The 134,690-nt window shown below is 32.5% G+C and overlaps 1 protein-coding gene and 2 long non-coding RNA genes across 3 annotated transcripts; 1 reads left to right on the forward strand and 2 right to left on the reverse strand.

Annotated features, from left to right (window-relative positions):
* Window positions 1-6,212: 6,212 nt before the first annotated feature.
* LOC114330053 (uncharacterized) lies at window positions 6,213-77,567 on the reverse strand. The gene is made up of 2 exons (XM_028279352.2): window positions 76,206-77,567; window positions 6,213-12,092 (listed from the first exon to the last, which is right to left on the reverse strand). The coding sequence occupies exons 1-2, from the start codon at window positions 77,182-77,184 to the stop codon at window positions 11,707-11,709; spliced, it is 1,365 nt and encodes a 454-aa protein (XP_028135153.2). The 5' UTR covers window positions 77,185-77,567; the 3' UTR covers window positions 6,213-11,706.
* Window positions 77,568-77,744: 177 nt separating this feature from the next.
* LOC126882347 (uncharacterized) lies at window positions 77,745-82,917 on the forward strand. Its single transcript, XR_007697286.1, has 2 exons — window positions 77,745-79,192; window positions 79,338-82,917. It is a non-coding gene; the product is annotated as an uncharacterized LOC126882347 (long non-coding RNA).
* On the reverse strand, window positions 82,281-84,181 carry LOC126882344 (uncharacterized). The gene is made up of 2 exons (XR_007697282.1): window positions 82,803-84,181; window positions 82,281-82,630 (listed from the first exon to the last, which is right to left on the reverse strand). It is a non-coding gene; the product is annotated as an uncharacterized LOC126882344 (long non-coding RNA).
* Between the last annotated feature and the right edge of the window lie 50,509 nt (window positions 84,182-134,690).

Genomic DNA, 134,690 nt, shown 5'->3' on the forward strand with positions numbered 1-134,690 from the left:
ACCTGGTAAATATCATTAGATCGCTGTTGTGTAATAGACGCTTCTACGTTGTGCTAAATGGAAAGAAGAGCAGATGGAGAACCCAAAAAAATGGCCTACCTCAAGGAAGCGTTCTGGCGCCGTCCCTATTTAACATCTACACCAATGACCAACCAATGCATTCTCGGACTGAGAGTTTTGTGTACGCTGACGACCTTGGTATCGCCGTAAAGGGGAAAACACACAAGTAGAGCCGACAATGGAAGAGGCTTTAAACATGATGTCAACCCTACTAAAACCCAAGTATGTGCATTCCACCTCAACAACCATCTGGCGCATGTAAAACTGAATGTTTTTTGGGACGGACAACGCTTGGAACATACTGATAGGCCCAAATATCTTGGAGTGATACTAGACCGGTCACTAACGTATAAATTCCACTGTCAGAGTACAAGACAAAAGGTTTCTACGAGAAACAACCTTCTCCGGAAACTTATAGGGAGCAAGTGGGGTGCAAACCCCCAGGTCTTAAAGTCAACAGCTGAGGCCTTATGTTTCTCAACAGGGGAATATGCTTGTCCCGTCTGGGGTAGATCTAGACACGCCCAACAAGTCACCACGGCGTTAAATGAAACATGTAGCATAATTACCGGTTGTATGAAGCCTACCCCTCTACCATTACTGTACCGGGCAGCTGGATTCGCATCACCAGACGACCGTAGATGCGCCTCACAATATGTGGAGAAGTTCAGGCAAACTTTCGACGAAAGGCACCAATTATACGGGTTTGAGGAACCGCCAGGAATCAGCCGACTTAAATCAAGGAAAAGGTTTATGAGAAATGTCAGCGTCGAACCACCCGAGCTATTCCCCCTACATCCAGAACGACCTAATGGAATGAACCTGGACTGGAGAACCTGGCGGACACTCAACCGAATACGCACAGGTGTTGCCCCTGTAAAACAGAGCCTTATTAAATGGGGTATCAAGACAGATAACGACGCACTTTGTGAATGTGGGGAAATACAGAGCGTGGAGCATCTGAGAGTATGCAGACTTTGCCCATCACAGTGCACCCTCGATGATTTATGGCTCGCAAATACAAAGGGTGTAGACGTAGCCCGATATTGGGCAGAAAAACTGTAGTCGGATCCAGACACGAAAAAGTAAAGTAAGTGTAGATGTACTTAAAAATGAAAAGGGCCCGGATAGCTCACGCGGTAGCATGTCTGACTTCCACGCAGGTAGGCCGGTTCCATGTTATTTATAGCATCATGGGCCAGGGTTCGAAACCCAGCGCCGGCGAGAACATCTAGACATTTTAAAATGTCTATAGGCCCCAGTGCGCTTATTCTTGAATCGAGAAAAAAATTTTACTCCCCATTAAGCTAACTTACTTTTCTACTCCTTCATAATTTCTCTCGATTTTAAAAAGCTGTACTCTTGAACAGAGGGAGTAGAAAGGGAGGAGAGAAACTGCAAACAGTATTGCTGGATTGTTGTTGAAAATTTCAACCAATCACAAAAGTTAATTATTGATTGGCAAATGACATGATACCGTCTTACCGTCAACTGTCAACCTGATCATTTGTTTTTGTTTAAAATTACAGTTTACATTATTTTTCAACAAATAAAACAGACATAGTTTTTCTGTAGAGTGTAGAGTCGTGAGTATTTTCCTAAATAGATGTCTTGGCTCGTTGTTTTGATTGTGGCTTTCAATTTCTTTGCATATACATGTTGTGATAGTAGTATTGCACCTTTGTTTTATTTCTTTGTTGAGGTTTCTTAAACTCAACATTAAACCAAAGAATACTCCATCCAGTGGATGGAGTAATCTTTTATTAAACTGTGCTTAAGCTAGCCTTTATTTTGCCTTTCTGTATGTACACAACGTTGACAAAGAGTTCTCGTGTTCTCACTAACTTTACATGTTTTGTTTGTATTCACTGTCAAAAATACAATTATTTTTATACTGACAGTTTTTGACATAGTTCCTCATCGTTCCACGAATATATTAAACCAAAATATTTTTCATACCGTCGAAAAGTTATCATGAAGTAATACCTTTTTAATGAGGTAGAATGGGAATCATTAATGAGTGTGATACATTTTCTGCATGCTTTTAGACCTAGTGTATATCCTATTTAGTTTGAACATTGATCTTAAATTTAGTTTTTTTACTTGTAAAGCACCCTTTATATTCTGTGGAAAGTCTTATATCAGGTAGCTGTTATAATATTGTTTAATATAGATAATTAAACGAACTGTTATAAGGAACACCCAAATACATAGAAAATATAGAAACAAGGGGACGTGTATTTTGTCAAATAGAAAATTTATAAACCATATTGGCCGTTTTGTAATAGACTATTTCAAAAATATTTTAGCAAACAACCACCTATTTTGTTAATACCCCTATGAGCTACCCTTCGTGTCATAAAAAGCAATATCCTTGTTTATTATGTATATCGTAAATTGTGTAATTGTAACAGGCAAGCCTTCTTTTATAAAAAAAAAATCACTTCTGTCTCTGTTTAGAACAACCTTTTTTTTTTTTCTTCCGTATTGGCTTTGGATTACTTGATCCATTCAGTCACGATAGATAATAAATTACTGTTTGCTACAATATTCCAAATATAATACATTGCATTACATAATACATTAGGTACATGTGCGCACATATAATACTTATGCACGCACATACATACATACATATGTAGAAGTGGAAACATTTAATTGACCAGTAGGTATACTCCTCATTCATGGCCCTAACCAACTTAAATTAATTTACAAATAATTAAATCGACAAAAAAAACTACATGCTAATACTAAATACTAATACTAAATGCTAATAAATATGTTTTTTTTTTACACAGCGATAAGGCTTCAACCCGGATCAACCCCGCGGAGGTTTACACCCTCTTTGTGTTTTTATTTTTTTTTTTTTTTCTCTTTTTTATTTTTTTATAATTTATTATACTTTTTTTTTATTTATTTATTTTTTTTTTAATTAATAAAATTTAATTTTTTTTTATACATTTTTTTTATACATATTTTTTTGTATAATTTTTTTTTTTTAATTTTTTCAATATAAACTTTTATACAATTCTATTCTTATTACCTCCCTGCAAAATCTACTTAATGAACTTTCACAGGGAGACAATATTACATAATAAGGATAAACATAAAAAAACAATAATTATTGCTAAACAAATTCAACCGGACTCATTCAGTGCAAGTTAAATTTTCCTCTTAGTCCTTTTTAAAAACTCCCAGATGATTTGTTTAATTTTAGAATTTCTACGAGACAAATATAAAAGAGAAGCATTATTTTGTGGGAAAGGTATTTCTTCTTGAAGCAGATTGTGCATCAAAAACTTACTTGCAACATCATTATGTTTGCATCCAAACAACCAATGATTAATATCGTCAACATATCCATTGCAATCGCAAAGATCTGATTCGGATAGGTTAAATCTATAGAGGTATGACTTGACAGTGGCATGATTAAAGAGACATCTAATAAACATGGCATATATATTTCTATTGGGATAACTTCTGATAGCAAAAGGCTCAGTAGGTAAACTAGGATGAATTTTGGTGTAGAGATTGTTGCTTCGATTGCAGAAAGCGTGCCACTCAATATCCCAATTTTGTTTCAAACTTTTCTTGCGAGTAGCTGTTAGATCGCTTCTATCTAGCCAAGTTATTTCCGATCCTTTTAAGATTGCCTCTTTAGCAAAAAAATCTGCTTTTATGTTACCGGAAATACCAATATGTCCTTTTACCCAGACGAAAGTTACAGAAGTCTGTTTTTCCAGTAGCTTTAGTTGGTTTTCTAAAATTTTGACGACAAGGCTATTTTTATATAAATGTTTACGTGTGTTTTCTAGAGCTAATAACGAAGATCTTGAATCTGACATAATTACAACTTGCTTGTTAGAAATTTTTTTGTTGACAGCCCATTCTAGAGCTTGATAAATTGCGAACATTTCTGCAGAGTATATGGAACATTGTTTATCTAACTTGAACATCAAGGATTCTTGGTGATCCGGAATATATACAGCACATCCAACTCCCAATCTTGATTTTGAACCATCCGTGAAAATCCTGCATGGATTATCAAGCTTGGCTATATGTTGCTGAAAGTCAACTGGATTCTCACTGTCAAAATTTGGGAACCAAACATTAACATTGGCATAAGATATATTAAAACTCGATTTAAAGAAAGTTAATTCACCTGGACTGTTTAGGTGCTGAGAAACGTTCGAGTATGCCACTGCTAAAATAGGAGAATTCCTGTTGTGCAATAGAACAACCGGAACTGCTAGCAAGTTAAAACAACGTACTACATTTGACGAAGAAGACAGTTTTAAATCGTTTTATTTTTCTAATTGACTTTGGTTCTTTTTATTAATGTGAGGATCAAAGCTTTCCTGTTTTTTTTTTCAGCTTTTCTTCATGAATAGATTTTTAAAATATTCACAGAAAAACATGCATCTTTTTTTTTTTGGCTGAAAAAAATTTAAATATTGTACTCAGTATTGAAAGAAAATATATCCATATAAATGCTTTTTAATAGACTGATAATTATTTTCTGTGCACTGCTTTAGACACAACTAATACATTTCATATAAGTTCATGTCCCCCTTTAAATATATTATCTGTGTGCGAGCTCAGCAGTAATAAGATTCCATTACAGGAAAAGAATCTATATGCCTTCTTGCGAAAATATTTCTTTCGTCACCTGTCCTTGGACATTCAGTCTTTGAAAATTTTTTTAACCTTCAAAGCCAACTCTGAAGTGTAAAATTTAGAAATCTTACTGTTTGCAACTGAGAAAATCAAACGCTTAGGAAAACAATCAGTTACAAAATGAAACAACTCGAATTGTTACACGTTGGAACTAAAATAATTACCTTTTATGACAAAATACATGTGTGACATCTGACACTGAACGTTATTATAAAGTTCTGAAGCTATCTCTTTATGGCACTTTTGTAATTAACTATTCTAATTGGGAAATAAGCCACAATTTAATTGAAAAAATAATTTTGTTAACGTTTCAACTTCCAATTCGGACGTCATTGTCAAAATACAAAATATTAATATTTAATATTATTAATCCGAATTGGAAGTCAAAATGTTAATAAAACAATTTTTTCAATAAAATTGTGGCTTATTTCCCAATTAGATTAGTTAATTATAGAGTTGTCGTCATTTGTAATTCGTGAATATTGGTTATTGAAGCACTTCACAATATTTAGCAGGAAACCCCTATAATTAAAACTTTTTACCTATTGGAATATCTATTTATAGATATGTAATAGACGTTATTCTAGAGATACGTAGATATAAACTTATCCATAAATCTGCATATAGAAGTTTATGGATTGAAGGATAAGTTTCTGTGTAAAACAACAAGATCTAGCTATGACATTAGGAACCCTCTCAATAAAAAAACATCTCTAAATTGTAATTAACAAACCAGAGGCTTAAGAGTTAGATACAATCTGATCAGCTAAAATATTTCAGACAGAAAAGATTATATTATGTGACAGACATACATAGAAGATTTACTATTGCAAAAACAGCTATGAATATGATGAAACTGGTATATAACAATTTGGAAAAATTTAACCATAACAATGCAAACAAAGTTAAAGCCGGTAAGAGCTCTAATTTTTCCATAGCCACATATGCATGGGAAACATGGATATGGATATTGAAGAAAGCAGATAGAAATAAAATACACGGTTTTGAGACTCCGCTTTTTTAGGGTTATGTATTGTTGTTTTCGCTCCCATTTTCAATTTCTCTTACATACTATCAATAGAAAATGTTACTCTCTTGGGGAGTTCTACTCCCCGAAATTCAAGAATTAGGGCCCTGGTCGACTCGGCCTGAACAAAATGAGTACCTTGGGTAAACCAGGGGTAATAATAGGCGGTTGAAGCATAGCACGGGCTCTGTTAGCTTCTTTTTATACCGTAGGTAGAGGCCATAGATATAGCAGACTACATAATTCCCAAGCCGCGTTAGCGGTATAAAACGGCAAACTATTATTTACTTAAAAATGAAAATTAAATGAAAAGTTATTACTTTAAAGAGTGATATGTACCTATACCTAACATGCTTGACTTAAATAAAACAACGATTAAGTAGATAATATAAAAAAAATCACAAATTATATTAAATTTGGGAAAGTAAGAATCATAAATACAAATACCAATGTTGAAAAGTATGTATTTATATATTAAAAATTTACTCAAGTGCTTGGATAAATTTTTTTCTTAATCATTCACCCTTTTTCACATTTCATATTTTTATGGGCAGTATTTTAAAATTTAAATACTTTTTTGTAGGTATTTAAATACTTTAGATTAGACTGTAGAGTATTTAAATATCAAAGACTTACTTATTTATAATATAATACTTGGTATTTAAATACCTACTCTAAAAGTATTTAAATACATACAAAAAAAAGTATTGAAATTTTGAAATACTTCCCATCAGCTGCTATGATACCAAGTTAAAAATATAAAATATGCAAAAAAGGTGGATGATTAAGAAAAAAATTTACCCAAAAACTTCACCCAAATAGGTTTTACATCTGAATACATAAAAAATACACTGCGCGTCAGAGAAAACGGGCACCCCAACAAAGGGGTCATTTTTGATGTCTCGAATTTCCCACACTTGTTACTTCCATTATTGCTATTCTTGTTCTCATGATCATTTTTCAGTGTGTCATTAATTATGACGTCATATACTGTATTGGGTGTGTCGAGACTTATTTCATGTAATTATTGACGAATCTGACAGATGCCAGAATCGTACTTCGCCATAGGTGAAAAGCTTGTGGAATTAAACTAATTAGTAATTTAGTAGATTTTATTTTTACACAATATGTTAACATGTAGGTATTTTTTATAAAGGGGAATAAAATTAAAAAGTAAACAATATTGTTAATTAAATTTATAAATATGGAAACATTCAAAAATGACACAAAACTATCCATAAACTGTATTTTTATCTTCTTCTCTAGGTGCTGTCTCCGCTTCAAAAGTTGGTAATCATCAGAGCGATCTTTATTTCTGAAACCGCGGCTCTAAATAATTCATTGTTATTACATCCAAACCAGTTCCTAAGGTTCTTCAGCCATGAGTTACGTCTCCTTACTATGGATATTTTTCTTGCATAATAACCTGGAGTATAAACTAACTTCTAACGAATTAAATTCTAAACCAAAATACAAAACTAACTTTTAACGAACTAAATTCTAAACCAAAACACAAAATAATGCACAAAAACGTTGTGAAACACAAGGGAAGTCGAATTCGAAATTTCAAAATGATAGGTACACAAAATACTGACCTGAATAATAACCGTCACTTGACTCTTTGACACTTCTAAAAATTGGCCAAAATGGACGAAGTTTTCGTCAAATGTTCGTAATACGTGTATTTGATTGGCTAGAAAAAACGCGCATTCTAAATATCAACGAATCAAACGTAGGTTAGGAACAGACATCTTATGTATATAACCATTGTAATGCTGCATTATTTTTGTCTTTAATCACGGAACTACCGCTTTTTCCGTCTCATGAAACTTAATGCATTAGAGAGAAATCGAAAAACTGTGACGCACTGAAAAATGATCATGAGAACAAGAATAGACAGGTAAATTGTCATTGCATAACGCATACCGGGTGTACCAATCAAACTGTGTTTTTTTCTCAATGAATATGTTTTTAATTGTATGTCAAAAATGCGCAAAAACAACCTCTTTAAACCTGTCAAATTTCATTTGCATATCTCAACCGGTTGTAGAACAATAAGTAAATCATCAGTTTGTAAGAAAAAATTCAACATACCGTATCTCGCAAACGAAGCATTTGCAGACATATTTTATAAAACAAACGCGGTTTCCCATAAATAACTCAAAAACTAAATTTTTAACAAAGAAGCTATTATAACTAAAATGGAAGATGATAAAAATTCAAATAAAATACTCACTTGAAAAACCATTTAATAATCTAAGCTTAAATAATGGGAAAACGATGCATTTTATAAAATATCCTTACTAAACACTTGTGAAAGTACTCCTGAATACCTATCAAATGAGCTCCAGTAGCTCATTTGAAAGCATCAAAATTAAGCAAGTTATGATAAAAATAAGAGAACCCTTTCAAATTTTTGAAAAAGTAAAAAATAAAACATACGCCATTTCTACAAAAAAATTAAACTTATAGTAAACCCTATTGGGACCGCGCAAGTTCGGAAAAGCGACACCTGGTTTCATAGCTCGGCAACATTTTTAGCACTTTTAATTATGTTGGCCAATCATATTGGTCCTGGTTACTGGACAATTGTCAAGGCCATAGCCCAAAAAAATTATAAGAAAAAGTAATGTTAAGGTTATATTATAAAGTTAAACAATAGGGAACTTGCATAAAATTTTAAATTCGAAAAAAATGGTATAAATCAAAACAGAACATAATTTAGAACATGTATCAAAGATAAAAAAGTTTTGTTTGTCTTTCGTTTGGCCCCTAAAGACGACTAAAAATTCAACTTATACCAGTCACACCAAAACGCGTCGTGACGTCACAGGGTTGTATGTTTACATTCTACACCAATTGTATATATAATTTTAAATTAGACATTATAAACGTCAGTAAAAAATACAGTTATGTGACGTTAAAAGTGTTTTTGATCGTTTGAATTATTCATAGAAAATTTGTACTTTTACAAAATGGTTTTTTTTTCAATAGTAAACCTTCTTTCCTTTCCTTCAAAAACTGTATCAAACTCCAATCTCAACAAACTGGTATATTATTATTACAACGACATACGATAAATGTCATTAGAATATAAATATTTTTCCTTTATTCCCCGACGACGAGCTGGCCAAATACCCAAGTAGGTAGAGGCCAATAAACTAAAGAAGAAAAAGAAGAATATACGTAAATATAACCATAAACGGAACCACATAGTAAACTCTGTGACGTCACGGGTCGTTTGAACTATTTTAAGATAAAGAAGACTTTAAATTTGTACTTCTAAGTTATTATGAGATTTTAACGCGTGAAATTTTGGAAATCTCATTTTTATAAAAAACTGAACATTATTATGTAATAAAAAAATGTGCAAGTTCCCTATTGTATGTAGTGAATAAAATTAATTATTAAAATGCACTACTACAAGCAAAATACAATTAATTAAATTTACTTTTATATAATAATTGCATATCATATCAATATTGTGGAGTAACATAATTTTTCTTCTTCATTGACAGTAGATATGAAATATACGTCAATTTGACAATTTCAATTGACAATGAATTATTTAAGAAAGTTGCAAGATTTCTTCGCTATTCGCGCACGATCGTTTCTCGTATCCCCTCTAAGTACTTGCACACGGCGAATAAGACTTTATTTATTTTAGCATAAGTAATGAACTTTTGACCGGTTTAGAATGCACATTTTTGAAAATTAAATGTGATTTAAAAAAATCAGAATTTTACAAAGGACCCCGCACAAACCTTATGGAAAATAGGTCCCAGTGGATTTCGTTCATACTTTGGGAAAATACTCTTTGAAGCATCCTGATAAAAAGTTCTCATGGGCACAACTCAATCGTATGAAGGATTTTCAAGATATACAGGCCCAAACTCGGAAAATTATAAGATTTACGGGGTATTCTAACTCCATGAGTTATTGGTTATTTGGCAACATGTATAAGTTTGGACCAAGGAAAAGTACTAGTAGTCTATGATTTTTTCCTGGCTATCCAATGGCGACCTTTACTTTGACCTTGACCTTCAACGGACGTCATCTTCTAGAGTTTCGAGGGTTTTCGGCATTCAATTGATATAAACAGATTACTCATGGGTTTTTGGGATCGCTAAACACGAATATGCCATCAGAATTGCCCTCCGGATTGCAGAGGCCCTGGCCTCTGCAAGGGACGTCATCTTCTAGAGTTTCGATGGTTTTCGGCATTTAATTGATGCAAATGAATTACTGGAGGGTTTTTTGAGGTCGCTATACACCAATATGCCACCAGAACCGACTCCCGAAGCACCTGATTTCCAAGGTCAATGAAAGGGGCTCCTGGAATTTCGAGGGTCTTTGGTACTACATTAATCCAAACGGATTAGTTATAGGTTTTTGGGGTTGCTGAACACGAATACGTGATCAGCACAGACACAGGAGCACCTGGTGCCTAAGACAGGTTATCTTCTGGAGTTTCGGAGGAATCAAATGGATTACTCTTAGGTTTTTGGAGTTGCTGAACATGCATACACTATCAGATCCGCACGTATTCGTGTTGAGCAACCCCAAAAACCTATAATTAATCCGTTTGCATCAATGTAGTACCAAAGACCCTCGAAAATCCAGGAGCCCCTTTCACTGTCCTTGGAAACCAGGTGCTCCGGGAGACGGTTCTGTTGGCATATTCGTGTTTAGCGACCTCAAAAAACCCTCCAGTAATTCATTTGCATCAATTAAATGCCAAAAACCATCGAAACTCTAGAAGATGACGTCCCTTACAGTGGCCCTGGCCACCACGTCATCCGGAGGGTAATTCTGATGGCATATTCGTGTTTTGCGATCCCAAAAACATATGAGTAATCTGTTTATATCAATTTAATGCCTAAAAGCCTCAAAACTCTAGAAGATGACGTCCGCTGAAGGTCAAGGTCAAAGTAAAGGTAACCATTGGATAGCCAGGAAAAAATCCTAGACTACTAGTACGTACTTTTCCTTGATCCAAACTTCTACATGTTGCCAAATAACCAGTAACTCACGGAATTGGAATACCCCGTAAATCTTATAATTTTCCGAGTTTGGACTTCTACATCTTCAAAATCCTTCATACGATTGAGTTGTGCCCATGAGAACTTTTTATCAGGATGCTTCAAAGAGTATTTTCCCAAAGTATGAAAGAAATCCACTGGGACCTATTTTCCATAAGGTTTGTGCTGGGTCCTTTCCATAAATTTCATTTTCTTTTGATAACTCTAAGATAGTAAGGCACAAGTAAATATAACCCGTCTGCGCGCCGATGGTGAATATTAAATTCTTAATGGTATGTCAAAAATGTGCAATAACTACCTCTTAAAACCTACCAAATTTCATTTGCAATTATCTCAACCGGTTTTAAGGTAATAAATAAATCGTCACTTTGTAAGAAAAATTTTAACACCTCCCTATCTCAGAAACGAAGCAATTGCGGCCATACGTTTATAAATCAAGCTGTCATTATTTTTTCATGCAGAATTAGGCCTTAAAGTTTATCACACTTATTTGAAAAAACACCCTGTATTGATGAAGAAAATGGCTAGTTGTTAAAGTCTCTAGCTATTTTATTATCTACCATAAGCGAATGAATCAAAAACAGAATGTTAAGAGAACCTGAGGCTATAGTTGGGTTTTAATTTCAGTATTTTATAAAGGCTAGGCTAGAATATTCCACAGGATGTGGTGAACTTTGAGTAAAAAAACACGGTTTGATTGGTACACCCGGTATACTATGACAATTTACCTGTCTAGCAACAATATTATTACAGCCATATTGTTAAAGAATAAGGCTATAACATATTAAAAAATCACTTAAATCGGACAACAGGTTTAGAAAATTCGAGACATCAAAAAACCAATTTTTTGGGTGGGCGTTTTTTTTAAGCGTAGTGTATTAAAAAGTTGACATACAATATTTACAGGAACTTTAAAATAGTGTCACATTCTCCACTTGTAGGTTTAGTCAGCTGTTTCTTTTGGTTGGGTTTTTTCTTTGTAATGAACAACTGTCTCTGTTTCAGAATTTTTGAATTGCTGGGTATGGAATCTTTGGATTCAAAGTTAGAACTGGTCTGCAGGCTAATTGCTGCCAAAGTTGGTTCAATTGGATTCACCATTTTTTCCAGAACTTTCCATTCTTCCTCTGTGTTAACCCCATTAACTACATTATATAGGTATTGCAACATCTCTTCTTTTCTCTCCGCCAATGTTTTGCACCTGCTAGCTGACTTATAATCCACTTCCTCAAAAATAATTTCGGGTTCGGCTGCTCCATCATCTTCAACGATTTCCAATATCTGTGCTATAAAAATAAAATGTTTATTAAATACACCCCACAAAAATTAACGCATCATTAAAACTCCAGTTTCATAATATGTGGAGTTTAATATGTGTAAATATAGATATGTAGATATGTACAGGGTTATTCACCATATTTTGACCCCCCCCCCTGTAAACTGCTTTATTTACAGAATTAGAAAAAAATATAAAATACAAAAGTTATTCGACTTTTAAATTATGATTTTTTGACATGTCCCGAAAAGATTGTTCATAAATTATACCACAGATTCTGGGGTCAAAAATAGGTTGATTGAACCTCACTTACCTATATACAATAGTGCACACAAAAAAAGTTACAGCCCTTTGAAGTTACAAAATGAAAATCGATTTTTTTTCATTTATCGAAAACTCTCAGAGATTTTTTATTGAAAATGGACATGCGGCATTTTTATGGGAGCAACATCTTGCAAAAAAATTAAAGTGAAATTTGTGCACCCCATAAAAATTGTATGGGGGTTTTGTTCCCTTAAACCCCCCCCCAAACTTTTGTGTACGTTCCAATTAAATTATTATTGTGGCACCATTAGTTAAACACAATGTTTTTAAAACTTTTTTGCCTCTTATTACTTTTTCGATAAGCCAGTGTTTATCGAGATATTTTGAATATTTGTCGAATCCACCACATATTTGTAAAAGGTTAAGTACGATTATAGAGACCTGTTATAATCTGAAAATTTATTTATAATTTACATTTTTAGCTATATTTTGAAAAAGAAGCTACATCTCGATAAAAGGTGACTTATGAAAAAAAGACTAAGAGGCAAAAGTTTTAAAAACACTGTGTTTAACTAATGGTACCACAATAATAGTTTAATTGGAACGTACACAAACATTTGGGGGATTTAAAGGAACAAAACCCCCATTCAATTTTTACGTAAATATATTGAAAAAGAAGCCGCATCTCGATAAAAAATGGCTTATCGGAAAAATACTAGGAGGCAAAAAAGTTTTAAAAACATTGTGTTTAACTAATGGTACCACAATAATGAATTAATTGGAACGTACACAAAAGTTTGGGGGGGGGGGGGGGTTAAGGGAACAAAATCCCCATAAATTTTTTATGGGGTGGACAAATTTCACTATAATTTTGTTTTAAGATGTTCCTGCCATAATAACGATACATATCCATTTTCAATAAAAAATCTCTAATAGTTTTCGATATATTGAAAAAAAAATCGATTTTCATTTTGTAACTTCAAAGGGCTGTAACTTTTTTATGAGCACATTTGTACTAAGGTAAGTTAGGTTCAATCGAACTATTTTTGACCCCAGAATGTGTGGTATAATTTATGACCAATCTTTTCGGGACACCTTGTCTATATCATACAAGTGACGTCATCCATCTGGGCGTTATGACGTAATCGACTAGTTTTTTAAATGAGAATAGGGTCGTGTGCGTGTGAGAATTCTCTCTTCAGTAATATTAACATTAAGATAATTATTTATACAGGTTGTCCAAAAAAATTATTTTTGAGTAAAATTAATTGACACAAAAAGAAGAATGTATGTAATTTATTTATTTCAAAATATCTTCTACTGCTGTTAGAAAACAGAAATAAAAGTTTATTGCACAAATAAACATTTATTTCTGTTTTCTGGCAGCAGTAGAATGTATTTTGAATTAAATGATTGACTGTTCTTACGATGTCAGTTGGACCAGTATAAAAACAAAATTCAACACCGATTGTCGGCGCCGTTTGTAAAATATAGGCGGCGCAATAGAAATTAATGAGTAAACTTTTATTTTTAAATTATGGTTCAATATTTGTTAAACAGTAATAATGTTCTTAATTGTTCACATTTCGTTATGAAATTGACACCAAAGATAATTAAAAATACATAATACAAATGAAATTTAACGTGCTTATTAATTTGAGAACTAAAGAAATAAGACTACACTTTGAATATACACATAAAATACATTAAAACGAACAATTCGTCTTCCAGTCGAATTGTCTTAATTCATGACTAATGGAGAGATCACTTTTACTACTGTACATGGGACATATTTTTGACAAGTTGAAATATATCACTATCCGTGTGTTCAGAACTTGATTCGACACTTGTTGTGTTTATAACTACCACACCAATATTGGAAAAGAAGTGAAAGGCGCAATTTACACAACAGTTATCAGACCAATAATGACATAAATACGCGGCAGAAACACGACTTGATACAGAAAGGACAGAAAAATGCTAGAAACAGCAGAAATGAAAATACTTTGAAAAATCGATGGGATATGAGAAGAGCTAGAAGTGCAGATATACGACAGATATACAAGGTGGACAACATTAATAACTGGGTAAAAAGCAGAAGAGTATAATGGAACAACTACATGAGCCAAATGACAAAAAACAAAGTAGTAAGGACGGCGAGAGACGGTTCCCCAATAGGAAGACGATCAGTTAGGTCTGTATCCCGCGTATGAAAAAAAGTTGATTAATAGTAAGCTGAAAATTTGTTAATAGCTTAAACGGTGTCTAGTCGGATAAACTGTGATATACGAGAACACTGTAACAGGGACAGTTTTAATTGTGGAACAGGTTAAAAATTTGGAACGGTCAGACTTAAACTCTCCGAACAGAGATTAAACTCTCATGCAAAAATCAGACTGCTATTTATCACCTGTCATAATTCCTGTCATTTGACATATTCTACATGTTCCACTCATTAAAACGCCCATTTGGTGATAAATAGTAGGCTGATTTTTGCATGAGAGTTTAATCTCTGTTCAGAGAGTTTAAGTCTGTTCTACCTGTCGGACAAAATACATGTGCCGTTTTCGTGGTCTGGCCGTTCCAAATTTTTAACCTGTTCCACAATTAAAACTTCCCCTGTTCCAGTGTTCCCATATATCAAAGTTTCTCCAACTAGACACCCTTAAGCTATTAAAAAATTTTCAGCTTGCTATTAATCAACTTTTTTTCATACGCGGGATCCAAACCTAAGTGGGAAGACCACGAAAACGATGGAATGACAACTTACTGGAGGCACATTGAAAAACACACAGAGTCATGTCTACACAAGAAGAAGAAGAAGAAGGAAAAGAAGAAGAAGACATTTATATTGGTGACAAAGCAAGATAATATTTTTATTTTACTTGAACATGAGCTACACAATTTTTCCAAATGTCACTTTTGACTTGTAAGTATATATATATTGAATTAAAACAGAAAATAGTGAAGAATTACAAAGAATGATAGAAGCACTAGATAGTGAATCGACAAAGATGGGACTGAACATCGCTTACAGTAAAACAAAAGCCATGACCAATCAACAAGGAGAACCAATAATTACAGTGGCACAAACAAGAATAAAGCAAATAAAAGAGATATTCTAGGACAAATCACTAAATTAAATAAAAAAATCAGACCGAAGAAATAAAAAAAATTAATGAGATTGGCCTGGGCATCACTCGGAAAACTGTCTTTTATTCTAAAGAAAAAAAAATACCCCCAATACCTAAAATCAAGAGTCTTCAATGTACACTCCCTCTCCTCATATATGGCTCTTAGACATGGACACATACAAAGGAAAATATGGAAAAAATAAAAATATGAAACATGAAAAATTCCATTAATTACATTATCCAATCAGCGGACTGAGCAAATTGACGTCATTAAATCTCGCATAATATATGGGACATCCTGTATAAACAATACAGTTATTAAAATTTAAAATTGATCATTAAAAGTATATAATACTTACAAATGCAATTTAATGTGCTTATTCATTTTTTAAGTACTAAAGAAATGAGACAAAAAATGTATTATAAAAATAAAATAATTGTAAGTTATGACGACTTCACTGTTTATATAGTGTTTATATTGCTTGCCGCCTTTGAAACATGAGAAGGTATTTTGACCAGATAACGATATGATTTGAGCCTAAGCACTTCCGAACAATTTGACCAATTACTCTACAGTATTGCCCAATAAGATACGTTAGAAAGTAATAAGCCACACTCGCGTCCATGTGGACTAATACAAGGAGTGATCAATTTTGAAGCAAGCAAATGTTTATATGGTTTATCTTTATTTCTATGCTCTTCGTAGAATTACTGACCAGACCCCAAAAATGCTTCTGGTCCAACTGACATCGTAAGAACAGTACATACATTCTTCTTTTTGTGTCAATTAATTTAATTAAAAAAAAATTTTTGGGCACCCTGTATAAATAATTATCTTAATGTTTATATTACTGAATAGAGAATTGAATAACCTTTCAAATGAGCTAGCACACGACCCCTATTCTCATTTAAAAAAATAATCGATTACGTCATCGCGCTCAGATGGATGACGTCACTAGTATGATATATATGTCAAAAAATCATAATTTAAAAATCAAATAACTTTTATATTTAACATTTTTTTTTTAATTCTGTAAATGAAGCAGTTTACAGGGGGGTCAAAATATAGTGAACAACCCTGTACATTTTGAAAACCTTTCCTTTTAATAATAATAGGATGTACTATTTTCGTGCCAAAAGTGAAGAATGGAACTTCGGTCTTAAAATGCTCCTCAACCAGACACCAACAAAATACCACACTATTAGTATGGTATAGTTAGACCCAAACCCAGACATCCAAAGTGAAAGTTATCCTCCAACACCAAATTATTCTATATGGTCCATATAATGTTCAGAAAAAAGTCACACCATTTTGAGCGTCGGGTTTGGGGGCTAGAGGGGGGAGAAATCTGTAAATTCGTAGTTTTTCACGTTTTTCGTCAATATTTCTAAAACTATACGGTTTAGCATGAACAACCCTCTACAGGGTGTCCAGAAACTCTACCGACAAACGAAGACAGGAGATTCCTCAGATAATTTTAAGATAATTTAACCCAATTCACCTATAGGCTATTGATTATGTACTACAGAAAGGAACTACAACGTTAACGGGGTTTTATTATTTCATATGGTCAATGAATCTCTATATACGAAAAATCCGCGGAGTGCTACCATTTAAGGGGGTGCGTTTTTGAGAAATGGGTGAATTAGTCCCTGGGCACAGGTTACATTAGGGTGAGTTCTATGCTCTTTTGGTACAAACACGTCTACATAAAAATTGTTCCTGGTTAAATTTCCTATCTAAATATAACTTTTTAAAGTCAAAGATACTTTTTTTACAAAAATATATTCAAAAGAAAAAGCACAAAGAAACCCAAAAGAAAGAAATTTTGTTTTTTGTCCCATAACTTTTGTCCACGGGGATATAGGTATAGACATTGCTTCACAGAAAAAGAACTTATATATTTTCTCTTTAAAATGATGTTTGATAGAGGTCATTAGGATTTACAGTTTTCGAAATATGATTTTTCAAAGTTTGCCACTCACAGCAATTTTGGGCAATTTTCCTTGTTATTTCGCAAATATTGTTCTGTAACTTTTGTCTACGTAACTTTAGGCATATGCAATGATACATGTAAGAGGAATAAAAATCAATTACCTTTAAAATGTTCTATTGTATAATGTTGTACGACTTCTTTTAAAGAGGTTATCTTTTTCAAGACTTTATACTTTTAACGAGTTTTTTATATTTTTTACGATTATTTTTTAAATTTCCCATTATAACTTTTTTTTCTACATTTAGGTATATAATATTATATAATAATATAGAAAGCTTATTCTGTTTACTTTAAAATGGTGTATTATAAAAAATTCTAGGATTATTTTTGAATATGATATGCTTTTTCATAATGTCATAAGTACTTGCAACGATTTTTGATTTTAGGATTATTTTTTAAATTCCTCATTATAACTTTTTTATGTGATTGTGTGTTATGATTGAATCTTATTTTTTATAGGTAATACTTTGGATCCTCTTGACTCCGCCGGGCAAACTTCAAAATATTAATTCCAATATTTAGTGTCAAAGCTCCTGCACCACAAGCTTTGCTTGAAAAAATAGCATGTAAATGTACCAAAGGATGTACACAAAACTGTGGTTATAGGAAGATAGGAATTAGTTGTTCAATATTCTGCAAAGGGTACATGTGCATGGGTACTAATTGTGGGAACTCTAAGATAACTGAGGTGTCAGAGGAAGATATTGAAGCTAATGCTTACGAAGAGATGGACTTTGATTTTGAAACTTTTTTAAAAGTCAACGTTTAAATAATTTTAACTAAAGTGATGTTTTCTAAGACTAATGTTTATGTAATTTTTGTAAAAGAAATAATTTTAAAGAATACAGGTAAAAAAATATCAAAGAATCACTCGGTTTCCATTATGTATTTAAATAAAGATGATACACCATTTTAAAGAACAGAAAGTAAGCCCTCTTTATTGAGCAATATATAGTATATTCATGTACAAGAAAAAAAAGTTATAATGTGAAAATTCAAAAATAATCGTAAAAAATGTAAAAAATAAGATTTTTTTTATATTAGGTATTATATAATATATAATATATTATACAGGGTGTCCCGAAAAGATTGGTCATAAATTATACCACAGATTCTGGGGTCAAAAATAGGTTGATTGAACCTCACTTACCTATATACAATAGTGCACACAAAAAAAGTTACAGCCCTTTGAAGTTACAAAATGAAAATCGATTTTTTTTTTCATATATCGAAAACTCTCAGAGATTTTTTATTGAAAATTGACATGTGGAATTTTTACGACAGCAATATCTTAAAAAAAAAATTAAGTAAAATTTGTGCACCCCATACAAATTTTATGGGGGTTTTGTTCCCTTAAACGCCCCCCCAAACTTTTGTGTACGTTCCAATTAAATTATTATTGTGGCACTATTAGTTAAACACATTATTTTTAAAACTTTTTTGCCTCTTAGTACTTTTTCGATAAGCCAGTGTTTATCGAGATATTTTGAATATTTGTCGAATCCACCACATATTTGTATATGGTTAAGTACGGTTATAGAGACCTGTTAATAATCTGAAAATTTATTTATAATTTACATTTTTAGGTATATTTTGAAAAAGAAGCTACATCTCGATAAAAGTTGACTTATGAACAAAAGACTAAGAGACAAAAGTTTTAAAAACACTGTGTTTAACTAATGGTACCACAATAATAGTTTAATTGGAACGTACACACACATTAGGGGGGTTTAAAGGAACAAAACCCCCATAAAATTTTTACGTAAATATATTGAAAAAGAAGCCGCATCTCAATAAAAAACTGGCTTATCGAAAAAATACTAAGAGGCAAAAAAGTTTTAAAAACGTTGTGTTTAACTAATGGTACCACAATAATGAATTAATTGGAACGTACACAAAAGTTTGGGGGGGTTTAAGGGAACAAAATCCCCATAAATATTTTATGGGGTGGACAAATTTCACTATAATTTTGTTTTAAGATGTTCTTGACATAAGAATTATACATGTCCATTTTCAATAAAAAATCTCTAATAGTTTTCGATATATTCGAAAAAATCGATTTTCATTTTGTAACTTCAAAGGGCTGTAACTTTTTTTGTGAGCACATTTGTACTAAGGTAAGTTAGCTTCAATCGAACTATTTTTGACCCCAGAATGTGTGGTATAATTTACGACCATTCTTTTCGGGGCACCCTGTATAATAATATTATTTTATTTATATATTATATTATAAAAAATCGTTAAAAGTATAGAACCTTGAAAAACCATAATCTCTTTAAAAAAAAGTCGTACGACGTTATACAGTAAACCATTTTAAAGGTAATTGATTTCTATTCATATTACGTGTACCATTGCATATACCTAACGTTACGTTGAAAAAAGTTACAGAACAATATTTGCGAAATAACAAGGAAAATTGCCCAAAATTGCTGTGAGTGACGAACTTTGAAAAATCATATTTCGAAAACTGTAAATCCTAATTATCTCTACTAAACAACATTTTAAAGAAGAAATATGTAGGATTTTTTTCTGAAAAGCAATGTCTATACCTATATCCTCGTGGACAAAAGTTATGGGACAAAAAACAAAATTTCTTTCTTTTGGGTTTCTTTGTGCTTTTTCTTTTGTATATATTTTTGTAAAAAAAGTATCATTGACTTTAAAAAGTGATATTTAGATATGAAATTTAACCAGGAACAATTTTTATGTAGATATGTTTGTACCGAAAGTGCATAGAACTCACACTAATGTAACCTGTGCCCAGGGACTAATTCACCCATTTCTCAAAAACGCACCCCTTTAAATGGTAGCACTCCGCGGTTTTTTCATATATAGATGTCCATTGACCATATGAAATAATAAAACCCCGTTAACGTTGTAGTTCCTTTTAGCTATCTTATTTTGAATATAATCAATAGCCTACTAGTCCGAAAATGCTTCCTAAGGGAGCTAGAGCTCTTTGACGATGGCGTCATGTAATTAGTTTTTCTTAAATACCTCCAGAACGCTTCTATTTAGAAAAACGAAAATTGGTATACATATTTACTTTCCAGAAATGAATCGATTCCATCCATTGCGAATTTCTAGTACAAGTCATAGGCGTCCGTTTTGGGTAGGGCAACGGTTATTTTATCGCCTAACTTTTTTGTCTTTAATTTTTAAGCATTTTTGACTCTGAATTATTTAATTGTGAGTTATTCTAGTACTAAAAGGTACTCTTAGTTTAAGTCGATAGGATACACCGTTTTCTAGAAAAATCGATTTGAAAATTTTTCGTTCCTTGAATTTAAAAAAAAAAGATTTAAAAAAACTATTTAGAAAGATGAAAACTGGTACATTTATTTATATTCCAGAGATTAATCGATTTCATTAATGGCGAATTTCTAGTACCGGTCATAGGCGTCCGTTTTGGGTAGGCCAACAGTTATTTTATAACATACCTTTATTGTCTTTAATGTTTAAGTATTTTTGACACTAGATTATTCAATTATGAGATATTCGAGTACTAAAAGTTACTCTTGCTTTAAGTTGGTAAAATACATCGGTTTTTTTAAAAAAAATTTTAACTTTTTTTTTCAAATTCCCAAAACTAAAAACTTTCAAATCAATTTTTCTAGAAAACGGTGTATCCTATCGACTTAAAGTTAGAGTACCTTTTAGTACTAGAATACCTCACAATTTAATAATCCAGTATCAAAAATGCTTAAAAGTTGAAGACAAAAAAGTTATGCGATAAAATAACCGTTGCCCTACCCAAAACGTACGCCTATGACCGGTACTAGAAATTCGCAATGGATGGAATCGATTCATTTCAGGAAAGTAAATATGTATACCTACCAATTTTCGTTTTTCTAAATAGAAGCGTTCTGGAGGTATTTAAGAAAAACTAATTACATGGCGCCATCTTCAAAGAGCTCTAGCTCCCTTAGGAAGCATTTTCGGACTAGGTGAATTGGGTTAAATTGTCATAAAATTATCTGAGGAATCTCCTGTCTTCGTTGGTCGGTAGAGTTTCTGGACACCCTGTATACAAAATTGTTCTACATTAAATTTGAAATAAAAAAGGCCCTATGCATAACCCTTCTAAAATGAACGGTTCCAAAGTTACGGAGGTAGTACCTATAGTATAATTGGTCCAAAAAAAGGCCTAACCCAGACATCCAAAGTAAAAGTTTCCCTTCAACACCAAATTGTTCTATATGGTCCACATATTGTTTAGTAAAAAGTTACACCATTTTTAGCGACCGGTTTGGGGGGGAGATGTGGGAGAATGTAGGTAAATTAGTAGTTTTTTACGTTTTTCGTCAATATTTCTAAAACTATGCTTTAGCGTAAAGAATGTTCTATAGAAAAATGTTCTACATAAAATTTAAAACAAAAAAGGTTTGATACATAATTGTTATAAAATCAACGGTTCCAGAGTTACGGAGGGTGAAAAGTGGAGGTTTTAGATACTTTTTATATTTACCGATTTCTCCCCCCTCTCCCCCCCCCCCAAACCCGACGCTCAAAATGGTGTGACTTTTTTCTGAACATTATGTGGACCATACAGAACAATTTGGTGTTGAAGGATAACTTTCACTTTGGATGTCTGGGTTTTTGGTATAGTTATACCATACATTGCCCAAAAAATACAAAAAGTATCGAAAAGCTCGACTTTTCACCCTCCGTAACTCTGGAACCGTTGATGTTATAACAATTATGTATACAAGATTATAAACTTAAGACATCGACTTAAGGTCGATTATTATATAGCTTATAATGTAGCAATAATGTTATTTAGAGGTTTTTACACCTTTTGAAGTGGCTAGTTTCAACTACTTGTACACTGGACGTTTACACTGATGATGGTCATTTTGACCGAAAACGTTTTGTACTTCCACTCCCTTGTGGATAAATTTTAAGAATTTTAATAAATTAATATACCTACATACAACAGAAGTGTTTACTTCATTCTACGTTGTTTTAACGAAGGTATACAGCCAACTACAGGGTTTACCCCATTAAAGTTACAAGATTTTTTGTTTTCAATTTCATGTAGAACATTTTTGTATATAACATTGCTTACGCTAAAGCATAGTTTTAGAAATATTGACGAAAAACATAAAAGAAACTACTAATTTACCGATTTCTCCCCCATCTCCCCCCAAACCGGACGCTCAAAATGGTGTAACTTTTTACTGAACAATATGTGGACTATACAGAACAATTTGGTGTAGGAGGAAAACTTTTACTTTGGATGTTTGGGTTAGGCCTTTTTTGGACCAGTAATATTATACTATACTACCTCCGTAACTTTGGAACCATGAATTTTAGAAAGATTATGCATATGCATAGGGCCTTTTTTATTTCAAATTTAATGTAGAACAATTTTGTATAGAGGGTTGTTCATGTTAAACCGCATAGTTTTAGAAATATTGACGAAAAACGTAAAAAACTACGAATTTACCGATTTCTCCCCCCTCTCCCCCCCCCAAACCTGACGCTCAAAATGGTGTGACTTTTTTCTGGACATTGTGTGGACGTTTGGTGTTGAAGGATAACTTTCACTTTGGATGTCTGGGTTATGCCATCTTTTGGATCAACTATACATACATACTATACTATATGTACAACCGAAAAACAAGAAAATTTTTTATTAAATTATCAGATTATCATATGGGGAGAAACCTGGTACCCTGCAGATGTACCTCTACCACATATTGGCTCTTAACACAGGGGAGTTCGTTAAGGGGGGGCCGAAAAAAAATCTATCCTTAAGAAAACTCGAAATTGTCAGAGTAAGTTAAGTACATGCAAAAGAGTATATATTTCAAAAATCTGACGATTTGAGCCGGGCGTAAGGAAATGGGGGAGTCCCAAAGTTTGACAAGAAAAAAGCGAATATTTCGCGAAATGAATGACAGATCGAAAAACTAAAAAATATGTGCTCAATATTTTTTTAAAATCTATCGAACATGACTTCCCACGGAGAGGGGTGGGGGGTAAATTTAATATTTTAAATACGAATCCCGCGATATTTCGCGAAATGAACATCAGATCGAAAAACTATAAAATACACTTATTCAATATTTTTGAAAAATCTATCAAATGGCACCAAACACGACCCCCACGGAGGTGGGGTGGGGGGTTACTTTAAAATCTTAAATAGGAGCCCCCATTTTTATTGCAGATTTGGATTCCTTACGTAAAAATAAGTAACTTTTATTCGAAAAATTTTTTCGAATTATGGATAGATGGCGTTATAATCGGAAAAAATGATTGTTGGAAATGGAAAATTAAATTAAAAAATGGCAAGCGCCCACTAAAATGGAAAACTTTAGTTAACTTTTTTTGATTTTAGGACCTACTCTTCACAACCTAATAGGTCCCCATAACGCTTGAGTACGCACATTTAGCATACTTTGCTCCCCTACCATTCAGGGTACACACTGTTTATAGGCGAGCGGCACACCCCTAATTTGAGGCTTACAAATCAAAAAGCGACCATGATAGGTGAATGGCAAATTTTGGTCATTCTTTATATTTTCGAAGTCGATGAATCCGAATATGAAGTTTATTTATAGTCTAGTAAAATAACATTACACTACATGTAAATCAAAATGTAAATTCGTACAGGTTGAAATAAATTTTATATCAAAGTTTAGGTGAGTACAAAAGATATTTTCAAAAAAGTATCCAAATCATATGAAGGGACCATTGTTTAAATAATTAAAAAGGGGTCATTTTTGCACAATAATCACTTTTTTAACTGCTGAGGTAATTTGCATTTTATTGAAGGTCTTCAGGGTTTTTTTCTACAAACCTGAAGGACAAATCTTTTACCTAAGACTTACTAAATGAAATTTGACACCCTATTGACTTAAATAATTATATATAAAATTTAAAAATCAAATTTGCAAAGAAATATTGTTTGCGTTTTAAATAAGCAATATAAATTATTTTATTTAATAGAAGAAGTTGCGGTAATTAATCAAAAAAAAATAATTGAATAAAATTTTTTTATAATTTATGAGATTTTTAATTTGTTTATTAATGTTACTATATTTTCAATTGCAAAAACGCGGTTTTCCATAAATATATTGATAAATTCAAATTTCAGTTTAACTCCCCTCTAAAATGGCATTTGAAGATTGTCCTAATTTGTTTATAATTTGTTTTTTTAATAACGTCACGGGGATTAAATATTTTGAAATGGCTTTCCGATAATCGGATTTCTGGGAATTGTTCACTAATTAACAAAATTTTTTTGTCGTTTTTTCTTCTTTTATTTTTCTTATAGTAAAAGATATAGTTTTGCTTATAGAAGGGGTTTCATTAAGAATGTCCAATCTCTGACTTGTAGATTCTAGACCTCAAAATATTAAGATTTAACCAAAATCACTTAAATAATACATGGCTCCTTATTGAGTTACAGGGTGTTTTATTTAAAAATTATTATTGCTCAGAATTTTAAAACTATTTGACCTATTATTTTCATACTTGGTAGAAAGTGTAGGTACTATACACCCTATGAAATTATGTTAAAAACAGGTTTCCGGCTATTACCAGAGGCGTACGACAGGGGAAAGCAAATGGTTGACCCTTCCCAAATTCTACGTCACTGGCGAAATTGTCATTTTAGCGCAATTTTTAGATTCTCCAATACTCTCTAAGTAAATAACATACTACTCACTCGTACTGATAAAGTCATTAGTTTTCGAGATATTTGAAGTTAAATATGTAACGGCACAGTTATTTTGATTAATGTTTTGTGCCGCTTAATTTTTAATTTCAAATATCTCGACAGCTAATAATTTTATCGTTAAGACTAAAGAGTATATTATTCAGTCTTAACGATAAAATTATTAGTTTTCGACAAATTTGAAACTAAAAATTAAGCGGCACAATACATTAATTAAAATAGCTAAATAACTGTGCCGTTACATGTTTAACTTCAGATATCTCGAAAACAAATGACTTTATCGTCACTAGTAAAGAGGATGTTATTTATATACAGAGTATTGGAGAATCTAAAAATTGTGCTAAAATGGCAATTTCACCAGTAACGTAGAATTGGGGAAGGGTCCATCATTTACTGTCCCCTGTCGTACGCCTCTGGTAAAAGCCGGAAACTTGTATTTAACATAATTTCATAGGGTGTATAGTACTTACACTTTCTACCAAGTATGAAAAGGATACGTTGAATAGTTTTAAAATACTGACCAAAAATATTACTTTAAATTTGCACACAAAACACCGTGTAACTCAATAAGGAGCCATATTTTATTAAAGTGATTTTGGTTAAATCTTAATATTTTGAGATCTAGAATCTACAACTCAAAAATTGGACATTTTTAATGAAACCCCCTCTACAAGCAAATCTATATCTTTTACTGTAAGAAAAAAAAAGAAGAAAAAACGACAAAAAAAAATTTGTTAATTAGTGAAAAATTCTCAGGAACCCGATTATCGGAACAACATTTCAAAATGTTTAATCCCCGCAACGTTATTAAAAAAACAAATTATAAACAAATTAGAACAATTTTCAAATGCCATTTTAGAAGGGAGTTGAATTGAAATTTGAATTTATCAATAAATTTATCGAAAATACATATAAAAGTAAAAGTAATGAGATTTTACACAGATTTTTATTCTTTTGGTAACAACTACATTTTTGCAATTGAAAATATAGTTATATTTAATAAACAATCTTATAAACATCTTATAAATTATTAAATATTTTTTAACCAATTTTTTTGCTTAATGCTGGTAACATATACCAACTTCTCCTATTAAATAAAATAATTTATAGTGCTTATTTAAAACGAAAATAACATTTTTTTGCAAATTTGATTTTTACAATTTGTATATAATTATTTAAATAAATAGGGGGACGAATTTAATCTAGTACGTCTTAGGTAAATGATTTATAATTCAGCTTTGCAGAAAAAAATCCTAAAGAAATTCATTAAAATGTAAATTACCGCAGCAGTTAAAAGAGTAAATATTGTGCAAAAATTACCCTTTTTTAATTATTTAAATAATGATCCGCTCATATGGTTTGGATAATGTTTTGAAAATATCTTTTGTATTCACCTAAACTTTGATATAAAGTTTATTCCAACCTGTACGGAATTACATTTTAATTTTTTTTTATTTTATTAGGCTATTAATCTAGAATTGATGAACATGTCAAAAATCCAATTTTAAGCAATATTGCGAAAAATAGATCTTGATGGTTTTTCAACTTTAACTCGCTGTATTTTTGGTCGCTGTAAATATTTCCTTTTGCAAATGTTACTGTATCATCTTTGAAGTATTTAAATAACAATAAAATTTGACCAAAACGTTTAAAAAAATTAAAAGAGGAATTGTTAATTTTTAAAAATTTTGTCATCAGATTTCGTTAGTTTAGAATAGAATAGAATAGAATAGAATAGAATAGAATAGAATAGAATAGAATAGAATAGAATAGAATAGAATAGAATAGAATAGAATAGAATAGAATAGAATAGAATAGAATAGAATAGAATAGAATAGAATATGCTTTATTGCCATGAAAAATTTTACAATTTTATCGACAAAGCTTATAAATAGTAAAAAAAACAAAACAGTAACAATCCAATTTACTAAAATTACATAAATCGTCAATATATTTAAATAATAATAATAATAATAATAATGAAGTTAAAACAGAAATAATCAATTGCAAAAATTTAAATAAATTGCAAATGCATAGTGTAAAGGGGACTGTAATTTCTTAGTTATTGACTAAAAAAATCTTCTACTGAATAATATGGTCTTTCAGACAGGTAGGCTTTTGTCAGTTTACGGAATTTGTGGAAAGATGGTGCCGATTTTAGTTGTAGGGGGAGATGGTTGTGCATTTTTTTTTGCGGAATATAATATCGATTTCTTTACTAACTCCGAGGACGGGGTCGGCAAATAGACGTCAAACGTAGAATTTCTCGTGAAGTAGTCATGATTAGGTCTTGGTGGAAAGACATGTAGATGTTTACGAATTAAGCAAACAGTTTCTAAAATATACAAAGATGGAAGGGTTCAAATTCCGTGATCTTTGAAATAACTTGTGCAATGTGTTGTTCTTCTGAGGCCAAACAGATATCTTATTGCTCTTTTTTGTAATTTGAAAATAACATCGAATTGGGCAGCTGTACCAGAACCCCAAAAAGGAAGACCACGAAGATGTGACTCGAACAAAGAAAAATATGTTATTTTGGAAGATGCTAAATTGAGTTCATTCGAAACAGATCTTATAGCATAGCAAGCTGAAGAGAATTTCTTCCGCACAAATCGATATGGAGGGACCATTTAAGGTTACTGTCTAAAAAAATACCAAGAAATTTTACAGAATCAACGGTACTGATCTGGATGTTATTAAGAGGTAAGGGTTGAAGAGCTCCTTTATAAGACAATGCTACTGTTTTATCTACGTTAAACGAGAGTAAATTTGAGTCAGACCAGGTTTTTATTGTAAGTAGATCAGAAGTTATAGTAGCATGAAAAGTTGCAATATTTGAGTTGCTCCAAGTGATACTGGTATCATCAGCAAAAAGAAAGATTTTTCCATCGATTTTTAAATTAGTGATGTCATTAATAAAGATAAGGAAAAGTAGAGGACCCAATACTGAACCTTGAGGTACCCCACATACAATGTTTTTGAGACTAGAGTCTGTATCATTTGCTCTAACCAGTTGCTTCCTATCATCCAAGTAAGATTGGAACCAATCTAAAGAAATGCCTCGAATTCCGTAGAAATTTAGTTTTTTTTATCAAAATGTTGTGATTTACACAATCAAAAGCTTTGGCGTAGTCACAAAAAACGGTGGCAGTGTGAAGATTATTGTTCAGTGCTTGATAAACCTCATGTAGTACAGAAAACATGGCATCAGTGATGCATTTATTATTTAAAAAGCCGAACTGATTTTGTGATAAAATGTTGTTTTTAACTAGAAAGGACATAAGTCGAGCTTTTATGAGTCTCTCAATGATTTTGGAGAGTACCGGTAGTGGTGCAATAGGTCTATAATTGCAGGTATTAGATATTTCACCACCCTTATGAAGAGGAATAATGATGGCTGTCTTCAGGCACTCTGGAAATTTACCTTTCTCAAAAGAATCATTAATTAGTGAGATGAGGAATTCTAACACATTTTCTGGAAGATTATAAAAAATTTTTATCGATAGACCATCAGTACTACAGGAAGATTTGCTTTTGATACTATTGATTGTTTGGATCAGTTCAGATTTATCGACTGGTTTTATAAAGAATGAATTCGAGACATTTCTTGAATTAGGGAGATAGGAAATGGGATCTTGTTGTGGCAAAATAGTTGATGTAATATTTTTACTCACATTAACAAAGTATTCATTTAGATTTTCAGGGTCTGGAAGGGAAAATGTTTGAGCAGTGTGGGTTTTATTTCGAAGATCGTTTCATGTTTACTTAAAAAAGTTGAGTGACAAACTTTTTAGTTCATAATTTTAACCAACAAAACAATAAAACATAAGTCATAACCCTTACGCTCCATACACTCACAATTGTGAACGTCTTATTTATTTAAGTGACATTAGGTTTAAAATATCATTTTGCACCAGTTGCTCCTCTACGACACAATAGTGAGTGCACGTGTCTATCATATTGTCGCGGGAGATTACCGAAGATCCGTATGATATTTGATATTGTTCAGTGAATGGTAACGACTTTTTGTCAAGTGTGTTAATATGGCTTCTAGACGTAAGTACACATTTTTATTTGTTTTAAAATATTTATTTTGGTGGATAGTCGTCACAAATTGTGTATGTTTACCTATTTAGACAAAATCATTCAATACTAATTTGAGGTTACAAATCCACAAACGTGTTTTGAAGAAAAACACGTTTGTGAGGGCTAGGAGTGAGCGGTGTCAATGTAAGTTTTGAAGTGTTTCACGTTTACGTGGGCCGGGAGTAAATGGTGTAACAATGCAAAAAAAATAAATAATGATTCAGTGAACAAAACTGGTAACAAGGGTTTCTTTTACAGGAACAACTAGAAAAGTTGACATGGCGACACTGGCTGCTCATCCAGATGCACTCTACGAACTGCTGGATGAAATTGATTCCGATTTGAAAATTGAACTCGGAGATGATGATGACGATTGGGTACCGTCCGAAGAGGAGAATTTGTCTGTACAAGATGATGAGATTGAAGAAAGTGATAAATCTGATGAAAGTGGAGACGAAAATGATTCCGCAGTTCCCAGTACTGTACAAAATCTCCAAAAATCATCAATGCTAAATTGGGGTAGAACTAATCCATTTAAAAATGAAAATATACCCGAAACAATACTTCCAGATCCCACTGAAGTTTTAACACCATGGTGTTACTTTGAAAAGTATTTAGGAAACTCATTTTTTCAACTGTGTGCAGAACGTACTGCACAATTTTATTTACAAAAACACGGAAGGGAACTTAAACCCAAAGTAACTCCTGAAGAAATAAAAAAATTTTTTGGGATCCATGCAGTGATGGGTTGCTTAAAATTCCCTCGAATTTATTTATATTGGAGCAGTCGCTTTAATATCCTGTAATTGCGGATGCAATTCCAAGAGATAGGTTGTACCTCTTGAGAGTCAATCTTCATATTGTGGATGTATGCACGGTAACACAAGAAATTAAAAAAAATAATCGTTTGTGGAGAGTTCAGCCAATGATCGATTTAGTCAGAAGCCGATGTCGGGAATTAAAGAGAGAATCTGAAGCTGCATTCTCAATAGACGAACAGATGATTTCGTTTCTTGGTCGATGTGCTTTTCGGCAATATGTAAAAAGTAAACCAAGACCTGTGGGTTTAAAAAATTTCGTTTTATCAAAAAGTGATGGTACTGTCCTAGATTTTGAAATATATCAAGGAACAAGTACCAATTTAAGAAATATAGAACTGGGACTCGGACCGTCAGTCATCCTTAGGCTAGTGGAAACGTTACCGGTTAGTAGCTTTGTATTCTTCTGATATTTTTCGACGATACCTTTGTTGCTCAAATTATCTGAGCTACAAATACATGGCACAGGAACTATTATGAACAATCAGTTTTAAAGGATTTACATTTAAAACAGATAATCAAATGAAAAGAGGCGATTCTGAGCAGGTTGTTAGCAGTGATCAGAAGATATGTATCACTAAATGGAAAGATAATAAATCCGTTTTAATGGCATCTACGGCTTTTGGCCAAGAATCCACACATTTAGTCAAACGATGGGATAAAGCTAGTGCTAGTCGTGTAGAGGTTCCATGTCCAAACGTAATTAAAATTTACAACGAAAAGATGGGTGGAGTTGATATCTGCGATCAGATGATGGAGTGTTATAGAACTTTCTTCAAAACTCGCAAATGGACATTGAAGGTAATCCTACATGTATTTGATTTAGCTATTGTTAACAGTTGGATGGAATACCGTCGCGACTACCGAAGTAACAAATACAAATAAAAAGATATTAAGGATTTATTATCCTTTCGCTTATAACTAGCAGATTATTTGCTATGTGGAACGAAAAGTCCAAATACAGAAAACGGGGACACACAAGATGAACATGAAGACCCTCGTCCAAAGAAAATGAGACCGTCATCTTTACCTTGCACTGACAAAAGATATGATGGTTTTAATCACTGGCCTGTCTTGGAAGATCTAAAAAATCCTTTATGTTGCAGATTGGAATCCTGTAAGAGTAGGTCAAGAGTTTCATGCAGCAAATGCAAAGTTTATCTCTGTATGAGCAAAAATCAAAATTGTTTTTTTAACTTTCACAACAAATAATGTGTTAAAAATATACTAGTTATTAACATTTGTAATAAATGACAATATGTGTACTTAATATTACTAATAAAGGTTGTAAAATGTAATTTATTTGTTTTGTTTTCTAGGGGGAGTAGTCATACACTCCCAATACTCACAAATGTGTCAGTCACACAATTGTCCATGTCATGCATATACTCCTGGGAAACACAATCGTGAGTATCAATAAAATCTGTCAAAGTGACATAGCAAAATTCTGAAAAAAAAATAGTATATCTCTTTGTTCCCATATAAATTGAAAAATACATTGAACAACTTTATATGTCAACTTACATTATTTCGGGAGTGTAAGGGATAAAGAAGTTTTCTGGAAAATTTCAAATCAAAATAAGTAATAGGAAAAAAGTTATGTTACTTTATAGACGAGTGGCACTACCCCCAAAAAAGCTTAGTTCTCGAGATACTGACCACGGTGTGGTGAACGGCTAATTTTGGTTATAAATTATGTTTATGTTTTTGATGGGGCTAAAAACGAAAATGGGGTTCATTTTGAATTTTAAGTGGGGAAACATTGTTAAAATCGCAATTTTACCCTAAAAATAAAAAAAATGAAATCACGTTGTTCTTAAAATTAAAAGTTGCACCATATTTTATTCTATAAAAGGTTTTATTCTTTGTACTCTACATTTTAAAATAAACTTGATTAAGAAGTCAATTTTCAAATTTTGTCACTAAACCTTTGCGATTAAACTTTTACTTCATAATCTTCACCTTTTACTTTAAAAAATTCAAAACTTTAAATTTTAATAAGACTGACAGATTGAAACGGTTCCATTGTCTTCAGAAATGTAAAAAAAATATACTGTAGAAATTTCAGAAAAAAATATTAAAATGGAACAGAGTTGTAGCCAGTCAAACGCAAAAAAACGTGATTTAATTTTTTTTGTTTTTTCATTTTTAGTGTAAAATCGCGATTTTGACAATGTTTCCCACATAAAATTCAAAATAAACCTCATTTTCGTTTTCAGCGCAAAACATAAAGTATAACCAAAATTAAATGCAAAGAATGCAGAAGGGTGCAGTCAAAGAAGATCTAGAGAAAATGGAAGTGCGAACAATGGGAATTAGTGGCACAGGACCGACAAACATGGAAGCCAATAGTAAACGCGGCACGCAGACTCACGAAGAGTTGTAGCGCCATTGATGATGATGATGAAAATAAAGATGCAAGAAGATAAATTGAAAGTCGCTAAAGAAGCAAAAAATGGAATCTCAATCTCCCATCTCTCTCTCTCGCAACACCATCAACTTCAACAGTAAAAAGTAACCTTCAACCTGTGCTTCAACCACGTCACACTGGAGAAAATAGCAACATAGCACCATTAAATCGAATTAACAAAAATATCAATGCTGCAACCAGTAATACGTCTGCTAGTACACCCACCAATAACCAAAATAAGTCAATGATTAAGTCAACTGTCAGCAGTCAAACATCAAACTATCAGATGAACCAAAATAAACAAATAATAGATCCAAAATTGGTTAATTTTTTATTCAAAAGAATAAAAAGGACAAAATTGGTTCAAAAGAAGAATTACAATATATCGCAAAAGATGATACAAAAAATGAATGGGAAGAAGTTCGTAGTAAAAGAAAAAGAAATTTTGTAGTAGGACGAAATGATAACAACACGAATAGTCCAGGGTACTGAAGCGTTTTTTTGACAGGTAATACCTATAAGAGCAAATTGTAACTATTTCCTGCGTAGGATCTGGCGGCCATTTTTATTTATAAACAATTAAGTGTCAAAAAATGGCATTTTTCCCTTTTTTTCAAATCAATGTAAAACAGTGAAACTTATGGTTTTTTCAGTACAAATATCTTTGAGATTATGGAAAAAGCATTAAAAAGACTTATTACAAAGTTTGATATACTCATTTATTGTTAATATAATTGCGAAAAAAGGTCGGAATTGCAAAAAAAATTAATTTCGCAATATCTATTGTAAAAATTAGTGTACAGCTTTGAAATTTTTGTCACATACGGGTTCTTTAGTGCTTAATATGTTATAAAAACTTTAAAGCGATTCTTTCAATTGTTTAAATTTTATTCAGATTGTTTATCCCAGAGAGCATTTTTTTTTGCAATAACATAAGTCAGAAAAAAATGACGTTAGAGCCATTTCACAGGTGTCAATTGAAAGAGCATGAACTATATTTTCAACTTGGTTTAAAACAAGCGAATAAAAAATGCATTTATTAGTAATAAATAATTATGCAAAAGTACCGTAAAGCATCCCTTATAAACTTTTTATTTTGTTATATAAGAAATTATATATATTTATTACAATTTTTTATCAATTATGATATAAATAACATTACTTGGTAGCTGTGCACTTAAAACAGGGTAAAAAAGTTAATTTTTTTGGAAACATTTATCCAAAAGTTTATAAGGAAAGATTTACGATACTTTTGCATAATTATTTATTACTAATAAATGCATTTTTTATTCGGTTTTTTTAAACCAAGTTGAAAAAATAGCTCATGGTCTTCCATTTGACACCTGTGGAATGGTTCTAACGTCATTATTTTCTGACTTATGTTATTGCAAAAAAAAATGCTCTCTGAGATAAACAATTCGAATAAAATTTAAACAATTCAATGAATCGCTTTGAAATTTTTATCACATATTAAGCACCAAAGAACCCTCATATGACAAAAATTTTAAACCTGTACACTAATTTTTACAACAGTTATTGCGAAAATATTTTTTTTTGCAATTCCGACCTTTTCTCGCAATTATATTAACAATAAATGAGTATATCAAACTTTGTAATATGTCATTTTAAAGCTCTTTTTATAATCTCAAAGATATTTGTACTAAAAAAATCATAAGTTTCACTGTTTTCCATTGATTTGAAAAAAAAAGGGAGAAATACCATTTTTTGACAGTTAATTGTTTATAAATAAAAATGGCCGCCAGATCCTACGCAGGAAATAGTTACAATTTGTTCCTGTAGGTATTACTTGTCGAAAAAACGCTTCAGTATCCTGGCTGCTCGAGTGTCACGAACAGGGTATATTTTTGTCTTATTACCCTGGCCTAGAATATTCAAGGTGTCCCTAAATACATTTCATTACATGTTACGAGATTAGATGCTCACACAAAACCAGAAGATTTGAAAGAGATGTTAGCAGCAAATTTCCCAGAAGTAGAATGTGAGATACATCCATCAAAACACCCACATTTATACGCATCCATGAAGGTAACCATTAAGCAAGAAAACTTCAAAAAGGCTTGGCGAAAAGAAATTTGGCCAAATGGAACATTAATATCGAAGTTTTTAACGAAAAAGAGGACACTACCGCAATCACTGGAGGTAGATCCTCAAGAAAATTGAATCCACATAAGAGAAATAACAAAAACTCCCTTAGCATTTACTATCAAAATGTACGTGGAATACGCACGAAACTAAGAGAATTCTCATCATCAATAATATCAGATGAACTTGATGTTATACTCCTAACAGAAACATCTTTACATTCTAAAATCCATGATAAGGAACTAAACATTGACGATTACGTTATTTATCGATGTGATCGTTCAAAAGAAACAAGCAATGCTCAACGATTGGGTGGATCACTAATTGCAGTTAAGAAAACACTACAATCTTCAGTTTTAAAATCTACTATATCAAATATAGAAAATGTTTTTGTACAAATCATATGTGCTACTAAGAAAATTCTTTTTGGGTGTGTCTACATTGCTCCAGATGCGTCGTTGGAAATTTATGAAGATTATGCAATATCAGTGGAAGAAATATTGGCAAGACAGAATTTCTCGTCAGTATTTTTATCTGGTGACTTTAATCTATCAAAGATAAGATGGGAAAGTGATGAATTTGGTTCTAGAGCTATTGGTATGTTAACGGATAAAGTTGAATGCATATCTGACCTTTTTGCTTACTTAAATTTTTTTCAAGTAAATACTATACCTAATTATCTCGGTAACTACCTTGATTTGATTTTCACTAATGTTGAAAATATAGAAACACGAGCCAAGACCGTACCAATTGTTAAATGTGACAAACATCATCCAGCTTTAATTTTTGATCTAAATCTTGATAAGATATCTTTACTAAAATTTGACTATGTTTATACTGATTTTAGAAATGCTAATTATATCCAAGTGAATGAATTTTTAGGTTCTTTTAATTGGGATGATATTTTCAAGAGTAATAATATTAATCAAGCTATACACATGTTATATGAAATATTACATTATGCTATAGACGTTTTTATACCAAAACATAGATGTAAAAACCGCAAATTTCCAAAATGGTACTCACCCGAATTGAAAGAACTTATTTTTTCTAAAAAACAAGCTCACAAAAAATATAAGTTAACAAAATTACCTGAAGATTATATAATTTTTTCAAATCTTAGAAAAGAATGTAAAACTCAATCAGTAAATAGCTATATTGTACATGTTAGGGATCTCGAAGGGATTGTGTCAAATAAAAAGGAATTTTGGAAATTTGTAAATAGTAAACGGAATCATTATGAATTACCTAGTACTATGAATTATGGCGATATTTCAACGAATGATCCTCAACAAATTTGTAACTATTTTGGAAGTTTTTTTGCCTCTGCATATACAATTTCGAATTCTAGTTTAGATACAGCAAAATCGTTTTTATATAATAATTATGTCGATATTAATAGCTGTGATATTAGTGAAGTAGATGTATATAATAGCATAGAAAAAATAAACCTTAATCTAAAATGCGGCCCTGATAATATTTCACCCATTTTTGTTTATAATTGTAGATTCATCCTTTCTCAGGTTTTATGTAAAGTTTTTAATTTGTCGTTGTCTCAAGGTGTTTTTCCTGATAAATGGAAAGATAGTTATGTTACCCCGATACACAAAAATAACGATAAGAAATCTATTGAGAACTACAGAGCAGTTTCAAAAATCTCTATTTTTGCCAAAATCTTTGAAATGTTAATAACTGAAAAAATATATCCAAAAATAAAATCCATACTAATAAATGAACAACATGGTTTTATGTCAGGTAGATCTACATCTACAAACCTACTTGTATTGGAGGAATTCATTTTAGAGGCCTTGGAGAGCCGGTGGCAGGTGGATGTGATCTACACCGATTTCTCCAAGGCATTTGACAGAGTGAATAAGGATATATTAGTTAAAAAATTATCTGCATTATTAATTAATGGATCATTATTATCATGGTTTGAAAGTTACTTAACAAATAGAAGACAATTTGTCAAAATTCATGATTGCTTATCATCAGAAATTAAAGTCTTATCAGGAGTTCCTCAAGGAAGTCATCTCTCTCCAATGCTTTTTAATTGTTTTGTCAACGATGTTTTAAACTGTTTTTCCGATTGTAAAATATTACTGTATGCTGATGATTTAAAGATATTTAGGGTAGTTAAAGATGTAAATGACTGTCTTCTAATACAAGAGAATCTTGATAATTTTTTCAGGTGGTGTTGTGACAATAAACTGAATTTAAATATTGATAAATGTAAAATAATGAGATATCACAGAATCTTACAACCTACACTCTTTAACTATTCTATTGACAACAAAAACTTAGAAATTTTAAGATCCATTAAAGATTTAGGCATTATTTTTGACTCATCTTTGAGTTTTACTAAGCACTTTGAGTTTGTTGTTAATAGAGCTTTGAAGATGCTTGGTTTTGTAAAACGTAGTCTTTCTGATTTTAATAATATAAATTGTCTTAAATCTGTCTATTGTGCATTAGTTAGATCAATATTAGAATATTCAAGCTGCATATGGACACCCTACTACAGATGCCACATCGATAATATAGATAAAGTCCAAAAAAAATTTCTAAGATTCATTGCATATAAACTAAATATACCATCTGAAAATATCAATTATAGTGAAATTCTCAACTTATTAGATTTATCATCACTGGAAAATAGAAGATCATTTCTTGATTTAGTTTTCTTATATAAGATTGCTAATGGATTGGTTGATTGCTCAACACTTCTTGAGAAGATAAAATATAGAGTTCCTCAATGTAATACTCGTTAGTAAAGAACTATTTTTTGTAGACTTTCATTGCACCAATTATGCACAGAACAAAGCAATTGGAAGAATGTCTAAGGGGGCCAATAATATCGATATTGACTTTTTTCACTGTTCATTGACTAGTTTTAAGAAAAAATTGAAAAAAAAAATGCTAAATTGTATTTAAGATATATGTATATTTTTAATTTTTCAGTCTTTATATAGTGATATTGTTCTATATTTTAATATGTATTTATGATTGTGATACTACCTATACCTATTGTGATATGTGGTATTTTTGTAAATGGTATTTTTGGACGTAAATAAACTATTTATTTATTTATTTATTATTTAAAATTAGCCATTCACCACACCGTGGTCAATATCTCGAGAAATAAGCGTTTTTTGGGGGAGTGCCACTTGTCTATCAAGTCACATAACTTTTTTCCTATTGCATATTTTGACTTGAAATTTTCCAAAAAACTTCTCCATGACTTATAGGCTATTGATAATGTTCAAAATAAGAGAGCTAAAAGGAACTACAACGTTAACGGGATTTTATTGTCTCATATGGTCAATGGATCTCTAAATTTGAAAAAACCGCTGAATGCTACCATTTAAATGGGTGCGTTTTTGAGAAAGGGGTGAATTAGTCCCTAGGCACAGGGTGCATTAGGGTAAGTTCTATGCAATTTTGGTACAAATATGTCTACAGAAAAACTGTTCCAGATTAAATTTACTATCGAAACGTCACCTCTTAAAGTCAAAAATATTTTATTTTACAAAAATATATTCAAAAGAAAAGCAAGGAAAAAACACGAAAGGCAGCAATTTTGTTTTTTGCCCCATAACTTTTTTCCACGGGGATATAGGTATAGGCATTACTTTAGTGAAAAATAACTTCTATTCTTCCTCTTTAAAATAAAGTTTGGTAAAAGTCTCTGGGATTTATAGTTTCTGAAATAGGATTTTTCAAACTTCGCCGCTCACATCATTTTTGGGACATTTTCCCCATTATTTCGGAAACATTGTTCTGTAACTTTTTTCTACGCATTTCTAGGTATATGCAAGGGTGCATTTAGTAGAAAGAGAACTCAATTACCTTTAAAATGGTCTATTCTATAAGGTTACACGACTCTTTATAAGCAAGCTATGCTTTTTCAAGGTTTTATAGTTTATACTTTTAATAATTTTTGATATTTTTAATGATTATTTTTTAAATTTCTCCTTGTGAATATTTTCCTTGTAAATTTAGGTATGTACATTGTAAAGCTTGTTTTCTTTACTTTAAAATGGTGTATTGCAAAAAATTCTAGGACTATTTTAAACAAGATCTTCGTAGGATATCCAAGGGTATCCGTAATTAGAGAAAAATTTTAAATTTTTTTTATTTTTTTCAATTAGAAGAATATGATTGCATATTATAACATAATTTTTATAACATAAGTTTTCTTAATAACACTTTTCGATATTGTGAAATATAAAGGTACTTTACTTTTGAGCGAAATTCATATGTTTTAATATACCTCGTACTCTATTCAAACAATTTTATATCTGATGATTGCATCTTAGGTTTTAGATTATGCAGAGTATTTTATAAACAATATTTTTTTATAAAGTTAATAATAAAAAAGTTTTCCATGTGGTTTCAACTTAGTAGGACCTCTTGCATGTGTATATGTCACATTTTGAAAAAGCATATATTCTTTAAATATAGTCCTAGAATTTTTTACGATACACCATTAAAGTAAAGAAAATAAGCTTTCTTTTTTATTGTACAATGTATATACCTAAATATACCATAAAAAACGTTATAATAAGAAATTTAGAAATAATCGTAAAATATATCAAAAATCATTAAAAGTATAAAACTTTGAACAACCATATCTTGCTTAAAAGTAGCCATACAGCTTTCTATAGGAGATCATTTTAAGGGCAATTAACTTTTCTTCCTATTAAATGTGACAATGCATATACCTAAAGCTACGTAGAAAAAAGTTACAGAACAATGTTTGAGAAGTAACAAGCAAAATGGGCCAAAATCGCTGTGAGTGGCGAACTTTGAAAAATCATATTTTGGAAAATATAAATCATAGAGACTTCTACTAAACGCCATTTTAAAGAGAATGGATGGAATAGTTTTTTCTGTAGAGCAATGCCTATATCCACATCCCCGTGTAAAAAAGTTATGGGGCAAAAAACAAAATTGCTATCATTTGTGTTTTTTTCTTGCTTTCCTTCTGAATATATTTTTGTAAAAAAAAATATTTTTGACTTTAAAAGGTGATGTCTCGATAGTAAATTTAACCTGGAACAATTTTCCTGTAGACATGTTTGTACCAAAAGTGTATAGAACTCACCCTAATTCGCCCTGTGCCTAGGGACTAATTCACCCCATTCTCAAAAACGCACCCCTTTAAATGGTAGCACTCCACGGGTTTTTATTATTTAGAGGTCCATTGACCATATACCCCGTTAACGTTGTAGTTCCTTTCCAAAATACATAATCAATAGCCTATTATGTTTTAAAGCTGTGTTGGTTAAAATTATAAACTAAAAAGTTTGTCACTCAACTTTTTTAAGTAAACATGAAACTAACTAAATCTGACGACAAAATGTCTCCTCTTTTAATTTGTTCGAATGTCTTTGTTTCGGGCAAATCTCATTGTTATCTTAATACTTCAGAGATAATATAGTGAAATTTTCATAATGAAATATTTACAGCAACCAAAAATAAACAGTTAAATTTGAAAAATCATCTAAATTGATTTTTCGCATGTTTGCATAAAATTTGATTTCTGAACATGTTCCACCAATTTTAGATAAAAATAGGCTTCATATACAGATTCGGCGACCTCGAAAACATAAAGAATGACCAAGATTTGTCATTCACCTCAAAGTTGATTTTCATGGTCGTTATAACATAATTTTAGGGGTTGCTGCTGATCTCCTAATACACCCATACCTCGCTTTACGGCCTAGATACGTTCCACGAAACATGGCTGCAAAGCGAAATGCCGTATAACGAATCAATTATTCTAATAAAAATTCATGAAAATTTGATAGGATCGGTTCCAAATTTGTTAAATATGTGACATGGTTTATCGTTAAAAATGCATTTTATCTGGTTATTTTATTTAAATCGAAAAGACATACAAAAAAGCACATACACTGGTACATAAAATAATAATAATAATAGATTCCAAAATCCAAATAATCTACAAACTTTAAGCTTTCTTGTTGGATCTCCATATAACGGGCAAATGATTTTTATTTAGTCCTGTAATAGGCCTTGGATTTTCGGACAAATATATTAGAAGTCAAGATAGAGAGACAACAGATGGACAAAGAAAATTTTAGAGAGGCGGCCAAGGGCAGACAAACGAAGTCGTGGAAGACCACCTGCCAGATGGACCGACGATATTAAGAGAACAGCGACAAACTGGATTGCAGCTGTCCAGGACAGAGAAGGGTGGAGACATCTTGAGGAGGCCTATGTCCGACAGCGGACAAATTTGGCTGTGTGATGATGACGATGATGATATTAGAAGTGGTTTTAGCTTAAAATCACCAGTGGCATTTGCACCAAGTAGCAAAGTTAATCGTTCTTTAGACCATTTTATAACCAGGCGCAGATTTTTCGGTTTTTGAAATGTACGTGCGAGCAGGCATTTGCTTCCAATAAAGTCCTGTTTCGTCTACGTTAAACACTTCTTCAGGTTCATAACCACCTTTCTCAACAATTCCCTTTAAAATGTTAAGATATTCTTTAGATGCGGCCTCATCTCATTTTATTTTCAAATTATGCATAAACAAGTGGAAATAGAAAAAAATGTGCATCGAGATTGCGTTTGCGCGATAATGACAACATGGGGCCGTTATAGCGAAACATTTTAGGCCGTAAATCGAACCCGTTCCGTAATTGAACAGGGCCGTTATAGCGAAATGCCGTATACAGAGCGGCCGTATAGCGAGGTATGGGTGTAATTGTTCTCCATAGGAATAGCATTCTAAATGGTTAACAATACAAGGCTGATTTTAAATGGCACAAAAATTTCATTTAAAAGGTTTCAAATTTCTGTGGTACATACTAAGGCAAAACCCGATATGTCAAAAATTATCAATTTTTCGTTTTTAATGCCAATATGTACATTGAGCGATGAAAAATATGATGACAAAACCCAACATGGTTAAGCGCATCCATGTAACCAGTAGATGATAAAATTAGTTTCCGATATGTCCACTATTACAACAACACCGCGAACTTTTAAACTCATCTGCTGCAAAATCACGTGTTTTGACATATCGGGTTTTGCCTTAGCACCACATATTTGTTCTTAAGGGGATAGGCGCAAACATTTTTACTTATGCTATTCAAATGCATTAATTTTCTTGAATCATTACAAAACTAATAAGTATTTTTGAAAAATTTAAATGCTGAATGAAAGATTACATTATTACCGAGGGCCGAAAGTCCCTGAGAACTTCTATAATGTTTATTTTAATAAGTTACAGGGTTGAAAAATGATTTTGAAAAATAAAATTGAGTATGATTTTTAATTTCAAATATCTGATTCAAAAAAACTTTTTGTTTATTCTAAGGGACTTTCGACCCTCAGTAATGATGTAATCTTTCATTCTGCGATTTAATTTAAAAAAAAATATTTATTAGTATTTCCAGGATTTAAAAAAATGAACACCATGTCCGTGTTGATATTTTCCAAATCGAACATTTGCTATCTTTGTCATACAATGCACTCAGTCGAACGTAATGTGCTGACAAGACAGTGACAATTTTAAATATTTGACACGGCTTCAGAAATATTTTGAGTTGTTTATTAAATTACATTAAGAGGAAACAGTAGCGATCAACAGGTAGCGAAAACGCGTTCCAAGATTGCGGCTGTAATTTTGAATATTTTTTCGAGATATTTGGCACACGTATTCGTAATATAATAAAGAATGGCGGTACAGAGCCCAATTTGAAAAATAGAATAATATGTGGAATTTACTCTGTAATTAAATACAATATTAAAAAAACGAGCCTGTACCGCCATTAAGAAGAACAAAAAAATACACTTTCTTCAAATAAACTTTTTTATCCGATGCCTAGATTTTGTGTCATTTTAGAACTACTAAAAATTTTTTATTTCATTAGTAGTTCCAAAATGACACAAAATCTAGGCATCGGATAAAAAAGTTTATTTGAAGAAAATGTATTTTTTTGTTCTTCTTAATGGCGGTACAGGCTCGTTTTTTTAATAGTGTATTTAATTACAGAGTAATTTCCACATATTAATATATTTTTTAAATTGGGCTCTGTACCGCCATTCTTTATTATATTACGAATACGTGTGCAAAATATCTCGAAAAAATATTCAAAATTACAGCCGCAATCTTGGAACGCGTTTTGGCTACCTGTTGATCGCTACTGTATCACCTTAAGAGCAAACAGTAGCGATCAACAGGTAGCAACAAACCCGTTCCAAGATTGCGGCTCTAATTTTGAATATTTTGTTGAGACATTTGGCACACATATTCGTAATATAATAAAGAATGGCGGTACAGAGCCCACTTTCAGAAATATGTTAGTATGTGGAAATTACTCTATAACTAAATAAAATATTGAAAAAAGGAGCCTGTATGTACCGCCATTGGGGTTTAAATGGGGTAGTGATGCGCATCATAAGGTGTTGCTTCCAGATAACACCTCTAGCCTCTCCTACTCAATTCCTATCCTCACCTCCGAGAAGTGTGATCCGGATCACACGAGTGAACCCCGGTAAACTTGAGCAACCCTATTGGAGACTGGGTAACCAACCCCAGTGGAAGGTGGGGTCAGGGCTGACGAGGAAGGGAGAAATGGTCCTCCGAAAAGGGGGTTGGGCATGAGGCTAACTCCCTCATCTCTTAAAAAAAACTATTGTTACGAAATCTCGAGATAGAAAAGCCGGACTGAATTCAAGACGACGACCCAGGCACCGAACTAAGGACAATGATTTAAAAATCAGTACTTGGAATGTAAGAACGCTGTATAGGACAGCGGGACTAAAGCTGCTCCAAGATCAACTTCTAAAATATAGAATAGACATTGCAGCCATTCAAGAGATGAGATGGACAGGAACCGGCATTATGCAGAAAAAAGAACATGATATCTATTACAGCTGCAACCCGAACCGACATGAGTTCGGAACCGCGTTCCTAGTAAAAAAAAAATAAAAAATGTAATTATTGGTTTTAAAGCCATAAATGATCGGTTATGTATCCTTCGAATAAAAGGAAAATTCTTCAACATATGCCTGATCAACGTGCACGCGCCAACCGAGGAAAAAGACGAAGAAATTAAAGATCAATTCTACGAAGACCTTGAAAGAGCATATGATAACTGTGCCAAAAACGATATTAAAATAATAGGAATAGATAGGAAAAGAGATTTGCTACCAAGATTATATTGGTAAACAAACACAGCCTTCATGACGTTACTAATGACAATGGTTTAAGACTTATTAGTATGGCAGCTTCCAAAGATTTAATTGTGGGAAGTACATGTTTTAATCATAAAAATATCCATAAAGCAACTTGGATATCACCAAATGGAAATACCACAAATCAAATTGACCATGTTATAATTGACAGAAGGCACTTTACAAACCTAATGGACGTGAGAAGTTACAGAGGCGCAAATATTGACTCCAGTGGCGTAACAAACTCCGTCGGGGCCCCCCCGCAGAATTTGAAGTGGGGCCCCTTTTAACTCGGGAGCAGTCGCGCCGTTGGAAAAAATCCAACTTTTTATCATTTTCCGTGATAACTTAATGAAAAATTTTGCAACATAACTTTCCACTTGTAAGCGCTTTGAAGAAGATTGTAGTAATGCGTAGGATTTTTTAAAAAAAAATTTAATTTCATTTTTATTTTTTTGTGGAATTTATGGCTTTGGTGGGAACCAATTAGTTTTAAAATATTTAAACCAATTAGAAATAGATATTTTTAACATAACAAGCAAACAAAAATATTATAAAATTGAAATTTGTTTTAAATTCATATTGTTAGATTTTGTTCTACGCGCGACTGCTTACGTGACAGAAGTGAGCGCGACTGCTTACGTGACAGAAGTGAGCGCGACTGCTCCCGCGTTAAACAATTACTAAATAAGACTTATTTAACAAAAACTTTTTTGTGTTAGCGTTATACTGTTTATAACACTGTTTATAACAACTTACATTTCTCATCTTTATTGGTATACAGACCCATTCCGACCCGGGGTGCAAGGGGGCAGCGTGAGCTGCCCTAATATAGGGAAAAACAAAAATTTTATAAGGAAATTACAAAAATTATAAAAACATAAATATGTGATTAAAGATTTACTTAAGTAGATTATAGATTAGATAACACAAAAATTTTGTAAGGAAATTATAAAAATTATAAAAACATAATCCATAAGGAAAAATCCATAAGGAAAAGGTATATTAGTTTAAGACCCCAATAAAGGGCTACATTAAAATACAGAACGTTTTCACTCTAAAGAGAGCATCATCAGTGTTCTGAGCAAGCTCTACTATGTTCAAATATGCAATTATATCATTTCAGTTGCAATATTGTGAACTATAAGCCAAGCCGCACACCAAAGAAACATGAAACGAAAAACATGAGACATAAAACGAAAAACATGTTTCATGAACCTAAAACACTGCTAAACAAATCTCAAAGTCCGCCTACCAATGAAACGAGTGTGATTCATGCTCATGACACATTTTTATTTTCGGAGAGTTTCATAAATGGGCAGACGTTTATTTGTTTAGCACTGTTTTATTTCCATGAAACGTAATTTACGTTTCATGTTTGTTTGATGTGCGGCCTGCCTAAAGGTACTTAACTCTAAGCCCGACCGCACATCAAAGAAACATGAAACGTAAATTACGTTTCATGGAAATAAACCACTGCTAAACAAATATACGTCCGGCCATTTATGAAACTCTCCGAAAATAAAAATGTGTCATGAGCATGAATCACACTCGTTTCATTGGTAGGCGGACTTTGAGATTTGTTTAGCAGTGTTTTAGTTTCATGAAACATGTTTTTCGTTTCATGTTTCATGTTTTTCGTTTCATGTTTATTTGGTGTGCGAGAGAGAAATTCATATTTTTCGACATACCTCGTATAAAGTTGGTAAAATGTGATATATTACGATTGAATCTTTGTTTTGAGATATAATGCAGAGCTTTTTATAAAGAATCTGATCAAGAATTTTATAAAGAATTTTTTTGTAAAATTAAAAAATTAATAATAAAACAGTTATTATAATTGTAATAAAATGATGTCGGTTATCGGTAATTTGCGAAATATTTGGAAAAATTTATTTTTTATTTACAAGGATGTAATTACATATTAAAATTAAAATCGTATATTGTTAAATATAAAAGTACTTTAACCTTGGGTTAAATTCCTATTTTTTGACTTACCTCGTATAAAATTGATAAGCTTTGATATCTGATGGTTTATCTGGCTTATTTTGTATCTCAGATTTAAGACCATTCAGAGCATTTCATGAAGAATAACTTTTTTCGTAAAATTGATAATAAAAATGTTTCCCATATGGTTCGAAGACACGCAGACATACTGTATAAGTGCTCAAAATAATTTATTTTGAATTTTCAAATTGTAATGTCTGACAGGACCGTAACTACCATTGGGGCAACCGGGGCAGTGCCTCGGGGCCCCCGGCGAAGGGGCGATTGTAATCGCGTTATACTGCCTATAGGCAATATAATGCTATTAAAAACCTACATTATAGCCGAGGAATGTAAGTAACATTATATGTAGTATATTTTTTATGAAAACAGAAAATATGTTATATTGATGGTAAATATTTGCAAAATATTTAGCTTAAAATAATGTGATTTCAATTTTTTTTGTGTTGGTCAACTAAAATAGCAATATGTAGGTAGGTACAGGAAACTTCAGTCATGGGGTACATTAAAATGCGTGTTCAAGTGGTTAAATATCAATTTTCCCGGACTCCTTCTGCTGGGTGATTAACCCCAGACCCCCCGGTAGGGGACTCCAAGATCACGTTGGCCCTGGGGCCCCCAACATCGTACTTATGGCCCTGATTTAATGTCATATTCGAATTCGGCATAATCAAAAAGCAAATAGAAACATTTTTGAATAAATTAAAATGATGAATTCACCGATATCCTTATTATTTAATATAAAACAGTTTTATTGTTTAAAGACTTAATAAACAATTAGAGGCATCTGTGAGTAGAACTTTTAAGATAAGATATATATAAACTAACAAAAAATGTTTTAGAAAAATATAAGCTTGTTTGATTTTTTCCGAAACCGAAACAATGCAAGTTTTTCTACATTGACTCCCCTAAAGCGTAAGTGTTATAATTTCCTTACCTTACCGTTTTTATCTGTTGAGAGATTGTCCAATGATTACACAAGAAAAGTCGTCAATAATTGCTAAATAAATGCGTACCAAACACAAACATAAATAACATTCAATGCAAACAAGCAATCTGAAATTACTGGCGATAATATTGTATCGAAATACTAAAACTAAGTAAAGAACAGAGAAAGAAAACCCATTTTTAGATTTAAAAATATTCTTCTTAAATTCTGGCAAATTACAATTCTAATACCTTTCAATAGTCACGTACAAAGCATTATATAATTTATTGTCGCTTCCATAAAACTTCGGTAGGCCGGAAGGGATTAAGTTTCTAGATATTATGAGATGATTCACTTGGCAAATACGTCTATATAATATCAGATGACAAGATGGGGCCCTTAAGCGATTGGGGCCCTCCCGCAAGCTTCATGCTGCGGGGCCCTCTGTTACGCCCCTGATTGACTCAGACCATTTCATGGTAGAAGCTAAGTTACGACAAAGAATTTCCAATGCCAAGAAAGAAAGGGGCACTAGACAAGTAAAATATAATTTACATATGCTAAAAAATGAAAACATAGAAGAACAGTTCCAGTCAAATATAAAAGAAATCCTAGAACACACCTGGGCAGTCGACCAGTCAAGCACGGAAATGTGGAACAACTGCAAGGAGGCTCTGAAGTTAGCAGCCGAAAGCATCTTGGGAATATCCCGAACCCAAGAAAGAAACGACTGGTTCGACCAAGACTGCAAAAAAAAATAACAGATGAGAAGAACGAGGCATTTAGGACCATGCAACAACGGAAAACTAGGACAACAATAGATAGATACAAAAACTTAAGAAGAGAGGAAAAACGCATACACCGAAAAAAGAAATGAGACTCAGAAAATGACATATTAGAACGGCTTGAAAGCCATATGAGTCACGGAGAAACAAGAAAGTTCTACCATCAAATAAATACTATTAGAAAAGGATTCAAACCGAGAATCAATTATTGCAATGATAAGGAAGGTAACTTCTTCTTCTTCTTTAAGTACCGTGCCCAAATTTTTTAGGCGTGGGTAGCTTCCATAACAATTTGCCGATATCGTTCTCGATCTTGTGCGGCATGTAATAATTGATCTGCTGATAAGCCAGTCCATTGACGAAGGTTTCGGAGCCATGAATATTTCTTTCGACCAATTCCTCTTTTTCCGTCGATCTTTCCATTGAGTATTAACTACAGCATCCTGTATCTGCTACCTCTCATTATATGCCCCAGATATTCAAGTTTTCTCTTTTTTATCATCTTCATTAAATCACCTTCGCCTTGACCTACTCTGTTTAAGACTTCTCTGTTTGAAATGCGTTGAACCCAAGATATTCTGAGCATTCTACGATACGACCACATCTCAAAGGCTTCTAATGTGTTCATCATGTTAACCTTCATGGTAACTTACTTACCAACAAAGATGATATCCTGTTACGATGGGTAGGGCACTTTCAAGAGTTGCTGGAAGGGGAACCTACTAACAACATAGAGCTGGAATACCGAAATGAGGAGCTCGTGGAACCCCCCTCGGTAGAAGAAGTGAAAATATCTATTGAAAAACTAAGGAACCACAAATCTCCAGGCAGCGATGGCATCCCAGCAGAGTTATTTAAGCACGGTGGAGAGCAGATCACCAAGGTGATGCGAGAAATTGTTTGTAAAATTTTAAAATTTGGTCTGAGGAGCAAATGCCTGAAGAATGGAGTTTAGGCTTAATATGCCCGTTACACAAAAAGGGAAACCAACTGGAATGCAATAATTACCGCGGAATAACTCTCCTAAATACAGCATACAAGATATTGTCAAACATTTTACACGAGAGATTGAAGCCCTATACCGAAACGTTTCTAGGAGAATATCAGGCAGGATTCAGGCGCGGACGTTCAACCATTAACCCGATCTTTACACTACGACAGATCCTTGAAAAAGCGCAAGAATTTAACATAGATATGTACCATATTTTTGTCGATTTTAAGGCGACATATGACAGTGTCTTAAGACCAAGTCTTTACAATGCTATGAATGAGTTGGGAATTCCAAAAAAACTCATATCTATGATAAAAGTGACAATGGCGAAGATGCTATCAGCAGTAAAAATTCAAAACGACTCGTCAACCCCATTCGAAATACATAAGGGGTTAAGGCAGGGAGATGCGCTGGCGTGTCAGCTTTTTAATGTAGCCTTAGAAAAAGTTGTACGAGACGCTAATTTAGATAGCAGAGGAACAATATTTAATAGATCAGTCCAAATTCTTGCATATGCAGATGACGTGGACATTATAACAAGAACCAGGGCGAGAACTGCGGAAATCCTAACCGATCTAGTAGCAGCAGCAGAACTAATGGGGTTACATATAAATCAAAATAAAACAAAATTCATGGTGACCAACGCAAACACAAGAGCTGGAAATGTTGATGCAGATCTAATCATCAATGACCAAAACTTCGAAGCGGTCAAAGAGTTCATATATCTAGGGACATCGGTTAACCCCAATAATGACACATCTGAGGAAAAAAAAAGGCGAATAATAATTGCAAACAGGTGTTATCATGGTCTATCAAAGTACTGATCTAACAAACGTCTGTGTCAAAAAACTCGTATAAGGCTGTATAGAACATTGATAGTCCCCGTTCTCACATATGGTTCAGAGGCATGGACGCTAACTAAAACAGATGAATCCGCTTTATCAATTTTTGAAAGAAAGGTACTACGCAAGATATTCGGAGCGGTTTGTGAGAACGGAATATGGAGGCGTAGATATAACTTTGAACTGCAGAATATCTACAAGCAAACGTTTGGTGGAAAAGATATTATCACTATAATTAAGCGAAATCGCCTGCAGTGGGCAGGACATGTAGCCCGAGCCCCTGAATCGAACATGATAAAAATGATTCTAACAGCTCAACCCGTGGGAATGAGAAGACGGGGTAGACCAAAGTTGAGGTGGATGGACGGGATAACACAAGATGCCTAGAAGATCGGAGTCAGCAACTGGAAAGTGCAGGCAAGCGACAGAACAGAATGGCGTAGAACGCTTGAGAAGGTCGAGGCCCTCTAAGGGCTGTAGCACCATGATAATGATGATGATGTACCGCCATTAAGAAAAGACAAAAAAATACACTTTGTTCAAATAAACTTTTTTTATCCCGTGCCTAGATTTTTTTTGTGTCACATTGGAACTACTAAAAATCTATTGTTTTATAACAAGAAATCGAACGTCACTGACTTGGCAACATTTCGCGCCTATGTGTATAAAAATTATTTTATCTACCTACTCTATGTCATATGTATAAGTTTTTGTTTGTGAAAATTGTCATTATAGATAGCAGTGCGTGAAGGATTTAAAGTGTGCGTGAAGTAACAATGTATTTTAAATGGGATTTACTTTTTCGCACTGTTTAACTTTCGCGTTGTCATGGTGACAATCCTTAACTTTCCCGTTGTCATGGTGATGACAATATGAGCAATGAATTACAACAAAAGTTTGGACAGTTTTGTGGTTTGAAAGTAGTTAGAATTTTTAATGTCAAAGTTCTAAAAATTGTAGAATAAAAATGAATTCCAGTGACGAAGAGTTACAGCTTTTTTTATTTGTTTATCGTAGATAAAATATTGTATGAAACTGTGCGTGAAGTACTTTTGGCGAACTTACGCGATTTATAGCACTCGCTCCGTTGTCTCTCGTGCTCTAAAAATCGCGTGCGTTCGCAAAAAGCATACTTCACGAACTGTTTCATAAATAACTAGTTTTTGATAGTCTAAACGTCACTGTCAGTGTCGAATTACCGACGCACTGTTGCCTCATTTTTGAAAGTTCGCAGAACTTTCGCAATCTTGGACCGCGTTTGTTGCTACCTGTATCGCTACTGTGTGCTCTTAATAGTGTATTTGATAAATAAGTGATTTAAGACGTGAAATTAATAAAAAGTTATTTGTTGTTTATTATTTATGGAAGATCCAAGCAGAGAATACACCAGGATATATTGTTTGATCTAAGTATTTTGTTGTAAAAGATGTTCAAAATTTATGTAAGCGTTCCATAGTAACAATATATTATTAAAAAATCACTTTTCTTCTTTTCTCGCTTAAGTATTAGTATTAGTTTTTGTTGTATAGTATAAATAATTATTGTAATCACTGAATACATAGTTAGTGAAAAAATAATCCTATAATTTAAGTGATTACACAAAAGTAACAGTTATCCAAGAATATTCAAAAACTGAACGAAAATCTCTATAATGCTAATGACAATGTCATTGTCAATACATCTGCAGTTTCCATACCAGTAATAATTTTACTATACGTAATTTACCATGTAAATAAAGAAAAAGTAGGAATACTTAGCTCCGTAAAATATTTGCGCCTACACCCTTAACATGTATTTTTTGGATGAACTGTGTGTTTTTAAAAAATTTAGTCATAATCCTAGATGTACATATTCAGGGTGTCCCAGACTAATTTATCCAAGCCATATCTCTTAAACGAATAGAGATTTTCGAATGGGACAAAAACTGATCTATTCCATTTGAAATACACTTTAATATGACGTAGAGAAAATCGTCCCATAAATATTCATCCCTTAGTTACAACCACTAACTTTAATTTTTTAATAGCACCCTGTACATGTTTTTATAGTTTTTAATGTGGTCTTCTGTCGTCTATTCAACAGACTTTTTAAAAATAAAATTGGTTCGTAAATAATCAAGAAAATATCAGTTTATTTTTGTTAATTATGTGTCCCAGACTAATTTATCCAGGCTATATTTCTTAAACGAATAGAGGTTTTCGAATGGGACAAAAACTGATCTATTCCATGTGTAATAAATACACTTTAATATAGCGTGGCAAAAAATCATCCACTAAATATTCATCCCTTAGTTACAGGGTGCTATTAAAAAAATTATAGTTAGGGGTTGTATCTAAGAGATAAATAAAGGGTGATTCATTTAGAGGTACTTTTTTCAAAAAGAAAAAAACAATGGAAAAAATGAATGTTTTTGAAAATTTTTATTATCATACAAAAGAACCATTATTTACAATTACTTCTTAAAAATAAGTTCTTTTAAATGTTGGCCGTGACTGCGGTTAAGATGGTTCATTCTGAAGAAAAACAATTCCGAAAATGGGTTATTTACATGTCTACAGAATGTCTGCAAACGAATCTGAGGAATCGTTGAAGAAGTCTCTGGCGAAAACTGCTCCACACATTAATTTTATCTGTGAAAAAATTGATAAAAAGGATAAGTCATCTTCTTCTTTTAAAGTAGCTTTCCCTATGTCAAACGTGGGAGACGTATATGATCCTGAAATTTGGACCGACCAAAGTGCAGTGAGAAGATACAAGTTTTTAAAAAATTTTCAGAAGAGCCCAGTGAATCAGGTGGTAACATAAGTGCTGACGATTGTATAACCACTTCTGAACATTTACATATTTTTAATCTTAATATACAAGGTTTGTCTAACAAAATATCATTAATTGAAAATTTTATTGCTGATTTTGAGTTCTCTTTTTTATTTCTGTGTGAACACTGGTATAATAACCAATATATTTTATATAGAAAATGTTTTCTTAAATAATTTTAGGCTAATCAGCCATTTTTCCCGTTGTAATAACGTAAGGAGTGGAACCTCAATATTTGTGAAAAACGATTTAAAGCAGAGAGTTCCAGCCTTTGAATTTCATTAACAAACTGTCAATCGAAATGATTATTGAGGTATGAATATCTGGTATAACTTTCAGGAGAGACTACCGTCTTATTAATATTTACAGAAGACCCTCTGATAAGACCGAAGATTTGGATACGTTTTTCGAGCAATTTACACATATTTTAACTGTTGCCTATGGTAAATTTAAGTATGTCATAATTGGCGGTGATTTTAACATATGTCAGTTTGAAAACTTACATAAGTCAAAAAAACTCTTTGATATCTTTAATGCTTTTAAGCTTAGCTCACTAATTACTGAGTATACGCGAATTTGTACAACAATAAACTATACTAGTTTTACTTCTATTGATTGTATACTAACAAACAAACCAGAAAATGCCACTATTTCCAATTTTGATCCGGCACTATCGGATCATCATTGCCAAATACTTAAATTTGACTTTGGAAACTACGTTAATGAGGAAATTTATAAGACTGTTTCTAGTCAAAACAGTATGTTATCAATTCCGAGAAGGATGTAGATGAAATATTCGATAATTTTTTAAATGATTTTTTATGGCATTTTAATAGAATTTTCGAAAGGAGGGAGAAAAAAATTAATGTGAATAAATTGGATGCACATTATAAAATTAAATTCTCTGACCAACTTAATATCAAAAGACATAGACTTAGACATCTTAACTGGCTTAGGATTAGAACATTTGATATGAATGTCAATAATGAATATAAATTATTAAAAAAGGAAGTTAGTTCAATGATTGTAAGAGAAAAAAAAGATTATTTTAGAAATAAAATCGATCACTCCAATAGCATAAATAAAACATAATGGAATATGGTCAATTGTATTAAGGGCAAAAAGACAGATAATTCTATACCAAAAGTAGAATACAAAAATCAAACAATCACTATTCTTTTGAAAAAGCAATGGCTTTTGGTGATCATCTCTCAGTTGCCGTTGTTAATAAGCTTACGGCCCATTTTGGCTCTAATTTCTCACGCAGTTGTATCACCGGTCCACAACTGAACAATAGTATGTTTTTTAATCCAGTTGTAGAAGATGATATTATTGAAATTATTAATAATTTGCCAAATAAAAATGTTCTGGACCCGATGATGTTCCTGCTTCAGTAATTAAAAGTCGTAAATCAATTATAGCACCCACATTAGCTGATATTATAAATATATCACTTGCTCAAGGTAAGTTTCCGTCTAGTCTGAAACTTGGGTCGGTAATTATGCTTTTCATAAAAAAGGTCCGTCTGAATATGGATAATAATTATCGCCCTACATCTTTATTAAGCTTGTTTTCTAAAATAATCGAAAAGGCTGTAAGTAGTAGAGTTGAAAAAGTCTTATCGAGTTTCAAACTGCTCTGTAATAATCAACATGGTTTTCGTCAAGGATCATCTACCGAGACTAGTTTGGTAGAGTGTACTCAATTTATTAGTGATAGGATCGATGAGGCTCATTTTGTTGTATCTATGATGTTTGACTTGAGTAAGGCGTTCCGATACAGTTGATCACGTATTCATTAGCAAAAAATTGGGTTCTTTAGGTATTAGAGGTCCTCTCAATGATTGGTTTATGTCTTTTCTTAAAAACAGGAAAATGATAGTGAAAATTGATGATATACTATCCAGCCCATACGACATAGATATGGGCACCCCACAAGGAAGTGTCTTAGGTCCACTATTTTTTTTTTAATTTTTATTAACGATCTTCCTTCTTATATATCTGAAGGCAAGGTCCTTATGTATGCAGATGATACTTGTATAATTCTCTCTGATTCTACAGAAAAAGGTTTAAATGAGAAAATAAACATTGTTCTTAATGAATTTTCAAAATGGTGTCATAGTAACAAACTCATGATAAACTATGATAAAACAATCTTCCACACTATTCAAACTTCCACACTATTCAAAGATGTCCACCGGACTGTAGTTTTTTGTTTAATAATGTTTTAGTAACACCAACCAAGTCAGCAAAGTTTCTAGGAACAACCTTAGATAGCAGTCTGTCTTGGGTACCACAAATAAATATTACTTGTAAATTTTTATTTTAAAACATTAAAACAAATGTTAGACAGGAATACATTATTATCAATTTATTACTCTTATGCATATTCCGGTATTTCATATAATGTAATAGTATGGGGCCAATCCAGCGACGTACAGTGAGTTTTCGTTCTTCAAAAACAGCTGATTCGACTAATATTCGACTTACCATTACGAACTTCGTGTCGAGATTAGTGATGTTAGAAGAGAATATTCTCAAGAGAATATTCTCGAGAATATACTCGACCAGAAAATTCTCTCGAGAATATTCTCGGCAAAAATTTTCTAGATTTTCAAAAACCGAAACAAAAATAAAAACTAGATACGTGTCAAATTATTATAATTTAAAAAATATGTAGGTATATTGTTTTTGCGAATCCCATGAGCCACTAGCAAGGGTGTTTACAGTGTCAATATTTATTGTTTTGGTGCAATATTAACGTGCAAATATTTAGAATGGTGTTCATTTAAGCAGAGAAGAACAAGTTGAGGAAACTGAGTTTGTAAATAAATTAGCAACTTTAAAATATGGTGATGAGTCGGCTGAAATAATGGCCGATTTGGCACTTTATCGGTCTAAGGAGGGATTTTTTGGAAAACCATACGTTGTAAAATCAATTGAAAAACTAGACTGGTAGTTATCATATGGTGAAAAAGTACATGTTTCGGAACAAAATTAACTAAAATAGTAGTTGATATATTAAGCATGCCTTCATCCAGTGCAGCGACTGAAAGAAGTTTCAGTACTTATGGTTTTTTATCCACTCCTCTAAATGAAACCGGCTCACTGCTGAACCGGCTCGTAAGGTAACTTTTATTGCTCACAATTTAAAATTGTTAGACGTAGACCAATCCGTGACTGAGCTGGCCACTCGTGAAAAACAAAATCCCACAACTCATCAGTACATTGAAATGCAGATTGTAGATAACTAGGACCCCTAGGATGAGCTAATGATAGAAATAGATTCTGAATCTGAGGTCTCATATTTTATCATACCACATCGATTATTTGCTGTTAAAAAGAAAATTTAATTTTTTTATCAAAAAAATTTTGTGTTTTCTGTTGTTTTTGTAATTTTTTATTTACAAAGAACACTGTTGTTTTGTCTCATAATTTTGTATATAAGATCATGATTTTTAAAACCCTATTTTTCATCTTCAACAATATTCTTAAGTGCGTCATGGGGTTCATTCTCAGAAAATTCTCCATATAGAGAATATTCTCCGATTTTTCATTCTCGAGAATTTTCCAACACTAGTCGAGATACTTTTAGACATTTTAAAATCTTAACAGTCTCATCTATTTACATCTATAAAATAGTTTCATATGTGTTTAAGAAGAGATTCAATTTGTTGTGTACATTCATACAATACCAGGCATAAAGACAACTTTATTCTGAATAAAATATACCACAATTTTTCAAAAAAATCACCTTTAAACTCAGGTATCGCTTTATATAATATGCTACCAGAACAATTAAAGAACTCAAACTCAACAACTCTGTTTCAAAAAAAAACTTAAAAGATTACTGGAAAATGGATGTATTTATTCCATCCAGGAATTTAAAGACAGCCTTATGAACTGTGTGTAGTGTAATAGTGTTTTTGTATGTTATCTGTGTTTTGACTTTGATTATGTTGTGTATGTTAACACACTATATTTTATATTATATGTAATTGTAATTATTTTTAGTTTTAGCTTATTACTTATTATCTACTTATTATCCGTTTTTTTGACGCGTCCAATCTGTATATTTACAGTGTAAAGGGATTAAATAAATTTGATTTAATTTGATTTGAGTTCTAATTCTCGATGACATGTTCGAGCATTTCGATTAATATTAGCCTCCAGTGCCACAGTCATAGCCGGTTTATTCATATAGAGTTTGGACTTTAGGTAGACCCAAAAAAGAAAGTCTAGAGGTATGATGTAACAGGATATAGGCAGCCAATTCACTGGTCCGAAGCGTGAAATAAATTTTTCACCGAATCGTTCTTGCAGTAAAGCAATGCTTTCAGGGGCTGTATGGCAAGTAGCACCATCTTGTTGAAACCGAATATCGTCAAGAACATGAGCTTCAATTTTAGGCATCAAATAGTCTCTTAGAATTTCTCGATAACGGTCTCGATTCACAGTAACATTCTGGCCGGCCTCTGTTTTAAAAAATATGGACCGACGATTCCACTGGCCCATAAACCATTCCAAACAGTTGTTTTTTCTCGATGTAATGGCAACTCCTGAACCTCTTCGGGTTGTTCATCAACTTATATGGGCATTTTGTTTATTCACGTACCCATTAAGCCAAAAATGAGCCTCATCGGAAAACAACATTTTTTCGAAAACAGTGGATCTTCTGCAAGATTATCAAGAGCCCACCGACTGAAACGGTGATGACCAACATTTAAAAGAAATTATCTTTTAGAAGTAATTGTCAAGAATGGTTCTTTTTTATGATAATAACGAGCTTCGCCTCGTGAAGTTGAATCCATACAGATTCTTTCAGCTTCATGCTCATACCATAACCTTTATCAAGTCAACTCCGTTAAAAATGCACACAACAATTTGCTGGATCTGATTTTCATGGACGATGGCGAAGCTAAGATATCAACAGCAGAGATAGTCCTACTTCCTTTGGATATTCATCATCCACCTATATCTTTTGAATTTAAGTGTGCATCATGTGTTAACAACCCTGGACTGACTGGTGACGCTTTTTATAGAGACTTCCCTGACTTCCATGTGATGAACGTCCTAGATGTGACAAGTTTTCTTTCTCAATTTAATTGGGATAATTTTTTAAAAATAAGTCTCTTGATGACATGATCAGTATTTGTTACGATATTATATACTTAACAATTGATCTTTATGTTCCTGTTAAAAAGTATTCAGCAAAGAAATTTCCCGTATGGTTTTCTCCAGATCTCAAAGTTACAATTATTCAGAAAAAGAAATTTCACAAAGAATATCTGAGAACTAAATCCCCCACTCTCTTTAATGAGTTTTCTGCATTAAGAGCTCAATGTAAACGCTTAAAACAACAATGTTATCGTCATTACATTGCATTAACTGAATCATCTCTCAGGGATAATATTACAAATTTTTGGAAATTTGTTAGTAATAAAAATAGCAAACCTAATATATGATCAGTTGTACACTATAATAACATCACTGGTTCTAGTGGTACAGAAATTGTTCATTTCTTTGCTGAATATTTTTCAAAAACATATAGTGATAGAGATTGTGTTTTGCAGGATAATACTTTAGATTCTGGTGACATCAACTTATCACATTTTACTATATCTCAATTTGGCATTTCTATTTCGTCTATATATGAAAAACTTTCCATTTTGGATAGCAATAAGGGGCCAGGTCCAGAGGGTCTTCCACCTTCTTTTCTTAAACACTTAAGCTTTTTACTTTCTACACCTCTTTTCTCATTTTTAACCTATCATTAAAGACCGGGATGTTCCCAGCCTACTGGAAAACTAGCTTTATTACCCCAATATTAAAATCTGGAGATAAGTCTCAAGTGAACAATTATCGTCCGATTAGCATTCTGAGTTGTATTCCCAAAGTTTTTGAGAGTCTTGTTTGTGACTATTTGTCAGCAAGTTTAAAATGCTGTTTTATCGACCAGCAATGTGGATTTCTCTCTGGCTGCTCCACTGAACTTATTTTATTGACATTTACCGACTTCCTTGTGGAATCTCTTGAAGGTGGCTTCCAGGTTCATGCTGTATACACGGACTTTACAAAGGCGTTTGACTGGGTAAATCACAAGATTTTAATCAATATGTTGAGAGGTATGTGTATCCAGGGTGAACTTTTAGAATGGTTGTTATCCTACCTATCTGAAAGAATACAAATAGTATGTGTTCAGGGTTTTCAATCATTTGAAATTAAGGTACCTTCAGGAGTGCCACAAGGGTCACATCTTGGACCCCTTCTATTCAATATCTATGTTAATGATATTGCCTCCTGTTTCCACTTTGCTTTTTTCCTAATGTTTGCTGACGATTTAAAATTATATTTGAAAATCGAGAATGATGGCGACTTTCAAAAATTACAATCTGACTTGGATCGGTTGAGCTATTGGTGTGATAGCAGCGAAATGGAACTTAATGCTAAAAAGTGTCACTTAATGGTTTTTGGTCGAAATAGAACTCCTACAAATCATATCTATGCTATTAAGGATTGTACTTTAGACTCTGTATCTCAGATAAAAGACCTAGGTGTTGTGCTCGATTCCAGCTTATCCTACATCCCCCATATCTCATCTATTGTCTCAAAATCACTTCAACTTTTAGGGTTTATCAAACGTTGTGCAAAAGACTTTCTAAATATTACATCCATAAAAGTATTGTATTGTTCACTTGTGAAACCTCACCTAGATTACTGTTCATGTGTTTGGTCTCCACACTATAACACCCATATTCTAGCTTTTGAGAGAGTTCGGCACAAGTTCTTAAGATATGAAGGGGTGAGTGGATGAAGGGAGTAAGTGACATTTTTTAAGAAAATGAGTTATCCGCATGGATGAAGGTGGTAAGTGCTAAATTAAATTTTCCACTTATCCCCCGCCTTCTATGATTTAAAATAACTGAGATAGCCAGCATATGAAGGCGGTAATTGACCATACTACTTTAAATATCTAGTGAATGAAGGAGATAAGTAACAAGATAAAGTACTTACCTCCTTCATCCATACCACAGAGAATAAAAATTGTGACATACCTCCTTCATATATTCGTCAGCTGACATCAGATGACAACAAATTAAAGTTTTTAGGTTATGTGCAAGTGCAACCCACGCTACTGCTTGTGTTAGTGTTCTTAGCTATTTTAGTTTATTTGATTAGTTATAAAGTGATTTATTATGACTAGTTCTAGGGGAAAATTTTTGACAGACTTGGCTTTACAACAATTACAACAGGAATCCACTATTACAGAAGAAGTTGGTGATAATGAAACCAAGATAAAAGGTAAATATTATTAAAAATAAAAATGTAGTTTTTCCCACCCATTGCAACCGAAGTGAAGATATTAGGTGACTAGCGTCATCTGGCAATTGAAAGATGAAGTTAGTTTTCAATCCTAATAGCAAAATTAATAAATTGAAAATATTAAAAATATTACTAAAAGATTTTTAAATTGAAAACTTATTGGTACATTTCCCTGGTGACACCTCCAAGGCTTCTACAATTTGCAAGCCAAATGGATGCTGCAGTGAAGACAAAGGGAAGGAATTCTACAATATGCAATTCACATCCCCCGTCTGCAGCTCGGTAAAGTTCCAACGGAAAATGCACCTGGTTACTCTACGGAGTAATACGACTATAAAATAGTCGTATTACTCCGTCGACTATAAAATAGTCGTATTATAAAAAAGTTCCCTTTGTCTTCACTGCAGCATCCATTTGGCTTGCAAATTGTAGAAGCCTTGGAGGTGTCACCAGGGAAATGTACCAATAAGTTTTCAATTTAAAAATCTTTTAGTAATATTTTTAATATTTTCAATATTATTAATTTTGCTATTAGGATTGAAAACTAACTTCATCTCCAATAAGAGCCGAAAATCGCGATTCAGAGGACTGGACTGCGCTCCGTATTCTAATTGAAAAGTAAGATTGTTTTGCCTTTGCATTGCAACTGAATAAAAATGGTATACATTTTTATTTTATAGTCGTATTACTCCGTAGAGTAACCAGGTGCATTTTCCGTTGGAATTTTACCGAGCTGCAGACGGGGGATGTGAATTGCATAGTGTAGAATTCCTTCCCTTTGTCTTCACTGCAGCATCCATTTGGCTTGCAAATTGTAGAAGCCTTGGAGGTGTCACCAGGGAAATGTACCAATAAGTTTTCAATTTAAAAATCTGTTAGTAATATTGTTAATATTTTTAATATTATTAATTTTGCTATTAGGATTGAAAACTAACTTCATCTTGTAAATATTATTCTTTAGTAGTTTCAAGTATTTTGCAAAATATTAACTTTAATTGATTGATTTTCATTTATTTAAAGATAAGCCAAGCTTTTATATTACGTCTAGCCTACAATCTAAGTCTAGGCCTATGTATTCTTTGCGTCAAGATATAAGAAATTTGGCCTGACGCTGGTGGGATGTCCCTACCGATTTAGTATCATAATAACAAACAACAAACCATCCAGGAGCGGATTCGCTAAAATTAAGGGGAAAGGTACAAAATGCAAAATTTCGACGCCTGTCAAAATTTTCAATGTGTTTTAAATGTAATCATCTTTTTCGAATCCTGACAAAACTAATATGTAAGTATTTTTGAAAAATTTAAACGCAGAATGAAAAATTACTTTATTACCGAGGGCCGAAAGTCCCTTGGAATGAATTAAAAGTTTCTTTTGAATGAAATATTTGAAATTAAAAATCACACTAAATTTTCTCTTAGTTTTTCACCCCTTTAACTAATTAAAATAAACATTATAGAAGTTTTCAGGGACTTTCGGCCCTCGGTAATAACGTAACGGCTTAAAGCCTAAAGTTCGTACCCATCCCCTTAACAAAAAAAAATTCAAGTCTTCAAGTAGATATAATATTTTAATGGCGTTGGAATAATAAATATAAATTTAAATATCATATCATTATATTTATTACGTATTTATATATATGTAAATAGTTATAGGTATATTATTATGTACAATGAAATAAGAGAAATGAACAAATTAAAGAAATTAAGGAAATTAATGATAATAACAATAAAAGATTAAAAGAGTGGTAGCAAAAATCAGAATTAAAAAAGATAACATAAAAAATAACAGAAAATAACATAGAAAAATAAAATTTGAAGTTTAGACGGAAAAAAATAAATACAAATTACAACTATATGTCACTATCGCTGTCATCTTCACCAGAATCGTTATCTAATGTTATAATTATTGGTTTAATATGTGAGGTTAATGTTCTGTAATGATCTTCCGTTTTTATAACATGTGAAACACAATTTTGCCACAGTGTTGGGGAAATCTTTTTTATTTCTTCTGCAACATGTGACACCGATTCGCTACTAAATTTGGGACAGCAGTTGTTTCGCCGTAAACTTTCCTTAAATTGGCTCCAGATTAATTCAATGGGGTTGAAGACACAGTAGTAAGGAGGTAATCGCAATACATTATGACCATCACGTTTGGCTAATTCGTCTATAACAAATTGTTTCTCAAACACTTTTGTGTGAAGAACTTCCAACATTTCTTTTTTTGTATATGTTTCTTCAAAGTACAAATCATTGTCATACAAAAAATCAGATATGTTTTTTTGTCGAACCTACACCGGGAATTTTTCTAATTTGTTCGCTGTGATACGTTGCATTATCCATTACAATTACACTTTTTGGAGGCAAATTTGGCAACACCTTCTTTTCAAACAATTCCTTAAACAAGCTACTCGTCATATTTTCATGGTAGCCCAGCTTTGAATCTAATGTTTTTTGCCGATAGTAAAAAACTTTCCCCTCCAAGCCAGCCATTTTTGGATCTAATGTTCAGAATAATTATTCGCTGACCTCCATTAATTGGATAATTGGGTGCACATTTAATAGAATCGTCTGTCCAACCTTTTTGAGCAGTATCGTGGGTATCGAACCATGTTTCATCTGGTGTCGCGAAAAAAGGTCGCCAACAATTGGTCGAGCGAAAAAATGTCGCGCACATTTGAGCGCGTATCAAAAGGTCGCCGGCGAAAAAACAGCGCCGACGAAATAAGGTCGCGTGCAATTGATCGCGCGAAAAAAGATCGCGTCATGTTTTACATTATTAAAACCATTCAATTGGTTTTCAAAAAGGTTCTAAAGAAATTCTATTTGCATACTTTAACTTTATGCATTATGAGCCGATTAGTCTTGGAATTCCATCTAATTACTTTTTAATGTATTTTGGATGTATAAGAAGATGGGAAAAATAACGTATATCTAAATACTTTTTAATGTATTTTGGATGTGTAGGAAGATGGGAAATATAGGAGAATGGGAAATTATTTCATATGGTATTTTCAGGTTATTCAAGTGAATATACTTGAAAATTGAACAATTTTTAACATGAAGAAAGTATTTTTTTTGTTCTACGTGAATAATTTTAATATATGGATCTAAATTCAGAAAGGTACTTTCCTTCACACTTTTTACAGGCTTAGGACTGTCAGCAAAAAACTGGCGTGTTTAAAAGTGTTTGCTCTTCCTAATCGGATATCGTTAAAAATGTACAGTAATAATAGTTCTATTTACAGTATATATTACATACAAACGAATACCAGGTACCAGTTTACCTATTTTTGGTATTTTCAGAGACCGGTAATTAGCATAATTGGTTCTTAGTAGAAAGTCGTTATGCAGATTAGTGAAGAATAAGTAGTTTAGATAAGGGCACCTTATTGTGTAGGTATTTATTAGGAATTCCATGAAGTCATTACGATAAGACATTATTGGAAATGCTAAAATAAATATTGTACAAAAGTTCTTTGTCTAATTGTGCGTTATTCACTAATGTGGTAATTATTATTCCGTATTCGTGAAACGTACTTTTATTACTTTTTAATGTATTTTGGATGTATAAGAAGATGGGAAAAATATCGTATATCTCATTATTCATTAGCTTGTCGATTTGTCAAGATGGTCTTAACTTACGTAAAGAGTCAAAAAGGTGCCAATATGTTGGTGTATAATGGATATATCCATAGAAAGGAAAAAACGATTGATCAAAAGACAATTTGGAAGTGCGCTCAGTACAATAAGCATAAATGTACCGGGAGAGTTCACACAGTGGGAGATGAAGTAGTGAAAAGTACAAGTCACAACCACGTTGCCGATGCGTCAATATTAGAAGCAAAAAAGGCTTGTAACAGAATGAAAGAACTGGCTCATCAAGTTGAACTAACAACACAAGGAATCATAGCTACCGTTTCACAAGAAGTGTCTGTGGGTGCAACTGGGCAGCTACCTTCTATTTCATCCCTAAAGCGAACTATTCAGAACACACGCCAAAGAGTGGAAGCTATTCCGGCAAATCCAAGAAGCTTAACAGAGCTTATTATTCCGGAAGAATACACCAGAAACAATAACGGCGAACCGTTTCTTTTATTTGACAGTGGTCCAAACGAACAGAGAATTTTAATATTTTCCACTGAAAGAAATTTAACTTTGATGGCGAGCTGTGAACACTGGTATGCCGATGGAACATTCACATGTACTCCTCTATTGTTTGGTCAGCTGTATACAATACATGGCGTACAGTATAGCAACGTTATTCCAACTGTTTTTGCTCTACTTCCTAATAAAACTCAGGCAACATACACTCGACTCTTCCATGAATTAAAAACGTTACGACCAGGTTTACGTCCTACAACAATAATGGTGGATTATGAAAAAGCAGCAATTAATGCTTTACAACAAGAGTTTCCTGAAGTCAGAATCCGTGGATGTTTCTTTCATTTCACACAATGTTTGTGGAGAAACATGCAAGGTACAGGACTGCAACAAGTTTATACAGAAGACGCGAATTTTGCTCTACATCTGCGACAATTGGCAGCCCTAGCCTTCGTACCTGAAGTAGATGTTGTTGCAACATTCGGAGAGCTACTGGACAGCGAGTTTTACACTCAAAATGAAAATTTACTAACACCTTTAATAAACTACTTTGAGGATGTATGGATAGGCAGATTGGATCGACGACAACAAAGAAGACCGCCAATGTTTCCAAGGAATCTTTGGAATTGCTTCGAATTTATAGAGGAAGATCTACCGCGTACTAATAATGCTGTCGAAGGTTGGCACAACAGCTTCTCCTCGATATTAAATGCAGCACACCCAAATCTATGGAAGTTTATTACGGGGCTAAAGAAAGAAGAGAGTTTAAATCGATTAAAAGTGGAGCAATACATAGCTGGAAACCAACAACCTCAAAAAAAAATTTATAAAGATACAGCGCGGCGAATAAAAACGATTTGTTTGCAATACGGGAACCGGCCAAATCTAGAATATTTAAGAGGAATTGCCCAAAATTTTCAACTGCAAGTATAAAAAACTAAAAAACAATTAAAAAAAAATTTAAAAAAAACAAAAAAAAATAAAAATTAAAAAAACACAAAAAAATAAAAATAAAAAAAAAATAAAAATTAGAAAAAAATAAAAAAATTAAAATTAAAAAAACTTTTAAACACGCCAGTTACTAACTGCCAGTCCTAAGCCTGGATAAAGTGTGAAGGAAAGTTAAAGTATGCAAATCTGTTATTAATATAAATGTATTCTTTAACTATGATATCTTCAATAAGTACTCACCAGTGACAATGTATTAATGAAATTGTGCCTGTTATATAATTTTTAACCACAATATCATTATTTTATTTGGGAAATTTTATTTTAATAAAGATGGTAGCCCTTAACCTACCCTATCTATATGTAGTATATACCCTGTAAAATATATTAAGCTTATATTAAAACTTACTCTTAAATAACCAAGGGTAAATTTTGCGACACTGCCAAGTCGTGAAATAATACCTCTAGGTACTTTCCCTACAACATTTACAGTTAAAATTACCTTAATTCGACCATTAAATTGGTCGAACATTTTACATGATCAATTTCAAATAGGATTATTTACTTCCAATTATTTTCCTATTATTTAAAGTGGAAAATAAAACTAAAGTCATTTAGAAGTCAATATTGGGTTGACGAAATATTTTTTACCAATAGGTTAAAATGACTAATAAGAAAATATTTAACTGTTTGGGTCATTATTTAACAGCAATCCTTTAGTTCTATTGCATCATCTAAATCTGACCTAAGCCTGGATTAAGTGTGAAGGAAAGTTAAAGTATGCAAATGAAAACATATTTTCTGACGCGATCTTTTTTCGCGCGATCAATTGCACGCGACCTTATTTCGTCGGCGCTGTTTTTTCGCCGGCGACCTTTTGATACGCGCTCAAATGTGCGCGACATTTTTTCGCTCGACCAATTGTTGGCGACCTTTTTTCGTAGATCCGTTTCATCTAGATAAAATATCGGTCTTCCTTCATCTCCAAATTTAGATATAGCATCCAAGTAATCATTTCTCCATTTAATTAGACGAGGGGAATCCATTATTGATGATCGCTTATCAATTTTCTTGCATCTAAAACCAATGTGATTCAAAAATCTTGATAAAGTTGAAGGCGAATACGTAATGGAGTAGTCTTTAACAAGTTGATCGTAGATCAAACTAAGCGTTGGAACTAGGTTCTTTGAATAGAAATTGTAAATTGCTCTTCTAATTACCTCAGCGTCTTTTTCATTTACTGCTTTATATGTAGAAAAGTCACTCCGCTTTTTACGAGGTTGAATTCTATTCGTAACAATTTTCCACACTGTTGTATATGGCATCCTTGTCAGTCGAGATGTTGTCTTGATGAGGAATTTACCGTCTTCTGGATTTGGATTATCTTCTTTCACAGTTTGATAAGCATTCCTAATAATTTCTTTGGCATCATCAGATAAATGTACACGTGTTTTACACTTAGCACTAGCTTTAGCGATTTCAGACATTTTACTTGAATAGTCGCGATCTAACCTTCTATCTAAATGCAAGAAAATAACTGCCTGAATGTGCAAATGTCAAACTTAAATATGTTTGCCCCCCTTTCATAAGTTCCATAATGTATGTTTTCTGGATAAATAAATGATACTTAATTTTACCTAAATACCTATAAGCACGAGAATTATGTGTAAAGCTATAGAATAATAATTAGAGGTATATCTTATCTTTAACTAATGCTCTTTCTAATGATTCTTTAATTTTTTATTTAAAGATAGAAAGCTGCATTATCGGAAGTCCATTTTGTTGAAAGTAAAAACGATATAAAACACATTATAATCTAACTCAATAAAATTCACGTAATGAGCGCATTGGACATAAAAATTGTTTGTGATCGTTTGTAATTGATTCCAAGCAAGTTAATTTCAGATGAGTAAACGAATTCATCTACAGCAAACAAAATTTTTAATACATTGTCTAGAAATTTTAATTTTAATAATTTATTTGCATTGGTAGGTAACGAGTCAGTTCTGTAAATAATATAAAGTACGGCCCTAGTAGCTGTTCCAAAACTATTGCCACCCGTCGCAAAGATAATTGAGGGATTAGTAACGTCAACTATTTATTATGATACTAAATCGGTAGGGACATCCCACCAGCGTCAGGTAAAATTTCTTATATCTTGACGCAAAGAATAACTTGCAAAGCATCGGCACGTCCTATGCTGTTGTTTACAAAAAGGTTATTTGGGCTGTAAGCCTACTAGAATGCTTTTAATGGCACCGAATTTTGTAAATCAATAAAAATCCATTAGTATTGATAAAATCATATTTTCATTAAGCGCTTTTAAAATTCAACATCATAATAACACGGCAACATTAGTGATATCATTTTTTTCAGATTCAAATATAGCCAAAGAACATAAAAACGTACGGGATGGCTCTAGTATCGCCATTCAACCTTGTAGCTCAAATTATCAGAATCATTCTGATGAACTAGAACTGAAGAACCAAGGTACAGAACGTACAAGACCATCCAATAAAAACAAACAAAGTTTACAAAAAACTACGTAAGTACATTAGAGATACATATTTGAACAATGGGCTAGTTAAAAAAATCTAATGAAATGGTAAGGTGGTATTAGAACCCGGATGTCTCACTCTGGGCGAGTGTCTTAACCAATTACACTATCCGACCCACGTGATTGTTGCCTTCAAATGTGGTAATTAGTTTATTTAACATGAATTATTTTCTGTTAATCATTTACTGTCAATAGGGACTTAAATCAGCAGACCAGATTAATAACTAATGTTTTGTTTTTCTTAACAGCTGAAATTAAACCAGGAAAATTTAGGCTTATGTTAATGTTCTGTTTTAGATTACGGAGAAAAACTTGATTCAGATGATGAAAGCCTTTCATCATTATTTAGTGATGACTCAAGAGATGAATACGTTCCTAATAAAAATGAGAAAGATGATATCGAATCAGATGAGGATGGAAATGAGGAAGGCAATATCAATAAGGAAGTGGTGAGTGAAGAAACTCCGGCAAACTACCGTATGCAAACGGGCTTTCATTTCCTTGTTTGCAATCAGCTTGAAAAAGGTTGACCTGATCTAAAATTCAATAAAATCAGGGAAAAATGGTCCTGAACCGGACAGAAGGGGAAAACATGCAGTCAGACCTAACAAGACCCCTGCTGAAGTTGCTGCTTACGTCATTGAGCATATTTCCAGTTTCCCAGCAGAAGAGTCGCACTACTCCAGGCATTGTAATATTCACAAAAAATATCTTTCACCACAACTTTCGATCCCTAGAATGCATAAACTTTACCTAGACAAATGCCGAACTGACGGAAGAAATGAAAAATTTCAAATAAAAGAGGCTACATATCGATTCATTTTTAATAATGAATTTAATCTGTCTTTTGGTTATTCCAAAAGCGATACATGTAGCACATGCGATTCTGGCAAAAGTAATGAAGAGCACGCTGAAAATTACAAATCAGCGTTTGAATCTCAAAAAGCAGATAGAGAATTTGCTAGCAAATCAGAGAACACTGTGTAACATTGGATCTACAGCAAACTATGCCCCTACCTAGGCTTAGTACCTCGAAAGCCTTTTATCTTAGACAAATGTGGTTTTACAACTTAGGAATCCACATAATAACCAAAAATGTGGAAAAAACTGTTTTCTGTACATGGACGGAAAATCAAGCTTCCAGAGGTAGCTCAGAAATTTTTAGTTGTTTTCTACGAACAATCGAAGTGGATCCAGCCTTCAAAGGAAAAGATCATCTAATTTTGTGGACGGACTCGTGTGCCGGGCAAAATAAAAATTTTTTGATGGTATGTTTGTTTCAGTATCTTGTGGGCAAAGGCATCTTCAAAACGATTGAGCACAAGTTTCCAGAGGTAGGACCCTGGTACTTAGACTCGGATAGAGCATTTGGACATATTGAGAAACGACTAAAAAAACATCAAAACATTTACATCCCTGATGAATATCGTGATGTGATTGTTTCTTCAACCAAGAAAAATATGGTGATAGACATGCAACACCACTTTAGAGACACGGAAAATATTATGAAAACCATGAAACTAATGAATAGAAAAAAGGTCTTCTTAATGAAAAGGTTAATTTCAAAACTGGAATCAAGTGGATTCGCGTAGATGTCTTTGGATCATACCTTTTCAAGACGATTACTACACACCTTTCAAAATGGTATGTATCCTCAAGCAGAAAAATTTCCCATCCCTTCTACCTGAGGAATTCAACATTCCAAGACATATCCAAAATACTGGATCCTTAAGCAAAGAAAAGGTAGACAATCTAAAAGAACTTTGCTTCATTCCAGAAAGGGATAAGTGGTATTATGAAGCCATCATAGAGCAACAAAAATTTTAAGAAGGTGGTACAATATCCTTAGACTGATTCAAAAACTGCTTAGAAATTCAGTGTTTGTCATTCCTTTGTAAAACCAAAAATATAAGTGTTTACTTGACATCCATGTTATTTTTTTCCTGATTATAGCGCTTATTCAAAAGAAAATGCAAATATTTATCCTAGATAAAGGAGGTAAGTCCACATACCCCCTTCATTTTGGCATAGACATAATTTCTAACACAAAAAAGTTTTTGCATAAAAGAGATAAGCACAAATCTGTACCATTTGATCAGATTATGTTATGTCCATTTTTACTACTTTATAGGAGAGACAAAAAACCGTTTATGGGAGTTTGTGTTTAAGGTTTTACCTAAGAATTAGCAATTTTCAGAATAAATAGATATGTGAATCTATGCGATATGTTACAATTTATTTTTTCTACGAGCGTGCAAAAATTTCTACTTTCGCGCACGCATTTTAGTTTAGAAAATTTCACTTTTCCGCACGCGTGTTACTTTTCCGCACGCGGTTTTTACTTTTCCGCACGCGTGTTAATTTAGATATGTTAATATGGCCTTAAAGTAATTATAATACATGCAATAAACTAATATTTAGATATTATTTACTAATTTATTTCAAATATATCTTATTGTGTTCCTGTTTTAATGAAATTAACGCGACAATTCGATGAAATAAAATTATTTTGACATAATATTCGAAAGTCAAATCGGTAGACAATAACAGTCGTTTTGAATCATCGTCATGGCAACCAAGATCGTCGTCATGCTAACTAATTACATTGAAAGTTTGGTTTTGACAACCTTGTCAAAGAATTAATTTGTGTATGTATTTTCATATTAATTAAATGAATTGATTAAGATTTGGTAATTTTTTAAAGACTCTTAGAAAAAATATTGTTCCTAACTCTTGCAGAAAGTCTCTTTTCCGCACTCGACTGCTTGCCGAACTCCCGCTTCGCATCGTTCGGCAAACTGCAGTCTCGTGCGGAAAAGAATGACTTTCTGCACTTGTTAGGAAAATAACTATTACGGACTCGAAAAAGTGGAGTTTGAAAATAAAAAAGAAATTTGAAAAAATTGCAAATTATCATGTTTTGACCAAATGATTATTGTTAAAGAATATCACTTATTATCTTCCTATTCTGGAATTATTTGACTTTTTTGTGGAATTTCTTCTTCCTCTTCTTCTGTATGTCATCTTTATGTCTTCACTATGTCTTCATCTGCGATGAAGGTTGGCAATCATCACTGCTATTCTAACTTTTGACACTACAGCTCAAAAGAATTCAGTTGAGCTGCATACACACCAAGATATTTTTCTTCTACCGATGCTGCGCCTTCCTTGAATCTTTTCCTGCATTATTAATTTAAAGAATTCATAACTGTCACCACGTGTCATATGATCCAGATACTGTGGTTTTTTTTATTTTGGTGGAATCCAGTATCTCCCTGTTGTGCTCTATTTTTCTTAGTACTTTTCATTGGTTATTCAGTCTGCCCAAGAGATTCTCACCAGGGCTGTTTCGTTTTAAACATTTTGTTTTAATCAACTGTTTTAAACATGTTTTAAACAATTGTTTATGTTTAAAACAGTTTTTGTTTAAAACAGTTTAAAACATGTTTAAAACACTTAAATTAAACAAGTTTTCTTTGTTAATATATATATATATATATATATATATATATATATATATATATATATATATATATATATAATAAACATCAAAAAAAATTATTAAATACATTATATAAACTTTTTAACATACATATATTATTTATTTATTAATAATCGGAACACAGAAAAAAATTGGAAAACTTAAAACATTTTGCATATAAGAGTTAATCAATTTCTCAAAACTGTTTCAGTCTCATAGTAATCTTGTGATCTAAATCATCAATCTGATCAGTCACGTCATCACTGATGGAATTAAGTTCTTTAAAAATTGAAACCAACTTGGAAGCTTTGACATTACCTAGTGGGCCTAGCCGATTATGTAGTTTGTAATGATAAATCGTATGATGAGAAGAGTCTTTATATGTTGGCTGAAGATGCAATAGCTCTGTGAAGCTGTTGAGCAAGTTTCAATGCTGTAGTATTTATATTTTTCTTAGAACGCCACCATGCCAATGGTTGGATGTTTAGATGTTTAGAAAACATATGGTTTAAAGGGTACACACTTTGCTTGGTAATAATAATAATATGTAATTGAAAATGCTTCTGGAGGATAATTTATAATGAATGGATGATAAGTTTATTTCCACTAAAGCGATGATCAAGCAAATTTGCCAAAAAATGAGCTGGGGGGTCACCACAAACTAACTGACAGTAAACGTTATTGTTATAGCTAACTTGCAATGCGAATTATAAATATGTAGTAAATAGTCTGGGGTTCCCCAGGCAATTTCTTATCTATTATTTAGTAGAATAATAGATCAAACGATGTACGTTTAATAATACGATAATACGTGTAGTACGATAATAGATGTACGTTTTCGGACAGTCACCACAAGTTAGTTTGTACACACCACTCTGTAGTTGCTTTCTCTTTCGGCTTTTATTGTTCTTAATATATTTGCTTAAGTTGTTGTTAGTTCTGAAAGCTGGTGTTATTCCTTTCTTTTTTATGTATCTGGCTATTGTTGTTGTTATCTTGCCAGTATATGTGAGAGAGCAGAAGGTACTGGGTTCTTTCTGTGGTGGTGGATACACTAATTTCAGGGCTTTCTTATGGAGTTTTTGGTTTAAAATTTTGTTAACTGTTTGTTCGTTATAGCCGTTGTTTACTGCTATTTGTTTAATGATGTTTAGTTCTATTTCGAAGTTATTTTTTGTCATGGGAATTTCTGTCAGTCTATGTATCATGCTATGGTAGGCTGCTAATTTGTGTTGTGTAGGATGGGATGATGAATTGTGTATAGTTGTGTCAGTATGGGTAGGTTTATGATATATGGAGAACTCATGTTTGTTGTGTAGTCTGGAAATCGTTACATCTAGAAAGTTTATAGAGTTATTCTGTTCTGTTTCTACTGTAAACTCAATATTATTATGAAGTGAATTAATATATGATAGAAATTGGTCAAGTTGTCTGTTAGTTCCTGTAAAGCATACTAGTATATCATCCACGTATCTCCACCAATATAAGAACTGTTTAAATACGGGATGTTTAGAAATTGTTGTTTCAAGTTGGTTCATAAATATATCTGATAGCAATGGGCTTAGAGGATTACCCATAATAAGTCCTGCACTGTTGTTTGTGTATATTTGATTATTGAATTCAAAATAGTCTTGATTTATGCAAATTTCAAGAAGGTGTAAAATTTCAGATGCAATGATCGGATTTGTACTATTATGGTCTAAAAGATTCTTAACTAAAACAAAAGTTTCTGTAGGAGGAACACTAGGAAAAAGATTTTTTACGTCAAATGAAATTAGTCTGGAGTTTTTGGGCAATTGAAAATGTTGTATTTTATTAACTAGTTCTAGTGTATTTTTTACGGTGAATTTAGGTGAAAATTTAGTGTATTCTGTAATAATATCTGACAGTTTTTTTGAAATTTTATATGACGGAGCTGTATAAAAAGAAACTACAGGTCTTATTGGGTGGTCAGGTTTGTGTAGTTTAATAAAAGAGTATAATTTAGGAGGTTGTGGGTTCATAATATTAAGGTATTTCTGTTCTGTTAAACTCAATACTCATACAACAAATTTTTCAAATCATAGTTTTTTCAATAGATTTATAAACTTAACAGATACTAAATTCAATAATAGTGAAATAGAACTTTTAGAGAAAGGATTCAAACACAACTTGCCTCAACATAATAATCAAAAAAATTTAGAGTATTTAGGTGTAGAGTGTGAAGTAGCGTTAAACAAAACTGCCAAAAACATAGAAAAAAGCATCATTGCAAAATCTATTACTGATGTATGTAGTGAAACTAATAATTCCTGTTTCAAAGAAAACCAAATAGCCGTTTCAATTAAAAATAAATCAATAAAACATGACATAATATTTACAAAAGCAGACAAAGGTAACACTACTATTGCTATCGACAAACGAGACTATAATAACAAAACAATAGAATTCTTAACTAACCAAAACAGTATAAAACTAAACAAAGACCCCACAGAAAAATACCGAAAACAAATTAAACTAGCCATTGAAAATTCAAAATCAATACTAAATCCAACAGAACAGAAATACCTTAATATTATGAACCCACAACCTCCTAAATTATACTCTTTTATTAAACTACACAAACCTGACCACCCAATAAGACCTGTAGTTTCTTTTTATACAGCTCCGTCATATAAAATTTCAAAAAAACTGTCAGATATTATTACAGAATACACTAAATTTTCACCTAAATTCACCGTAAAAAATACACTAGAACTAGTTAATAAAATACAACATTTTCAATTGCCCAAAAACTCCAGACTAATTTCATTTGACATAAAAAATCTTTTTCCTAGTGTTCCTCCTACAGAAACTTTTGTTTTAGTTAAGAATCTTTTAGACCATAATAGTACAAATCCGATCATTGCATCTGAAATTTTACACCTTCTTGAAATTTGCATAAATCAAGACTATTTTGAATTCAATAATCAAATATACACAAACAACAGTGCAGGACTTATTATGGGTAATCCTCTAAGCCCATTGCTATCAGATATATTTATGAACCAACTTGAAACAACAATTTCTAAACATCCCGTATTTAAACAGTTCTTATATTGGTGGAGATACGTGGATGATATACTAGTATGCTTTACAGGAACTAACAGACAACTTGACCAATTTCTATCATATATTAATTCACTTCATAATAATATTGAGTTTACAGTAGAAACAGAACAGAATAACTCTATAAACTTTCTAGATGTAACGATTTCCAGACTACACAACAAACATGAGTTCTCCATATATCATAAATCTACCCATACTGACACAACTATACACAATTCATCATCCCATCCTACACAACACAAATTAGCAGCCTACCATAGCATGATACATAGACTGACAGAAATTCCCATGACAAAAAATAACTTCGAAATAGAACTAAACATCATTAAACAAATAGCAGTAAACAACGGCTATAACGAACAAACAGTTAACAAAATTTTAAACCAAAAACTCCATAAGAAAGCCCTGAAATTAGTGTATCCACCACCACAGAAAGAACCCAGTACCTTCTGCTCTCTCACATATACTGGCAAGATAACAACAACAATAGCCAGATACATAAAAAAGAAAGGAATAACACCAGCTTTCAGAACTAACAACAACTTAAGCAAATATATTAAGAACAATAAAAGCCGAAAGAGAAAGCAACTACAGAGTGGTGTGTACAAACTAACTTGTGGTGACTGTCCGAAAACGTACATCGGTCAAACTGGCAGAACTTTTGACAAACGGATAGCAGAACACAAAAGGGCATTCAACAATAGAAAAACAGACACTTCTACATACGCACTTCACCTTCTAGATCATAATCATTCTTTCAATGAAGAGTTTAAAATTCTACATATTCAAAATAAAGGCCTTAAGCTATCTTTTTTAGAATCTATGGAAATTAATAAACTGAAAAATACAGATATAATTCTGAATGACCAACTCGAGACAAACAGCTCCCCACTCCTCAACCTCTTCAGTTGAAGATTAAAAAGGCAAACACATTGTAAACTATATTACTTGAGAAAGGCACTCCGCCGAAACAGCTGTAGTCACTTAGATATAATAAATTTTGTGGAAGTATAGAAAACAAACGTTTTCAGTTTTTTATTGTTTGATATTTTCTTGATTACTTACAAACCGATTTTATTTTTAAAAAATCTGTTGAATAGACAATAGAAGATCACATCCAAAACTATAAAAAAATGTACAGGGTGCTATTAAAAAAATTAAAGTTATTGTTGTAACTGAAGAATGAATATTTAGGGAGTGATTTTTTCTACGCCATATTAAAGTGTATTACAAATGGAATAGATCAGTTTTTGTCCCATTTGAAAATCTCTATTCGTTTAAGAGATATAGCCTGGATAAATTAGTCTGAGACTTATACTAGTATAGCTACTTATTTTTAATAAATAACTTAGATAGCACCACTATAAGAATTTATCAACATTGTTATTTTACATTACAGTGGAACCCCGATAAGTTGGCCCCCGATAACCCGGAACTCCGGCTAACCCGGACCGATTTTTATCAGACAAACATTTCAACAATAAAAATGTATTGCTGTTACAAAATCTCGTAAACCTAATTCATTCATTTGGTGACGTCAATATACGAACGAAACGATTGATGAATCCGACATTACTGAAAATATCAGGGCAATCAGGGTGCAGATGGGACCCTGTCGCGCAATTCGCAGCAAATAAAATAGTCGTATGTTTTTGGCTTCATTTTATTTCGTTTATACATACGCATTTTCAAGGTTCACGAGGTTTTGTACCAACTCTATGTAATATAATATTTGAGAGATAATGGAACCGGATTGAACTACATATAACATAGTAAAAATGACTCATGGTACACCACATTCATTGTCGAAAACAACATGCACCTGTATTATCCTTTATTTTTTTGAAACTGTGTTAGCATTGTTTAGAAAAGACTATTAAAATTCTTTTTTTAACAATGGTCTTAGTCATCACTTTTATTAAATAACATAACATCAGAGACGGTATGGTATTATGTGTAGTAAAGTCGTATTATTGTTCGCTTCCGTTTTGTAATCGTTCGTAAATTTATTCAGATTTTGTGTTTGTGTGTCTTTTGTCTATAAGGGCAACAAAACGTAAAAATGTTGTAGTGACAATGGAAAAGAAACTAGAAGCATTAAGTAGAATTGATAAAGGTGAATCTTGCAGCATTATATTATGGTGTCGGTACATCTACAGTATCGGATTGGAAGAAAAATAGAACTAAAATCGAAGAATTTTTTTTTTCAAAATGATAACAAAGACAGTTTAATCGGTGCAAAGCTAATAAAGCTAAGAATGAGACTTTTGACGACGCTTTGTATGTGTGGTCTTGTGTGGAATGCGAACGTGGTTTACCAGTGTCTGTGTGACAATTATAACGGAGTTTATCTGTAAGCATACCATATTTTATTAATTTTTACCATTTTCTCCGGCTAACCCGGATTTTCGATAACCCGGATCGGCCGCGGTCCCAATTAATCCGAGTTAACGGGGTTCCACTGTATATCTATCTATACACCAATTCAAAAAGTTTTCAATTAAAAAAAAGAATAATTATGTATTTAATATAAAAAAATATTTACCTTCCTGTGACAATTCATTTGTTTGAGACACCTGCCAAAGGTCTTCAAAATTTATAGTATGGAACGTGTCTAACTCTAAACTAGTTTTATGTCTTCTTTTAGAGGAAACTTTAACTTTGTTGTTAACAGCAGCATTTTTGCGTCTTACTCTAGTAGAGGGAAGGTTAAAGCTGGCCTGAATATTGTAGAGATCTTTTTTTGTCAAAAGGTGCCTTCTTTGTAACTTTCCTGTATCTAAAATTCCATCTCTCACTTCATGTAAAACCGCTTCAAATGGAGTTTTTACAGCTAGTTTCATGGCAATTGTTTTTCTCTCTGAGGGTGACAAAAATAGGTGCTCAATTTCATTGTAGTGACCAACATGGGTTTTGGTAAAATGTGCTAAATATTTTCCATCACTTTGGACAACTTCTTTTATCATAGCAGGGCAGTATCCATTAATCTTATTGCTACCTTGTCTTTTAAGGTGCCTCTCACCCTTACCTTTTGAGATGAAATATCCAGATCGGTGGCATATGTAGTTCACTATTCCTGCCTTTTTTCCATTTTCCGCAATAAAACTAGCATTTGTTTCAAGCTCTATTTTATTCTTCCAAGAAATAAAGTCATCATGGTTGGAAAACTCTATTGTATCATATTCCATAGGAATGCTATGAGAAGTTTCATAATGTTTAATAAAGTCCTTTTTAAAAGTGGCACTATAATCACATAGTGAACATTTTTTATGTTGAAATGTTCGAGTTTCTACAGAACATACATCTGAGTGCACTTTTTTCAAATGATAGTTTAAATTTGGCTTATAACTAAATTGTCTATCACAGTGTGTACACTTATAGACGTTGCCTTTAAGCACTTTTAAAGGCGCAATTAAATCCAGTTTGTCAGGATGCGAACTTTTTACATGTCTTCTTAAATCATGTTTACGTTTATACACTTTTCCGCATTCCACGCACTTATTAAGGCTTTCAACACCAAGCATTTTCCTTGTCAAGAAAATGAAATAGGTATAGGCACCGGTATAGGTATTCAAAAAGCAAATACAGAACTGTGAACAGTAGAAATGATTAAAATAATCCGAAAATTTATCAGTGTGGTCTAACAGCTTCACTCTTCATTCAACTGGTCATTATTTATACAAAGAGTCTACTTACACCACGTCCACGTCCAATGATATTTTAAGATCATGTAACTCCAGTCAATAGTCAACATCGATTTTTATTATAATTAAATATATTATCCAAAAGTCATATCAGCGTTTTTCTGAATAAAATTTTAACGGTCATAGGGTCATAATATTATGAATTATGATTCAAAATAATTTTATACCAAAAGTAAAATCATGAAGATAGCCAGATAATATGACATGATGACATGAGACATGACATGACAGAAGAATGTTGGGAGAGATTAAATATCCAGCACGCAACCGCACTGTTGCCAGATTTACATCTTTAGCGGGAAGTTTAAAATTTGACAGTTGTGTTTTCTCGAATCCGAATCTTAACCTTACTTTTACAGGTGATTATGTGTATGCATAGATATATAATACTCTAGATTGCGCCCTGCGATCTTAAAATGGGTGACGGTTGCGACAGAGATAAATGAGCCTATTTGGTCGGTAGTCTCTTTTTAATTTTAGGGGAATATCGACGACGTGACTATCCCACTTTATCGAGTAATATGTGTTGACAGTTGGAGCGGGTGGTGATGAGAAATGGTATTTGGTCTTCGGACGTGGATGATCGTGGTTCGAATCCCATACCAACTTTACCTTTTTTATTTTTATTTAATCAATATTGCGTTTATTAGTTATTTTTACTTCTGAAAAATGAACCTAAGTAAATCTAGCAGATAATAAACGTAGTACCTATGTATAGTAAGTTAATATTGGAATACATAATTTATTGTGAACTCCATAGTAAAATAAAAGTCATTCGTTATTAATATAAATTCGTCCTTATTCGAATGATGTGAATAATATTTGTTTTGCTTCTACTTTTTTAAAAAATTGTAACAATAGTTTCATAAATAAAAATAATGTCTAATTACTTATAATTTAATCGGTCATTTCAAAAACAGCAAAGTCCACAATTTTGAGAAACTAACTTTTTGAGAGGAATAGACTCATTTAAGATAAACGTTGTGTGCAAAAACGACACCAGTCCAGTAAAAACATTAGGAACAAAACTACAATATAACTTTGAATTTTGATGTCATCCATCTTTCGACTATATAGTTAAGTTTCATTTCATTTTTGAAATGACCGATTCAATTAATAAATCGATGGTACATTATGTTGATATTAACTATTGGTAATTTTTTACGAATATTTTTAATTACTTTATAGTATTCTACCATTAACTTATTAAAAAAAAATAACATTGGCTTTATATTTTTAAAAATCTATAGGTACCTACACAGTTTTTCTTATTTGTTATATATTTCTTTGCATAGATTTATTGTAGAGATGTAATAATATCTAATAAACGCAATATTGATTAAATTAAAAATAAAAAAGTAAAGATTGGTATGGGATTCGAACCAGGATTATCCACGTCCGAAGACAAACGACCAGTTCTCGTCGCCATCCGCTCGAACTGTCAAACCATCTAAAATACTCGAAGACAGAGTAGGATAGTGACGTCGTCGATACTCCCCTTGAATTAGAAAGAGACTACCGACCAAATAGGCTCATTTATCTCTGTCGCAACCGTCACCCATTTTAAGATCGTAAGGCGCAATCTAGAGTATTATAAATCTATGTGTGTATGTAAATAAATTGAAACAAGTCTTGTTTGTATATACTGTTATTATTTAAAACTCTAAATAATTTATGTTAGTCTTTTAACAAAAATGAAGCTCAAAAAACTACACTTGTTTACAGTGCAAATGATTTTTTAATGGCAAGAGGGATTTAGGATTTCATTTGCAGGAAAAACATGGGCAACCTACCCAGTTGGTAAAATTGCAATTCAAAAACTCTTTAGGTAAGTATGGGTAACCTCCGCATTATTATTTATTTTTTAAGTATTAAGGTTGATATCAAAGGTAGTTTTATGTAGGTAGATACTAGATACAAGTAAGCTAAAAGTAGTATAACTTCCCATATAATCACCTGTTATGTTTTTGTAGATTTTACTGTCTGGATGGCACAGGAAGAGAAACAAAATAATGTTCTGTACTGCAGTCACAGGAGTACATAGTAGAGATATAATAAAAAAGCTGTTCAACATCACCGGACACCATTTAATTTTTAGAAAATGAAAAGTCTTCAGGTTGAATGCGATCTGTAGTATTGCTACATAATGAATGTGTTTAGATATGGTATTTTTTATTGAATAATCTATACAGGCCCAACTAAATGAATGTATACATATATTGCAGAAAGTGCATTTAATGGAGCAGCAAGTTTTTTTTGTGTTTCAATGAGGTATTCAGTTTTTTCTTTTAGTATATACACATTATCTTGTAAAATAGCAAGCTAATACAGTTCGATATCTAGACATTATAGAGCTTTCAACAGGTTTACCTTTTTTAAGCTTTATAATTCTTTCGACAGTTTTATTTCTTAAATAAACAATAACAACCGATGTTTCAATGGCCATATTATTGGTATTAATTCCATAACCCTTCCTATAACAATAGTCCCATTGTTGGAAGTTATTGCACTAGTTCTGCTGGAAATACTTACCAAAGTTGTATGTATCTGCATCATTCATCAGAAATTTCATTAAGATTTACTTGCCATGCCCTCTCTATGTACCAGGGACATAACAGTCTAGTAGGAACAGAAAACATTACGTTCAGGCATTGTAAAAAGTGTTATGTCTGACATGAAAATATTTGACTATATAATACCAGAACGCTCATGTATTTTTTCAAAAAAAGTGGGTAAATAAAAGTATCTTTTCTATTTGAACATAAGAAAACAATGGGAAATTCATACTGTCATAAGTTCAAAGTGATAGGAAATGAGCCCATGAGTTCCATAAATTGCGATTTACCAAACTTAATTAATATTTCCTTTTGCACAGCATTCATGGAAATACTTAAGACAAAAATCATTATTGTTAAATTCGGGATGATTATCAATTAGTATGCCCTGTTGGTTGTAAAATAATATTGGACATGACCCAGTCTGTAAGCATTCAATTACCCATAAATGAACACTGGTTGCGCCTACATCCATCTTTCAAATCAATGTCATAGGAGTGTTTAATGTTCGTGTTATCTTGTCTTGTAAGTAAATCAGCTCTCAATAATATTTAAAAAATGGACTAGTGGTAACATTTTTGTTTTAAATTATATTGTGTATATGCAAATATTTTACTTACATTTTTGAATATGCCCATAATGTGTTTTAAAATAATAAATGTTACTGCACAACAATCAGTTTGAATATTTTTAGATATGTACTAGTATTTGATTAGTACACGAAATGCAGCAGACATGTTCTCTCTTCTATCTTAAGAGCTGATTTAATCTCTACTTGTATCTGTAAAGTTTATCATTTTTCCCATAGCCAATTTTAACACTCCCGGTTCCTCAACGTCTATATCCAAACCTGTTACAATCACATTATCATATTTCTCTTCTCGTTCTCTAGGTAATCTAGTCTAGTAATTAATTCTCGAACTGTCTTGTTTGTATTAAATATCTTAATTATGTACTTATTTTATTTTTATAATGAAAATTAATAAATTAACCATATGCAGCACAGCAAACAAATGTTTTCGGAAATATATTTATAAGAATTTAATTGCCTCTTTTTTGTATAGGTATGACATATTAAGTAAAAACTACTACATTTATTAATATAATATTTATTATTATACATAAGTAAAAACTATTTTTATAGCTAGGAATTACTTTATTAAATGGTCTTAAACCTGTTCATAAATTTTGTTACTATATTTTTTAATTCCGATTATAACAATAATAACTTTTTAGTTTAGATTTAGGTCAAAGTGTGTAATGTCATGTTTTATGTATTTTTTAACCCTAACACATTTGTATGTAGCAAATCATATTTGTTATTCTTATCTTATTTTAATTATATTCATTTAAGTTTTGATTTAATGAAATAAACCTATCAGTCAAAAAACTGTTGTTTAGTTGTGTACACCCAAAAACTAGCTTGAGGTAATACAGACGTCAATTGAATATGACAAATCCACGTCATAAAGACGTCTTTCTATGGTCAAAATGTCAGCCTAAAGACGTCATTTATTATGTCTTATGTCACAAAATTACCACAATAAAACGTTAAATATAAAATTGCTCAATTTAATGTCATTCAAGTTCCATGTGATGTATAGGGTTTTTCATCAACAGTCATTTGTTTCGGCTTCTGTCAGATTTCATATAATCCGTGTATAATATTAATATACACAGATTATACGAAATGTGACAGAAGCCCGAAACAAGTACAATCGATGAAAAGCCCAATTGATGGCAAATTGGTTATTAAACCTGACATTTCGGTCATGTTTATGTCACCGATCAATTAAGACTAAAAAAACACCTCATTTAGATGTTACTCTGTTTGCTGGTCAGTTAGATGATTTGAAATACATGGATTACTGAATTTTAAAAAAGTTAAGAAAAGGTAAACTATGGAAGCACTGGGTAAAGAAGAAAGATGCATTAAATATAATAAAAAAAGACAACCTATGACAATAAAACATTAACATCAAAATTGTTAACCTTTATTCTGCTCATACTTAACATAATCTTCCTAGTTGAAGTCCACATACTGTGTATTAAAACTTAAAGCCACTTTGTGGGCGTTTTTGGCATATTTTAATAATTGTTTTTAATAGTAAAATGTATTAACAAAATAGATATAAAATTATTATTATTAACACATTCATGAACACGCTTCGCCTGTAGCCACGTCTTCTTATACTGCTACCTATATCTTCTTATTCTTACTTGCTTTGGCTTTCAATATAAACCACAATAATACCACCATTCATTTTTAAGTATATTATATATGTACCTATATTATGTAAGAAAATAGAATTTACCTAATAACTCACCTCGTCCCCAGGTAAAGTAAAGGTGCTACACCACTTAAATGTTTTTTCATTCTTATTTATTTTGTAACTTTAGCCAGAAGTTATATGATGGGAATTATTCATACAATACATATTAATACTATTAAAACTAATACCTATTAATATTCTAAATAATTATTTAATACTAAAATAAAGAAAAATGTCTATCTATACTACATTAATTGAGACAACATTTTCACTTTTCTTTTTGCAGGATCCTTGGGATTTTAAAGCTCTTCTCTATCTTGTTTTGTACAATAATTGTTTGAGAATGGCATACATACATAATAAGATGTTTCATGTTCTTGTACTCCTGTGACTGAATATTATTTTGTTTCTCTTTCTGTGACATCCACACAGTAAAATCTACAAAAACAGAACAGGTGATTACATGGGAAGTTATACCAGTCTATATTCATTGGTTATACTACTTATAGCTTACATTTATCTAGTATCTACCTACATAAAACTACCTTTGATATCAATATCAACCTTAATACCCAAAAAAATTAATAATAATGTGGAAGTTGTTCCATACCTACAAATTTTACCAACTGGGTAGGTTGCCCATGTTTTTCCTGCAAATTAAATCGTAAATCCCTATTATTGCCATTAATTTGCACTGTAAACAAGTATATCTCTTTTGAGTTTAATTCTTTTCAAAAGACTAACATAACGAGTTTTAAATTATAACATAGCATATTTTAGTACATTACTTGGTTCAATTTATTTACATTGTACATTTTTTGTACATAATCAAATCACCTGTAAAGTAAGGTTAAGATTCGGAATCAAAAAAATACAACTGTCAAATTTTAAACCAACTGACATTAGATATTTTAAAATTCCCGCTAAAAGAAAAGAAGTAAATCTGGCAACAGTGCGGTTGCGTGCTGGATATTTAATCTCTCCCAAGAATGTTTGGCAGTGTTGCCACGTCCGTAGAATAAATCGGTAAAGAACTGGGCCTGGATTCCGTGCACTGTAGATATCTACAGTCGCCTTCTATCGATGTCACGTGTCATGAAAATATTTGAATTTTTAGCTTTAATTGAATTATTTTCTAGTTTTGCTAGGTTATACTCTAATTGATGCTGAAGTGACACTTAGTAAAACAAGAAAATATTTGAATTAAAACTAAAAATTCAATTATTTTCATGACAATTGCCATCGACAGAAAGCGACTGTAGATATCTACAGTGCACGGAATCTAGGCCCTGGTCGCCCCCATACGCCATACGAGAATTATAAAAAAAATATACATTGAAATTGAAATCCAGATCCCGTAATTTTTTGAGCATTATAAAGTGAGTACAAACTATATGGTCGCCAAAAAGGAAGCGAAAGTAGCAGTAGCAAAAGCTAAAGCAGAAGCGTATTCAAACCAAGTGCGATCAACTTGATATCCCAGATAGCACATGACATCCCGAGGACGTCCGTTTCAGGTCCCGATTAAGTCCGAATGTACGGGGACCTCAATCGGACGTTCCCAGGAATTACAAATCCAGACGTCCCCAGGAAGTACGAATACGGGCGTCCCCAGGACGTCTGTTTCAGGTCCCGCTAAGTCAGAATGTAATGGGACCTTAATCGGACGTCCCCAGGAAGTACGATTACGGACGTCCCTAGGAATTACGAATCCAGACCAGTTCAGGAATGGATCTAGTAACCTTCAGTTATTTGGAATTTGCAGTGTTGCCATACTTTATTTGTTTGATTCTTGTATAATTGCAATCAATGGTATAATTGGTATAATATACAAGAATAGTAAGATTAAGTATTTTTTTATGGGAAATAAGCCACAATTTTACTAAAAAATGAATTTATTAACGTTTCGAAGCCCAAATCGGGTTTCGTTGTAAATATAAATATTGCAACTCATAAATATTGGCGAAATCATTTTAAAGTCTTCTACTTTAAAATGTATAATATACGTCTGAATTGCCAATATAAATGAGTCAGATTAAATAAATTATTAGAAGAATTTTTTTACTTAGCAACATTTTTGTTTATTTTAGTTGTATTTTGTATTTTGACAACGAAACCCAATTTGGGCTTCGAAACGTTAATAAATTCATTTTTTTTTAGTAAAATTGTGGCTTATTTCCCATAAAAAATACTTAATTATAAAAATGCCACAAGGAAATAGCTTCAGAACAACATTAATAGTAAGATTGTATAAGAACGTTTAATATATAGAGATAGATTTATAGTCTAAACAAAATTTATACAGTTTATCTTCATTTACCAGTTGATCTTCCTTTTTATAACAGTGTTAGTTAACTTTGAATATAATCTACTGAATAATTTAAATTTCAATTAATGTTTTAATAGTAATCATTATAGTAATCAATGAGATTTTATGATACACATATACGCTGTGAGCTCGTACGTAGAAGGGATAGTTACAAATTCGCGAGCGGCAGTAGTGACAAGTCTGTAAACGATTACTGGAAATTTGACATAAATGTCAAAGTGATTAATTTAAAATTAATCATACTGAACCTGACCCAATTATTCTCATTTAATTATAATCATCACACCTCATCAAAAGCTTCCTTACAAGAACATAGTCAGCGATTTTGGTATGGCTTAGAGCCAGACTACGTCAAGATCGCTTATAAATCGTGCTGGTAATCGCGTTGCAGCGAAACCAAAAACAAAAAAGAAGAAGAAGAAGAAAATTAAAAACATTAATTATAAACAATATTAGTTGGTCAAAGCTGTGTTATATATTTTTACCTTAAATATACTTACGTTTTAAATACTGAATATAAGTTTTTTTAATGTTCCGTAATATCTAATTATAAATTAATATATTAATCTTACCGCCATCTACACGATAATTGTGAAAGTATCCGAAGTAAGAAATTCATATTTTATCAATAGAACGTCAAAATGATTAGCAAAATCTTAAAAAAATCGATTATAATTTAATTACTTTTTTGCGTTGTAAATATTAAGCGACAACAATTAAATAATAAATTTAAAAATTACCAGTGAAAGTTGATTAGTAATCTCGCTGTGAGCTTCGCTAGGGAAATGTCAAAACAAAACTACAACTTCGGAATGGACTAAATACCTAGTCTCATCCGCGACCCCTATCATGTGGTGATCATATGTGTGGCTATCTTCATTGAGTTTACTTTTGGTGTATTTATGTATTTTGATTTTGAATGTAAAATAAAATTAATCAAGTGTAATCAAATGGAAGTGGAAGTAAATCAAGAAATTAGCGAGGAAACGTGTAAAATAGAAATAGAGTATAATCACTTAGATGATGCTGTTTCGGAAGGCTTTAACTATGAAATTCAGGAGGAATCCAATAGGCAAAATAGTCATGACACACATGATTCCTTAGACGAGAAATTTCCCATAAAGACTGAAGTCGAACAACATGGAAATAAACTTAATCCATTTGAAGAAAAGCAAAAAACTGAAAAAGGTTAGTAACAAAATATTTACTTACTTATTCCTCTTCATTCCATGTGGAGCATCATAGGACATCAACTGGCTGCCTCCATTCTGTCCTATCCTTTGCACTGATCTTTATTTTCTGCCCAGGTTTTCCCAATAGCATTAATTTCTTTCTCGATACTTCTTTTCTACGGGTCTACTTGGTCTTCTCTTTCCACGTGGTCTGTATTCTAGGGCTTGCCTCGCTATGTCTGTGTCAGGTCTTCTTAGTGTGTGGCCCATACAACTCCATTTTTTTGTATATTGTCTTAGAAGTAGGTTCCTGGTTAGTTCTTGTCCATAACTCTTGGTTTGATAATCGGTTTGGCCAGTAAATGGTAAGAATTTTCCTTAGGCATTTATTTATGAACACTTGCATCTGTCCGATGAATTTTCTTGACAATTTCCAAGTTTCTGCTCCGTATAATAGCGCAGTCTTTACTTTTTTACTTGTCATCTGACATGAAGACCACATTTTCTTTAGCATATTGGATGTGTTTTGAGCTATTCCTATTCTCCATTTTATGTCCTCCGTCCCTCCTTTGTTGTTCAAGATACTGCCCAAGTTGTTAAATTTCTCTACCGTTTCTAATGCCGTGCCTTCCAGTGATATTCCCATTTCTCTTGGTGTATTTATTTTCATTATCTTATTTTTTCTAACGTTTATTTTAAGTCCAACCTTCTTCCCTGCCTCTGCTACTTTTTCAGTTTTGCGTTGCATGTGTTGTCTTTTTTCTGTTAAAAGCCATATTATCATCTGCAAATTCCAAGTCCTCAAGTTGGGTAAAAACATTCCATCTGATTCCAGTCTTATTACTAGTAGCCTTAGACATGATCCAATCTATTACTATCAGGAATAAGGTCGGAGAGAGCACACAGCCTTGCCTTACTCCTGTACAAATATCTATTTGTTCTGTTAACTTCCCTTTGTGGACTATGCATGCTGTGGACCCTTCATAGAACAGCTTTATAATTTATTTATTTATTTCGATGGTAGAACTATTTACAAACGAATACAAAAAAAACAAAAAAGTAAAAATCATGTACAAAAAACATCAAAAATCAACAAATAAAAGACAATTAAACAATAAAATTTGTAAAATAACACAGTAGGTATATCCAGTTACAGAAGATGAAAAATATCACATATTTAAATCATTAAACTACCAAGCTGCCTTTTTTTTATTATCTCCCTTTATTGACAATCAGATATAAAACAAACATCTATAAGTCAATTTGTTGGTCTTACATTAAATTAAATTATTGTAAATGTGGTGACGTGGAGAGGTAAACATCCAGCGATGTTTCCTCAGTTACCTCTTAGGTAGGAGGGCCAGCTTCTTCTTAGTCTTCTATTGTGGACAGGTTGCAGTAGTGGATGAAGTAGTGGATTAGGATGGTCTTCTAGTTTGTTGTGGTGTTTTCTGTTGTTTTCTCGGATGACTTCGGTTACATATGGAATTTTTAGATCTGTGTGTAGAGTTTGGTTTGATACATACCATGGTGCATTAACTATTGCTCGAAGTATCTTGGATTGCGCTCTCTGGATAATCACAGTATTGGATTTGCTAGCACAGCCCCACAGTTCAATGCCATAAGTCCAGATTGGCTTTATCACTGCTTTATATATTAGCAATTTGTTTTCTATTGAAAGATGGGATTTTCTTCCAATGAGCCAGTAAAGTTCTTTGGTTTTTAGGTCAAGTTGCATTCTTTTCTTTGTTATATGGTGTTTCCAGTTGAGTTTATTGTCAAAGTGTAGCCCTAGATATTTGACTTGATTACTTTGTGGTATTTTTATTTGATTGATGGTTACTGGTGGGCAGGTTCCAGTCCGGAGAGTGAATGTTATATGGGATGATTTTGTTTCGTTTACCTTAAACTTCCACTTCTTCAGCCATATTTCAAGTGAGTTTAGATGCTCTTGGAGATTTTGTGTTGCTGCAATAGGATCGTCATGCTTGGCAAAAATAGCAGTGTCGTCTGCAAATGTCCCGATGGTTGTTTTATCATTTGTAGGCAAGTCATATGTATATAGTATGTACAATAATGGCCCTAGTATGCTCCCTTGTGGTACGCCAGAGTGAATAGGCTTGTATTCCGAGACTTCTTCATTAACTTTTACTTTAAACTGCCGTTCGTGTAGGTAGGCTTTCAGTAGGTTGTAGTAACTTGCTGGAAGAATTCTTTTTATTTTGCATAACAAGCCTGGATGCCATACTTTGTCAAAAGCCTGACTGATGTCTATAAAGGCTGCTGTGCAGTACTGCTGATTTTCAAGTGACTGGTTAATGGCGTTGACTATGCGATGGCATTTTTGTATCGTTGAATGGCTTTGTCGAAATCCGAACTGATGATCTGGGATCCAATTTTGTGGATTTATTTCTGCATTTATTCTGTTTAGGATAAGTCTTTCAAGCAACTTGGAGATTGTTGGTAATAAGCTGATAGGCCTAAGTATATGATGAGACATCTGGAGGGTTTTTGCCAGGCTTTGGTATCATAATTATTTGTCCAATTTTGAGTGCTTTGGGCCAGTAGTCACATCTAAGTATTGCATTGAATATGTGCAGTAGCTTAACTATGCCCTTTTTGGGTATTTCTTTTAACATTTTTGCGGTTATCAGATCTTCGCCTGGTGCCTTCTTTGGTTTTAGGGTGGCAATTACGTCTCTAATTTCTTTTGGAGTAAATAGTTTTATTCGGTCCTGTATCTGTAGTGGTTCTTCTAATATTTGGTTCGCTTCTGGTACTTGGTCGTCATTTAGTGGAGTAAAAACTTCTGCTAAATACTTGGCAAATAGGTCTTTATCACTTTTTGCCCATGGTCCTGGTGGTGTTGAATTTTTACGTATTGGAGGTAATGCTGTTATTGACTTTCTCTTACTTTTTATGGGCTTCCATATAGAGTTGTCTTGTCTTGAAAGATTGGTGATATAATTCGTAAATGACTCATTTTTGACTTCTTGCAGCTTTGATTTTAATTTGTTGCTGATGCGATTGTATCTTGTTCTGCTGTCTGGTGTGTGTGTTCGTTGCCATGCAGATCTGGCCTTTCTTTTTTCAGCTACCAGTTTTTTTATTTCTAAAGGTATATTACTTATGTTTCTGTTGGGACTACTTTGTGGGGTAGCTGATTTAGCTGCATACTGTAGTATGTTTATAAATTTGTTATAGTCCTCTTCTATTTCTTCCGGTTTTTTCAGCCTCGTTGTTATTTCGATAGTATCGTGAATTATTTGTCGGTAAGTGTCCCACTTTGTTTTATTGTGGTGCAGGTGGAGTTTTGGTTTTTTAGTGATAACTGTTGTACTTACCGTTGCTATTATTGGGCTATAGTCAGTAGTTAGGTCATAGTTTGGTGTATTATCTGTATAAGTTATACCGATACCGTTTGTTATGAAGAAGTCCAATAAATCTGGTTTTTTGTTGGGATCGGTCGGCCAGTATGTTGGTGTTCCCGTTGAGATAAATGAGTAATTCTTATTTTGTATAACATGTGCCAGTTCTCTGCCTTTTTTTGTTATAAGTCGTGACCCCCACAAGGTATGCTTGCTGTTGTAATCTCCCCCAGCAATGAATTTTGGTCCTAAAGTTTGGAAAAATTCTTCATAGTGTTCTCGTTTTAGATTATGGCGAGGAGGGCAGTACACAGCTGTTACGTTGACATTATATGGAAGTGCTTCAACGCTTACTGTCGTTGCTTGGATGTGTTCTTCTTTGTACTTCAGTAGTTCATGATGTTTAATATTTTCTTTGATGAGTATTGCTGTACCTCCGTGGGCTGTGCTGTCAGGATGCTCAGTATGATATAGTTTATATTTAGGTATGTTAAAATAAGTTCTGTTCGTAAAGTGTGTTTCACTAATTAAAAATATGTCAATTTTATTTATGTCTAGAAATATTTTCACTTCTTCTGTATGGCTTGGAAGGCCGTTGGCATTCCATTGGGCTATTCGAAGAAACTTAGCCATTTATTTCATTTTGTTCATAAGCATGGTAAGCATGTTGAGGACCATGCTATTTTGTTGGATTAGTTGGTTGAATAGATTCTTGAATTCTTCCAAAAACTTGTTTAACACAGTAGTTGTATCTTCTGTTTGGTTGCGTTTAGTTACTTCAGCATAGCTCAAGCCCTGGGGCAGTGGATTGGATAGTTGTTGTGTGTTTTTTGTGTACATATCATTTGTGTAGATTGCTGATGGGTTTTGATGCTCTCCATTGTTTTTATTGCTTCCTTTGGTAAGTTTCTTATAGTGATCACATCCCTTGTAATTTGCTGGGTGGCCTCCATTGCATAACGCACATATGGCTGGCGTCTCCTTTGACTTTTTGCACGTGGTGGTATTGTGTGAGCCTCCGCATTTTACACAGACGAATGGTTTATTACAATATGATTTGGAATGTCCATATTGTTGGCATCTCATGCACTGTATTATACTGTTTTTTTGAGTTCATGGAGGTTCTATGTGTACTACTCTGTTCTGTAGGCCTGTTATATTATAGACATCTTTGTTGTTTTGCACGGGTTCTAAATCTACAAAGAAGAGATTAAGTGGTTCTTTGGTTTTTTGTTGTTTTACATTAACTATGTTTCTCACTTTGTGCCCTAACTGAGATAGCTCACTTTTTATGTCATCAGTATTGGTTGAGTGATGTAAGTATCTGATCACGATTCTGTAGGCTCGTTCTTCTTTTAGTTGGTACGTGTGATGGTATATATTTTTTTCCTTGAACTCCTTAACCAATTTTCGGTATATTTCCGGTGTTTCACAATTTATTTTGACAATGTTGTTTATTAAACTTTTTGTCTGGTATTCTTCTTTTTTGGCTATTTTCTCTAATTGCTTTGTCATCTCTTTGAAATCCTGTACCCTGTGTACAAATATTGGTGGAGGTTTTGGTATTTTGTTGGTTTTGACGTTTCCAATATTTTCTTCTGTTTCTTTCGACAGTGGTTGGAATCGGTTACCTGTTTCAATTTCGCTTGGATTTGGTTTGTTGTTATGTATTTTCTTCCTTTTATTGCTTCCCATGACTTGCCAAGCGTTTTTACTGTTTGTCTGATTTTCTTCTTCATCTTCGCTGGTTGATGTCATATAGTGAGTTTCTCTGTCTTCGATATTTGCACTATTTTTACTTGATGTCGGCATTTGCTGCTGAACTGGTTGAGAGCTGAACTGGTTGGTATTTACTGTCTGTATAGGAGTTGTATGATACTGTTGTTGCATAGTTGGCATATTCATGTTCATTGCATTTTCTGGTTGGTTCATCATTGTTGGCTGCCACTGTAGTTGGTTATTGGTTGCTTGTGTTATTTGTAGATTTATTGGATCACTCTGTATGTTTTGTTGTTGATAAACTGGTTGTCCATTTCTGAACCCAATAAGATTCCCCGAAGGGAACATATTGTTTTGTTTTTCTCACTTATTGCTAATGGGTTTTTTTATTGTTGTTGATAAGATAATTAGAATTCTTAATCACCGGTTTTTCGGAGCGCTTTAACGATGTTTACACCTCGATGGCCCAGCGACGACTAAGCTGCCTTTTGAAGACATTAGTGCTTGGACAGAATGGATCAAGTAGCATATCATTGCATAAACTGAGCATTCTCGACAAGGGAAAATGACGAGCATACTCAGTCCTATGAAAAGGAAAATAAAAGAGTGCAGTGTGTTGAGTTCTATGTATTGTGTTTAAGTACACATTATCCAATAACGAGGGACAATTAATAGCATTGTTTAGAATTTTAAATAGAAACAACATATCCGCTCTCAACCTGCGGTTCTTCAGTGTAGCAACATTAAATTGAGACATTATTCCAGAATAATCTATGAAGAAATTTTCAGTATTTCTTATATTAGTATCTGCTTTATAAGCTAAGGATCTGAGAAACTTCCGCTGAACACTCTCCAATCCATCAATGTAAACTTGATGAAATGGAGACCAAACAACAGAGCAGTATTCAAGTCCTGGGCGCACTAGAGAGCAGTACAGTAATTTGAATACAATAGGTGAGAGATCATGACTGTTGCGATAAATAAAACCAAGATTGCGAAATCCTGTTTCCTTAATTTTAAGATAATGGCTTCTAAATGTCAATGCACAATCCAATAATACACCCAAATCTTTAATCTCAGTAACTGAATCCAAGAGTACATCATTAAGAACATATCTATTAGCTGTTAGATTATTTATACGACCAAATGAAATACAAGAACATTTAGTCGGATTTAGGCTTAAACCATTTTGTTTCGACCATAAACATATATTGTTAACATCATCTTGCAGAAGATCTCTATCTGATATATCATGTATGTAACGAAATAACTTAAGATCATCAGCAAATAGTAGAAAGTGTGAGTTTTTGATAGCCTTACCAATATCGTTAATGAACAAGTTAAAGAGCAAGGGACTACAATGAGACCCTTGTGGGACACCAGAACAACAATGGAATTCTTTAGAAACATAATTGTTGATACGAACTTGTTGTGTACCTCCCATCAAAAAGCTTTTAATCCAATTAACAATGGGTTCACCAAAGCCAGACGCATGAAGTTTATTAACCAACAGGTTATAATTAACCCTGTCAAATGCCTTTGAGAAATCAGTAAAAATGCTGTCAACCTGAATCTTATTCTCAAATCCACCCAACAAGTATTGTTGGTAGTTGACACAGTTTGTTACAGTTGACTTTCCGTTAGAAAAACCATGTTGCTCATCAATAATTATGTTTCGGCAAGCCCAGATAAGATTTATCGATACCAATTTATCTAGAAGTTTTGGGATTGCTGATTGAATAGTTATACCTCTATAATTATTATTTACACACTCACGATTGCCAGATTTATAGATAGGTGTAAGAAAACTATTTTTCTGATATACTTGAGAGGCATTCTGTATTTTTCTGATATACTTGAGAGGCATTCTGTATTTTTCTGATATACTTTAGAGGCATTCTGTATTTCTCTAGTAATTTCCATAAGGCTTTGCGATCTACACGATCAAGTGCTTTCTCAAAATATATTAAGTTCACATATTCTGCCACTCTAATGACTGCTCTATAAACGTTCTCATCATACAAATGTGGTCAATGCATTGTTTTCGTGCCCGGAATCCAGCTTGGTTTTCTCTTAAAACTTTATCAAATTCTTAATGTTGTTCTGAAGCTATTTGCTTGTGTCATTTTTATAATTGGCTGTTTTGATTGGGAAATAAGCCACAATTACTTAAATTGAAAAAATAATTTTATTATTTATATCAAATTATTTTGCTTGTTGTGCATAGCAGGGTGATGGGTCACCAATTTTCGTACTTGGATGTGTTGCCATTGTTACAAAATATTTAACAAGGTTTTAAAACTTTTCTTGTGGCATGTTTAATTTAGTATTATGTTTATATGTGATTGAGTCACAATAATTATTGTTGTAATGAAAATTACATTTCTTAATTAACTACTGTTTGTTGTTTTGATTTCCACTCCGCAAATTGTTCTCAAAATGAAAAAGAAAATAATTTCAAAAATTCTGGGAAAATTTCATGACCTGATATTTTTAGGTTAGGTGTACTGTGTATTTCATGCCTTCTACCAAATGAAACTATGGTCTACATCTACATAGATCTTATGGACTCTAGCAATCTGTGGTTGAAAAAACATTGTTTGAATTTATGTTATTGCCCTAGGGGCCTAGAAATATCAAATTGGACTGTATTTTGTGTGTTATTTCGTATTAACTTTTATTCTCGTATTTATTTTTTTATTTTTCGTATTTACAAGTTATTGAATTTTACAAGTATTTCTTAAAAATTCTTTAAATTATTAAGTAAAGTATATTTTTTATATAAATATAAAATAATTATAAATTAGTACAATACATTATTTATTTTTTTTTTATTTGGAATAATTAAAAAGTATTTAAAAGTCCTTAATAGTTTTTAAAAAAATAATTTTTGTTTTATTTTGTTTTTCAATTGTTATGATATGTTATTTAATTTAATGAAGCTATTAATATTGGTTTAGGTAGACATCTAATAAGTATAAATATGTAATATGTTTGCACTATTTAATGATGTATGTTTAAGTTCAATAATTAAAATAGAATTCATATATTTGTTTTAGTCGTCGCTGGGCCATCGAGGTGTAAACATCGTTAAAGCGCTCCGAAAAACCGGTGATTAAGAATTCTAATTATCTTATCAACAACAATAAAAAAAAAACCCATTAGCAATAAGTGAGAAAAACAAAACAATATGTTCCCTTCGGGGAATCTTATTGGGTTCAGAAATGGACAACCAGTTTATCAACAACAAAACATACAGAGTGATCCAATAAATTTACAAATACCACAAGCAACCAATAACCAACTACAGTGGCAGCCAACAATGATGAAGCAACCAGAAAATGCAATGAACATGAATATGCCAACTATGCAACAACAGTATCATACAACTCCTATACAGACAGTAAATACCAACCAGTTCAGCTCTCAACCAGTTCAGCAGCAAATGCCGACATCAAGTAAAAATAGTGCAAATATCGAAGACAGAGAAACTCACTATATGACATCAACCAGCGAAGATGAAGAAGAAAATCAGACAAACAGTAAAAACGCTTGGCAAGTCATGGGAAGCAATAAAAGAAAGAAAATACATAACAACAAACCAAATCCAAGCGAAATTGAAACAGGTAACCGATTCCAACCGCTGTCGAAAGAAACAGAAGAAAATATTGGAAACGTCGAAACCAACAAAATACCAAAACCTCCACCAATATTTGTACACGGGGTACAGGATTTCAAAGAGATGACAAAGCAATTAGAGGAAATAGCCAAAAAAGAAGAATACCAGACAAAAAGTTTAATAAACAACGTTGTCAAAATAAATTGTGAAACACCAGAAATATACCGAAAATTGGTTAAGGAGTTCAAGGAAAAAAATATATACCATCACACGTACCAACTAAAAGAAGAACGAGCCTACAGAATCGTGATCAGATACTTACATCACTCAACCAATACTGATGACATAAAAAGTGAGCTATCTCAGTTAGGGCACAAAGTGAGAAACATAGTTAATGTAAAACAACAAAAAACCAAAGAACCACTTAATCTCTTCTTTGTAGATTTAGAACCCGCGCAAAACAACAAAGATGTCTATAATATAACAGGCCTACAGAACAGAGTAGTACACATAGAACCTCCACGAACTCAAAAAAACAGTATAATACAGTGCATGAGATGCCAACAATATGGACATTCCAAATCATATTGTAATAAACCATACGTCTGTGTAAAATGCGGAGGCTCACACAATACCACCACGTGCAAAAAGTCAAAGGAGACGCCAGCCATATGTGCGTTATGCAATGGAGGCCACCCAGCCAATTACAAGGGATGTGATCACTATAAGAAACTTACCAAAGGAAGCAATAAAAACAATGGAGAGCATCAAAACCCATCAGCAATCTACACAAATGATATATACACAAGAAACACACAACAACTATCCAATCCACTGCCCCAGGGCATGAGCTATGCTGAAGTAACTAAACGCAACCAAACAGAAGATACAACCACTGTGTTAAACAAGTTTTTGGAAGAATTCAAGAATCTATTCAACCAACTAATCCAACAAAATAGCATGGTCCTCAACATGCTTACCATGCTTATGAACAAAATGAAATAAATGGCTAAGTTTCTTCGAATAGCCCAATGGAATGCCAACGGCCTTCCAAGCCATACAGAAGAAGTGAAAATATTTCTAGACATAAATAAAATTGACATATTTTTAATTAGTGAAACACACTTCACAAACAGAACTTATTTTAACATACCTAAATATAAACTATATCATACTGAGCATCCTGACGGCACAGCCCACGGAGGTACAGCAATACTCATCAAAGAAAATATTAAACATCATGAACTACTGAAGTACAAAGAAGAACACATACAAGCAACGACAGTAAGCGTTGAAGCACTTCCATATAATGTCAACGTAACAGCTGTGTACTGCCCTCCTCGCCATAATCTAAAACGAGAACACTATGAAGAATTTTTCCAAACTTTAGGACCAAAATTCATTGCTGGGGGAGATTACAACAGCAAGCATACCTTGTGGGGGTCACGACTTATAACAACAAAAGGCAGAGAACTGGCACATGTTATACAAAATAAGAATTACTCATTTATCTCAACGGGAACACCAACATACTGGCCGACCGATCCCAACAAAAAACCAGATTTATTGGACTTCTTCATAACAAACGGTATCGGTATAACTTATACAGATATAACACCAAGCTATGACCTAACTACTGACCATAGCCCAATAATAGCAACGGTAAGTACAACAGTTATCACTAAAAAACCAAAACTCCACCTGCACAACAATAAAACAAACTGGGACACTTACCGACAAATAATTCACGATACTATCGAAATAACAACGAGGCTGAAAAAACCGGAAGAAATAGAAGAGGACTATAACAAATTTATAAACATACTACAGTATGCAGCTAAATCAGCTACCCCACAAAGTAGTCCCAACAGAAACATAAGTAATATACCTTTAGAAATAAAAAAACTGGTAGCTGAAAAAAGAAAGGCCAGATCTGCATGGCAACGAACACACACACCAGACAGCAGAACAAGATACAATCGCATCAGCAACAAATTAAAATCAAAGCTGCAAGAAGTCAAAAATGAGTCATTTACGAATTATATCACCAATCTTTCAAGACAAGACAACTCTATATGGAAGCCCATAAAAAGTAAGAGAAAGCCAATAACAGCATTACCTCCAATACGTAAAAATTCAACACCACCAGGACCATGGGCAAAAAGTGATAAAGAAAAGGCTGACCTATTTGCCGAGTATTTAGCAGAAGTTTTTACTCCACTAAATGACGACCAAGTACCAGAAGCGAACCAAATATTAGAAGAACCACTACAGATACAGGACCGAATAAAACTATTTACTCCAAAAGAAATTAGAGACGTAATTGCCACCCTAAACCCAAAGAAGGCACCAGGCGAAGATCTGATAACCGCAAAAATGTTAAAAGAAATACCCAAAAAGGGCATAGTTAAACTACTGCACATATTCAATGCAATACTTAGATGTGACTACTGGCCCAAAGCACTCAAAATTGGACAAATAATTATGATACCAAAGCCTGGCAAAAACCCTCTAGATGTCTCATCATATAGGCCTATCAGCTTATTACCAACAATCTCCAAGTTGCTTGAAAGACTTATCCTAAACAGAATAAATGCAGAAATAAATCCACAAAATTGGATCCCAGATCATCAGTTCGGATTTCGACAAAGCCATTCAACGATACAACAATGCCATCGCATAGTCAACGCCATTAACCAGTCACTTGAAAATCAGCAGTACTGCACAGCAGCCTTTATAGACATCAGTCAGGCTTTTGACAAAGTCTGGCATCCAGGCTTGTTATGCAAAATAAAAAGAATTCTTCCAGCAAGTTACTACAACCTACTGAGAGCCTACCTACACGAACGGCAGTTTAAAGTAAAAGTTAATGAAGAAGTCTCGGAATACAAGCCTATTCACTCTGGCGTACCACAAGGGAGCATACTAGGACCATTATTGTACATACTATATACATATGACTTGCCTACAAATGATAAAACAACCATCGGGACATTTGCAGACGACACTGCTATTTTTGCCAAGCATGACGATCCTATTGCAGCAACACAAAATCTCCAAGAGCATCTAAACTCACTTGAAATATGGCTGAAGAAGTGGAAGTTTAAGGTAAACGAAACAAAATCATCCCATATAACATTCACTCTCCGGACTGGAACCTGCCCACCAGTAACCATCAATCAAATAAAAATACCACAAAGTAATCAAGTCAAATATCTAGGGCTACACTTTGACAATAAACTCAACTGGAAACACCATATAACAAAGAAAAGAATGCAACTTGACCTAAAAACCAAAGAACTTTACTGGCTCATTGGAAGAAATTCCCATCTTTCAATAGAAAACAAATTGCTAATATATAAAGCAGTGATAAAGCCAATCTGGACTTATGGCATTGAACTGTGGGGCTGTGCTAGCAAATCCAATACTGTGATTATCCAGAGAGCGCAATCCAAGATACTTCGAGCAATAGTTAATGCACCATGGTATGTATCAAACCAAACTCTACACACAGATCTAAAAATTCCATATGTAACCGAAGTCATCCGAGAAAACAACAGAAAACACCACAACAAACTAGAAGACCATCCTAATCCACTACTTCATCCACTACTGCAACCTGTCCACAATAGAAGACTAAGAAGAAGCTGGCCCTCCGACCTAAGAGGTAACTGAGGAAACATCGCTGGATGTTTACCTCTCCACGTCACCACATTTACAATAATTTAATTTAATGTAAGACCAACAAATTGACTTATAGATGTTTGTTTTATATCTGATTGTCAATAAAGGGAGATAATAAAAAAAAAAATATATTTGTTTTGAGAGTAATATATATTTTTTAATAAATTCATATAATTAATTATAAAAATAAAAAAGTAAAACATTGTTTATGAATTTTAATTTGATTATTCTAGTGAACGTCTATAACTTCTAAATCGCTTCTCGGCAAGTTACAGTTCATCCTCTACAAAGTCTGACTCGACATCGTCAAGAACCACTGCAGCGCGATTACAACATTTTTTCTCCTCTTCTTCCACTGCACAGTTTGTACAAAGATCAGTACAGTTTACACTCATATTTTTTACAGCCACATCTTGTACTTTTGCAACCCGTTGAACATTTACATGTAATTTGTTTTAATATCTCTTCAGGAATCAAACAATCTAAGGTGTAAATAGGTTCAAAACCCGTATCAGTTTTTTTCCATCCATATTGGGTAGCATCCAGTTTTTTACCTAACCAGTGTTGTAATTGATGATAAACGCGAAGGACATGCTGATAACCTGCACCTTCTGTTGGGGGCAAATTTTCCAATTTAAAAGATTCTTTCCCTGTATTTCTTATAAATTGTAAAAAACGTAACTCATTTAATGACAATATGTTGTTATGTTTTTTTTTTTATATGTAACATCAATTGCAGCACAATACAAAGCAACAATGATATCACATCCGTTTTTCATGATGTCCTCCTTGTTAGCATTCTCGTCATAAAAAATATTTATCAGATCTACAATTTCTGACGATGCAGTTAATAATTTGAATTTTCCTTGATTAAAAAAAGAGGAAGTTGTATCACACCCAGTAAAAATATATAAGAACCCAACGTATTTTCTGAGATGAGAATGTTTAAAACTAGGTATTACAACTATAATAGATAGTTGATTTGTGCTATTCGCTAGATCGATAGATTTTCCTTTTTCGCCTTTTTTTCAAAATATATGTTATTGTCCGGAGCAGAGAGTTGCGTTAATATTATGAGTATATCAGTATCATTACCAATTATTACAATGGTCTTGTTAGTTTCATATATATGTTCGTGAAGAGCTGTCTGCACTATTAATACGTCTGCATCTTCATCTGCTACTTTAGTTCGGTACCCAGATTTGTTGAGCTCTGCACATAAAAGTTGAATCAATTTCTTTTTATTTTTACTAAATGGTAAAAATATTTTTTGTTTTATGGATAAGATCGTGTTTTCAACCAATTTAATTTCGGGACCTGAACTATCTTCTACATTGCGTCTTATTCTTTCACAACTTTAGGTTCCAGCTGTGTCGTACCCATCAAATACAATAATGCTGTTTTTGGCAAAATTTTCTTTTCGCATAGGAGACACATCCTTAAAATCATATATCATAATATCATAATTAATTTAATCATACAACTACTTAATTTGTTTGTGTTACCAGGTCAATAAATTTGAATAGCTATATATTTTTTGTTATGAATGATCAGAGGAAAATCATGTATCACAACTTGCATAAACCTTTGTTGTAAAGTACCTACAAAAAATATTTTTAAAATTTATTTTTATTTTTTTTTTTTATTAACCCCACATTTATTACAATCTATCTATACAATCTAAACCTAAATGTTTAGGTAGATAACAGACAATAAGTAATAGGACTGACAATAATTAGGAATGACATGTAGGGAGGCATCCAGTGATGCACCCCTTTTTTAAAACTTAGCCTACAACACTGACTATTTCTGACATAAACTTATACACATTAATTTAGTACCTATTGTTCACTTAACTCTAACGGAACTTTTCGTTTTAACCTACGAACAGTACGCGGTTTATTCACTAAATTTTTTGCTAACACGTTTGGATGCACTTTAAGTTTTTCTGTATGTTTTTTCGCGCACTTTTTGATGTCATCTTTGACGTATGGTAGTCCGGCGTCCCGATGGATGGCTTCATTGATTATGAACCATGGAACTCCTAGTATTGATCTCAATATTTTGGACTGAAATCTTTGTATGATTTCAATGTTGGAATGTGCGGCGGTTCCCCATAATTCTATCCCATAAGTCCACACTGGTTTTAGGATGGATTTGTAGATTAATATTTTATTTTCAGTTGATAGTTTTGATTTTTTGCCCAACAGCCAATATATGGTTCTTAACTTATGACCCAGTTGTTTTCGCTTAGTAAATATATGCTTCCTCCAGTTTAATCTTCTGTCCAAGTACATACCTAGATATTTGACTTCATCCCCTTGTGGGATTCCTTTACCGTTTAAGTATACAGCCGGACATGTTTCCCTACGCGTGGTAAATGTTAGGTGTAGCGATTTGTTTTCATTAATTTTGACTCTCCATTTTGTCGTCCATTGTTGAATTTTATTTAGATTATTTTGTAAGATTTCTGAGGCTATTTTGGGATTTTTGTTCGATGATAGTATTGCCGTATCATCCGCAAATGTGGCTGTAGTGATATGTGTATCTGTCGGTAAGTCAGCAGTGAATATAAGGTATAATATAGGTCCTAGTACACTTCCTTGGGGCACCCCAGCGAGAATTTGTTGTATGTTTGTGTATTCTTTCTCATACTTTACCTGGAAGTTTCTGTTGGTGATATATGACTTTAAGAGTATATAGTAATTTGTAGGTAAATTCTGTTTTAATTTATATAATAGGCCTTTATGCCAGACTTTATCAAATGCCTGACTTACGTCCAGAAATACCGCCGAGCAGTACCTATTATTTTCAAAGTCCTCGTTGATTCTCTCTACAATTCTATGTACCTGTTGTATTGTTGAATGTTGTTTTATAAACCCAAATTGGAGTGGTGGTATTAGTTTTTTGTTTTCTATTATAGGCATTAGCTTAGTAAGTGTCAGCTTTTCAAAAACTTTGGATACCACTGGAAGAAGACTAATAGGACGGTAGGACTGTACATTTTCTGGTTCTTTTCCTGGCTTTAGTATCATTGTTATTTGTGCTAGTTTCCACTGTGATGGGAAATGACCTAGTCTCATTATAGAGTTAAATAACTGTGTCAGAAATTGGAAGCCTTTCTCTGGGAGTTGCTGAAGAGTTTTTCCTGTAATCAGGTCGTATCCTGGAGCCTTTTTTGGATCGATGTTGTGTTGTATAATATTTTTTACCTCATTTTTTGTGAATCTTTTTTCAGGAAGTTCTAGTTGGATAAGGTTTTGTGAGTATCGAAATAATTTCTTCTTCAGTTTGTAGTGAGTAATTTCCCTCATTTGGTGTAAAGACTTTTTTAAGGTGTGTCGCAAATGTTTCGGCCTTTTCTAGAGGACTTCTCGCCCATTGTCCTGTTTGTGTTCTTAGTGGTGGGACTGTATAGTTCTGCCTTCGTAGAGTCCTTGTGGCCTTCCATAACGAGTAGTCAGTAGCTTGAGTTGCATCTAGTTTTTGTAGGTATTCCTCAAAGCTTGCATTTTTTTCTGCTATTATCAATTTTTTTAGGTCTTTTTGTGCTTTATTGAGGTTTGTTTTACTTTGAGGTGATCTTGATAATTGCCATTGTTTTCTGAGTTTTCTTTTCTCAATTATTTTTTCATGTATTGTATTGGAACAGTGTTTGTTCATATGTCGATTTGTAGGTAATGGTGTTGAGTTCCATGCTGCTTCCTGTAAAACTGTGTTAAAATGTTCTACTGCTTGTTCGATTTGTTTATCGGTCTTTAGTGGGATGTCTAAATTGATTTGATTATTTACTTGATATCTAAAATAACTCCAATTTGTTTTGTTGTTGTGTAATATACAGCTCCTTTCTATTTTTGTTATGTTTTTGCTTACAGTTTTGATAACAGGTGAATGGTCAGAGGATAAATCGTAACAAGACTTTGGTTTAAAGTATTTTTCATTTATTCCTCTCACTATAGCAAAATCGAGGAGATCTGGAATTTTCGCAGGGTCTGTAGGCCAGTATGTTGGCCCCCTTGTGGTTACTATGTTCAGATTATCTATTAGTATTTCTTTTTGTAGTTCACGGCCTTTGGTATTAATAAGTCTAGATCCCCACATTAGATGTTTTGAATTGTAGTCTCCGCCACAAATAAACCTAGGTCCAAGTGTATCAAAAAAGGTTTTAAATTCTGGTTGTTTAATTGAATGTTTTGGTGGACAATATATAGCTGAAAAAGTTATAGGTCCTGTCCAGTCTTCTACAACTACATTTGTGGCCTGAATATGTGCTTTTTGATAGAGAGTTGTCTGGTAATGTTTGATGTTGTTTCTTATAATGATTGCTGTCCCACCATGTGCAGTTCCATCTGGATGTGTTGTGTGATATATTTTATAGTTGTGAAATTTTATGAAACTTTTTTTCGTGAAGTGTGTTTCTGAAATCAGTATTATGTCTAATTGGTGATTAACTATAAATGCATACAACTCATGTTTGTGTTGTGTCAAGCCATTAGCATTCCATATGGCAAATTTTAGTGTATTAGCCATTAGTTCATTTTTGAGACAAGTGTTGTTAATAAGTTTAGCATGGTGCTCATTTGTTCCATAAGCCCTTTCATCATATTCTTTAACTCCTGCATGTCATTTGCCTGAGTGACCATTGTAATATCTTGTTGGTTGGTATTTACCATTTGAGCATATGTAGGTCTTTGTGTTGTACTTATATTTGTTGTAGCCACTGGTAGCTGTTGGTTTTGTAGTTGATTCGGTGACTCTTTCTTTCTTAAGGTTGGAAATCTTGCTTCTTGTAGTTGTTTATGTACACTGCATCCTCTGTAATTCGCTGGGTGGTTATTACCGCAAAGTACACACTTTACTAGATCAGATCTAATTTTGTTAGGGCAATCAGCTGTTTTGTGATTTAGAGCACATTTTACACACCTGTATTGATGATAGCAGAAATTTTTTGTGTGACCATATCTTTGACATCTGGTACATTGTACTAATTCTCTTTTTAGCCTTGGGGCTTCGACATCAATTTTTGCGTTGAGTAAATATTCCATCTTATAAATTTCTTTATTATTATCTTGCATTTTTAAGTCCACAAAAAATAGTGGTAGGGGTTTTTTTGTAATTCTTTGTAGTATATTCGTTATTTGTAGAACTATATGTCCTTGGCTCTCTATTTCTTTTTTGATTTCTTGTATATTCACTGTAGGATGAAGATGGCGAATCACTACTCTAAAGGGTTTATCTTGCTTCTTACGATATGTATGATATTCGGTTTTTTCTCATCAAGTGCTTTTTTTATTTATTTTAAAACCATTTATTTATAAAGTGGGAATAGAAAATTAAAAAAAAAACTAATTAAGTAGTTACTAATTTTAATTTAAATAAACGAATAAAAACAATGTTTATACTAATAGTCGGAGAGATAGAAGCGGATTTTGTGCGTGATAAGTAATATGGAAAAACTATACGGGTTGAATTAGTATATATAATTAGTAGTATATATATGTTGAATTAGTTGAGTACATGACTTTCACCAACGGCCGGAAACCAGAGAGTGGGCCGAGGGTAGTTATAAGGGCTGTTTTTAGGCTGTTAAGGGCAGTTTTTATTATTTTTTTTGTGACGCTCATGATCGAGATAGTGCACCAAAATTTGGGAATAAGTAGGTAATGACGTAACTAAGTAAAATCTCTAGGGGCGGAACGCTGCGTGGTCGACAAAGGAGTGGGGGTAGGGGTAAATATAAAAAATATAAAGGGTTTTCTGCGACTTTCGTGATTGAGATAGTGGACCAAGATTTGGGAATAAGTAGACCATGACATAACTAAGTAAAATCCCCAGAGCCGGAAACCCGAGTGGGGGACGAGGGTAGTTATAAGGGGTCAAAGTCGCCGTTATTATTTTTTTTGTGACGCTCATGATCGAGATAGTGCACCAAAATTTGGGAATCAGTAGGTCATGACGTAACTAAGTAAAATCTCCAGGGGTGGCACGCTGCGTGGCCGACAAAGAGGTGGGGCAGGGGTGAATACAAAAAATATAAGGGGTTCGTGATATAAACATAAGGCGACGTTCATGATTGAGAGAGTGCACCAAAATTTGGGAATAAGTAGACCATGCCATAACTAAGTAAAATCCTCAGAGCCAGAAACCTGAGGTAGGGGACGAGGGTAGTTATAAGGGGTCAAAGTCGCCGTTTTTATTATTTTTTTTGTGACGCTCATGATCGAGATAGTGCACCAAAATTTGGGAATAAGTAGGTCATGAGGTAACTAAGTATAATCTACAGGGGTGGAACGCTGCGTGGCCGATAAAGGGGTGGGGGTAGGTGTAAATATAAAAATATAAAGGGTTTTTTGCGACGTTCTAGATTGAGAAAGTGCACGAAAATTTAGGAATAAGTAGACCATGACTTAGCTAAGTAAAATCTCCAGAGCCAGAAACCAGATTATAGAAACCATATTATATGATTTAAACGAAATAAATATATCTACTTAAAACAGTTTATCTTTATTTTATTTAAATATTAAACTAATTTTAATAACAATATCAAAAATTAAAAAAAAAAGAATAGGAGTCGCCCGGATTGAACCCGGGACCTATCGATCTCTAGTCGAATGCCCGACCAATGAGCTACGGGGTCTGTTTACATGGCTCCTCTGACATAATGACAAATCACGGTAGCACATAGACGAAGTGAAGTATAAAATTTATACTATCATAATATTATATTTAATATAAAAATATTTTAATAATACTTATTATCTTACTCCCGATGAAGACAAATCCAGAGACACAAAAATTATAATAATTTACTAAAAACACTAATATATTCTTGCCACAGGTACATACATACCTAACTTGAAACATTTAGCAACGGACTCCATACTGCCTGTGTGCGCATGCGCCCAGAATAATAAAAATTCACTCCCAATCGCGCCTAAAGAAGTATAACTTCAAAACGAAATTATTGGTAACAAAAGGGCGAAAATCAATATATTTATTATTTCTAAACAAAAAATAAGTATAAAAACAATTATATCTCGACAGCGTTACGTCACAAAATGTCTAAAGAAAATATATGCAAAATTTCAGGTAGATCGATCGAGTAGTTTTTGAGTTACGATGTCCACCGCCTTCGAAAAAGCAGGCCCTCCTATATATTTCTTGTGTATGGAACCATTATGTTTTTGTGTTTTTCTATTTTCTGCCTATGATCTTTCTTGGTGCGTCAATTACTTTTGTTTTGATTTCTTCCCAATATTCTTCGGTGTCTAGATTGCCTATATCACAAACCATACATACTTTAGACCTTTCGCGTAAATGGTCAAGACAGCAAATTTCAAATCCAGAGATGTCGCCTTCAGTCAATTTTCTTGTCACATTTAACAATTGACAATTAAATTAATGGGTCATTTTTGTATTTACTTCACAATTTGTGGTTTAATTATTATAGTGGTGTTACCTTTCACAATTTTAATCAATTTTATTAACCTTCTCTCCGTTTTTATGAGTCGATTTTTAAGTTTACACTAAGCGTTAGATCATCCCGTGCTGTGTTTCTCCACATGTAAAAAAACAATATATAATGGATCCTGAAACAGTTTATTCCAATAGACGGGTGTGTCATCAATATTTCGGGCCTATATATTTTTCGGAAGTTTGTAAAAGATTATAATAGGTCTGGATCCCGCGTATGAAAAAAAAGTTGATTAATAGCAAGCTGAAAATTTGTTAATAGCTTAAGAGTGTCTAGTCGGATAAACTTTGATATATAAGAACACTAAAACAGGGGCAGTTTTAATTGTGGAACAGGTGAAAAATTTGGAACGGTCACACCACAAAAACGGCACATTTATTTTGTCCGACAGGACAGACTTAAACTCTCCGAACAGAGATTAAACTCTCATGCAAAAATCAGACTGCTATTTATCACCTGTCATAATTCCTGTCATTTGACATATTCTACATGTTCCACTCATTAAAACGCCCATTTAGTGAGAAATAGCAGTCTGATTTTTGCATGAGAGTTTAATCTCTGTTCGAAGAGTGTAAGTCTGTTCTAGAGATGCATAAAGTCAAACTAGTTTGATTTTACTCAACAAACTTGACTTGACTTGAAAATCAAACTTTTTATATAAAAAAGTTTGACTTGACTTGATTTCGATATCTTTAGGTTTGACTTGAATTCAAACATCTTCAAACAGTTTGAAAAGTTTGAATATTACGCAACGTGTTTATTTGTTCAGTGGCGGATCAACGGGGGGGAGTAATGGGTGGGGGAGTGGTAGGGGAAATCCCCCAATCCCAACAAAGTCCAAAAAAATTTTTTTGACAAATTTCAATAAACAGAAATGTATTGGCTGATATGATATTTAAACCGCAGACAGACAAATAAAACCCAATAAGCGCGCCAGTTAGGATAATAATTATTAAGAAAGCTTATAGCGTCTTATAGTATGATACAATTGATCCAAATAATGGCATAAACCAGACATCCAAAGTGAAAGTTATCATCAACACCAAATTGTTCTATATGGTCCACATAATGTTCAGAAAAAAGTCACACCATTTTGAGCGTCGGGTTTGAAGGGAAGAGGGGGGAGAAATCGGTAAATTCGTAGTTTTCTACGTTTTTCGTCAATATTTTTAAAACTATGCGATTTAGCATGAACAACCTTTTATACAAAAATGTTCTACATTCAATTTGAAATAAAAAAGGCCCATTGCATAATCCTTCTAAAATGAACGGTTCCAAAGTTACGGAGGTAGTATAGTATAACTGGTCAAAAAAAGGCCTAACCCAAACATCCAAAGAAAGAGTCTTCCTCCAACACCAAATTGTTCTATATGGTCCACATATTGTGCAGTAAAAAGTTACACCATTTTGAGCGTCCGGGTTGGAGGGGAGATTGGGGAGAAATCGGTAAATTAGTATTCTTTTACGTTTTTCGTCAATATTTCTAAAACTATACTTTAGCGTAAACAATGTTCTATACAAAATAGTTCTACATAAAATTTAAAACAAGAAAGGTCCTATATATAATTGTTATATAATCAACGCTTCCAGAGTTACGGAGAGTGAAAAGTGGAGGTTTTCGATATTTTTTATATTTTTTGGGCAATTGATGATGATTTTGGGTGGTGAGGTTGACATTTCTTCGAGGGCTTATCACTAACATGCCACTGAAATAGCAATTTTTATTTACAAAACACAATCCTGTTAAAGAAAATTTCTTTCATCAGTAATAATATTATAAATTTCCCAAAAAATATAAAAAGTATCGAAAACTTCCACTTTTCACCCTCCGTAACTCTGGAACCGTTGATTTTATAACAAATATGTATAGGACCTTTTTGTTTTAAATTTTATGTAGAATCCTTTAGAAACCGCATAGTTTTAGAAATATTCCGATTTCTTTACCGAAAATTTACCTATTTCTTCCCCCTCTCCCCCCAAACCCGACGCTCAAAATGGTGTGTGTAACTTTTTTCTTAACATTATGTGGACCATATAGAACCATTTGGTGTTGGAGGATAACTTTCACTTTGGATGTCTGGGTTTGGGTCTAGTTATAAGTTATACCATACTATTAATGCATATTTATACATTAATTTTTTAAAAATTTAAACCCAACTTGTAGCCTGTCTCCGAAAGAAATTTAAATTGTAGATAAATGTAGGTAAAACCATATAGACGTGGATCCCGCGTACCAAAAAAAAGTTGATTAATATATAGCAAGCTGAAAACTTGTTAATAGCTTAACGGTGTCTAGTCAGACAAAATTTGATATATGGGAACACTGGAACAGGGGAAGTTTTAATTGTGGAACAGGTTAAAAATTTGGAACGTCAGACTACGTAAACGTTCCATGTATTTTGTCGGATAGAACTTCCGATTGATTAACATCCAATTGATTTGTTACCCTTTCATTAAACTCTCATGCAAAAATCAGACTGGTGTTTATCACCAACTGGGCATTTTAATGAGTGGAACATGAAGAACATGTCAAATGACAGGAATCATGTTGGTTAGTAATAGCAGTCTGATTTTTGCATGAGAGTTTAATGAAATGGTAACAAATCAATTGAATGTTATGTCCGACAAAATACATGGGACGTTTTCGTAATCTGACGTTCCAAATTATTAAACTGTTCCACAATTAAAACTTCCACCGTTCCAGTGTTCCCGTACATCTAAGTTTGTCCGACTAGGCACCGTTAAGCTATTAACAAATTTTCCGCTTGCTATTAATCAACTTTTTTTGGTACGCAGGATCCAGGTCTAATAACCCAATGGTTATATTTGAATTTTAAAGAAATACCAACAAATATACAGCAATACGTTTGTATTGTATTTTCGAGTGAACTAGCAGATTGGTTACCAGATGTTTTTTCTAACTGGCCCTTACCCTTAAATGCCTTTTTTAATAAAAGAAAGTCATAAAAATTCCAAATCATTTTATTTTGAGCTGTCCATTGAGACACATGTTACTGTGCTTGACTGCTAAATACAAATTTTAAGATTTTTTCACTTGAATACTATTTTGTCCTATTGTAACATGAGCGGAGGTGAGGGGACAATATAATACAATCCAGGGGTTCTATGTAAAATATAAACGAAAGTTGAAAAGGTGGAAAATTGTGATTCGGTAGTTTTTTTTTTATTTAAGTTAAAAAAACAATGTTACGTAATAGTGATGTAACGAATATTCGTATTCGTATTCGCATTCGGGAATATCCGCATCTTTTTGCATATTCGCATTCGCGTTCGCATTCGCAAAATTTGTGCGAATGTTTTGCGAATATGAATATCAGAGAAATATAGAGCTTCACGATACGATACAATATCGATACTTTTTAAGTATTGAGTATTGTATTGGTTATGCCAATGAAGTATCGTATCGAGTATCGATATCGGCAATACTGTCTTATAAAAATATCGTATTGATATTGATTTCGATACGATATCGATACAATACTCGATAAAATATCGACATAAAAAGGATTATACATCTGAGCTGTGTAGGCCCTTTATGCCCACTTTTGTATGCTTGACAAATGAACATTATTCTAAAAATATTACGAATATTGCTTATAACTTATATGTATATTCTTATAAAGATTGAATATGGCTGAATGCTTCTTTGAAAGTCGACAAATACTTATAATTCTGTATTGTTTAAAAACTACTTTTGAAAATATAGGGAAATCCCCGGAGATTCGGAATAAATCGAATTCAGTATTTTTAAAAATTATTTTTGAGCCATCATCACTTACTTCCATAATATTGCCACAAATTCCACATGATATAAACAGTGTAATCAAAACAGACATTTACTCACTCTCAAGAATTTCAAGTTCGTGCACTCAAGTGTAAAATATTATAACAGCTGATGCTTGGGTTGCAGATCACTTATACTTTTATGTAATAAATAATTATGATCTAAATACCTATTCCAAAAAATATAATCAAACAACTGTGGCGTTTTATTTTCTTTTCTCGATATCGATATTTTCAATAATATCGAGGCAAGCGTATCGGCAATACAAGAGTATTGTATTGATTTCAGATAATGAGTATCGTATCGACATTAATATTGCTAAGGTATGTATTGTAACGGTATCGTATTGGTTTTCGATACGATATCAATACCGATATTTTTATCGAATATCGTGAAACTCTAGAGAAATAATAATTTGAAAATAAAGTTAGATTAATAAAATCAAAATCTATTCTCTTTCTCATCTTTTTTATTAAAAAAAGGAACTTAACCTCGTATAATCAGATTATCAGCCTTCACGTTGTTTTATTATTTGGCATAATGTAATAAAGCTTAAGATTCAGATTGATTTACACTAAATATCAATTAACTTCTCATTACAAATTTCGAAAACATTTCAAAAATAAAAACAAATTAAAAAAAACTGAGCATTCGCATTCGCATCCGCATTCTCGAATGTCGTTATTAGATATTCGCATTAGCGAATGTTCAAAAAATGACATTCGTTACATCACTATTACGTAATGCGCTGTTCGAACCATCCTACCCCGCCCCCCCGTGTAACGCGCCGTAACGTTTTATATAACCCCCCCCCCAACTTGCGTTACGTAATACTTGAACCTGAACGCTCCCAAAGTAGATTAAATTACACTTTGTATGATAAAAAAACTATCCAACGAATTCTTTGTTTTAATCTAGTAACACTCAGATATAAAAAAGTTATATGGATAAAACGAAACTTGCCAGCAAGCAGTTTAAGCATTCAGGAATCATTTTCAAGAAATTTAAATTTACGACCCTATTTTGATTATAATCGCTTCCCGTATTAAGTTACTTTTATGTGGCACTCATTGTATTATTAATTTTCTTATCTTAATTGGCAACTAACATGTCAATCTCGACAAAAAAGTATATCTACTAAATAAATTATTTTTCAAACTCTTTCAAACTAGTTTGACAAACAGTTTGAATTTTCAAACCTGTACGATTGACCAGTTTGACTTGACTTGAAATATTTGTCAGAAAGATTGACTTGAGTTTGACTTGAAATTAAGTCAAACTCAAGTCAAGTTCAAACATTCAAGTCAAACTTGTGCAACTCTAGTCTGTTCTGTCGGACAAAATACATGTGCCGTTTTCGTGGTCTGACCGTTCCAAATTTTTAAACTGTTCCACAATTAAAACTTCCCCTGTTCCAGTGTTCCCATATATCAAAGTTTGTCCGACTAGACACCCTTAAGCTATTAACAAATTTTCAGCTTGCTATTAATCAACTTTTTTTTCATACGCGGGATCCAGACCTATAAGGTATTTATCTAAAAAATCTTCCAGCAAAATGTTCTTTCAAAAATGTGCATTCAAATAAATATTAAACATTGATTTATTATAAAAACAGTGTTTTCACATGACACATGGCAGTAGTGTTTAGCATTTTGAAAACAAATTGGAATATTTGAAGTTTTCAGTAAAACTATGATTTTTATTTATATTGGTATTTCAGCCCCGATGACAACACTAACTACTACCATAACTTTAGACAAAACTTAATACTTTATTTTTTATGTAGATGGAACTTTTAAGGTAATTTTAAGTTATAGTATAATTATTGGGTAAAACATTGAATTGCTTTTCTCTTGTTTTAATTTCCTGCGAAATTTCATCAAAATTCCCACAAATATTATAGTTTGAAATTACCGCGTAACTATAATTTGTCAATTTAGTTGCCTTTCCAATCGAGAGATGGGGTTAATTCGATCTGAAAGATTAACATTGTCGTGGAACGTCTAGAGAATGTATGGTTTGTGGCTTGTATTTGTCGGTGTTTGTCTTAGATTAGATTAGATTATGTGAGGTCGTTAAGGCTATGGAGCCTCTCAGCACTTCGACCTATAAAGATCTTTTGTGCATACCTTAATCTAGTTAAACTCTAGGATGCCAATACTTCTGATGAAATTGATTAGCATCCTAGGTGACTTTTTTCCTATGTCAGAGGGCGTTAGGGTGACCTCTTCTAGGAATTTTAGTCGTTTGCAGAACAGCGCTACGCAATTGCATAGGATGTGTTCTGCCGTTTCTTTTTCGTTGTCACAGAAACGACAGTTCTCACTATCGGATTTGCCCATTTTTTTAAGATGATGTCTCAGAGGGCAGTGACCAGTGAGAAGGCCAGTGACCATTTTTATATCTTTTTTACTCATTTCAAGAAGGCGGCTTGTTGCACTAGACGACACCTTTATGAGCCTTTTTGCTTGCCTTTGACCTGGTGTGTTGGACCAGTATAGTTGTAGTTGATTGAGTTGCCAGGTCCGGAGTTCCTCTCTGATGTAGCTTTTTGGTAGTCCACAGAAGGGTTCTGGACCTTGGAATGGGGTATTGGCCCCTTCTTTTGCGAGGCTATCAGCTTCCTCATTTCCTGCAATTCCCTTGTGACCTGGCACCCACATCAAAGTTACTTTGTTGCGTTCCGCCAGCTTCTTAAGAGATTGTTTACATTTCCAAACCAACTTTGACTCACAAGTAAATGACTTTAGAGCCTTTAAGGCAGCTTGACTGTCTGATAAAATGAAGACTTTTGCCCTACGAGTGTCTCGGTTGAGACATTCTTGGGCTCTAATCTGTATGGCATGTATTTCTGCCTGAAAGATAGTTGGGGCGTTTCCGGTGTTTGTCTTATTTATGTCTCTTACAGTTTTGTTTAATTTATTGTTGTCTCAATTTTTTTATGTCTAGTTCTTCTGTTACTTGTTCCTGTTTTGTTCTTCCTTTTTCTCTACATTGTCTCGCATTTTATTAACCGTTAATGTAATTATTACATTTCTTTGTTTGTACATTCATTTTCTCCTAAACTCAAATATTTATGTTATAGTCAGTTTGTTTTTAGATTATCTCCCAGAGAACAAGATGGACATTATAAAGTCACTAACTAAACATTTAGCTCACGAAGAAAATTATATGAACCCCCAAACTGAAGGAAAAACATTAAATAGAAAAATGAAAGTTGTAACTAGAAAAAAACCTTACAAGTGTGAAATTTGTTTGAAGCAGTTTAGTACAGCAAATCGTTTGAAAATACATTTAAGAGGGCATACTGGAGAAAAAGCTCACAAGTGTGAAATTTGTTTTAAACAATTTAGTGATACAAGTTCTTTAAAAAGACATTTGAGAGTGCATATAGGAGAAACACCTCACAAGTGTGAAATTTGTTTTAAGCAATTTGGTTCAGCAGGTTCTTTAAAAAGACATTTGAGAGTGCATACTGGAGAAAAACCTCATAAGTGTGAAATTTGTTTTAAGCAGTTTAGTAGAGAAGACTATTTAAAAGATCATTTATTGAGAACACACACTGGAGAAAAACCTCACAAGTGTGAAATCTGTTTTAAGCAGTATAGTACAGCAAGACATCTGGAATTGCATTTGAGAGTGCACACTGGAGAAAAACCTCACAAGTGTGAAATTTGTTTTAAGCAATTTAGTCAAGCAGGTGCTTTTTTAAAAAGACATTTGAGTATGCATACTGGAGAAAGACCTCACAAGTGTGAAATTTGTTTTAAACAGTTTATTACAGCAAGTGAGCTGAAACTACATTTTTTGAGAGTGCATACCAAAGAAAAACCTCACAAGTGCAAGATTTGTTTTAAGCAATTTGGTCAAGCAGGTTCTTTAAAAAGTCATTTAAGAGTGCATGCAGAAGAAAAACCTCACAAGTGTAAAATTTGCTTAAAGCAGTTTGGTCAAAAATCTCAATTAACTGGTCACATGAAAGTTCACACAGGAGAAAAACCTCACAAGTGTAAAATTTGTTTTAAGCGGTTTATTTCATCAAGGAATTTGAAAATACATTTGAGAGCGCACAGTGGAGAAAAACCTCACAAGTGTGAAATTTGTTTTAAGCAATTTAGTGAAACATGTAATTTAAAAAGACATTTGAAAGTGCATACTGGAGAAAAAGCTCACAAGTGTGAAATTTGTTTTCAGCGATTTAGTGATGCAAGTAATTTAAAAAGACATTCGAGAGTGCACACTGGAGAAAAACCTCACAAGTGTGAAATTTGTTTTAAGCAATTTAGTGATGCAGGTTCTTTAAAAAGGCATTTGAGAGTGCATACTGGAGAAACACCTTATAAGTGCGAAATTTGTTTTAAGCAATTTAGAGAAGGAGGAAATTTGAAAAAACATTTGAAAATACATACTGGAGAAACACCTCACAAGATTAAAATTTGTTGTAAGAAATTTAGTGCAGCAGGTAATATTAAAAAACGTTTGAGAACACACGCTAGAGAAAAACCTCACAAGTGTGAAATTTGTTTTAAGCAATTTAGTACAGTAGGTAATTTAAATAGACATTTGAAAGTGCATACTGAAGAAAAACCTCACGAGTGTAAATTTTGTTTTAAGACCTTTTCTCATTTGCGTATTTTAAAAAATCATTTGCGAATACACGCTAGAGAAAAACTTTACGAATGTGAAATTTGTTTGGAGGAGTTTAGTGAGCCACGTAATTTGAAAACACATTTGAAAGTTCACACTAGTGAAAAGGCATAGAAAAAATGATCTTAACACATCAAACGTCATGTGAATTGTATTTAACTTACACCTTGTTTGCACCAGGCGTTATGTGAGTTAAATATAATTCACATTTAGACCCCGTTCTTATAGTTCAGAGAAATAAGGAAAAAAATATCCTGTTGGTGACACAACCCCCTTCAGGCCGAAATCAAATTTTTGAGTAGTATGCACATCTATAACAATAACCTATATCTGTACCGTTGAGGTAAACAGTCGTATATCCACAATGTATACATTTGCAAGAAAGAGCAAAACATACAGACTAGTCAATAAACTATAAAAAATGTTTACTTCCATTACGTCGAATTCAACATTATTGGTATATATATTATAATATGTAAATGCAAATCTATTACTGGGTATTAGTATTGTTAAGAAATTATTTACCTGATTTATAATATTGGGAGTTACGACTTTTTACCTATATGTCTTGAAACAGGTAATATGCAAAATAAAAATCGTAAGTGATTACAAAAATATTATATTCCGTATTTAAAAATCCAAAAAACAAATCACAATGTTTGGAACAAAAAAGAACTCTTGTTTTTCATTATCCCGTTTTAACACCCACAAAATGCCATTTAATATAAAAATGGAGCTACGATTGTTTACCACTACCGCATTCGAAAGCATACTATCTATGGAGCTGCTATGGATATACTACTGTTTATCTCAACTGACTAATGGAGTTGCTATTGTTTCTAAACGCCTTATCTAGGCAACTAATAACGCTGGATGTACGATTGTTCGGAATGGGACGTTTCGATGCCGCCGGTTCATCGCCAGTCCATTTCATCGCCGTCATATCTCGCATTTCCTAGAATTCCTAATTAATACTAAAAATAACTAATAATTGTAACTGTCGAAAATTCGGAAATATATCAGATACCGATTAATTGACTGGCGATGAATCGGCCGGCATCGGCATCGAAACGGCGGCGATGAAACGTCCTAGACCCACGATTGTTTGCCACAATATGCTATGAAAATCTGACAACAAGAGCGTGGTATTAACTACAATTCGGTAAAAATTGGAGTTACGACTGTTTACCTCAACGGTACAGATGTTTCCTGCAGTCGATTTTGATGATATACATAGTTACAGTACCTGGCCAAATTATTAGGCCAAGCAAGGAAAAATTTACTGTATGAAGTTATTTCTCTCATGATTATGAATATATTTGAAAACATATTGTTTTATTCCTTTTTTGTGGATATTAACTCTTGAGGTGCGTATCCATTAGGTTCGCTGCTCCGCGCTCCCTGTAACTTTAAGGTGCGTTCCTTTTTTGTGCATATTAACTTTAAGGTGCGTATCCATTAGGTTTTCGGCTCCGCTCTCTCTGCAACTGCTCCAATCGATACGACATGCGCTCCTTTACAGATAAAGGTGCGTATCCGTTAGGTTCGCTCTCCGCTCGGCGCTCCAATCGGTGGCGATTTATAATATGTAGAGGAGCGCATGCCGTATCGATTGGAGCAGTTGCAGGGAGCGCGGAGCAGTAAACCTAATGGATACGCACCTTAAAGTTAATATCCACAAAAAAGGAACACAACAGTATTTTTTTCAAATATGTTCATAATATAGTAAATTTTTCCTTACTTGGCCTAATAATTTGGCTGTATAAACAAATGAAGATCAAAAAACGGTAAATTTTCGCTTTTTTCGTCTATTACCAAAAAGTTAAGCATTTTAAATAAATTTGAGAGTAAGAAACTCATAAATCATATAAAAAACTTCAATATGGCGTTCGCTGAATATGTCTATCCTTATTTGTTGCTTAGAAAATTTCAAAATAAGTAATACATTTTGAGATTTTATAAATGTTCATAACTTATGTAAAAAGTCACTTAGAACCTTCTTATTACAAGTAATGCTGAGATTTCTGGTGCTTGAATCATACTCTAAATTTTAAAGTAATCGGTCAAATAGTTTAAAAGTTATTTAATTTGTTTATCCCAAATTATTATTTTTTGCAACACTATAAGTCAGAAAATGATGAAGTTACAGTAATACTTTGGATAGTTTATGAAAAAAGAAGATTTACACTATTAATTTAATTAAAAAAATTCCAAAAAATAATTATAAACATTGCAAAATTATTTTGCAAGAACATGTGAATTAAAAAGGGGGGCTAACTTCGTCCCTATTTGTCCTAGGAAAATTGTTTTTCAGTCTTTCTAAATATAAAAAAATAATTTTTCTACGTTTAACGGCTAAAAAGTTATTCTAATAATTAATTCTAATAATCTAACAATTATTGTTTATAAGTAAGCAAAAAATCGACATGTTTTTTCAAAATAATTTTACACTGTTTAAAATTACTTTTTGTCATTCTTTTTTAATTAAGTTAATATTATAAATGTTCTTCTTTCATAAGCTGTCCGAAGTATTACTGTAACGTCATAATTTTTTGACTTATAGTGTTGCAAAAAAATAAATTTGGGATAAACAAATTAAATAACTTTTAAACTATTTGACCAATTGCTTTGAAATTTAAAATCTAATTTAAGCACAAGAAGTCTCAGCAATCCGTATAATAAGAAGGTTCTAACTTAATTTTTACATAAGTTATGAACATTTATAAAATTTCAAAATTTATGACTTATTTTGCAATTTTCTAAGCAACAAATAAGGTTAGACATATTCAGTGAACGCCATATTGAAGTTTTTTATATGATTTATGAGTTTCTTATCCTCAAATTTGTTTAGAATGATTCACTTTTCAGTAATAGACGATAAAAGCGAAAATTCACCGTTTTTGAAGTTACCGGCGATAGAGGGTGATTTTTTTATATGTTAAAACCTATCAGCCCGGCGCATGCGCATTATAACTTTGTTCTGATTGGATGTTCAAATGACATGTCAAAAATTATCCGATATGGCAGCTGTGGTTTGGAGGTAAAGGTAAACAAATGTATAATATATTAGTTTTATTGTTGTGAGGACAGAAACAAAAAAGTTTATAATATTGTAGTGACTTTTAAATAGTTTTTAAAAGCAACAGGTACGTAATAATTGTTAATGTATCATGGGTATAAACCTACCTATTTGATCTGCCAAAATACATAGTATGTAATACTTTTATTTATATAATTTGATTACCATCAAAATTTCTATCAATATTCACCTAATATATTGTTTTTTACTCTATGTTTTGTTGTATTTTTTCAATTCTAAATCATTTCAATTCAAAATTAAAATAATTTGATCAGTTTTCAAAATATCAAAATATCACAAGTTTAATCCGTTTAGTTAGTCGATCTTCGTAAATAATGACACATAGTGTCCGTGGCTAAGCGGAGAAGGCAAATGAATTCCAATACCAACCGCTCTTATCAGCGCTGGTTCGAGTCCCAATAGAAACTTTCTTTTTTGTTTTTTTTTAATACATTTTATGATTGTAAGTATATTTATTATATAATTGTATTTTCAGAAAATACGTATTTAGTTAAAAAAATTTTCGACAATTAATGTTCAGACATCATTTGTGGCTTGTTTAATGTGTTTGTGTGTGTTTTATTCTTTTATTATTTTAATTTTTGGTACTGTTCTAATAAAAATGTTTGAGAAGTAGTAAGTATAAATTAGTTTAATATTTAAACAAAATATAAATAAAAAGTATATTAATTTCGTTGAAATCATATAATAGAAGTATAACTTCTTACGTGCGTACAAAGTACACACACATTCTTTTTTTATCTTCATTTCGTCTCCTCAAAGCAACAGTAGGATATGTAAAAAAATGACTTTTATGATATCCATTTCAAATGATTCGAAATAAACCCTTCTGTTGACTGTAACACTAAGATAAATAAAAAGTGAAATACTTTTTTCATAATATTACATAATATCCTTGTGTAGCTTAATTCCTTTTAGACCAAATTCTATAATGCAACACTAAGACAACATACATATCATACCATTATACAGGGTGTAACAAAAATACAGTTCATAAATTTAATCATACATTCTGGGACCAAAAATAGTTCGATTGAACCTAACTTACCTTAGTGCAAATGTGCACATAAAAAAAGTTACAGCCCTTTGAAGTTACAAAATGAAAATCGATTTTTTCCAATATATCAAAAAATATTAGAGATTTTTTATTGAAAATGGACATGTGGCATTCTTATGGCAGTAGTATTTTAAGAAAAAATTATAGTGAAATTTAGACACCCCTTACAAATTTTATGTGGGTTTTGTTCCTTTAAACCCCCCAAACTTTTGTGTACGTTCCAATTTAATTATTATTGTAGTACCATTAGTTAAACACAGTGTGTTAGAAACTTTCTTGCCTCTTAGTACTTTTTCGAAAAGTTAGTTTTTATCGAGATATTTTGAATATTCGTCAAATCCACCACATATTTGTATATGGTAAAGTACGATTATGGAGACTTGGTAATAATATGAAAATTTATTTATGATTTACATTTTTAGGTATATTTTGAACCATATTATAAAAAAGAAGCCACATCTTGATAAAAGGTACCTTATCAAAAAAATACAAAGAGGCAAAGAAGTTTTAAAAACACTGTGTTTAACTAATGGTACCGCAGTAATAGTTTAATTAGAATGTACACAAACATTTGGGGGGTTTAAAGGCACAACACCCCCATAAATTGTTTATGCAAACATATTAAAAAAGAAGCCGCATCTCGATAAAAACTGCATTATGTAAAAAATACTAAGAGGCAAAAAAGTTTTGAAAATATTGAATTTAACCAATTAGTCTAGGCGCCAAATAGAGATCACCGTGTCCTTTTCAATTCTGATGGACAAACTCAACGGTTTCTTATGAATTTTTGGTTGCTGATTACGAATTTCGAGGGTGGATTTCGATCCGAGTGGTCAAAAAATTGTTATAAACAATTTAATTGTTTATAAGGCTCTGGCTCATAGGCTAAAAGAGATAAAAAGGAATGTTTCAAATAAAATTTGTTCGTTAATAAAAAAGAAGAAAAACCGTTTACTAAACTTAAATCCAACAATTAGAACTCAAGATATTGTAAAATTAGTGCACAATGCAAATTGCAAAATAAGTATTTTTCGAAGCTTTACGATCGTAACTCGGCTTCTATGCATGCAAATGAGCCTTAGAAGGTGTCATTTTAAAGCTTTATTAATAGGCTTTCAAACAGAGTTTGTTGAATTACTTGATCTTCACTTGTTTTAAAGTTATACCCATTTGAAGTAATAATTTTCTTAAAAAAATTGTACATTAATTTGTTTATAAGGGTTTCAAGCAAATTTAAGCTATAATTAATTATACTTTAATTAACAATAATGATAGAAGAACTCAAAGGGAACATTTTGAGCTTACGAAAATGTTTGTAAGTTTATTTTTGGCCAAGATATCGATATTTTAAAAGTGCGCTCTGAGGCGCAAGATCGGCTCACCGCGTAAAGGTTCACGCGCTAACTTCTCGATGCAAATTATAATTTCTATGTATAGATACGTTATCTTTATTTTTCATTTTTGAAGATCCTAATAAAATTTTATCATATAATTCTTATAATTATATCATCATACTGTACCTCGTATCACCTTTCATTCTATTTACTTTGTCTTCTATTTTTTGTACTAAATGAGAAAAAAATCATTAAAAACTAATATTTCAGAAATAGAAGTAAAAAATAAGTTGATATTATTTATTAATACTATTTTTACAAACTTTTTGTTTCATGCATCTGAATCGAGATATATTGTAGGCAGTAAAACTAAAACTCTGGGGTTTCAGAGTCTAATTATCTATATGATATAGATATAATATATATCATATAGATATCCAGTGGATAGTGGATAGTATCCATATAAAGTGGATCTAGTTCTTTTGCAGCATCATCAAGGCACGTCAATTGTGTGTATGCCGCCACAACATAAATGCTCGTTTTATATGCAATGATGATGCTGCAAAATAAATCGATCCATTTTTATATGGATATCACATATGGGCTCATTTGCATGCGTAGAAGCTGAGTTACGATCGATAAAGCGTCGAAAAATACATGACTGTGAGCCGATGTTGCGCCTCATACCGCGCCATTAAAATATCGATATCTTGACAAAAAATAAACTTACAAACATTTTCTTAAGCTCAAATTATTCCTTTTGAGTTCTTCTATCATTATTGTTAATTAAAGTATAAATGTTTATAGCTCAAATTTACATGAAACCCTTATAAACAAATTAATGTACAATTTTTTTAAGAAAATTATAACTTCAAACTGGTATAACTTTAAAACAAATGAAGATAAAGTAATTTAACAAACTTTGTTTGGAATCCTATTAATGAAGCTTTAAAATGAGACCTTCTAAGGCTCATTTGCATGCGTAGAAGCCCAGTTACAATCGATAAATCTTCGAAAAATACTTATTTTGCAATTTGCATTGTGCACTAATTTTACAATATCTTGAGTTATAATTGTTGGATTTAAGTTTGATAAACGTTTTTTTTCTTCGTTTTTTATTAACGAACAAATTTTATTTGAAACATTTTTTTATCCCTTTTAGTTTATGAGCCAGAGCCTTATAAACAAATTATAAACAATTAAATTGTTTATAACAATTTTTTGACCACTCGGATCGAAATTCGTAATCAGCAGCCAAAAATCTATAAGAAACCGTTGAGTTTGTCCATCAGAATTGAAAAGGACACAGTGACCCCTCTGGCGCCTAGACTAAATGGTACCACAATAATAATTTAATTGGTACGCACACAAAAGTTTGGGGGGAGGGGTTAAGGGAACAAAACCCCATAAAATTTTTAGGGGGTGCACAAATTTTACTATAATTTTGCTTTAAAATGCTCCTGCCATAAGAATAACACATGTCCATTTTCAATATAAAATCTCTAATAGTTTTCGATATATTCGAGAAAATCGATTTTCATTTTGTAACTTAAAGGACTGTAACTTTTTTTTTGTCAGCATATTTGTACTAAGGTAAGTTAGGTTCAATCGAATTATTTTTGGTCCTAGAATATGCACTTTAATTTACGACCTGTGTTTTTGTTACACCCTGTATTTTGTCGTTTATTCATTTTGGTCATCAATATTAATGACCCAGTAAATGAACGGGAAATACGGCGAGACCGTGTAATTTTGAGGGGCAACTCCGAATTGCATATACCCTCCACTTCAAAGTTGAAATTGTGCCGTTGGTTGCTTTTACTTGGAGGGGTGACAGTCACCCCTTCTCGGGGGTAAAAAACCATAGGTTCAAGATAAGACCGGAAATGAATAAATTGACTAATTTTAAGCATTTTTTGTTCTATAGAGTTTTTTACGTCAGTCAATACTTTTCGAGTTATTTGCGATTGAAAATGTTTATTTTTCGACAAAAAAACTACGTTTTTCGCAAATAACTCAAAAAGTAAATATCTGATCGAAAAGAATGTGTGTGTATTTTGTACGCACGTAAGAAGTTATACTTCTATTATATGATTATATGATTATAAACGAAATTAATATACTTTTTATTTATATTTTATTTAAATATTAAACTAATTTATACTTACTACTTCTCAAACATTTTTATTAAAACAGTGCCAAAAATTAAAATAATAAAAGAATAAAACACACACAAACAGATTAAAAATGCCACAAATGATTTCTGAACATTAGTTGTCGGAAATTTTTTTAACTAAATACGTATTTTCTGAAAATAAAATTATATAATAAATATACTTACAATCATAAAATGTATAAAAAAAAATAAAAAAATAAAAGGTTCTATTGGGATTCGAACCAACTTATCAGCGCGGTTGGTATTGGCGTTGTATTGGGGTTCATTCGCATTAAACGCTTCGCCACGGAGACAACGTGTCATTATGTGCGAAGGTCGACTAACTAAACGGATTAAACTTTTGACATTTTTGAATTACATAAATCAAATTATTTTGATTTTGAATTGAAATGATTTAGAATTGAAAAAATACAACAAAACATAAAGTAAGGAAACAATATATTGGGTGAATATTGATAGAAATTTTGATGGTAATCAAATTATGTAAATAAAAGTATTACATACTATGTATTGTGGTAGGTTCAAATAGGTAGGTACCTATGATACATTTACAATTATTACGTACCTGTTGCTTTAAAAACTATTTAAAAGTCACTACAATTATAAACTTTTTGTGTCTGTCCTCACAACAATAAAACTAATATATTATACATTTGTTTACCTTCATATTGAACAATTATTTATTATTGACAGATCATTTCAACACCCAATCAGAGCCCGTATAACGACTAATACCATACTGTCGGTGTGCGCATGCGCGCAGATCAATATGAATTCACCCTCAATCTCAATAGCGCCTAAAGAAGTATAACTTCAAAGAAAAATTCTTAGCCAAAGTATTGCTTATAAAAAACCGAAAAAAATGGTGTATCAATAAAGTCTATCAATCGAGTAAAAACAAAGTTGTAGCTCATGAAAAATACGTTCTTATTCGTCGAGCTCCAAATCGAATATTTCAAGGTGAAATCACCGAAAAAATAAGCACTTTTCGGGAAAACCCCATTTAAACTTTTTTAAAGTGTTTATTAAAAGCTTTATTTTAATTGTTCATAAAAGTCTCTACCATTAAAAATAAGCGAGTTACGCTCAAAATAAAGTTGGCCCTCTTTTTTTTTTGGAAAAAAAATCATGAAAATTCCCCTTGTTTAACTCCCCAAATGAAATTAATCGCTACCTCTTTACAAACAATTTACTTACTTATCTATCTTTTATATGGACTGTCAGTCTCGCCGGTTTAAAGTGCTTATTTTTGAAAGGGTTATAGTTGAAAAAGCTTGAACGGGTCACTATCCACGAGTGTATGCAAATTTTTAACAGCCATATCTTAACCAATTTTTGTCTCACGAAAAAACAAAATGAAACTAGCATATTTATAATAGCAAAACCTACATTTTTTTACTCTAAGATTTTTCTTATCGCTAATACTTTTTATGTTATTTTGGAAAAAGAAAATTTTTAAAAAAATTTTAGAAATTTTTTTTTTTTTACTATAAAACCATATTTTTTCAAAAATAAGCACTTTAAACCAATAAAACTTACAGATCGTATAAACAATACACATACAGTTAAAGTAAAGGGTAAAGCGGTAACGAATAATTTTATTTAGGGTGTTAAATAGAAGGAGGTTTTCACGATTTTTTTACTAAAAAAAGGCGCCAACTTTTTTTTTTTCAGTGTAACTCGTTTATTTTTGACGATAAAATTTTTTGTAAAAAACAAATATAAAGCTTTTTAGATACTTTAAAAATATAAATAAGCTTTTCCCGAAAAGTGCTTAATTTTTCGGTCATTTCGCGTTGCATTATTCGAATTGGAATTAGACGAATAAGAACGTATTTTCATGAGCTACAACTTTGCTTATACTCAATTTATAGATTTTACTGATACACCTTTTTTTTAGTTTTTTTTTATAAGCTACACTTTTGCTAAGAATATTTTTTTCGATAAAATATTTACTTTTTGAGTTATTGGCGAAAAACTGTCTGAAAACGTAGTTTTTTTGTCGAAAAATCAATATTTTCAATCGCGAATAACTCAAAAAGTATTAACTTACGTAAAAAATTTTATAGAACGAAAGTTGCTTATAATCTGTCAATTTATCCATTTCCGGGCTTATTTTAAACACGCGTTTTTCACCCCCCGAGAAAGGGTGACTGTCACCCCCCAAGTAAAAGCAACCAACGACACAAATTCAACTTTGAAGTGGAGTGTAAGTAGAACCTAAATCCAAATTTTCATGCAATTCGGAGTTGCCCCTGAAAATTACACTCCAAAACGGTCATTTATTGGGCTATAATTAGGGTTACCATACGTCCGGACAGTCCGGATTTGAAAGACATGTCCGGATTGGCGTCCGGATATCAGAAATGTCCGGATTTTTATCTTTGCTAAAAAAAATTGAAAATACTAGGCTCAACGGTGGGAAATTTCATTCTGCGCAGCACCTTAGGTCTAAAGTATGTTAAAACATAGGTGTATACAGTAGGAAAAATGAAAGAATACCCATGAACGAACATATAAAACACGCTGTATTTTCCTGTGGCCGTGTCATACAAAAAATTGGCCAGCGCAAGTACATGTAATAATTATTAATACATGTACCTGCGCTGGGCAATTTTCTTTGTGACTCGGTGACAGGAAAATACAGCGTGTGTTATATGTTCGTTCATGGGTATTCTTTCATTTTTCCGACTGTATGTATTTTAAACTGGCAGAGATTTTCGATGTTAGTTGCATATTGTAGCGAAACAGCTGTACTTTTAATTGTGCCATATGCATTTCACATATATGTACAATGTAGAGGTAGCAACACAGTCAAATTCACATTTTACATTTTCTGCAACCCCTTGGACTACCCCTGTCCGGATTTGGCCTTAATAAATTATGGTAACCCTAGCTATAATGCAACACGTTATCTTACGCACATATTCTACTGTTGCCATGTATTTATTGCTGAGTTGCGATTATGTCTTTGTTTATATTATCCAGCTTGCGGTCACAATTTTATCCTCAGTAATCTTAAACAATAGTTCTATTAAATTGTAAAAATTTATGGAATTTATCAAGCACATAAAAAAGGTAAGTTAAATTCATAATAAATTCCCCTTTAGAAATTTTGGGCTGATTTAAGAAAATGCAATAAGTTTTTACTTTCACAACTTTCAGCATCCGCTATTACCAAAACTGATTCTGATGATTTTTTCATTTTATTTTGTTTATTATCTTGTAAAAATTTTAAATTTTTGGAAAACAAGTATGTTAAAATTAATGTAATAACCTGTTCGAACAACAAAATTGTTTTGTTTTTTGTATTGAAATGTGCAAAATTTTAAACAAAACTTTAGTGCAATATAAGTTTATATAACAGAAATTTACGGATATCGTTAAAAAACGGGCAAATCTTTGAGGGCAACAGTAGGACAACTAACTTTTTTCCAATTATTTTTCACATTTTTATCAATTAAAATAAATTGTTATGTGACGCATGTAAAGTTAGGTACTCAAACAAAATTCCATGTAAATCCATTCAAATATATAAAAGTTATTAATTACTGAAGTTTCGTAAAATTTTCAATTGTGCTTTTCTCGAAACTACATTATTTTACATATCCTACTGTTGCTTTGAGGCGAAGATTTGTTTATAACTATGTATATCATCAAAGTCGGTTGCAGGAAACATTTAGGTTATTATTATAGATGTCCATACTGCTCAAAAAATTTGGTTTCGGCCTGGAGGGGATGTGTCTTTTGTAGAGTTTTTTCCTTAAATTGAGTCTATCCTGGATATATGCAAGTTCATCCTGCAAAGTTTATTTTACTTAGCGTAGTTTAAGGAAGTAGACGTAAGATTTTCCTATGAAAATAGTGTTTCACAGTGCTTTGAAAAATGTAGTGCAAACCTTCGTATATGTTCAATATATATTTTAAAACTATTAAGTATTTTTTTGTCCACTGTGTATATAATAAAAATATCAAGTTTGTATTTAAGATATCGAAATGCGTTTTAGATTTTTATATTTATTTTGTACGCTGTGCACAAGAAGGGTATGCGGATAATTTTTGCATTTAAGTTTATCTTTTTTATAGATTGGGCAAAAAACCACTTTTCGGTATCCTTTCAAGTTGACAAACTGGCAGGTCGTAGTGCTACTCCACGCCTTACGACCTACAGTATATTTTAGACATACAAAGAAAACTCTTAAAATCGCAATACAAAAAATATACGCAGATAATAATCACACCAACCTTATTTAGTCTTAATCAGCATTTTGTTGTCAAAGAGAAAAGGATATTATAAAAAAACAATACAAAATTGGTACTTTATTATTAGCCAAAACTTAGATTTAACACTTTGACTCTTATGTGTATCATACATAAAGGCGGGTTGACATTACTAGTGAATAACGAACGTGGCTCACGCTTACGTATTTTGCCCGTGCTATTGTTAGATATTTTATTATCTATTTTCAAACTCAAGCAGTATGGTTCTTTTCATGAGCATTTTTCAGTGCGTCACAAATAATAGAAAAAAAGGTTAGTCCATGATAAATACACATTTATGACATTTATTCTAACATGACATTTTAGTTAAATCTGACAGTTGTCACATTTTATTTGCAATTTGGTATAAAAACAAATCAATTTTGTTTATTGCATTTATAAAATACTATTTTCTTTGATTTGTATAGTCTTATAAATTGTACAGATTAATTTTTTTTATGTAGAATAATATAATATGATTTAATATTATATTATTAGCGCCATCTATTGACAACTAGATTAAATGTTATAAATGTCACCGACGAAATGTAATCAGCGACCTGCGTTTTTTCTGTCACATACAATTTAATGCGTTAAAGAGAAATCGAAAAACTGTGACGCACTGAAAAATGCTCATGAAAAGAACCATACATTTGTATTTATGCATTGCATAAACTTTTCAACCCGCCTTTATACAAAACAGATACTCTCTATGAGCCTTTGTGTATGAATTTGACTGATACACACGACTAGAACTTATTCAAGCGACAAAACGTGGGCAGGCTGTCACACCTGGTGATGATAAATTTTACAAACAAAGAAAATATTATATTTTGGTACCTTTAGTTGTACAAAGAAAATTACATGATGTATCCCGTAAAACACACTAAACATTGTACTGGATACAAATGGCTAAGCACTGTCCATTGTTAAATTAAAAAAAGGAGGAGGGAAACTCTCGAAAACCTTAACTTCACACATAGTAGTCGCACTGCCTGGAATCTGCTCAGAAAACTGGACACAGGCCCTAATATCCCAACAACTAACTCTTCATTACCAAATCCAGAAGATATAGCGAAACGCATTGCGCAAATCTCCAAACCAGTCATAGAAAAGGCTCATAAAAGAGAAGTACGATATCAGCTCAAAAAGAACAAAACTGCATCTCAACAAAGCCTACCCACCATGAGGCAAATAGAGACCGAGGAACTTTGTAACGCACTACACTTAATTAAGTGCCGCAAAGCTGCAGGAGTTGACAAAATATATCCCGAGTTCATAAAACACATTGGTCCAAAATCTCAAAAGTGGCTCCTCGACTTCTTCAACCAGATAATGACGACGCAAAAGCTCCCCAAACTATTCAAGCAAAGCAAAGTCATCGCAATCTGCAAACCAGGAAAGATGCTTCATTGCCCGAGAGTTACGGACCAATCGCCCTTTTAAGTGTCTGCTATAAGATCTTTGAGAGGATAATCTACGCGAGGCTTTTACACTCTGTAAGCGAAAATATTTCCGTAGAACAAGCTGGATTTATCCCAGGAAGCAACTGCAGTGATCAAGTTCTTTCTCTAACCACATTTATTGAAAATGGCTTCCAAAAGAAAATCAAAATGGCAGTAGCATTCATTGATCTGGCTTGTGCTTACGACACGGTGTGGAAAGAAGGACTACTACTTAAATTGTACCAGATGGTACCATGCCAATCATTTAATAAGCTAATAAATCAAATGCAGTGTGACAGATTATTCCAAGTTAGCGTTAATGGGAAAACTAGTAAATACAGAAGTTTACAGAATGGGTTACCCCAAGGATCGGTTCTATCGCCGCTCCTGTTCAACATTTACACCTCAGACGCTCCCACTACAATCTCACGCAAGTTTATTTATGCAGATGACATGGCTTTAGGCATACAAGAAAGAAACATCGAGAACGCCCAAGCTATCCTAGAAAGCGACCTAAATACTATTAACACATATTTTAAAAAATGGGGCCTTCAGCCAAATCCCACAAAGACAGAAGTTACTGCCTTCCATCTAAATAACCGGGAAGTGAACTACAGACTAAACATAGAAAGCGAAGGGGTTACCCTAAAACATAACCCAAATCCAAAATATCTAGGTGTAATACTGGATCGTACTCTAACTTTCAAGGAACACTTACGTAAAACTGCGGCTAAAGTAAAAACTCGCAATAATATCATTCACAAGCTTGCAAACACCTCTTGGGGAGCCAATGCAGACACAATCAGGACAAGCGCTCTTGTATTAGTCTAAAACAGTGGTTCCCAACCTTTTTCCCATGATCGCCCCCTTAGACAGGTTTCATCGGTTGTGAATACTATAATCGCCCCCCTCCCCAATTAAATTGAAACAAAAAGTTATTCAGTACAATATTGATGTATTTTTACATTTCGTAAAATGATACATGGTAAGTCAACATTCAATCTTCGCTTGTCCACTGCTGGACATAGATCTCTCTCATAATTTTCCCTCTATTTCGATCTTGTGCCTCTTGCATTTTGTCCACGTGTTGGTGAACATGGTTAGTAATAATTGTTAATTTCTCCCTTGGGCTTGGTGATACTCACATAATTTCTTTATGTCTGGCTCAATGTTGGTTAATAGCTATGTATTTTACCTCAAATCCCCTCCAAGGAGGCAATATGTTTGAAGATCCTCAGAATAACCACATGATGATTTCTGGGGAATTTGGTCAGACCTCCTCTCTGTATATTTTCTTCAAAAATAGATAGTTTGTAATGACCGTAATAAACACATATCCGCAAATGTTTCATTTCCGAGATACGGGATGTTAAATGTTTTCTTACAAACTGACGATTTATTCATTGCTCTAATAGTCGAGGAAATGAAGCTGAAAAAATGGCAAAACCTCGCAATTTTTTCGTCCATCATCGATTTGTACAAAAATTTGGGATTAGGCTCATTTCACCCTCTAGTTCATTTTCTATATTGAGCCGTTGTACGCTTTTGGTTTTGTAAGAGTGAAAGCTACCCCTAATTGTAAAAAATTATAAAATAACATTTTAAACTTTAATATTGTCAACATTTGGTTCTCATTAGTTACATAATGAATGTTTTATGCTTTAAGATATACTATCAGAATATTTCAACCCTTAAAACCACCCTTGTTGGAGCTATATATAAAAAATTTACTTATCCTAAAAGAATAATTTCGGCTTGCATCGATTTACATAAAAATTTGGGATTAGGATCATCTCACCCTGTACTTCATATTCTATATCATGCTTAAGGGCGTTGATTATTTTTAGGGGTGTAAACTACCCCTTATTGTCAAAAATTATATAAAAATATTGTAAACTTTAATATGGGTAAAATTTGATTTTGATTGGTTAAATAATTATTGTTTTATACTTTAGGCACAGATTAACCCAACATTGTTGGGTTAATCTGTGCTTTAGGATATAATATCATAATATTTCAACCCTTAAAAACCACCCTTAATAACATTACAGTTTTAGATATTTTAATAGGTCTATACAGAAAAAAAAAAGTAGAATTAAAGAATTACAAAAACATTTATTTACACAAAAATACGAATTTACAAATATGTACAAATACAAATAGTTTTTTAGTCATTTTCCAGTATACGAACCGGTTCTGTGGTATTATACATACATTGAAAATTATCCATAAGCGGACTATTCAAATTTTTCGAAAAAAAAATCCGTTTTATAAACATAGCTCCTTCATTTTTGGCGGTGAAAAGTTTTTCCAAAAATGACTGTAGAATTTTTGAAGAGTGATAAGACTGTGTAAACTAAATTCCGTAAGATCCCTCAGGTTTTAATTAGGGTGGGTTTAAAGGGCTCGAATAAGGGGGTGTTTGCTCGTAAATATAGGTTCGCTATATCTCGAACAGCTATATCTCGCTAACTGTTCACTGTAACGAAAATCTATGTAAAAAATAATTTTAGTTATTAAATAAGATACAATTTAGTAGTGTATCATTTTTTTCGTATCTCCAGTATTTTCGGAGATATTTTGAAGTAAAAGGTGAAAAATGGGAAATTCCAAAAAAGTAGTTATACTTTAAACTCCAATTTTTCCAAAAATTAGGCCTTTTAAATAGATCAAACTTCTTGGTTGTATTGATAATACAAATATAAAAGGAATTACAGAAAGATGAAGGCCAAGTTTTAATCAGGAGGGTAGTTAGGGGGTTGTTTGCACTGATTTTTCATAGATAAAAGCAGGTACCAACCTTTTTTTGATCATAAGTCGCTTAATTCTCAGACTAAAAACTTTTTATTATTTTTGTTTGAAAGGCCTAACTGTATACTTGAAAAAAGATTATTTAAGTTTTCCTCGAAAAATGCAAAGTTTTTCCGTTATTTTACTTTGAATATTTCAAATTATGCATTTGACGAAAAAAGCTAACTTTTAACATACCGTATCTCGGTTTGTATTGGTTTTAGCGATATTACAGATAAATAATTTGGTTTGTGTTACTAAAAGATACAATTTTGATATCTACAGTTTTTTTTTTGATTAAATGCATATTTTTCGAGGTATTCTCAAAAAATCCTCTAAAAAAGTCGATTTTTTATCGAAAAACTGTTACTTTCAAGCGCGAATAACTCGAAAAATATTAGTTTTACGAAGAAAATGTAAAATACATTTTTTTCTTATAATTACTTTTTACATCGATTTACATAGTTAAAATATAATAAAAAAATCCCGCCCCCGAGATGGGGTGGCAACCACCCCCAAGGTTTTAGCGTACAGCAGCATGATATAGAAAATGATCCTTGGACTATTCCCTACCTTTTGTGAAAATTTCAAGTAAATCCATGCTGGACGAAAAAATTACGAGCCAAAATGCTTCATTTCCTCGACTATAAAACCGGTTGAGATATGAAAATTAAATTTTGTACGATTTAAAAGATAATTATTGCGCATTTTTTGACATGCGATTAAGAATTTTATATTCTCCATTGGCGCGCATACGGGTCATATTACCCGTACGCACGCCAATGTTTACAACGGCGCGCCATTTAAGTAAACTATTCCTTGCAAAGAGTGACATTCAACCAACAGAAAAAAATAATGGGTGGATTTCGTAGTCTGACAATTTAAAAATAGTTATTTATGAAATAGTTCGTGAAGTATCCTTTTTGCGAACGCACGCGATGTTTGGAGCACGAGCGACAGCAGAGCGACTGCTATACATCGCGTAAGTTCGCAAAAAGTACTTCACGCACAGTTTCGTACAATATTTTATCTACGATAAATAAATTTAAAAAACTGCAACTCTTCGTCACTAGAATTCATTTCTATTCTACAATTTTTAGAACTTTGACATTTAAAAATTCTAAATTCTTTCAAACCACAAAACTGTCAAAACTTTTGTTGTAATTTATTGCTCACATGTCATCACCATGACAACGCGAAAGTTAAGGATATTTGATTATGTGAAAGTGTACCAAAAACAGTGCGAAAAAGTAAATCCCATTTAAAATACATTGTTACTTCACGCACATTTTAAATCCTTCACGCACTGTCATCTATAATGACAGTTTTCACAAACTAAAAACTTATAGGTACATAATATGAGATAGAGTAGATAAAATAATTTTTAAAATTTCAATAACGAGTAATTACAAATGTCAAAAGTACATTCGATGTCTTTCGATTTAGCTCATTTTTTTTTATTTATTCTACGTAGATGGCGAAGAAGTTGGCCCAAATTTCAGCCCTCAATATTTAAAATTACGTCTCCCACGAAAGTTTAACCATTTTGTCACTTTTTTGGACCTGGTTGTTTATAAAATATATCCTACAAATCATCTGCGATATAAAACTTTCCGCTGAACACGATCTTGGTCACAGAATTGACCTACGAGTTCAGGGCCCTGATTCTAAATCAAATTTCGACCAAAAACAAGTCGCTTTCAATATGGCGACTGTCGAAATTATTTGACTTTGACACGGAGATGAATGAATGGCCAAAAGCGAGGTTAGGTTTAGTTTAGATGTGTTTTGTTTATTTCTTGCAAGGAAAACTAAATCAAAAGGTATTATAATATAGCTGGGTTTAATTGAAATTTGCTTGTTTTGAGGAATTAGATAGAATAGTATTAAATTAGAAATATAATAATTGAGAATGTCCACAACATGAATCATCAACTCAATGAAAGATGTGAGGTAATAATCTGGGAAAATTAGTAAAAAACAAGGAAAATTAATTACCAGCTATTTTATTGCTGGACATGCTGAAATCAAATCTTAAGATTTCCTATATTAGTAATATAGATGTGCAAAGTCCACAGAAAGTGTGCTATTTTGTTTATAAACAAATTAGCACTCCGAAATCTTTTTTTTTTATTATTGCTCTATAACTCCGAAAATTTTAACTTTAAACCAAAACACTCACATAAAAATTGACAGTAATTTAATTCTGCACATTGATAATTTATTCCAATTTCCTTCGACGGAAATTTTCTTCGGAAAATTCGGGTTTTCCAAACAAAATCTTTAATTTTCAACTAAAATTTGAGGGAAGTAATTATTTATCAATAATTAAATAATTTGGTGACAGTGACATAAATCTTTTTTGTTATGAGTGTCTTGAAGATATGAAAATTTGTATGTACAAAGAGGACCGGAATTAAAAGGTATCTAATGGTTCAAAGATTAAAATCCTGTTGTTTATAACTCTGTCGCAAATGCCGGTCAAATTTGACCGGTTATACCTGGAATCACTCCTCGCAATTCAATTTGTTTTTCTTCGAAAAGGACACAGAAGCCGTGCTCTTTTCAACAGCGTTAACTTAATTTAATTTAATCTAATATTTTCTGAGGGGTTCTATTTGTTTATAAGCCAAAAAATTGTTTCTTTATAACATTCCTGAGACCGCTCAAATGGTCCAATTTCAATCCTGTAAGGTACGTTGAATAGGTATAGTGCTTTTTTATATGAAAATCATAGTTATTCTGGTGCATCATAATCTTTCTGGTTATTATTTCGACCGAAATTTTTTAATTACATTTTAATTATTGCTAAACTATTGGTTAGATTGTCGCCGGTCTCCTGATATACAGAGAGGGGCTAAATTATGGAATAAATTCATTTTCTCTAAAATGGACGATTTTAGAGAAAAATCCCGAAACAGGTCGATTTTTATTTTTAAATTAAATTTCTTGGCATATATTTCAAACTAGTGACGTCATCCATCCGAGCGTGATGACGTAATTATTTTTTTAAATAGGAATATGGGTTCGTGTTGTAGCTCATTTACAAAGGGGTTCAATGCTCTATTCAGTATTATAAACATTAATATCATTATTTATACAGGGAGGCCAAAAAAAATTTTGAATTAAATTAATTGACGCAAGAAGAAGAATGCATGTAATTTATTTAACTCAAAATACATTCTATTGCTGTCAGAAAATAGAAAAAAATGTTTATTTTGCAAATAAACATTGCTTTTAGCTTAAATTAAAAGTTCAAACTGCCAATAGGTAGGAGGGAGGCTGTTTGTGATTTAATTTAAGCGAAAAGAAATGTTTATTTGTGAAATAAACCTTTTTTTCTATTTTCTGACAGCAGTACAATGTATTTTGAGTTAAATAAATTACATACATTCTTCTTTTTGCGCCAATTAATTTAATTCAAATTTTTTTTTGGCAACCCTGTATAAATACCTAATGATATTAATGTTTATATTACTGAATAGAGAATTAAACGCCCTTTCAAATGACCTACCACACGACCCCTATTCCCATTAACAAAATTATCGATTACGTCATCACGCTCAGATGGATGACGTCACTAGTATGAAATATATGCCAAAAAATTGTAATTTAAAAATAAAAATCGACCTCTTTCGGGATTTTGCTCCAAAATCGTCCGTTTTAAAGAAATGAATTTATTCCATAATTTAGCCCCTCTGTATAATCTACTATAATAAATCTTTCATGTCTTCAATTATTTAATTATTGATAAATAATTAGGTACTTCCCTAAAATTTTAATTGAAAATGGCAGATTTTTTGGGAAAACTCGGATTTTCTGAGTAAAATTTTTGTTGAAGGAAATCGGAAAAAAATAACTTTGTGCAGAACTAAATTACGGTGAATTTTTATTTGAGTGTTTTTGGCTCAAAGGAAAAATTATAGGAGTTACAGACCACTAATTGAAAAAAAAAAGAAGATTTAGGAGTGCTAATTTGTTTATAAATAAAATAACACACTTTCTGCGGACTTGTCATACCCCATATTACTAATATATGCAATCTTAAGATTCGATTTTAGCAATAAAATAGCTGGTAAATAATTTTTCCCAAAAATGGTATTTTTTCGATAATTTTCCCAGACTATCAACAAAATCCAAGAAACCGAAGCGCCAACCCAAATTCTGAGCAGTCTCAACATGATAAGGTTAATATCCCCAAGAATCGCTATACTCTCCGGCTGTCATGGCGGTGTCGAAATGAAATTGCGACTGTCGAAATGAATTAGAATCAGGGCCCAGGAGAAGCCGAAAAATCGGAAAAATCTGCTGCGTAAATTATTTTTGTTTTGGTTCTAGTTGTTCTGTTGTTTGTTTATGTTTTTCTGCATTGACTTGCATTTTAATAACTTTTATTTTGATTATTACATTTCTTTGTTTTTACATTAATTTTCTCTTGAACTCAAATGTTTATATGGATGCTTCAGAAGTCAAACGGTGTAAGTCACATTCTCCCTAAAAATGACTTATGACATGTAAC

The sequence above is a fragment of the Diabrotica virgifera genome, chromosome 3 (assembly GCF_917563875.1).
Source record: "Diabrotica virgifera virgifera chromosome 3, PGI_DIABVI_V3a".
Classification (NCBI taxonomy): Eukaryota; Metazoa; Arthropoda; class Insecta; order Coleoptera; family Chrysomelidae; genus Diabrotica; species Diabrotica virgifera.

Coding starts and splice junctions, on each gene's coding strand:
- LOC114330053 (XM_028279352.2), bottom strand. CDS start 77,184: ATGCTTGGTGTTGAAAGCCTTAATAAGTGCGTGGAATGCGGAAAAGTG. Junction 12,093..76,205: donor AAATGAATTGTCACAGGAAG/GTAAATATTTTT, acceptor TTATTTTTATAG/CACAGATATTGGAAATCGTT.